The 144,179-nt window shown below is 38.0% G+C and overlaps 6 protein-coding genes and 2 pseudogenes across 9 annotated transcripts in view; 6 read left to right on the top strand and 2 right to left on the bottom strand.

The window, feature by feature from the left end:
* Positions 1–37,042: 37,042 nt before the first annotated feature.
* On the top strand, positions 37,043–41,086 carry LOC113348464 (transmembrane emp24 domain-containing protein p24beta2-like). The gene is made up of 5 exons (XM_026592241.1): positions 37,043–37,142; positions 38,224–38,430; positions 39,586–39,772; positions 39,861–39,968; positions 40,738–41,086. The coding sequence occupies exons 1-5, from the start codon at positions 37,140–37,142 to the stop codon at positions 40,869–40,871; spliced, it is 639 nt and encodes a 212-aa protein (XP_026448026.1). The 5' UTR covers positions 37,043–37,139; the 3' UTR covers positions 40,872–41,086.
* A 971-nt stretch (positions 41,087–42,057) lies between these two features.
* On the top strand, positions 42,058–44,235 carry LOC113351639 (cleavage stimulation factor subunit 77-like). The gene has a single exon (XM_026595585.1). The coding sequence runs from the start codon at positions 42,058–42,060 to the stop codon at positions 44,233–44,235; it is 2,178 nt and encodes a 725-aa protein (XP_026451370.1).
* A 471-nt stretch (positions 44,236–44,706) lies between these two features.
* Positions 44,707–48,094, bottom strand: LOC113348463 (indole-3-glycerol phosphate synthase, chloroplastic-like). 2 transcript variants are annotated; one of them, XM_026592240.1, is made up of 10 exons: positions 47,884–48,094; positions 47,337–47,525; positions 47,073–47,249; positions 46,209–46,283; positions 46,011–46,055; positions 45,759–45,923; positions 45,410–45,488; positions 45,230–45,312; positions 45,080–45,148; positions 44,707–44,959 (listed from the first exon to the last, which is right to left on the bottom strand). In XM_026592240.1, the coding sequence occupies exons 1-10, from the start codon at positions 47,965–47,967 to the stop codon at positions 44,876–44,878; spliced, it is 1,050 nt and encodes a 349-aa protein (XP_026448025.1). In that variant the 5' UTR covers positions 47,968–48,094; the 3' UTR covers positions 44,707–44,875. The 2 variants fall into 2 exon arrangements, with proteins under 2 accessions (XP_026448025.1, XP_026448024.1); XM_026592239.1 differs by lacking the exon at positions 45,230–45,312.
* An 87-nt stretch (positions 48,095–48,181) lies between these two features.
* Positions 48,182–78,167, top strand: LOC113351636 (annotated as a pseudogene).
* A 9,417-nt stretch (positions 78,168–87,584) lies between these two features.
* Positions 87,585–88,585, bottom strand: LOC113351635 (annotated as a pseudogene).
* A 43,776-nt stretch (positions 88,586–132,361) lies between these two features.
* On the top strand, positions 132,362–136,045 carry LOC113348462 (pseudouridine-5'-phosphate glycosidase-like). Its single transcript, XM_026592238.1, has 12 exons — positions 132,362–132,571; positions 132,695–132,803; positions 132,903–133,013; positions 133,297–133,379; positions 133,669–133,728; positions 133,983–134,043; positions 134,253–134,359; positions 134,453–134,530; positions 134,666–134,711; positions 134,793–134,913; positions 135,043–135,128; positions 135,685–136,045. Exons 1-12 carry the CDS (start codon positions 132,506–132,508, stop codon positions 135,753–135,755), a joined length of 999 nt encoding a protein of 332 aa, XP_026448023.1. The 5' UTR covers positions 132,362–132,505; the 3' UTR covers positions 135,756–136,045.
* Positions 136,046–136,420: 375 nt separating this feature from the next.
* On the top strand, positions 136,421–140,510 carry LOC113348460 (protein FAR1-RELATED SEQUENCE 5-like). 2 transcript variants are annotated; one of them, XM_026592236.1, is made up of 3 exons: positions 136,421–136,778; positions 137,887–137,987; positions 138,249–140,510. In XM_026592236.1, exons 1-3 carry the CDS (start codon positions 136,736–136,738, stop codon positions 140,412–140,414), a joined length of 2,310 nt encoding a protein of 769 aa, XP_026448021.1. In that variant the 5' UTR covers positions 136,421–136,735; the 3' UTR covers positions 140,415–140,510. The 2 variants fall into 2 exon arrangements, with proteins under 2 accessions (XP_026448021.1, XP_026448022.1); XM_026592237.1 differs by lacking the exon at positions 136,421–136,778 and adding an exon at positions 136,847–137,735.
* A 3,023-nt stretch (positions 140,511–143,533) lies between these two features.
* LOC113348459 (long chain acyl-CoA synthetase 8-like) overlaps positions 143,534–144,179 on the top strand; it is a 6,172-nt gene continuing 5,526 nt past the window's right edge. For both annotated transcript variants that reach the window (XM_026592235.1, XM_026592234.1), the window contains exon 1: positions 143,534–143,804. The gene's annotated coding sequence lies outside the window, so the exon portion shown is untranslated. The remainder of the gene's footprint in view (positions 143,805–144,179) is intronic.

Raw genomic sequence — 144,179 nt, 5'->3', positions numbered from 1 at the left:
CTTCAAGTCGTTAACCTGGTTTTAGAAGAAGAAAACCAAAGGTTAAAGGAGAATCGACTCTAGTATGCAAACTAGCATCACACATGAGGTGTGGGGATTAGTTTTGCACAATACTAGATGTCTCCTTTATATAGTCTTTCAAATCAGGGTTTTCAATCAATGTTAGCTTAGTAACAAAGCATTCAATATTCACCGTTAGATGAAAACCTGATTTAGATTCAAGATAATATTTCTCAACCGTTATATCGAAAACTTAGCTTGTTACACACACTTGACAATGCACGCTTCTAGGTTTGTTAACCGTACCCAAACGTATGCACTTGTTGGTTCAACAATAGTTAACCAAAAGGTTATCCATATGAGCATTTCATATCAACCATGTTCTTCTTCACCATAACTAGTTCAAATGACTTCAAATGAACTAGTTAGAGAGTTGTTCAATTGCAAGGAAATATTATGTACTACACAAGACACAATTGAAGCAAAGATGATTTGATTCACTTGAATCGGTTCATGAACTTTTATAGCCACGGTTTGTAAACTGCATTCCTTAATCTTTTTAAGTTTAAGTTCAGAAATCATCTTCAGATATATAACCTTCTCAAGTTCGCAGACTAGGTTCGCGGACTTAAGTTGTTGGGCAGAGTTTACAAACTCCATCAGAAATTCGCTGGTTCGCAGACTGTGTTCGCAGACTGAGTTCGCGGACTTAGATTCACGCAGTAGTTTGTCAACTCCAGCAGAAATTCTCGGATTTGAGAACTTCGGCAGTTCGCGGACTTGGATCACGCCATTCTTCCGGTTCTCTTGATCAACAAAGTTCGCAAACTTTGGTTCAGGGAATAGGACTTATATATAAATGTGTTCCACAACAATGCTTATGTCCACCATTGTTTATGTAATCTAAACTCTCATTTCAATCATTGAAACATTATTAGAGGACGTTATACAGTTGTTACACCATTTCTCGTCAAAGAAATTTTCAAGATGATTGAAACATATCATGACTTTCGTCATATGGTAAAGATAAACTTGATCGAAGCGAAAATCTTACCAACACATATTTCGAGATATAGATAGGCGAGGTATACTCGGTTCGAAATACCAAATGTGTATAATCCAAGTCTATATATATATAGCATACGACTTCTTGTCTCAAAGAGTAGGAGATAGAGTAGATAGACTTTTGAGTGATAGATAAGTTCAATTCTTCACATACCTTTTTGTCGAGAAGTTCCAGCGGTTCCTTGAGTTGTTCTTCTACTTGTATCATGAATCGCCATGAAGTCCTTGAGCTCAACTGCACTTAGTCCGAGACTTAGCTATAATTGACTAGAAATCAAGACTTATAGTTTTGATCACTAACATTGACAAACATGCTTGAGATAGAAGCGCATGCGAGTTCGACCGAGCAATGCTCTAAAAACATATGTTCAATCCATGAATCACTGAGCATTCGTCACTCATGCTCAATTCAAAAAAATTAGACTCACTGTCTAATCGGTCAACAACTAACTAATTAATATAGTATGCCTTGCATACTTCAAAAATCATGAGACATCAATCACGTCACATGGGGGGATACCAATTAGGGTTTTAGTCTGGCGGCTTACGGCATGTGTATTCATCCACAGTGAGAAATGTGAGTAAGTCGTGCAAATGGTTGAACGAATTAGCAAAGTAGTGGGTGGACGGTTAACCAAGTCTCTGCACAACCTGGAACTGGTTTCACCACGATTTCCCACTTTCCCACTCTTTCACTCAAGAAACCTTCACACTTACAGGGATCAAGTGTTTACTATTATGACAATATAAATAAGTCTCTGAATCCATGATTGAACATGACAACATTCGTCTACACAGAATTTCTCGAGCAATTACTCTCAAGAATTCATCAATCTACCAGAACTTATTCGAAATCATCAGTTCACAGAAAAATTGTAGAAATCTTCAAAACATCTATAATCCTTGATCATCACAGATCCCACAAAATTCTCAGCTTCCCTCCTATAGATCAACCCATCTCCCTCTTTGTGACCGAATTGACTATGGAACGGCCATTGACTTGGTTTAGGACGGAGTCCTATAGATTAATATCTCGAATCTAAGCACTCCCTTTGCAGTGCATCTGTGTGGGATTGAACAGTTTGCTCGGTTGAGGAGTCTCGACAACACGCTCGTCTTTTCACTTCCCTAAAAAAGCAGCAAATCGTTTTTCCCCATCTACAACGAATAATACTAACAGTCGACTATCACACTAACTAAAAAATGAAGTGCGTGACTCGGGATAAGTTTGTAAGACGAACAAACTCTGCTATTTTTATAGATCAATGCGTTAGAGCACTGCTCGGTCTAACTCGTAAGCGTTGTTATCTCAAGCTTGTTTGGTAAGTTTACGTGATCAAAACAATAAGTCTTGATTTTTAGTTTACTTATAGCTATGTCTCGGATTAGGATAGAATGTGTAGTTAAGCTTTAGAATTCACGACTTTCATCGATTGAAGACGAAGATATACTGAGGAGAGCTTGGAGGTACTTCATCAACAAAAGGTATGTGGAGGCTAAAACTTATCTATTACTTAGAAGTCTATTCTATTATATATCCTGTTGAGACCAAGTCGTATATCTATATAGACTTTTACATTATACACATTTGATATTTTGAGCTGAGTTTAACTCACTTATATCTTTCTCGAAATATGTGTTGGTAAGCTTTTTTCTTTAGCTACGTTCATCATTATTCTTGACGAGTTTAGTTGGAAACAATTTATTTGTTTGAAACTAAATAATAGTCAAAATATGATCATGTGAAAATTGCCTTGAAACATCTTACATGATTTGTGTGAGACAATCATTTAATGTAGACTTGGAATGTTTCGTATTGATCTTTTGATCACTTGAAAATTACTTATAAGCTAATAGTTTGTGTGAGACGGCTATTATCGTCTTCTACGGATGTTTCAATGATTGAAATGGGAGTTTATAACAATTAACCATTGTCTGGATATAGCACAGTATGCAAACTGTTGTAGCACGATTCAGGTCCGAAAACCAAGTTTGCATACCAGTATGCAAACGGTTTTAACTGTTAAAGTTCGGGAACCAAGTATGTATACCAGTATGCGAACGGTTTTACCTGAGTTAGGTCCGGAACGACAGTATGCATACCGGTTTGCGAACTTTCAGACAAGACGAAAGTCCGAAACTTAAGTTTGCGTACCCGTTTGCAAACTGAGTTGGTTAAAGTTCTAAAATAGGTTAATTATGATTTCATACTCATGAACAAATACGTTTATAAAGTAAGGAATGCAGTCTTTCCAAACCGTGGCTAAATGTTCATGAATTGATTCTCATGAATCAAATCCGATTTTGCTTCTATTGTGTCTTGTATACTTCTATGAGAATATAAACAATTGAACAACTCGATGAGTAACACAATTAGATTCATTTGATCTAGAAGTGTTAGATGAATGTGGTTAATACAAAAGTGTTCATATGGCTAACTTCGGTTAACTTTTATTGAGCCAACTCAAGTTATTTCTCATATCAATCAGGCTCACAGATTTCTATCTGTTTGATTGCAGATTGTATTGAGAAATTAATATATAACTCTTGGATATATTTTCTTGATTGAGTCTGACGGTGTAGTTGATTATCTTGGAATTATATTGGAGTTAGTCCATACATAATGCCGAACGAAATATTGGGTGTGGTTGTTAGACCCCCACTTTTTCACAAGGTAGTTTGTCCACCAAGGAATTTCCATAATTGAAAATATTAAAAGATAAGCAATAAATACCAATATTCGGTTTTGTCTAATATCCAACTAATATACCGAAATCTCTCATGGACGATACCTCAATATTAGCTAGTATACTAGTACTACTTTACTAATATATTTTCCAGAGATATGTATACTTACTGGGAAAGTAAAGACGTATAAATTCGAAAACCCGATAAAAGATTCTCAAATATTTCGGTTTGGGATCTCACCTTGAGTATCAAGGAATATCTTTGAGAAATAAATAAATAAGATTTTAGAGCATGTTCAAATTACCCATTACGTCAACATACTGCACTTTCCTAAATGACAACTCATATTCCAAATTCCATGCAAACCCTAAAGCGTATATGAAACCGAGAATACATCTTTTATATCAGGGAACGATCATGGAAGACATCCCTTATAGGGATCGCTCCTGTTATAGATCCCCAATAGGGATCGGTTCTGCTAAAGATCAATGAGACCAAAAACTAATGCAAGTCCTTGTTTAAGGTATTAATGCTAGAATAGATCTTTGATTCCTTTCAACTACAAAAACAATTTTCGCAAGTTTACTTCCTTAAACTCATGTAGTTAAACATAGTTTTCTAGGCATGGAATCAACCTAAAGATCAATACACAACCTAGTAACAAGTTACAAAGATAATGTTTATACAACAATTACAAAGTTTAAAAGATAGACGTTATACCTCGTATTTGAATACCAAAGTTGTAATACAACTTGTATATTCTTCCTTGAAATTTTGATCATACATATAACTTCGCATGTTATCTTTTCAATATAAACGACATGAAGGCAACGTACATAGAAGTGGAAACAAGTCAAGTCTTGTATTACTAACCTCGAATATAAGGATTATGTGTTCGTTGATGTCGATACGTCTTTAGGTTCTTCGGAGTAACACGAGTTTGTCTCAACATTTCTAGACTTCCTAGCCCGACCTCACAAAGTTGTCTCTAGTAATGTAATCAAGCGACTCATGTTTTTGAACTAAAGTGTGACAACCAAACTTGACATACCAATGCTTGGTAGGTTCAACCGAGAAATACTCTAACAATAATTTTATTTATGTTTACGAACTTTATAACAATAAGGATGATTTCTGTGATACTGTAAAGCCTATTTGATCACATAATTATTCAAGCAATTTATTTTATTCCTCATAACTAGGATCGTAAAATGAATATCAATAGGCTTTAACTAGTAATGGGTTTTCCTATTTGATCGTATTTCTTCATTGCTCCTTCACGTGGTTGTTGGTGTTATGTCTTGAAGACGTTTCAGGTAAAGTGGTATTTATATAATACTTTGATGCAAGCTATTTCGCCGTTTATATTGAAGGAAACAAATAAAAGATCTTTCGGTGGAACACATAGAAACGTAGATGAGTTAATCGGTAAGGTGAAGGAAACTATCTATCTTTGTTGTTCGAATTTGAACTTTTTCGATGGTGTTTAAATTAGTTAAATTTTTGTTAAATGAAAGAAATTACGAGGCATTAATCTCTTGTAATTTGAAAAAAATTTATTGATAAAATTTTAAATTTTCCTTCAAATAAACAAAGGCATTTTCCCAGTTTAATAAATGAAAAAACGGGGGTCTAACAACACCACCCAATATTTCGCTTAGCAATCTGTATGGACTAACTCCGAAATACTTTCTAGAGAATCAACTAGACAGTTAGACTCAATCTAGGTAAAAGTATCTCAAGGAGTTAATATCTATCTCTTGTTTTGATTTACTCAAGCTAATAGAAATCAGCGAGTCTTTAATCAAACACAAGGAATAACTTGGATGGTACCAAAGACCAATATCCAAAGATCAATCAATATCAATCAACAACCGAAGGTCGGATTTCCAATTGATTGATTCAAACGCACAACCTGTATTATTTCAATTATATAAACAAATATAATGTGGAAATAGAAATAACACAGACACCCGAAATTTTGTTAACGAGGAATCCGCAAATGTAGAAAATCCCGGGACCTAGTCCAGATTGAACACACACTGTATTAAAATGCTACCGACACTAGCCTACTCCAAGATAACTTCGGACTGGACTGTAGTTGAACCCCAATCAATCTCCCACTGATCCAAGGTACAGTTATGCTCCTACGCCTCTGATCCCAGCAGGATACTGCGCACTTGATTCCCTTAGCTGATCTCACCCACAACTAAGAGTTGCTACGACCAAAAATCGCAGGCTTTGACAATAAACAAATCTGTTTCACACAGACAAGTCTATCAAAGGATCAATCTGTCTCCCACAGATAAACCCTAAAGGTTTTGTTCCGTCTTTTGATAATAATCTAGGTGAATAGGAACCAATTGATAATCCGATCTTATATTCCCGAAGAATAGCCTAGAGTTATCAATCACCTCACAACAATCTTAATTTTATGGAAGCGAAACAAGATGTTGCGGAATCACAAACAATGAGACGAAGATGTTTGTGATTACTTTCTATATCTTTCCTATCGGAGATATCAATCTCAAGACAATCAATCTGATTGTACTCGTACGATAGAAGATGCAAGATCAGATCAAACAATTACGATAACAATAGTATCGGCCTGGCTTCACAATCCCAATGAAGTCTTTAAGTCGTTAACCTGGTTTTAGAAGAAGAAAACCGAAGGTTAAAGGAGAATCGAATCTAGCACGCAAACTAGTATCACACGTAAGGTGTGGGGATTAGTTTTGCACAATACTAAATGTCTCCTTAATAGTCTTTCAAATCAGGGTTTGCAATCAATGTTAGCTTAGTAACAAAGCATTCAATATTCATCGTTAGATGAGAACCTGATTTAGATTCATGCTAATATTTCTCAACCGTTAGATCCAAAACTTAGCTTGTTACACACACTTGACAATGCACGCTTCTAGGTTTGTTGACTGTACCCAAACGTATGCACTTGTTGGTTCAACAATAGTTAACCAAAAGGTTAGCCATATGGGAATTTCATATCAACCATGTTCTTCTTCACCATAACTAGTTCAAATGACTTCAAATGAACTAGTTAGAGAGTTATTCAAGTGCAAGGAAATCTTATGTACTACACAAGACACAATTGAAGCAAAGATGATTTGATTCACTTGAATCGGTTCATGAACTTTTATAGCCACGGTTTTCAAACTGCATTCCTTAGTATTTTTAAGTTTAAGTTCATAAATCATCTTCAGATATATAACCTTCTCAAGTTCGCAGATTAGGTTTGCGGACTTAAGTTACCGGGCATAGTTTACAAACTCCACCAGAAATTCTCGGGTATGAGAACTTCGCCGGTTCGCGGACTGAGTTCGCGGACTGAGTTCACGGACTTGGCTCACGCCATTCTTCCGGTTCTCTTGATCAACAAAGTTCGCAAACTTTGGTTCAAGGAATAAGACTTATACATAAATGTGTTTCCAAAACAATTCTTATGTCCACTATTGGTTATGTAATCTAAACTTTCATTTCAATCATTGAAACATTCTTAGTGGACGTTATACAGTTGTTACACCATTTCTCGTCAAAGCAATTTTCAAGATGATTGAAGCATATCATGACTTTCGTCACATGGTAAAGATAAACTTGATCGAAGCGAAAAGCTTACCAACACATATTTCGAGATATAAATAGGCGAGGTATACTCGGCTCTAAATACCAAATGTGTATAATCCAAGTTGCTATATATATATATATATATAGCATACGACTTCTTGTCACAAAAAGTAGGAGATAGAGTAGATAGACTTTTGAGTGACAGATAAGTTCAAGTCTTCACATACCTTTTTGTCGAGAAGTTCCACTGGTTCCTTGACTAGTTCTTCTACTTGTATGATGAATCACCATGAAGTCCTTGAGCTAAACTATACTTTCTATCCTAGTCCGAGACTTAGCTATGATAGACTAGAAATCAAGACTTATAGTTTTGATCACTAACATTGACAAACATGCTTAAATAGCAACGCATTCGAGTTCGATCGAGCAATTCTCTAACAATCTTCTCTTTGTCAATTTTAGTGACAAAATTATGAATACATATGGAATACAAAAAAGATAAAGAAATTTAGTAGCTCCTATTCCACATGTCTAATATTCAACATTCCTCGAAATCTTCGTCACTTCCAAGTACTCCAATGATCCCAAAGGTTGTAAGTTTAGCATCACCGATGTTGAAGATCCGTAGCTATAACAATGAGAAAACATAGTTCTCGATCATTGTTATACAGTGTCATAGTATTATTACAGAACATCAAAGTTCGTTCAATTGTATCACAACTTCAACAATAATACTATGGTGATATGTATCACTCCCCCTTAGTCAATACTCCATCTCACACGGAAACCAATCTCCCTTACATAATGATCCGAAAACCATATGTATTTGTAGTATGAACTACATATTAATTCTCACCCTTTTTGTCAATAAAACTGGCAAAGGTACAAGAACGGGATCATAATGAAATTTCTGAGAGAGACATTTCATGGCAAAAGGAAAAAAAATACATACCAACTAATTTAGATGCAATCATAAAGCCGAATCTAAATGCATTCATCAAGGAGCTTAAAAATACAAGATAACCCCTCTAAAATTCCATAGCCGCACACTCCTAAAGATATGACCATTAAGCACAAGTTCAAAAGAACTCTCCCCCATTTGATGTCATTCCCGAAAGAACAACAAGAGCGACCTTTTAATTTTAAAAGAAAAGAAGGATTTTATTGGACACCAAAAACCATGAGAATGATTTTCTATATCCAAAAAACTCAATCAAATTAATCACAAGTAAACCCATGATTAATTTAATCGGAATACACAATCAAATTAAACACAAGAGGTGATCAATTCAATTGATTATGCTCAACATAGGAGAACTTATGGAGACACGAAAATACTCAACTAGATTAATTACAAGAGAACCCATAATTCATATAATTGGAATACACAACCAAACTAATCACAAAAGTAATCAATTTAATTTTCATTTTTTTTGCTTGACATAAGAAGACTTACGGTGCAATAACTAAATAACCAAACAAGATGATTAATTTAGTTCAATATGATCGACATAACATATCTTACGGAACACAACTAAGCTAAAATATAAACTTGGTTGTGTAGTGCTCAACATAAGATACATTACGGAGCCTCACAGTAATACATAAAATATGGATCAGGGATGATCAATACTGCGGAATACACAAGGATTCATTCTATCTTCAATCACTATTTGCATAACGACAATTAATAGACATAATCCTTGAAAACAAAAGATTTTAACCAATCTCCCATCAAATGTTCGACAATATAGGCTTAACTTTTGTATCTGTCAAAAGTATATTCATTCTTTTACCAGTATCCGAATACCGATCAGAAACGACTTTACTTTTGACAGAGTACGGGACAAACATAGTTCTTGGATGTAAACACCAATATCCCATAAAATATTGCAATATATCAAATCATAAAGATTAATACTGCAAAATATCATCCTCCAAATATTTTTAGAATTTAAAACAATAAAACTAAAAGAGAACAAGAAGATGAAAAATAATAGCTATGTGTAGTCACAATCATTGTTATTCAAAGCACTAGTTATTCTTCCAACTAAACCAAAAAGAAGACATACTAGGCAACAATTGAATCAGGTTTCTTTGACCACTTCATATCTTTGAAATGGACCATCAAAGTAAGTATCGCTGATATCCTTGATCTTCTTGACAGTCGAAACACCATGTTCAAGAGTTAAGACATTAGTTTTTCGGTCAACAATGCAAGCAAGATGTCTAGCTTTGGCACAGTCAAGGATAACTTTCTTCTGATTCCTGATTAAGATTATCAAGGATTTTTTTCTGTCCATCAATAAGCTGGTTTATCTGCAATTGAAGGTTAGCAAGTTCGTTCTTAACCTCACTTTGAATGAGAATTAAATCCTTGACAGATTCTCCAATCCAAGAGTTATACTCTTTTGTTTCAAGCATCTTTTTCAGAACAAAATATTGAGCTGGATCACATCCTTTTAGGTCTTCCTCCATTGTAGGATTTACTTCTTCTTTAATAACATTTTCCATAAACATCCTTTTTGAAGATTAAGAACACATATATGAGATATATATATATATATGTTAAGTAATACACCCTAGATAGAAACCCTAGAGTTCCTTGAGGATATATGGACGTCCGTGGGATAACCCGAACGTATGAACAAAAAGGATGGACCAAACAGGGAAAACTGCATATTATGACATTTTCAATGCTTATGAACAGGTTAGAAGAGTCACAATGAATAAATACTAAAAACTCACAAAGTAAGCTATCAATCATACAGACAGATGAAAATCAACTAAATACTTGAGCATCTCTTAATCATCATCCTTGTATCTCTCAAGCTAGATACGAGAATGGAACTTTCTACTATTAGGTAGCACAGGGAGACATAGTCTCACCATAGGTATTGAGAGGATAGTTGTGATTTTCACCTGGATGTCTGACCTCAGTATTTCTTGTCTTCCCTTGGCTGTTATCAAATTTAGAGAATTTTCTCACAACCCTTCCTGAAAGCTCAAGAGAAGAAGCTTTCTGATTACTGAGTCTAGGACTTCTACAGATCGGTTCTAGAGCATTTTCCGAAATGGGTCTCCATACTCTAGACTTAGATTTACCAGAGTTGTTCTTATAAGAATAGGACATGCTATCATTAGCAGCACAAGAATTTGTACCACTAGAATGCACAAGGGTCCTGTAATGATTTCTAGAGAAGAGATCATTCTTATAAGTTGTCTGGTTTCCTGTGCACATAAGGTTCACAGTTGTAGTCGACTGACTATTTGTTCTATTGACAGCGAAGCGAAGAAAATTGTGAAGTTTAGCATTTTGTTTCCTCCTGAAAAAAAATGGATAACATAGTGGTTCCCTTTTCCACAGAAAGTACAGGTTCGTGGAGGAGAAGCAAAAAACGGCATCTGTTTTAACTTCACAACCTTGTGAGAAGATGGTAAGTTATGTAAACTTTTCTTGACACAATCTTATCTTGGAGGATATTTCTTCATGTACTGTACGTCAGGAACAGTTGGAACAGAAGAATTTTTCCTTAAGACAGAGTTATCCTTTTCCAAGGACTTGCACTGTTCATGGGATAGTGAAAGGGATGCTTCTAGTTTCTCTTGTTCAAGACGAAGTCTGTCAAGATCAGATGAATGCGTCTTGATCAAACGTTTTTCTCTAATTGACCCCTCTTTGACAATATTTTCAAGATCACAAATCTTTTCACGTTGTAGATTATTTTCTTGAAGAAGATTCTCAATATCCTTAGAGAATGACTCAATAATGTTATAGAGTACACGTTCTCGATCAATAGACTTTTCAAATTCATCGATGAGTTGATCATGATTATGAAGATTAAAAAACTCAGTAAAAATTTTTGCGATTCTGGTGAGCTACATTTCAGCTTTTGCCATTGTGTCCAATGTCTCATTGTAGGAAGAGTGATCAACACAAGATGAGACAATCTTCCTACCTCGGGATTCAGAAGAATCAACTAAGGAGCAATCCTTTGAGGTATTCTAGAGACAGCTGATATAGTTGAAATCTTTAGGAGGCATCTTGGTATGCGTAAGAGATTTTGTCCTCGGACTCAGATTGCTTACAAACACAGACTTGTAAGATCTTGAACGTGTTTGCCTGCTCTGATACCAATTGGAAAAACGGGGGTCTAACAACACCACCCAATATTTCGCTTAGCAATCTATATGGACTAACTCCGAAATAATTTCTAGAGAATCAACTAGACAGTCAGACTCAATCTAGGTAAAAGTATCTCAAGGAGTTAATAGCTCTCTCTTGTTTTGATTTACTCAAGCTAATAGAAATCAGCGAGTCTTTAATCAAACACAAGGAATAACTTGGATGGTATCAAACACCAATATCCAAGGATCAATCAACAACCAAAGGTCGGATTTCCAATTGATTGATTCAAACGCACAACCTGTATTATTTCAATTATATAAACAAATATAATGCGGAAATAGAAATAACACAGACACCAGAAATTTTGTTAACGAAGAAACCGCAAATGCAGAAAAACCCCAGGACCTAGTCCAGATTGAACACGCACTGTATTAAGCCACTACCGACACTAGCCTACTCCAAGCTAACTTCGGACTGGACTGTAGTTGAACCCCAATCAATCTCCCATTGATACAAGGTACAGTTATGCTCCTACACCTCTGATCCCAGCAGGATAATGCGCACTTGATTCCCTTAGCTGATCTCACCCACAACTAAGAGTTGTTACGACCCAAAATCGCAGGCTTTGACAATAAACAAATCTGTCTCACACAGAAAAGTCTATCAAAGGATCAATCTGTATCCCACAGATAACCCCTAAAGGTTTTATTCCGTCTTTTGATATTAATCAAGGTGAACATGAACCAATTGACAATCTAATCTTATATTCCCGAAGAACAGCCTAGAGTTATCAATCACCTCACAACAATCTTAATCGTATGGTAGCGAAACAAGATGTTGCGGAATCTCAAACAATGAGACGAAGATGTTTGTGATTACTTTTTATATCTTGCCTATCGGTGATATCAATTTCAATCCAATCAATATGATTGTACTCGGACGATAGAAGATGCAAGATCAGATCACACAACTATGATAAAAGTAGTATCGGTCTGGCTTCACAATCCCAATGAAGTCTTTAAGTCGTTAACCTGATTTTAGAAGAAGAAAACCAAAGGTTAAAGGAGAATCGACTCTAGCACGCAAACTAGTATCACACGTAAAGTGTGGGGATTAGTTTTGCACAATACTAGATGTCTCATTTATAAAGTCTTTCAAATCAGGGTTTGCAATCAATGTTAGCTTAGTAACAAAGCATTCAATATTCACTGTTAGATAAAAACCTGATTTAGATTCAAGCTAATATTTCTCAACCGTTAGATCAAAAACTTAGCTTGTTACACACACTTGAATATGCACGCTTCTAGGTTTGTTAACCGTACCCAAACGTATGCACTTGTTGGTTCAATAATAGTTAACCAAAAGGTTAGCCATATGAGCATTTCATATTAACCATATTCTTCTTCACCATAACTAGTTCAAATGACTTCAAATGAACTAGTTAGAGAGTTGTTCAATTGTAAGGAAATCTTATGTAATACACAAGACACAATTGAAGCAAAGATAATTTGATTCACTTGAATCGGTTCATGAACTTTTATAGCCACGATTTGCAAACTGCATTCCTTAGTATTTTTAAGTTTAATTTCAGAAATCATCTTTAGATATATAACCTTCTCAAGTTCGCAGACTAGGTTCGCGGACTTAAGTTACCGGGCAGAGTTTACAAACTCCAGCATAAATTCTCGGGTATGAGAACTTCGCTGGTTCGCGGACTGGGTTCATGGACTGAGTTCGCGGACTTAGCTTCACGCAAGTAGTTTTTCAACTCCAACAGAAATTCTCGGGTTTGAGAACTTCGGTAATTCGCAGACTTGGCTCACGCCATTCTTCTGGTTCTCTTGATCAACAAAGTTTGCAAACTTTGGTTCAAGGAATAGGACTTATACATAAATGTGTTTCCACAACAATGCTTATGTACACCATTGGTTATGTAATCTAAACTCTCATTTTAATCATTGAAACATTCTTAGTGGACGTTATATAGTTGTTACACCATTTCTCGTCAAAACAATTTTCAAGATGATTGAAGCATATCATGACTTTCGTCACATGGTAAAGATAAACTTGATCGAAACGAAAATCTTACCAACACATATTTCGAGATATAGATAAGCGAGGTATACTCGGCTCGAGATACCAAATATGTATAATCCAAGTATATATATATAGCATACGACTTCTTGTCTCAAAGAGTAGGAGATAGAGTAGATAGACTTTCGAGTGATAGATAAGTTCAAGTCTTCACATACCTTTTTGTCGAGAAGTTCCACCGATTCCTTGAGTAGTTCTTCTACTTGTATGATGAATCGCCATGAAGTCCTTGAGCCCAACTACACTTTCTATCCTAGTCCGAGACTTAGATATAATAGACAAGAAATCAAGACTTATAGTTTTGATCACTAACATTGACAAACATGCTTGAGATAGCAACGCATGCGAGTTCGATCGAGCAATGCTCTAACAATCAACATATAATCATAGATTCATAATGCATGTTTTAATTTACTGACTGAAGATAATAAGTTTTTTCATATATAATATGAACAAAAACCTACTACATATCTACAAGCCCAAGTAATTAGGTAAAGAAAAATTTCATGTTCGGTGTTAATAAGTTTTGAACTGAGGTCGTTGATATCATCACACAACGATTTTTCCATTGTAGTACACTGATATATACGCAAAGATAATAAGTTTTGAAACAATATTTTGGGTCTTAAATGTATGCCAAGAGTTAAACATTTGTTAGAAAATTCTTAAAGATATAATCCTTGTTAATGCTTCATTGGTTTGGTTTGAAACCAACTATGTTTTACTTGGCACCTTTACTTTTTGCCTTCCACTATTTTATTTCAATATGTGGCATCCATCTAAAATCTAGATCAAAAAATTATGAGTCTATTTGGGTATGGTAAATCCTAAACTAAAGCCATAGTAATCAACAGCGCGGTGACACGTTATGGGGAGAAACTTTTGGGGCAAAAATTGGGGTAAGAATCAGAAGCAAATATTTGGTATTCCAGTCCACCATATTCTATCATCAACTAATATGGGAAGTTTCTCATTGTTGTTCAAGGTCCAAAGACACGTGTATGTGAGATAGAAAACAACACACAAAAAAAGAACATTTGCATTCATCCCTGAAGCCTTGTTAAGTTTTCAGATTCTTTTCAGTCGTAATAAAACTTTCTCGTAGAGTGTCGTGAAGAAGAATTTGTAGAACAAGTCTGCTATACAAAAAATTTCAAGATTATTAATAGGAGGTACCAAATTGCTTGGGGGTGTACCAACCCAAAGGAAATGGATGTTTTGCCTTTTGTGTGTTTTGGTACACTCCTAAGTAATTTGGTACCCCCTATTAGCATCCTTGAAAATTTTTGATCTCAATACTTTCTTTTTAGAGAAATTGAAATGAAATGATAAAATTCTTGTTCTAAGAGTAATTTTTTGTTTTTATTATTTAGGAAGTTTTATTTGAGAGGATTAATTTATATTTATATATATATATATATATATATAATTAATTAACAAAAGGAAAAAATATCCTTTAAGATCTATTGCTATTTTATATTTTATTTCTTTTGAAATTGTTCACATATGAAATTTTTTCGGTTGAGTATAACTCTGCATGAATCATGTTAATAAATACTGAAATTTTTTAAATTTGGGTTTTTGGTGTTGGTGTTGGTGATAGAAAGTTGAGAATTATATGATATTTTTATGTTTAACTGTTTTTGGTATGTGTTTCTTTATAATTCACATCTTCTCTAATGATTATGAATGATATTTAAATGGTTGGAACTGAGATTGAAGTTCAATGTCAACATACAATAAGCATGGAGAATGTGGCAGCTACATATATACATGTTCGATAACCCTACTAACATGTATTGAATTTTTACAATCTCAGTTAGGGAGTATGCACGAAAAGTTCTTAATAGAACTGCCGAAAAGAAAAAGAAAGATAAAATATTTATTCCATGAGTGTATGAAATTAGTTGAAAATACGATAAATAATATTCATAGTACTGTGGGGACAAGATAGATGATTTAAAAAGAGGCTTTTTCAAAATGATGGTGATTGATGGAATGTCACTAATCAAATTGTTACAAGCATATTCAAGTAAAACCAATCATCTTTTACTCTTTTACTCAAAATGTGTGGGTTTAGGAAAAATGTTTCCGGGGTATTTTGTTCTTCAAAAATAAGATCCCAATATTTGTTCGTGAAGGTTTATTAAACATAGCAATAGTCGAGGAAACGCTAAATGGTCAAACTCGAACATATATCGCCCTTGATGTGCTTGACACAAATACTTTTTTTCGATTAGTAGAATCTACACAAAACATCAATAAGATTACTAGACCTTATCGCTAATTCATTATGACCTGGTATTGAATTTCAAAATGGTTTTCATCATCAACTTGGTCAAAGTTCAAAGATGAACGTTTTAAGCCGGTTATTAAGTATGATCAGACGTAAACCATACAACTGCAATCGAGTAGACACGTGTTTGAGAAATATTTCAAAGATGAGAAGTTTTCAGTAAATTAATTTATATATATGACAACATGATTGAAGTTCCGTGATTTGGATTCATGATTCCACTGAAATGGTATTTAGAAATTTGATTATTCAAAAACAATATGGTCCAGAAGATGGTTATGTTACTTCTTATGTATGTTTTATGAGCATTCTTCTTTGGTACCGGAAAACATGCAAAATATCTTTGTAGCAAATGTATTATACATTAGCTACTTAGGTAGTTATGGTGAGGTTGCAAATATCCTTAGCAATATAATTTCATATGTGTTTATCGATAACCATTGTAGGGGAATAATGGTAACGGCGAACGAATATTACTTCACCCGGTGGAACTTGTGGTGGGCTTGTTTCTATAGTAAATACTTATATTGTCTTCGGTCGGGGATATCCTTTTGGGTGAGGTTGATTGTTCTCCTTGTTTCACATCTGTCATATGGTATTAACTGTTGCAATTTTATTTTTGTCCATAATTTTGTCCAAGATAAGAAACAAATGTAATAACAAGAGTTGGTCAATATTTTTGAGTTTCCTTGTTAATTTGGTTTGGTTGGTTGTGGTGTTAAATTTCCTTTTATTCCTGTAAGGCTTTCCGAAGTACTTGATGTTCTTACTATGTTGTCATTTTTTCTGATTGGTTATCCCTCTTTTTAAGTTTTCTTTATTGTTTTAAATGTGCTAATATATCTGAATATTCAATGTTCTCTTGTTGTTATTCTTTTATTTTGTTGTTCTCTATTTCTAAGTTTTCATTGTTGCTTAAAAAGTTCAAATACATTTGGATGCTTAACGGTGTTTGATTATTTCCTAAGTTGCAGTAAAGATCAAACAGTAGAATATCACATTTTTATATCAATTTAAAATGTATATTAACCTAATTTTATTTTTAAAGATAAACCTTAAAACTATAAGACACCATTACAACATAAGGGGATTAAACCTTAGTACCTAGCTAACACCTAATCAATCTCACATCAAAATCTTTTATATATTCTATGTTGGCGTCAGTCGAAGAATAAATCCTAAATTAAATTTGAATAGAAAAACATAGGGTTTTAACAAGATAAAATACTAACGGCTTAAAAAAAAGTAAAGAGAAAGAGAGTAATTACTTGTGAAGGAGAAATAAAAACCATAAGAATTACAATGATGATTGAATAGATTGACACAATAACACTATGCTTTCTTCTTTTCGGACTTTTTATTTAGAGAAGAAGAGAGAGATTGAGATAGGTCGTAGGAATAAGAATCAAGACTTGAGATTTTGTGATAAACCCGATATGATATTTTATTTGATAAGAAACAAAATTAAAGGGAGACTTAGCACGTTTGGATACCAGAAGTAGAAGTCACAAGCAAACCTATTTTGCTTCACAAACAATTGACTTTTCTGCTTCTAAAAGTCGTTCTGAAATGATATTGCCAAACTAACTTCTGACTTTTCGACTTAAGTCGAAAAGTAAATTCCGAGTGTATATCCAAACACCCTAAGAGAGGTTGTAAGAAATAAGATAACACCAACATGCTAGAAATATATTGAAACTATATGGGTACCTTATCAAATTTTTGTCACAGTTTTTTAAATTTATTTTGTAGTACTTTTATAAATATCCAATATGAAATATTTAGGAACTATTCAAACAATGGATTATGAAGTCACAATCTATTATGTAAGCCCATTCCATTGAAAACTGATTCTTATGTCTTATTGCACTCAAAAAAAAAAAAAAGCATTTTGTGACGAACCGGAAAATTACGCCTAGCGCGTCAGGGCGCGCAGACCATAACTTTCCCGATGCGCCACTTGGATGATGCTACTACCGAGCCTTAAAGCTAGGCAAATAAACGTTCATTTTCCCCTGCAAGCATGCTTGTGGAGCATGATGCACCTAATATAGCTTCCACACCGTTTCAACTTACCCTCGTTCTGCAAAGGGTTTAAAGCCATAGAGGCTGATGCCTATGCATTTCATGCATCAATGGCCTTAGCGTCCTTTCTAGCTAGGCATAGAACATGCCTTGAACTTGCGCACAGCCATTGCAGGATTATTTCCAACTCCTTACTTAGCTTAGGCATTGCTGAAAGCCTTCACATGTCCTGCTCGTTCCAAGGGTGCATCAATCAGGCTCATGCCGTACTTTTCTTAGGCTTATGCAAGCTCCGCTAACCTGTATGTTGATGTAGCTTACCTTCTAAGCCATGACCAATTTATAATTGATGCATATGCCATATTTGTGTAGCTTAATAGGCAGTATAAGCATCCAGTGCATGGCGTGCAACTAGCCTCATCAAGTGTGGCCACAATCATCTCTTGCATCGCAATACCGAGCCAGATGATATGAGAGGCCAATATGTCGCAATCATCTAGCAATTAGATGATATGAGCGAAAAAGTACTGGACCAGAAATATTGCAACTCATTACGACTGCCTACGTACCCTTCCCTACTTTAAAGGGATCAAGCACATACCGTAGTTCATCTTGAAGGGACAACAACTTAAGCCAACTCGTTTGTAAGGCCGTGACCAAGCCATAATGGTAATGGCCTAGTCCGTGTAGTCCATTTCGTCTAAATGCACAAAAGTTGTGCATTACTGAGTCTGTATCATGTCATGGTAATGGCCATGCTTAATATGCTCCATTGAAAAATCTACGCAGCTATAATGAGGCCTAAGCATCATTTGTGCCCTTCCTTCTAAGCTATAAAGCTTACTTGGCGCATAGTCCGCATATGCACCTTCAACCAACTACCCCTTCCTATATATTTTTACTTGACATTTCTATAACTTAGAAAATGGGAGTGGATTGACATTCACCAAGTACCATTTTAGAGGTGCTTGCTTCACTATTCATGGTCGTTGCCATGTATTCCTGAATAACCGGCAATGATTGCTGAGTTTGTGTTCTGGCCCATAGGCTAGTTTCAATATTGCGCAATATTCACTCGGCCAGCCTGCTCTGGCATATTGCACAATTGTTGTGCGATATTGACTCTAGGCCAATAACCTACATAATGCGCAATGGTTGCGCTGCAACACCCAAGGCCATCTACCTAACTGGTCTAATGCACCATTTGATGAAGCTTCATTATCAAATTAAAAATTTCATAACTAATTTTAATATATAACTGGGGCACTAAAGGAGCACACTGAAGATGATCCCAGTGATAAAATATTCCAATATTTCAAATAATTCCACAATTTACTCCTTCCAATGGTACAGGGAAGGATGACCTTCTTTCCCAGGTACATTTATCATTTTCCTGGACGTTTTTACTCAACTTTTTCTTAAATCTAAAACTGATAAATAATTCATGGTGTCAAAATGAACTGTAGGCGTCTCCATATTTCCCACCCTTTCTTTACATATGATTGTTTTTTGTTTTTTCAAGCTTTTATTTCGAAGGTTAATAATATGATGAAAATTCTGTAAAACCTCTTTAAAGTTTGGGGAATATTAATTGACATGTCAAGTTTCTACTTAAGGCCAAAATTTACGCTAAACATGGTATATTAACTAGTAGCACTAAAAGATTTACATATAAAACAGAATAATACCTTGGTACTCCTTTTTTCCTAACAAATTTAATATTTTGAATTATTTAGTTTTTTCCTAGAGAACTTTTTTATTGGTAAACAGGATGGAAATTTACAACTCTACTGGAAGAATAATATTGAATCAATTGGTATCGGGAAGTATTGCTTCTTTTCATACGTGATCTTTTTATTAACCCATAAATCTTACTATTCAGATTGAAAAAATTCAAAGAGACTTTTGGCAGGCTAAAAAAGGATCTTAAACAATGTTACTTATCTCTAGAGCTGGCATTAATACTCAAACCCTTTTTCTTTTTGTAGAGTGACATAAATTTGATTTTGGCTTTTCTTAGTAAATCTACATATAAGATAAGTCAGCACCCTTGTTGGCATATAAAATTAGATAGTTTGTTACCTACTATAATACAGATATAAAAAAAGATTTTGACAGTTGTTTGGTTTATAGTAAAAAAGCATATGACAATGTAAATAGACATAATCTTGGATAAAATTTGAACCACGGTTAATCTGGACTTTAAATATGAAATTATATAGTTTGGGGTTGATCTAGGAAATATAATTGAAAAAATTTAATGTCTTTTATTAAACAGTTTAAACCAACGATTTTCAGTTTGGTCTGAGGATTCATCAAACTGAACCGCATTCTACAGTTTTCACGAAACTAAAACCATCCCAAACTATTAGATAAAAGCCAATAGGTATTTTTTACTCTTAAAAGGTTTGAATCCGATGATTTGCAGTTCGATTTGCTATTATTATAGCCCAAGGTTAGAACTTATAAGCACTTTGGATTTTCAATCCACCATTTCTTGTCCTTATTGATACTAAAGATAATAATTACAAGGAAACATGTATAATGGATAGAGAATAACATAACAAACGCTTTTCTTCATCTAGGAGCATCGAAGCGGTTCCGCATCCCATGTCCCCTCGTTCCATGTGCCCTGGTTTCCCATTACTAAATTTTGACACATGGCTTCTTTTTTTTTCCTTAATTTAAATATCTCTTTTGACGTTAGAAATAAGTAAAAATTTAAAAACACATATATTATTATCTTTTTTATCTCATGGACCAAAATCTACATCTTTATTTTTGTTTTTCAACTGACACTTTAAGATTGCAGGAAAAATACTAATACACTTTAAGATTGCAGGAAAACCTGATTTAGATTCAAGCTAATATTTCTCAACCGTTAGATCGAAAACTTAGCTTGTTACACACACTTGACAATGCACGTTTCTAGGTTTGTTAACCGTACCCAAACGTATGCACTTGTTGGTTCAACAATAGTTAACCAAATGGTTAGCCATATGAGCATTTCATATCAACCACGTTCTTCTTCACCATAACTAGTTCAAATGATTTCAAATGAACTATTTAGAGAGTTGTTCAATTGCAAGGAAATCTCATGTACTACACAAGAGTTGTAATCTTTTTCATATTCCACGAATCCAAAAACTTAACAATATATTTTTCATACTCTGAGACTTCCTCATCAATATCTGTATCAATATCTGAATCACCTTCATCAGAAAGTTCATCCAACTGTTCTTCTAGGAGAGTTTCCCAATCAACAGTTTTTACATCAAGAGAATGTATAGATATTGACTTAGATGTGACAGTTTTCTCAGGTGAATCCAAGCTTTTAGAATCATCTGGTAATTTATGAACCGGTACGTTATTAGAGATAGACTCGTCCATAATCAGATCGCTACAAACACAGACTTATAAGGTCTTTAACGTGTTTGCCTGCTCTGATACCAATTGAAAAAGCGGGGGTCTAACAATCATACAGGAATATTTCGCTTAGAAATATGTATGGACAAACTCCAATATACTTTCTAGAGAATCAACTAGACAGTCAGACTCAATCTAGACAAAAAGTATATCAAAGAGTTTTTATCTCTATCTCTCGATTTAAATCTTACTCAAGCAAACTGCGAGTCTCAATTTAAATACAAGAGAGATAAACTTGGATGGTACCAAAGACAAATATCTAAGTGTCAATCAATTTAAATCAACAACCAAAAGGTGGAATATTCTAATTGATTGAACAACGCAGAACCTGTATTATTTCAATTATATAAACAAATATAATGCGAAAAACAAATAACACAGACACTAGAAATTTTGTTAACGAGGAAACCGCAAATGCAGAAAAACCTCGGGACCTAGTCCAGATTGAACACACACTGTATTAAGCCGCTACAGACACTAGCCTACTCTAAGCTAACTTCGGACTGGACTGTAGTTGAACCCCAATCAGTCTCCCACTGATCCAAGGTACAGTTATACTCCCTACGCCTCTGATCCCAGTTGGATACTGCGCACTTGATTCCCTTAGCTGATATCACCCACAACTAAGAGTTGCTACGACCCAAAGTCGAATACTTGACAATAAACAAATCTGTCTCACACAGACAATTATATCAAAGAATCAATCTGTCTCCCACAGATAAACTCTAAAAGTTTTTGTTCCGTCTTTTGATGATAATCAAGGTGAACATGAACCAATTGATAATCCGGTCTTATATTCTCGAAGAACAGCCTACAGTTATCAATCACATAACAACAATCTTAATCGTACGGTAGCGAAACAAGATGTTGCGGAATCACAAAAAATGAGATGAAGATGTTTGTGATTACTATTTATATCTTTCCTATCAGAGATATCAATCTCAAGCCAATCAATCTGATTGTACTCGTACGATAGAAGATGCAATATCAGATCACACAATTACGATAAAAGTAGTATCGGTCTGGCTTCACAATCCCAATGAAGTCGTTAAGTCGTTAATATGTTTCTAGAAGAAGAAAACCAAAGGTTAAAGAAGAATCGACTCTAGCACGCAAACTAGTATCACACGTAAGGTGTGGGGATTAGTTTTGCACAATACTAGATGTCTCCTTTATATAATCTTAGTTTTACAAACTCCAGCAGAAATTCTCGGGTATGAGAACTTCGCCGGTTCGCGGACTGGGTTCGCGGACTTAGTTTTACGCAAGTAGTCTGCCAACTCCAGCAGAAATTCTCGGGTTTGAGATCTTCGGCAGTTCGTGGACTGAGTTCGGGGACTTGGCTCATGCCATTCTTCCGGTTCTCTTGATCAACAAAGTTCACAAACTTTGGTTCAAGGAATATGACTTATACATAAATGTGTTTCCACAACAATGCTTATGTCCACCATTGGTTGTATAATCTAAACTCTCATTTCAATCATTGAAACATTCTTAGAGGACGTTATATAGTTGTTACACCATTTCTCGTCAAAGCAATTTTCAAGATGATTGAAACATATCATGACTTTCGTCACATGGTAAAGATAAACTTGGTTAAATCGAAAATCTTACCAACTCATATTTCGAGATATAGATAGGCGAGGTATACTCGGCTCTAAATACAAAATGTGTATAATCACAGTCTATATATAAAGCATATGAATTCTTGTCTCAAAGAGTAGGAGATAGAGTAGATAGACTTTTGAGTGATAGATAAGTTCAAGTCTTCACATACCTTTTTGTCGAGAAGTTTCATCGGTTCCATGAGTAATTCTTCTACTTGTATGATGAATCGCCATGAAGTCCTTGAGCCCAACTACACTTTCTATCCTAGTCCGAGACTTAGCTATAATAGACTAGAAATCAAAACTTATAGTTTTGATCACTAACATTGACAAACATGCTTGAGATAGCAACGCATGCGAGTTCGACCGAGCAATGCTCTAACACTTCCTTCCAAACATATTTGGAAGATTGACCCATTTTACTATCCTTGACATTCTGATCCACAGATTTTTTATTTTCAGCTCCTAAAATCTTACGATCAGCAATGCAGTTCTCAAATTTGTGACCCATAAACTTACAGTGGGTGCAAAACTTGATGTTCTCTAAGTCTTGTATTTCAACGTACTGCCAGAACTCCTTTTCATTTGCTTTCAACCGTATTATTTTAGGAATAACCTTTACAAAATCAATATCAATAAGCACAACAGCATAATTACCAAGATCATGAACCAAAGTTTTTTGGTATATAGCAATCGGCTTACCAAGAACTCTTGCAATAGATAAGAGAATTGTTTTTGTCCACAGTTCAATGAATAGGCCAGGAAAACTCACACAAACTGAAGCATGAGAAGTATTCTACCTTTAAGGATCAAAGGTAGGGTAAAAATTCATAACCCTGAGAGCTTGTTGATGAATCTTCCATGAATCTGCATGCCATACTTGATAGACACATTTTTGTGTCTAATTTGTCCTCAATGCCTGTATTGTTGGAACTCTATTTTTGTACTAATATTGTGTTTTTATGTTTGTTTAGGTGTTTTTGGAGAAAATACCCTTATATGGAAATAGTTGCTCAAAAAATGATGATTTACACCCTGGAGAAATGTCCTGGAGGCGCCCCAGAAATGTACCAGAAACGTCCCAGAAATGTCCCGGAGGAAACCAGGAAAATTACTATTTCAACCCAAGAATTACTATTTCAGCCCAAATTACTAAGGGGACGCCCAACAGTGGTTAGGGGGACACCCTTCTTCACGATTTGAAAATTCAAAATGGCGGGAAATGTTCTTCGCATCTGCATGAATTTTTGATTTGAATTCTTGGGATGTTTTGAAGAGATTCAACACCCGAAATCCATTGGGCTGGACTTGAGTACACTAAACAGAGTTAGTACAAGCAATTTAATCGATCAAATTGGGCTAGAATAGGAGAACAAAGTAAACAGAGACGTGAGAATATTTCCAGAATATTGGATTTTGTTGGAGGATATACGTGCGTTATGAGAAGATATACAGCTGGGATTCGAATATATCCAGATTAGGAAGGATTCAGAGAGTTTCAGAAGACGCGTAAAGATTTGGGGACATGATTTTTGTAAAACAGGAAAAAATATTGAGAAAAATATTCTCGAATTACTGTGAAGATTTTTTGGCAGTTAATGAGTTGTTGCTGGGTATAAAAGAGTTTCCTTTGAGTCAGAGAAGTTTTATCAAGAGTTTTGGGAAGGTTTGGGACGCAGAGGAGCGATGAAGAAGGATTAATATCAATTCCCACCTGCTGCTGCTGCTGCCATTAGAGGAGCTTGAAGAACACGAAGAACAGACTGCACAGAGCAGTCTTATTTCCGCATCGTTAACAGCAGCAGTTAAGTATCGTTGTTTTACAGCAGTCTTATTCTATCGTTGATTTCTGGACGCCTTTGGTTGGTCGTAGTTTCACTGTTTTATATTTATCACTCTTTTAATCATATTTTGAGAATCAAGTATGTATTTTGAGAACATAATTATTATGAGTAGCTAAACCCCAATACTGGGATGATGGAGGAAGCTGTTTTTCATCCATGTGGTTATTTAAATAATTCTTAATTCACTTCTTGCACCGATTTTAATTGATTTATGATTTCAATTAATTACTTGTGATTTTGTTTGATGGAACATGCTTAGTCCTAGGGATTATTGATGTGCCATGCTTATAATATACAAGTAATATTTTATGGAATCTAATTTGGCAAAGATAGAGTTAATATTTGTTTTACTTTGAGTTATAATCGCCTAGGATTAATTTCTAAGCCACTTGAATATGAAACACATTGGAATCCTGAGTCCTGGTTCCTCTTGATCTTGTGACATATTTTCTGTATATATATTTATTTTTAAATATTTACAAGTCCGAGCAACGAACTTTTACTACCACTTTCAAAACTATAACAAAATGGCGCCGCCGACGCAGACTTGTATATAGGTTTATTTTTATTATTTTTTTTATTATTTGTTCCTTTTTACTTTGTCTTTTTTCTTTGATTTACAGGTTCGAAGTGGAGCACTAAGGACTTGGAGAGGAAAAAGCTTAAAGCGAAAAGCGAAAAGAGAAGAAAAAAGGACAATTTTAGGATTTAATTTTTAAATTTTAATTTTTTTAGAGTGTGTGAGGAAAACTGTAATTTTTTTTATTTATTTATTTTGGACTTTGGACTTTAAACAATTGGACTTTATTTTTTTTAAAAACCCTACGGAAGGGTATTATTATTAAATTAAAAAAAAAATTAAATACAAACTGGTTGCAGGGAAGGACGACGATTACTATATCGTCTCGGCCCCTCGGGTTCGCACACGGCATAGGAGTCGTGGCCCGAGTCGACGACAACGGTTCATCACCCGTCTGGTACGGGAGGTAAGTCCAATCGGAACACCCGCGAATCTCCTGCAAGCAGGTTACTGTCTGCCTTAAGGTGATAATTGTTTGAGGACGAACCGGACTGTCTTTATTTTCCTAGTAAAGGGCAAGGCCTGGCCAATACAAGATAAGGGTTTGGATTTCATCACCGCTCCCTTCTTGCCCGCCTTAGAAAAACGAAACCTAACGCGAACCCAAGCTTAAAATTTGGAATAGAACGAGACCGATAGGGTAACGAGCTTAATAGGAAACTCGTTCGAAAAATATTGGTTGCTCTTTAAGCACACTCCAAAGTTCATGATGGTTTCTGTGAGTTGAATGCGTGACTGCGCCGCCTTGTGATAGCGGTGAGGCCTTGGGTATCAAAGCTACACTGAGCTTCCCTCGCCTCAATTCAACTTACTTTGACTCGGATTGATTCCAGAGGGGTTTGCTCAAATTGTAACGAATTCCTTTTCGAATGAATAGAAGCTGGTCTAGAAAACAATCTAAGTGGAGCCATCATGCTTTTTGTTTGATAGAAATCTTTAAGTTTGCTTTGGTGGAGTCGAGTCGGCCTTGTTTGTGATTGTATAGAATCCCTCTGTAGTTTATATTTCTTCAGTGATGAATCGTTTTGAGGAGACGCCACCTGAGATGACGTTGCGAGAATATATGTCTAGAAATTCTCGTTATCAAGAGACGTCTTCGGAAATGACTCTTGGTGAATATATGCGTGGGCAGCGATATATGGATACTCCAACTTTTATTGAGGAATCACCTCTAACGATCTATGAGAAATATTATAAACATAGACCATGTAGTTGGGAACAAAGCTTGAGAATTCGTGAATATCAAAAATTATATTGTGATGATGATGAGGAGGAGGATGGTGATGATTATTATAATGATATTTCTAGTTCAAATCCAAATAATTTTAATAATTATTTACCTATTCAAAAGGACGAGGATTTGACTAGAAATACCCCCGTTTTAGACGATGATTACGAAACCGATGATGGTTTAGAGGAACCAGTTTATCTTGAGAGTACTGTTTTCAAGTCAAACGATTTAGAAACAATAATCTTAGAAGAACTCGTAGAGATTAGCAGGGATGAACCTGACTTAGAAAAATCAATCGCCCACTTTCAGGAATCTGATAACCTAGAAATTAGGGAGATTATGACCAGTCTACCTAGAGACGCCGAAAACTCTAAGTTTGGGGGTGATTATCATTCTCCATGTTCTTTAACTCTTAAAAATATCCCTCACTTGGGACTTGACATCAATGCCTCACCCATCTTACGAGACTATCTTCGTACTCGTTTTCCAGAACCTAATGATATCCAACAAGAGTCTTAACCCAGGCAATAATACCAAGATTGATTTTGTTTTCCCACCAAATAGTTTTCTTCCAAATGTGGGAACATATAGATTTCAAATGTGTCGAATATTAAGTTGTGAGTAAACCTAAATGCTTTAGGAAATTAGAATCGACACATTTTCTTAAGCATGACCACTACTCTCATTGTGGTCAATTATGTAAGTCATATCTGATTGACTTAGAGGATCCGCAATTATTTAGGTTATTACTTCGTGATTCTAAGTTCGTATTTGAGTTTTTCCAGACTCTAGGACCTAGTAATTTAGATCCAACCTATGAAGAAACGCATCCAATGAAAATATTCTATTTAGACCCTTTCATAGAACCTGAACCTGAACGACAATTAGATGTAAATTTCTTAATCAGGAAACTAGGTAAGGGCATGCTATTCTTGTTCACTTTCTTGGGTTGTTGTAGTTTCCTTTGGTCAGCTCTTTTTCGTTTTGAAGACCCACAGTTATTTCGACTGTTACTTTATGGTTCGAGTTGACTAATCCTTTCTTAAGTCTGGCTGAAGACTTTAAACTTAGCACTTCTTGGGAGGTATCCCATGCTCATGCAACACGGTAATATCTTTCCTTAACTCTTTCGCTTCAAATGGTAACAGTTTCTCCTTGTTCATGCTTTTAGTTTCATCTTTAGAACATTGAGGACAATGTTAGATTTAAGTTTGGGGGTATGGGAGAAACTTTTTAGTTGCAATAAATAAACTCCAGAGCCTAGAAATTTACGCCTATTAAGGATAGCACTAACCAATCTAAGTGGATGGAAACATTTTTGTTTTAGGAGTTGAGGATCCAATCTGACTAGATGGAAACATCTATAGAGTCTATTCATAAAAGCACAGAGCTCAGGTGTTAGAAATAACATGATAGTTTCGCCATATCTCGTCGAGTCCTTTTCACTTTCTATTTTTAGTTTTCTTTTATTTCAAGTGATTTGGTGGGGCACACGATTCAAGTTGTTACCTTTGCTAGGGTGAAATAGAGTGACTGAGTTACCTTTTCAAAAAAAAAAAAAAAAATTAGACCAGACCAGTAGACCAATCGGAATAAGTATTAACACTTGGATAGAAATATGCGTGTGTTCTCCCTGTTTCCGTCGCCTAAGCAAGCGTGGAATGCAGGACCCGTGGGAACTATCGTGTAATCTGCTGACAAGAAGCATGCGCTTGGATCAAAAAGATCTATTCATGCCGTTGAGTTAAAAAAAAATGGTTATTGTTATGTGTAGTCAACTGATGGTTCCCTTGTATTTGCCAGTTTGTTGATCTAGATTTAAGTTATTGACCACTGGTTCCCTTGTATATGCCAGTGTGTTAATATTAGTCAGACCGGTATCTCAATCATTTAGGTTAGGTTCATATTGGCAGAGGCCTTCAGACAGATATGGGAAACACCGTTCGCTTTTCAACCATCTACATTTTTCTTTTTCCATCTTCTTAATCTTTTCATGTGATTAGTCTGACTCCGAGTATGATGTCCATCGTGAAACTATCTTAGTAGAGCTCTGTCACTTATATGAATTTTAGTATGCTTGAGTGCAAACTCGTGTACAGCAATTGGAATTTTGCATCAGGGTTCTTCCTCTTAGAGTCAATAATTGTATGCCAACCAAGGAGGTTCTTTAGTGCTTTCCAAGATTTTGCGTAGATAGTTAGGGTCTGGAGTATTGGTTTTTGTGGGTACACCTCTGATAAACCCACCCGAGATTAACTCGGTCACTTTTCAAGAATAAATTTGCTCGAGGACTAGCAAATAATAAGTTTGGGGGTATTTGATAGACACATTTTTGTGTCTAATTTGTCCTCAATGCCTGTATTGTTGGAACTCTATTTTTGTACTAATATTGTGTTTTTATGTTTGTTTAGGTGTTTTTGGAGAAAATACCCTTGTATGGAAATAATTGCTCAAAAAATGATGATTTACACCCTGGAGAAATGTCCTGGAGGCGCCCCAGAAATGTACCAGAAACGTCCCAGAAATGTCCCGGAGGAAACCAGGAAAATTACTATTTCAACCCAAAAATTACTATTTCAGCCCAAATTACTAAGGGGACACCCAACAGTGGTTAGGGGGACACCCTTCTTCACGATTTGAAAATTCAAAATGGCGGGAAATGTTCTTCGCATCTGCATGAATTTTTGATTTGAATTCTTGGGCTGTTTTGAAGAGATTCAACACCCGAAATCCATTGGGCTGGACTTGAGTACACTAAACAGAGTTAGTACAAGCAATTTAATCGATCAAATTGGGCTAGAATAGGAGAACAAAGTAAACAGAGACGTGAGAATATTTTCAGAATATTGGATTCTGTTGGAGGATATACGTGCGTTATGAGAAGATATACAGCTGGGATTCGAATATATCCAGATTAGGAAGGATTCAGAGAGTTTCAGAAGACGCGTAAAGATTTGGGGACATGATTTTTGTAAAACAGGAAAAAATATTGAGAAAAATATTCTCGAATTACTGTGAAGATTTTTGGGCAGTTAATGAGTTGTTGCTGGGTATAAAAGAGTTTCCTTTGAGTCAGAGAAGTTTTATCAAGAGTTTTGGGAAGGTTTGGGACGCAGAGGAGCGATGAAGAAGGATTAATAGCAATTCCCACCTGCTGCTGCTGCTGCCATTAGAGGAACTTAAAGAACACGAAGAACAGACTGCACATAGCAGTCTTATTTCCGCATCGTTAACAGCAGCAGTTAAGTATCGTTGTTTTACAGCAGTCTTATTCTATCGTTGATTTCTGGACGCCTTTGGTTGGTCGTAGTTTCACTGTTTTATATTTATCACTCTTTTAATCATATTTTGAGCATCAAGTATGTATTTTGAGAACATGATTATTATGAGTAGCTAAACCCCAATACTGGGATGATGGAGGAAGCTGTTTTTCATCCATGTGGTTATTTAAATAATTCTTAATTCACTTCTTGCACCGATTTTAATTGATTTATGATTTCAATTAATTACTTGTGATTTTGTTTGATGGAACATGCTTAGTCCTAGGTATTATTGATGTGCCATGCTTATAATATACAAGTAATATTTTATGGAATCTAATTTGGCAAAGATAGAGTTAATATTTGTTTTACTTTGAGCTATAATCGCCTAGGATTAATTTCTAAGCCACTTGAATATGAAAAACATTGGAATCCTGAGTCCTGGTTCCTCTTGATCTTGTGACATATTTTCTGTATATATATTTATTTTTAAATCTTTACAAGTCCGAGCAACGAACTTTTACTACCACTTTCAAAACTATAACAATACTCGCTCCTTGTCCTCCTCAGAAATCAACTTGATGATGAAAAACCCTTTAGTCATAGGAACAAGTTTGCATCTACCCTCATCAAAACCCCATTGTTCCTCCAAACTTTTTTGTACGTCACTGAGTTTCAAACCCTTAAAGTTCAGTCTCCAATGAGAATAAACTGAAAAATTTCACGACCCTCTTGAGTGAGTTCCAATGGTAAATCAAGTGTTGGTTCCTCACCTTACAAAGACGCATCAGGAAGAGATAGTAGATCTGAATCTTTTAGCATATAAGGTTTTTTGCCCTTAACCAAATCAGCAAAAGAAATAGGTTTATTCTCAATAGGATTCTTAGAAGAATCGAAAGTTTCCCCCATATTGAATCACCTAAAATATGATCCAAGATGAAGGAAAAGACGTGAATAAATGGAAAACATGTTACATATATCTTTACTAAATCCTTATTAATCAATAGAGTTATGAGTATTTCCATTAAAGAAAATAGATGTAACCAAAAAAGTGTAAATAAAATAAATAAACATAATATCTAAAAGATTTCATCTCATCCAAATTTGTTACAAGGATCCTAGTGCGGCAGTTAAGTTGACTATGTAGTTTTGTGGAGGCAATCAGATGCAACTCCAAATATTCTAGTGCAGCAATCCGAGCTCCAAAGCTTGTCTTCTCCTCTTACTTGGATGTTTATTCGACATTTTTTGTTTGGTACTATTGACGATAATTGTAGATCTATCGTGTTTGCAATCCATGTCCTTGTAATCCCTATTGTTCCTGGGATAAAAGTTAAACATCATTTTTTTTCTTCACGGTGATAGGTATTTAAAAAAAGATTAAAAATATAAAGTTACCTGGAAGGTGTTAAAAACGCCGTCCAAGTACGGTTGTTAGTATGCTCTCGTATTGTATTGCTATTTGAAAAATATATACCGTCAAATGTTGCAAGCTAAATAATAAATCACCGATCCTGATTGCAAGACCTGTGTGTTAGAGCACTGCTCGGTTGAACCCACTAGCATTGGTATGTCAAGTTAGTTGTCAATTTTAGTTGCCAAAATGCATTCTTGATTTAGCATACTAAAGATAGTTTCGAACTAGATTAGGTCTAAGAAGTTGAATCGAAGCTATTCTTAAAGGATGAAGATTGAAGATTGAAGACTATAAGAAGACATCAACAAGTACTTCATCAACAAAGGTATGTGATTGATTTCATTTGGATTCTTGTTCAATTCTACCTTTCTAATCTATCAAGATAAATGCTCACTCTATGGAACAATTCCAATGACGGTAAATGTACATTTATGTATATATACTTGAGGTTATTTGATTCATGACCTTGGAGACAATAACCTTTATCCTTATAAAGAATCTCATCTTATAGTGAATGAGCTTATAAATCCAACGAGTCAAGAATCACTCAATTCCGAGTTATAACGATGAAGTTATGAGTGATTTATTAAAGTTCGTTAGTAGGAAACAATTCATGGACTTGGGCCCAATTACGTGACTAAAAGCTATTTTTGGTCAAGTTGGTGATGTTTCCTTGTCTAGGCAAGATGACTATTAATCCAAACATATTTGATTACCATATTAAAGTGTTTGTGATAACTTTTAATTCCTGCTTAAATTAAAATGTGATTTATTCACATAAATAAATATTTGCTAATTAATTATTTATTTCATTATTTATGCATAATATTTATAACTTAGGAAAGACTCTCATAATTAGGAGAGTCTTGAAAAAGGAAAATAGCTTTGCTTAGCTTCCAAGCTATTGTTCATTATAAATAAAGGGTTCGTGAGTTTACACGTTTTTATTCCTTTTGGAAAATAGGCGTAAGCTTTGCAGGTTGTTTCCATGTCTTACGTTCTTCGTGAACAAGAGTGAGATAAAGTCTTTGTATTGGGGATCACAAAGCCAAGTTGAATTAAATCTTCTTGATTGATTATACAACTTGTAATCTAGGGTTTTCACCTCTTGTCTATTCTAAGGTTTTCTCTTCTGATATAAAACCATTCAAGAGTTGTTGATCATAAACCCTAGGTTTTGATAGATTTCAGTTTCCGATCGTATACCTACACTTGTTAGTCGAAATCGGAGACTAGAAAGAAAAACTTCTATTGAGGCATCTCGTAAAATCCTTGAGAAGTTTTAAACAAGATATCTCTAGATTTATTCTACTTGTTCTTGTTGTAGAGTTATTAGGTTTCTCTTCCTATTTTTGAAGAGTATAATAATCCCTAATCTACAAGTTTGTTTTGATATTACTTTTACCTAGTAATTTTTTTTATCAAAATAAACACAAGATTTCCAAAACCTTGATTCACATCTAAAGGGAACTCAAACCAGTGTTTTGTGCAAACAAAATATCAAATCGTCTCAATCGTGTTAGTGTATCTTCTAAAGAGAACTTTAGGTTCTTCTAGAAGATTTGTGTGAAGAATTTCTAAAGAGAATCGGTATTCTGCTAGGAGTTCTACAAGTGCTGAAGAAGGTATTACATGTAGTCCGAATAGGTAGTAGGAAATTTGTGTAACAGCTTATAATCAGTGTGTGTTTATTCTGGACTAGGTCCCGGGGTTTTTCTGCATTTGCGGTTTCTTCGTTAACAAAATTCTGGTGTTTATGTTATTTATTTTCCGCATTATATTTTATTTATATAATAGAAATATCACAGGTTGTACATTAAGATCAATCAGTTCTTGTATCCGGCCTTAGGATTGTTGAGTGAATTGATTGACACTTGAAAATTGGTCTTTGGTACCGTTCAAGTTAATCCTATTATATTCAATCGGGCTCACAAATCCCTATTTGCTGATTGCGGATTGAATTAAGAGATATAGATATAAAACTCTTTGATATACTTTTTATAGATTCAGTCTAACTGTATAGTTGATTCTCTTGAAAGTATATTGGAGTTTGTCTATTCAGATTGCCAAACGAAATATTGGGTGTGGTTGTTAGACCCCCGCATTTTCACTGTGAATATTTCTTGTAAATTTTCTTTGTTTGTTACTCCTATGAAACTTTCGTCTACCTTTGCTAATGTGTTGTTAAGTCCAGACAAAGGAATTTCGTATGTTTCATTACTCTGATGTTGTTATCGCCAATTGAATGTGTAGTCTACATAATTATTTTTAGCGTTTTTTATATCTCCTTGGGGTCATTTGCAGTGGTATATATGTTTGGACTTAGTTTTACATTGCCAGATATCACATCTTTCATCTATCTCCTTAAAATGTACTGAGTAGGAATACTCTTAATATTGTGCACATATATAACTTTTAGAGCATGTGCACACAAGATTTTTATAGTTTTCACGAATACCTACTTGTCTACTCATAAATTCTATTGTTTCTTTAGGATGTATTCCCGACCTATCGGATGTTTAGGATTGATCTATGTTTATAACACTCATTTTCCTATGAGATCTAAAAATATGTTTCTTTCAAGGACTTGATGCAACATGTGTATGATTAGGAATTAATTAGATGACATGATACATACTGTTGTCTGAGACACAACTGATTTTCATCCAATCTAAACTCTCGAATCTTGTCTCTGCATGGTGAAACTTGACTTTGATGGCGTCATGAGTATCTACATCACGTTTACCTTCAGCATAGCAAAAAAATAGTCTATCTCTCAATTGTCCGTTGCTAAGAATTAGGATTTTCTTTTTCTCATACTAAAACCAAAATAGAATGCACAATGTATTGTAAAAACTGTAGGCTTTATCTTCTATTTCAAACTTCATTGCTAGTACTGGAATTTGTTATTTTTAATATTCTAGAATAAATTGATTCAACACACGCTACTCTTCAATAGAAATATCATCTACAAAAAAAGAACGCACAATTGGGGGATATGGAAACTAATTGGGGGATATAGCTACATGAAAAAATAGGGATCCTAGTATAAAATCTGGGTCACCCCTTATGTAATTAATTTTTTAATTCCTAATCTAGCCCTCACTAATCAGGTTTAGTGGTTAATAATAATTAGTAAAATCTTAAGTATTTGGGGGATAGATTAGTGTGTATTTTTATTTGAATTTGTATGAGGGAGGTGAGAGTAGAAGGGGGGGGGAAATTTGAGTGGAATTTTTTTTGTGAAAATGGAAGATGATTGTGAGGAGAGAATTGCAGCTGCTGAATCTTTAGCTAAACTACAACAACAATCATATATTCAGTCTTTGGTTAATGATAAAAACTCACAATTGGACTTATATGATGAACCAACACCCTTGGATCATGATTTTCGTGAGCATCAGGTGTTTTTTGAAGAACCAACCCAAGAAAGTAAACAAGTTCAACATATAAGCATCCCTAACACACAGGTAATGCTGCAAAGAGGTCGAAAATTTGATTTTTTTTTTTTTTAAACCGCCATTTTTTCTCTAAAAAAGCTTGGTGCCGGCAATACCCGTAGTATGAATACCACGCCGGCACCACCAGAACCGGCACGATATCCATACTATTTCCATGCCTCCTTTCCCCTTGCCTTGTGTGGGTTGTTGACTTGGACCACCTTGTTTCACTACTCCTTGGCTATGGTTTGCTAATTGAGTTGGATCAATCTCATTATCTTCCTCCTCACTTTCCTCTTGATCTTGCTCATCTTCCTCCTCAACAGCTCCGATAGATTCACGGATTACGATTTTATCACGATCACGACCACTCTCCCAAATTGCCCCTCTTGTATCAGCACCCAAATGCTTTTTGTTTTTCCCTCGAGGAGGCAGAGACTGAGGAGTATCAAGACCATCCTTCCTTCTTTTCTTAGTGACATCATCTTTAGATTTTCCTTTGTTAGCCTCATTTGCTTTAGCTTCCTTTGCTTTAGATCTATTTCAAAAGAAGCACAAAATAAATATAAGACAACTAACTATCATTTCTAATACCGACATAGATACACCACATTACGGCATAGAATCATCACTACCGGCATACTGAAAAAAAGTATCGAACATGCCGGGAGCTAATACTGGCATGGTAAATTCAAACGATTACATGCCGGGAGTAACTACCGGCATTGACAAATAAATTTCTAGGATACCGGTACACTATAGCAAATTCCTAGATAAGAAAACACCAGTACCGGCAGCTATGTAAAATAAAAACAAATGCCGGAACACAGTACCAGCATTGAAAAAAAATTGTCGAGGATGTCGGTACTAGTTCTAAAGTTTTTGGATACCAAAACTCACGTACCGGCATGGAATCTAACCTAAAATGTATGCCGGTACAAATAACAAAATCCTAGGGTTTTCTGTTTATTAGAAGCTTACTATCGGCGTACTCGTAAAAGTTCAAATCAATGCCGGTACTAGGTTCAGAAGTGGTGTTCATCCTAAATACAATGCTGAAACTAAGTTCTGGTGCGGTCTTCAACCTAAATTAGATGCCGGAACTGACTACCGGTGTGGTCTTCATCCTAGATTTAAAGGCCGGTACTGATTTCCGGTGTGGTATTCGTACGAAATTGAGTGTCGGAACTACTGAAACTCAACTGTTTCAGTTAGGGTTTCGCGATTTTGACCTAAACCCATAGCTACAAATCGATTGAAACACTAATTAAACAGTTTTAAATGACTTACCTTATCACAGAAGCCATATTTCTGAGTAGTTGATCGTTCGATAACTCTTGTTCTTCGTGTTCTTGCTCTTGAGCAATCAAAGCAAGCCTTTTCTCTAATTTCTGTTGAGCAATCGATTTTGATTTCAATTGGCCATCAAATTTCTTTCGTGGCGGCACTGTTATGGATTCAGGTAAGCTTTAAGCGACAAAGAAAATTTTGAAACGACGATTAATCGACGATGAAGAACGATGGTGTGAACGATGAAGAAAAAAAATTTCGAAACCTAATCCTAACTGAGAATGCTGGAGCTGGTAGAGAAATGGGGGATATTTGATTTGGTTTTGATTTTATGTTTTAGTAGAAAGGGTATAACAGTCTTTTCATAATATTTTTTAATTAGTCTAAGGGTGTTTTAGTATTTTCGGCCCAAAAAACACCCCTTAGCAGACACCTTTGGTTGGGGGAAGTAATTCATATCCCCCTATTACACGTTCCAAAAAAGTTCAAGCTCGATGCCATTATTGAAACTAATTTGCGCCGCACTTGGAGATCGTCTTCTACAAGATGAGAAATGTTGTGTAAATCCTACATAACCAAAAATTATATAAACTTTAAATTTCTTTTTATTGTTTTAATTTAATAATTTACTTATATAAATTAAAGTCTTAACGTAAGATTTCAACAGGTGAAGCAATAAAAAACATTAATTGACTTAAGATAAATTTAACTAAGTTCCTTAGAGTATCCGTTGAAATTGCATTTTAGCTATTGGAAGATCATTAACCTATTAATCGTAATTTCTTTTCATGAAAAACTCTCTGATGAAAAAACTTTGTTGATTAATAAGGAACCGTGACTTTGGATGAAACATGAGATAAAAGAAATAACAATTAGTTTAGGTCAAATTGAAAAGTTAATAGTAACTCAGTATGGGTTTTCTTTTTTTTATACCGTAAATAGAATCACGGGTGAAAAGGGCCACATGTCGAGATCTAATTGGTTAGAAACGAGGACACTTCCAAGGAGGGGACATTGCGATCCGAAGCCCATAAAAGCCCAGATCATAAGTCCTGGGATTTTTCAGTCTTAAATAAGGAGTCGTGAGAAAGACTAGAACAAGTCGGCTATACAAAAAAAAAAAAAGAAATTTGATCTCAAGATTTTCTTGTCAGAGAAATTGAAATAAATGGTAAATTTCTTCTTCTTCTTAGGAGTTTTTCTTAGCTAATTTTTAGTTTTTATTTAGGGATTTTATTTGAGCAGATCGATTACCATTAAAGAAAAGAAACCCATTCCTTTAAGATCTATTTTGACTTTGGTTTTTCAGTTGTTGTTGTTGTTTTTTTTTTTTTTTTTGAAATTGTTTCGGTTGACTATACCTCTGCATGAATCATGTTGATAAGTACTGAAAATTATCAGAATTTTGGGGTTTTGGCGTTGTGATAGAAAGTTGAGAATTATCCGATATTTTGATATTAAACTGTTTTTGGTATGTGTTTCTTTACTGTAGATTTTTATTTTTTCTGATTAATTGATGGTTATGAAATTCAATTGGATGCCCTAATATATCGATTACAAATTAGTCTTATTTTCAAAGGATTTTTTTTTGTTGTTGTTGTTGAGCCATTGACTTGAATTCTGAACAAGGTCCTTAGAATTAGTAAATTCTGTTGACTATACTTGAAATCAGATGTAACCTGATTAGAAGTGTAATCTAGTATTATCTGTTACTGTTGATTGCCCTATGATGGAAAACTCACTTTGACGAGCGGTTGCATGGGTTATTGCAAGCTTTTATATCATCATTGTTGTTGTTGTTGTTGTTGCTGCTGCTGCTGTTGTTGTTGTTGTTGTTTTTGTTCCCTAGGTGTGAAGACTTGCAATAAAACCCATTAGTTTCAACCGTTTCAAAACAGATACAATGAGATCTGAGGGCAACTTCACTGTAGTAATAATTTGGGAGTCGTATATCATTTTTGAGTATTGATAACAGAAAATAAACAAGTCAACTTACTAAAGGTACTAGTTTTCGCGGTGCAGTGGTTTTATATGGACATTTGAATCCGCTTTCATTTTCTTGTTTTATTTACTTAGGTAGGTTGAACTTGATTCTTTTAAGTTCTTTGTTTATGGTTTTTCTAAATCACGATAAACTTATCTCCTCTTTTGGTTTTCTCTAGTTAATAGGTGCAGCATGCACTCTAGTAGTTGTGTATTATCACCAATGCAATACCAAATCGTAAATTGAGGTTTTTATTTGTATCATGCAGATGGAATATCTGTCGTCCAAATTTATTCCTTTTGCATTGTTGGCCATTTTATCAATCCTACAAGTAGCAGTTGGGATTAGATTTGTGATTGACAGGGAGGAATGCTTTTCTCATTCGGTTCCATACGAAGGGGATACTGTCCATGTTTCTTTTGTTGTGATTAAAGCTGAGGGATGGCATTATGGTGACGATGGTGTAGATCTAGTTGTAAGTATTGTCTATCCTCAAGAAGTTGTTTAGGAGTTTGTCAAGTTTCTTACTTTTGCTTTATCTTTTTCCTTCATCCTTTTGCTTCTGATTCCATCTAATGCTTACATGGATATAATTGAATCAAAGCACTGCTTAATATCTACCCTGTACATCAGAAATATAAAACATAGGCATCTATTTGTGCAAACTCTTTATGAAAACACTATGGGAGGAATGCATTAGATAAAAGCACTGCTTAATATCTACCCTGTCCATCGGAAATACAAAACATGGGCATCCATTTGTGCAAACTCTTTATGAAAACACTATGGCAGGAATGCATTAGAAGCTGTATGATTGAACTTGCTATTAAAAGCCTAAATACCTGGAGTTGATGGATTTTGTTGGAATTCATGTCACGTGGTGATCCTGTTCATTAGGAATAGTAAATAGCAGACGCTTTTTGGTCCTCAACATTCTTTAGGGATGGGGAGGTGTTCAGCTGTGCATCCTGAACAAGTACGCTCCTGCTATACAAAGAATAGCAATTTGTATTGTTTTGTGGGTCTCTCCTTAATATCTGGTCTTGTTAGTATTTAATCTACTGCATACGAAGTGCTTGCATTTATCATAGCTGTGAAAAGTTGAGGTCGTTCGAACCAAACTTGTCTGAGGTGTGTACTTAGGCGCAATAAAAATCCAAACTGAAAATCTTAGGCTGCTAGGCCCATATCAGACAAGGCTTGCGTAGACGTTTGCTGTAGATGTAAGAGTGAAGGTTTTGGAGAATGCACACCTGTCCACACTTTATATTATTTTTAGGTGCTCCTATATTTCATGTTGTCTGATGGTTTTCCCTCTTACCCTTAGATGCTCCTGTATTCATGTTGTCTACCCTGTTAACCAGTTGCCCCAATGTGTTTTGAGCATAAATAGCATCGCCTGTTGTTGATCTGATCCTGTTAGACTGGATGGCGAACCCTTTGATTGGCTATGGGGAATGTGTTAATTATTTTTTTGTTCAGTCAAAGTGATTTTTCATATAGGATCGTTGTAAAAGAGCTTGGGTTTCTTTTTCCCATTCCTGTGATTGGGGAATACATTCATCTTTTCGGTTATTATTCTGTTATGCTGTAAATGCAGCACCATTTAAGCATATTATTGATATTGCAGGTTAAAGGACCAACTGAAGAACAAATTCACGATGCTCGTGATAAAACAAGTGAAAAGTTTGAGTTTGTGGCTCACAAGAAAGGGGTCCATAAATTCTGCTTCACTAACAAGTCTCCTTATCATGAAACCCTAGACTTTGATATTCATGTCGGACATTTTACATACTTTGAACAGCACGCTAAAGATGGTAACCTGTTCCCTTTTTTGGTGGATTATGTCCTTCGTGGTGAAACTCTTTAGTATTTGCTTGTACTAATATTTATCAATATATGCAGAGCACTTCAACCCCTTGCTGGAACAAATTTCTAAATTAGAGGAAGCGCTTTACAACATCCAGTTTGAACAGCATTGGTTAGAAGCTACAACTGATCGTCAAGCACTAGGTATGAAATTTCACTTGTAAGAGAATTATTGCTTTTCATGCTTATGCTAGTGCTATACCACTTCCGTCTACATTTGCTATATTCTTTCTAGGAATGCACACATGTCCACACTTTAGATTATTTTTTGTAGGTTGCTCTTGCTTTTGGTCTCTCATTTTTAATCCACTCAAGTAGTAAACCATATAAAAGAATTTGTGAGTACCCAGATCAGGCACTCAGATTCAGATTGAACCAGCAGTTTTCTGTTTTAGTATATTTACTGATTGTTCATTTTTTATGAAAATATATCGATCTTCGGCATCATCCATAAGGTAGCAATCGATGCTGAATTATCTAGACTACTTTATGGTTCCATTTTTTTGTTGCTCCGTTTTGGTATATCCTGGTTATAAGGATGCCCACCTTTTTTTTAAATTATTGGTTCTTTTGTTGATGTTGTATTTATAGGAAGCCCACCTTTATTTTTCTCTCTATAAATTCTTGATTCTTCTTTTTCATACACCTTATTAGATTGATTTTACGTTTTCACTTCGATTTGTCTTACCTCTGTTTCTCAAACAATTTGATGAAATCAGATGATGTTATTATGCACGTCCTTTATTTGCGAACAAACAGAGTAGATTACATATATAAAGTGCATTTGATATTTTGTGAGGGCACACACCACCCTTCCTCTGTTGATATATGCATCACACCACCCTTGTGAAGTCTCCTTGTCATCTATATAAGATATATCAACTAATACTCTTGCTCTGTTGCGGTTGTGCAGTTAACGAAGGAATGAGCAGAAGGGCAATTCACAAGGCCATTTTTGAATCTGCAGCACTTGTCGGGGCTAGCATTCTACAAGTGTACCTCCTGCGCCGCTTGTTTGAGAGAAAGCTTGGCACATCCAGAGTTTAGGCTTCAGCAGCTGTCATCTGATACTGTGTTAAATTTACTATAATGTTAAAAGTGTCTACCTCCAGCATTTGTTTTCTGTGGGAGAAATTTTTAAAATGATAAGAATTATGTACAGTAGTCAGCTAACGAGGTAATTTACAGATTTTAATTCACGACTCCCTTTGGTTTGAAAATTAAGTGCAAGAAGACTTGATTCACATTTTTTTCCCCCAAAATCTTTTCCAAGTCTGGCTTTGGGCTTTAGGATTATCCCCTAAATATTTTTATGTCGCATTGAATTGGTGATGTTCATCCTTTTTGGTTGTTCCATAACTCGGGTATTTATTTATTTTTTTGTGTTGTCGACATTACACGTTCCAGTAATGAAATTCACAAATTATAAAAAAAAAACGTAAAAGAACGATCACTTGCACCAGCAACACTAAAAAAAAATCACACCATCTTTACATGTACTGGAGGATGGGTTTCTACTCATCCAGGCACCCCAATGAAAATTTAAGGTGATCGTTCAAAAATTTCGGGTTACAAAGTAGAGCACGCCAGGTCTTGCACACGCGCCTACAAACTGAGATGGTGTGCATAGGTAGCCTCAGAAAGATGGAACTCAAAACCTTTTCTTGCAGGGAATTAGACCCTACAGCAGCAACAACAGCATCTCCACCAACACCAAACCTCATGTACTCCATTATTACCAGACAAGTTAATCAGGAAACAAAAACAAAGCGTTTGAAACTGAGAAAGCAAACCAAGGAAATAATAGGGTCACTTGCCGTATATAAACAAAAGTGGCAAATACATTAGAACTTGATAAGGAATCCGAAAGGTTACTTTCTGAACTAGCTAAGATTTTCAGAGAATCACAGTCCGAGTAGAGCATGGGAAAAAAATAATTCTAAAAAGAAATATTTCCTTAAATAACACCAATACGCGGTTTTAGAATTAGAAACACTCTATATAAGGAAACCTTTCTCAGATGCGTTACCACCACGCATACATCAACCCGTGTTAACTCCTATAAAAGGAGGGCACTCCATCCTATCTTACCATGCGATTGATTTTTCAGGTTTTGCAAAGAATCTCTCGCTGATTGAATATGGCAGATGTAGGAGGAAAGAAAGTTGAAAATCCAAGTGGGTACTGCAGGCTGTTATCTGAATCAAAGGTAAAGAAAGCTAGAGAGGTTTTAATGGTTGATAAGTATAATGTTGAAGCCACGGAAATTCTGGCATATCACGCTCTGAGTTTGCCAATGACTGAAGCGGTGCCAATATATGAGCAACTTCTCTCAACGTTTCCAACAGCTGCTAAGTATTGGAAGCAGTATGTGGAAGTACACATGATGCTACATAATGATGTTGCAGCTAAACAGGTCTTCGGTCGTTGTTTATTAGATAACCGGCAAGTTTCTCTATGGCGTTGTTATATTCGTTTAATAAGGAAATTGAATGAATACAAGGGTGCAGAGGGACAGGAAGAAACCAAGAAAGCTTTTGAGTTTATGCTTAATTATCTTGGTTCTGATATTGCATCTGGACTAGTATGGATAGAGTATATTACATTTTTGAAGTCATTGCCGGCTTCGGATCCACAGGAAGAGTCTCAGCGTACGGCTTCGATAAGGAAGGTGTACCAAAAAGCTGTAACTACACCTACTCATCATGTGGAACAGCTATGGAAGGATTATGAGAAATTTGAGAACTCTGTTAGCCGTGCATTAGCAAAAAGTCAGGTGTCTGAATACCAACCGAAGTACAACAGTGCCAAGGCCGTCTATAGAGAGCGAAAGAAATTGGTTGATGACATTGATTGGAATATGCTTGCTGTACCTCCAACTGGATCTGACAAGGAAGAGCAGCAATGCATGGCGTGGAAAAGGTTTCTGGCCTTTGAAAAACGGAACCCGCAGAGGATAGATAGTGAATCTTCTAACAGTCGAATTATCCTCAGCTACGAGCAGTGTCTAATGTATTTATATTATTATCCGGACGTATGGTATGACTATGTTACATGGCATGCAGATAATGGTTCTATGGATCTTGCAGTCAAAATTTATGAAAAGGCTTTGAAGGTTCTACCTGATTCTGAATTGCTGAAATATGCCTATGCGGAACTGGAGGAATCTCGTGGTGAAATTCAGCCTGCGAAGAAAATTTATGAGAGCCTTATAGGGGATGGGGTGAATGCAAGTGCACTGGCACACATACAATTTATCCGCTTTCTGAGAAGAACTGAAGGAATTGAAGCAGCTCGCAAATACTTCGTAGATGCTCGTAGTTATCCAAACTGCACGTATCATGTGTTTGTTGCTTATGCAAAGATGGCATTTTGTCAGGACAAAGATCCAAAGTTGGCTCACAATGTCTTTGAAGCTGGTATGAAAAGATTTATGCATGAGCCTGAATACATTCTCGAGTATGCAGATTTCTTGTGCCGTTTAAATGATGATACCAATGTCCGTGCTTTGTTTGAGAGGGCCTTGAACACGCTCCCACCAGAGAAATCTGTAGAGATCTGGAAGCGGTATACCCAGTTTGAGCAAACATATGGCAATCTGGCTAGTATTCTGAAAGTAGAGCAAAGGAGGAAAGAAGCTCTTTCTAGAACAGGGGAAGACGGATCCTCCGCATTACATGATGTTGTGTCAAGGTACAGTTTTATGGGTCTCCGGCCGTGCTCCTCTAAAGACCTGGATTATTTGGCGCGTCAAGAGTTGCTTGCGAAAAACATTAACCAGAAGGCCGAAAAGTCGGTTCTACCAACATCTGCTAAAGTTAATTACCCAGATACTTCCCGGATGATTATTTATGACTCTCGGCAACTGCAAGATGCTGCATTACTTCCTAACAATGCAGAACTCCCAGCTGCTTCAAACTCCATACTACCTGCTCCTGCTGCACCTTCAGTTGTGGGGACTGGGACAACAAAATCACTTGATGAAATTTTGGGAGTGCTTCCTCCAGCTTTGGCAGCATTTGTCAGAAACTTGCCCTCTGTTGATGGGCCTGCACCGGACGTGGACATAGTCTTATCGATATTACTGCAGAGTAATGTTCCTTCGGTAAAGACAGGGAAATTAGCCCCTGTTCCCATCACGAGTGATAGTGCAAACAAGTCACGGCTCAACCCAGGTGCCGTGCCTTTCAAATCAGCTAAACAAGTCCATTCAGGGGGGAAGAGAAAAGACATGGACAGGCAACAAAATGATGAAACCCCAGCCCAGAGCCAACCAGTTCCAACAGATCTTTTCAAGATTAGACAAATGAAGAAAGCTCGAGGAGTAACCAGTTCACAAACTGGATCCGCATCCAGTGGTAGTGGAAGTTCGTTCTCAGGAGAGCTGTCAGGCAGTATTGGATGTACTTAAATTGCACAATTTTGATGTGTTTTACTGCAATTTTCTTTTGTATATAGTAAATATAACTCAATTTTGTACCAGAGTTAAATGAGTAAGTATGTATTTTGGCCGTAAACTCAAATTATCCCCTCCCTTTGCTTTCAGAAAAAGGAAATTGTTGTACATTAGTTTTAACCTCAAAATTGTACATGGCACAGTAGGCATAAACACCAGAAAGCTTGGCCATAGGATTAGCAGGATAGGCCAAATAAAGTGTTAATTCTGTAGTTCAAGGCTGTATCTTTGGTATTCCAGAGAACCAGAATGGAGCAACCAGAGAGATAAAGTGAAGGAGAAAAACTTGGTTTCTATTCATTTTCAAACATTTATAATATGAATGTACAAGTATAAGCTTGGTGACGAAATCCTAAGATAGTGTGAGAATAGCTTATCAATAAAATGGTACAAGGAAGTAAAGAAACACGAACTTTTGCAGGAACATCAAAACTTGCACACCAGATTTTATTTAGGTGGAATTCAGTCATTGAATCGCAGTTGATGTACAATCTCCTCTTCTTCTTCTTTTTTTTAGTATGAGCATTCTTTTTACAACGACTTGTTACAATTGGACTTATATAAATTGAAGGGTGAAAAACAGAAAACCTGTAGCTTAGGAAGAAATATTTCTACCATAAAGATCAGCTATCCCCCTTCCTGGATCACTTTGTTTGACAAGTGATTCTCCAACCAAAACCTACAACAACAAAAAAAAACATTTTATAACGAACGAGCGCTCAATAAGGTACCAAACAAAACTGAACAGACCATGGATTTCGAATCATAAATGAGGATGCATAAACAGCATGTGACTTACTGCTTTAACTCCGGCTTCTTGAACATAGGCTATGTCATCTGGAGTAAATAATCCAGATTCCCCAACCACCTGAAGAGTATGAGATCGAATAAAAGTTCATTTAAACGGACACATAAAACTAAGAGAAAATGGTAATCGGGTAGGAGTCACAATAGTATCCTTTTGGCGGATTATTTCACCATGTTTTCCCTCAAGGAGCTTTTTGGTGTTACTGATATCAACCTCAAATGTTTCTGCCAACAACTCAGAAACATCGACTAGCTACGCATATGAGAATGCAGCCATTTTAATTTGCATAGTCAGTATAGGAAAGGAAAACAGATAACCTACCTAGGTTTCGGTTGTTGATCCCAGTAAGGTCAATCCCATCGATTCTTAGTACACGATCCATTTCTGATTCATTGTGTACCTTGGGAAAGAAAATATATACAAGATACTTGATAAATTAGGAGAGCTTAAAGTACGAAAGAGTAAACATCCATGTCTCCGGGAAGCACTGTGGGTAAGTCATGGATGGGGTTACTAATAATTTTAGAGATGAGCTAAAGATCCAAAAAAACAAAAATTTGAATGATCCCATTACTACCTAGGTTCTGTTCCTATTACGCACTGTTCAGAAAAACCGTCGCTTTTGAAAAAAATAGCAACAATACTAGGATATGAAATGCATTCTACAAACCTCAACTAGTGTTGACAACCCAAACTTTTTGGCGATCTTACTCATGTAGTTGATGTCAGCATCCGGCAATACCGAAGCAATCAGAAGAAATGCATCTGCCCCTTTAGTCCGAGCATAGTAAATTTGCCACGCATCAATTATAAACTCTTTGCAGAGAAGAGGACACTGCATTTCTTACAAGTCAAAAACTCCAGTGTTAAATCAAATTAAACACACATAACACAGACAAAATATACTTAAGTAATGGCAAACCTTAATTCCAGAACGACGTATTGCCGCCAGATTCTCGAAGCTTCCCTTTGGTTTATAACAAACCAACAAATAGGGACAATAGTCAGCAAATAATAAAACTTCCCACCCAACAGCCCATGACATCCAGATATTACAAACATCTGAATCCAACAGGGAAATACTTTTCTTATTCAGATTAAAAAAAAATAATACTCTTACCTGAAAGTATTTCTCGTCAGTTAATACACTGAGGCATGCAGCTCCACCATTCTCATATGCTTGAGCTATATTGACCTGTTTGAGAATCAAGCAAAGCCTTCAGTATGACGAAGAAAAAAAAATTGCCCGTAAAACATGAAAATGTCTGAAAAGTAAAGCCTTAGTATGACAAGTAAAATGTTTGCTTCTGAAAAGTAACAGCAAGTAATTAGATACCAAGACCCACCAGTGATACACTGATACCAAAGAATATTTTACACTCCACCAATTTACTCACATCATACAGGTCAAGAGGTTCTTGTAAGACATTCTCTCTTCCACTTTTGGTCTTGTTATCATTGCCAGAAGAAGCATCATATAATGTTATGCAACTATATTGTTAAACGTCAATACTTCCCTACGGTTATAAACTTGATTGATGTGTCAGGCAATAAATTGAGGAAAGTTAGAACTTGGAAGTAAAAGTGATGGGGAGTTGTAACAAATCCAGGATGTGCTTTTTTATTTAGATCCTTCCATCCTATTTTGTTTACAAAGTACAAATAAACTTGGGAGATTCAGAAATTAAGCCACAAGAAATATGGTACAAGGGGTGCTTAGATTGACTGATCAAAGAAAAGTAGAAAAACTTTAGTTCAGCATGGATCGATCTTCCAAATAATTAGGCTAAGGTGACCAAAATTCGGGATTCAATATCTTCTTGTTGTATCAATAAATGAGAAAAAATTACTGTCAGTCTTTCAACTAAGAGTCTCCTTTAATCTGATGATTTATTTGGACTAAAGTTTCGCAATTCAGTCCTATACTTGATATAACCAAATGGGATAGGAAATCTGAATGGACATCACAAAGCTAGCTAGTTACCGGATGAAAATCCTCCCTCAGAACTCCTCTGCTAGGAGAAGCCTTCTTCACTTCAGCAATCAAAGCTGGCGCACCAGTTCGTAAATAAGCTGATCTTAAAGCTCCAACGAAATCCCTCACAGGAGGAGCACTATCAAGCGCCTTCTTCAACGAATAAAGAGGCTTCTTCTCTTTGAGCTAAACATCAAAAACATAACAACATTAGTTACACTTACACCAATCATACAGTAAAGCAAACAAAAGCATTTTGCATCTGAAAGGCACCTGTGTAATTTCTACATCTTTGTTCCATATAATTTCCTCCAGAATGTTTCGAGGAGTATTGCCGTCATTCTGTAATCTAAACTCAAAAGGACCTACAGCATGGGAAGGAGGTCCAGACGTTGGCCGTCTTCTGATTTTGATACCTTGGTTGTCTACCGAACTACTGGAAGAAGAAGCTCCACCATCCGACTGCAAAGATCAAAAAATAAGTACACATTGGAAAGCAGTCACCTGATTTACCAGAATATTTTTCTTGTCATTCACTATTTGAAGAGAATGTTGATGATCATGAAATTCATGTAAATCTTTCAAAATCTTACTTCAGCTACATCTAACTGTATACAAATTACAATGTTCAACCTTCTAATCTAACTTGGAATACTCATTCCTATGTAATTCAAATTTCAAGCACAAAATTAGAAATTAGAACTCAAAAACCTGAAATAGACTAATAGTTCTAAAAATCAAAGAAAAGAACAAGAAAATTTTGATATCAAATCCATCCAAAACCATATAATAATCTCCAAACATCAACACTTTCAATTACCTCTTGAGATAGAACACACTTGATTGAAATATTATTCCTCCTCGTGTTCTCGAAAAGATATTCTGGAATTGACCTTGTAACCATGAAATTGTTTCTGCATTTTAAAGCTGAAGCGTTAAGGAGTGAAACCCTAGACGGTGTTGCAACAGAAGTTCCCTCCGTTTTTTCGACCCTTTATTTTTCTTTTTGCTTTCGATTGGTCAGATTCTTATCGTCTGTCCATACGAATTGTTTGCGCCGTTACGCTCTTGTAGCCGTTAATCTCCGTTCTCGCATTTGAGCAATCTAGAGATTTATCATGTCAAATCGACGAAACTCAGATGAGTCATCTCGGTGCTGAACCCGATCCATGCATACCGTGGACGTAGGACTTTAGCATCCAGATACGCACATTGGTCGTGTCAAATTGATTCACAAGTAAATTCGTATAGGCACCCTGAGAATCTCGGTGAAATGCTTAGTACTGGATTTTTAATGTCGTGGGCTTCAACTGAATGTCTTCACCAGCAGCAATGCTTACACTTCCCAAATCATTTCTCTTCTCGTCAGATGGAAGTTCAGGAGGAGGAGGGGTCTTACAGGGGACTACTTGTGAAGCCATTTTATGTACACTAACTGCAGCAAGAGATAAAATGCTGAACAAAATCGACAGAGAAAATATTAATAAGCTAGTTGTTTATGCTTCTGATCAGACTCATTCGTGTACTACAAAAAACTGCTCAAATTGCAGGTATAAACCCGAAGAATTTCCGTGCTATAACGACATCCAAGGCTACGAACTTCGGACTCTCTCCAAATTCACTTCAATCTACAATTCTTGCTGATATCGAATCCGGGTTAGTTCCATTGTTTCTATGTGCTACAGTAGGAACAACTTCATCAACAGCCGTAGATCCTATTGGCCCACTTTGTGTGTGGGTACAAAATACCGCACACTCGTTTAGTATGGGAAGTAACTCCTCAAGTGATAAGCGAATACGATCGCATACAACATACTTAAGATGACGAACCAGATGATGTCACCTAATCACGAGTAAAGTGTGAAGATCTGTGCGGCAGTAAAGAAACCGTGCGGCAATGGTAAATCCCTATGCGACAGTGACTCACGTCAGATCCGAAATAAGGGGTTTTATTAGCTGTCTTCCACAATGTAAACTCCTATATAAGGAGTCGAGCGCCTTTGTAAAAGGGAGAGATCTTTTTAGAGAACCTTGACAAGATATTTAAGAGAGAGAAAGATTATTTGCTTCCCAAGTTAGGGTGTTCTCATATATTTGTACTTGTTCTAAGATTTTAATAAAAGTTCTTGAGATTCTTATGATGGTTTCTTAGATTGTTTTATAGATTTACTAAGGGTGTAGTTGTGAGATTTCTCGCAACTACATTTTGGCGCTGGAAAATCAGCTCGGAATGATGTACCTTGTTGGTGAATTTCTTTAAAAACAAGTTTAAAATTATATATAGTCTTTCATCGCTGCATTAATAATCTTTGAGAGTTTTGGAAATCTAGATCTAAAAGTTTCAACCAAAAATTTTACCTCAAAAAACAATTTTCTTAGTAAAGATTTCAATTCCTTAGAAAGTACTTTTTCCTTCGTCAAGAGAAAATATCATTCCTAGAAAAACAAATGAAAGCAATAAGAATCATCAGACCAACAGAGAAAAGCAGGAGTATACAGTGTAACTCAATAACAAAAACGGCTATCAATGATTTTCATGCAGGAATCACAGGAAAAATACACAAGCGTGACTTTAAAGGAAGGAAAATCATGGAGGTGGGAAAACTATCTCCCCTGAAGGAATGGGAAAAGCAGAAGATAACATTCGCAACAGACGAGATACCAGAAAAAAATCTAAGACGAACAGATCCCCTGGTGGTTACAGTAACTGCGGAGCGAAAAGAAAGAAATCAAAATGCGAAAACATCAGAAGAATGGGCGATAAATAGAACCTTGGTAGACACAGGTAGCTCGGTGGATATCTTATTTTATAAAGCGTTCAAGGGTATGTGATACAAAGATGCGGATATGACGCTCTCAACATACAACATTCATGGTTTTAACAAAACGACAACAAAATCAAAAGGCGAGATAACCATGTGAATACTATTGGGAGAAATTGAGACGCAGATAACTGCGTAGTTGATGTAGAATCACCATACATGCTATTGGGACGACCATGGGTATATGCGACAAAAGGAGTAGCGTCAACTCTTCATCAATGCGTGCGTTTCCCAATACCAAGTGGAATAGGCGAAATCAAAGGAGATACTAGGAGTGCGAAAGTCTGCAATCAAATAGATGTAAAGAATTATGAAGGACGCGCAAAGAAGCGAAAGGATAGGTGGAGAAAAACAAGAGAATTAAAGAAGGAAGAAGAACTAAGAATATACATGATAAGAGCACAAGAAGGGAAAGGAATACCAAGCGAAATTCCATAGAAAGAAGGTGAACCGACGCACAAAATAAAAGAACCCACACCATTAGGAGAACCAAATGAGAATTTCACTATAGCGGAACCAACAAAAGACATCAACGTGGGGATAGAGGAAGAACCAAAGATATTAAAGATTGGAACGAAGATGGACAAAGAATAAGAAAGAACAATCGATGTCCTGCGGGAATATAAAGACATCTTCGCATGGAGCATGGATGAAATGCCAGCCATAGATCCTAAGGTCGCATGTCACAATTTAGATATCAATAAGAACGCAAGACCATTCAAACAAAGGATAACAAAGATAACAACAACATATCATCCTCAAATAGAGGTAGAGTTGCAGAAAATGTTGGATGCGGGAATAATCAGACCGACAAAGTACCCAAAATGGATAGCAAACATGGTGGTAGTGCCAAAGAAAAATAAAGGAATATGGATCTGCATTGGCTTCAGTAACCTGAATAAAGCGTTCCCAAAAGACAGTTCTCCTAGATATACCACAAATGGTAGAGGCAGCATCAGGAAACGAAAGGTTATCACTAATGGATTGGCGGAAGAAAATCAAGAACACACGGCCTTCTTCGCGCCAAGAGGGTTATATTGTTATACTCGAATGCCCTTTGGTTTAAAAAATGCAGGTGCGACATATCAAAGAATGGTAGAAAAGTTGTTCGCGAAATGGGTGCATACGAAATTAGAAGTTTATGTAGATGACATGCTCATAAAAAGAAAAAAGGCGAAAGATCATGTTGAAAACCTGAGAGAGAGATTTGAACAGATGCGGCAATATAAGATGAAGATAAACCGAGCAAAATGTATCTTTGGAGTAGCATCAGGAAAAATTTTATGTTACATTGTATCAAAGCAAGGAATAAAAGTCGATACAGAAAAGGTGCAAGCGGATCGTGATATGCCATCTCCCGCAATTGTGAAAGACGTGCATAAGTTAAATGGGTTACTAGCCTCGTTAGGGCGGTTCATTTCGCGCTTATCTGATAAGTGCAAACACTTTTTCAAAATCTTAAAGAAGGGGACCAAATTCGAATGGACAGAAGAGTGCGAGAAAGCACTACAAAGTATTAAGAACTATTTAATGAATTTATCTATTTTGCAAAAAGCAGAGCCAGGATAAGAACTATTAATATACCTAGCGCCAACACCGCACGCATTAAGTGTTGTATTGCTTCGCTTGGATTAAGGAGTTGAAAAGCCAATATACTACATAAGCAAAACCTACAATGCCGCAGAAAAGAATTACTCAAAGATTGATAAGCTCATCCTTGCATTAGTATATGCAACACAAAAGCTTCGAATTTATTTTCAAGCCCACAAGATTAAAGTACCGACAAAAGTGCCAATTGAATCAGTAATGAAGAATCCGAAAATATCGGGAAGAATAGAAAGATGGAATGCACAAGTAGGCCACTTTGGGATAAAACATGAAATACTATCTTCACCAAAATCACAAGTTATCGCACATTTCTTGGCAGAATTTCCATTAGAGGAAGATGAAAATGTAGAAGAGATGATGGACATAGATGAAGAACAAGGAAATCCTAAAGACTTGCTCACAGATCGTAACTCAAATAGATGGGAGATACTAGTGGATGGATTATCAAATGAAGAAGGAAACGGAATTATAATAGTATTCATTTCACCAAAAGGAGCAAGAATGGCTTACTCATTTAGGTTGGAATTCGCATCCACCAATAATGAAACCGAATATGAAGCAGTGGTGCACGCATTACAACTAGCAATTGAAATGAAGCTAGAAGACGCAAGAATAACCAGTGATTCACAATTTGTAATACGTCAAATAGAAGAAGTGTATAGTACAAATGAGCCATCTTTACAGAAGTACAAGAAGCTCGTTGAAGAGTTATCAGAAAAAATTCCAAGCATAAGTTGTAGACACATAGGCAGGATAGATAACCGATTTGTAGATGCACTGGCATTCGTTTCCTCTATGTTAACAGATCCAACTGTAAGGTATATAAACATACAGACGGTCTCTTCACCATCAATCAAAAAAGAAGAAGAAGATGATGCAGACGTAATGATGGTGGATGACGCAAAAGAGGAGCATGCGGATAAAGGCGCAGATTGGAAAACAGAACTTCATCTATATTTGGAAAAAGGGGAAGTCTCAAGGAACAAATTGGAGGCACATAAGTTAAAAAGTCGAACGACAAATTATGAACTAAGAGAAGGCGTACTCTATCGAAGATCCTACCTTGGACTATCACTCAGATGTTTAACGCGAAAGGAAGGAATGGAAATCTTAAAGGAAATACACTATGGAGATGCAGGGAACCATAGTGGTGGAAGATCCTTAGCCCACAAAACAAATATGCAAGGGTATTACTGTCCTTATATGCATGAGGACGCGAAAGAGATATCAAGACAGTGCGAAGAATGCCAACGTCACGGGAAAAGGATACATGCACCAGGAGCGGCGCTAAACTCATCAAAAAGTATACGTCCATTTGCAAAATGGGGACTAGGCATTGTAGGTCCATTCATACCAGGAACGGCGCAGATGAGATATCTAATAGTTGTAACAGACTACTTTACAAAGTGGGCAAAGGTAAAAGAAGTAAAACATATTCGAGATAGAGATGTTTTCACCTTCATATTTGAAAACATCATTTGCAGATTTGGAATCCCCATACAATTACTCTCTGATAATGGAAAGCAATTTGAGGGCGAAAACATAGAAATGCTGCTTAACGCATTCAAGATACAAAGTGGAAAATTAACTCCATTATATCCGCAGAGTAATGGGCATGCTGAGGCAACTAACAAAATAATTGCAGAAATACTGAAGAAAAAGCTTGAAGGGCACAATAAAGGCTGGTGCGAACAAGTCCATAACGCAGTATGGGCATACAGAACAATGCGGAGAGAAGCGACATGAATCACCCTTCTGTTTAATATATGAAGTCGAAGTGGTGCTACCAGTTGAAGTCATCATACCTAACAACGAAAAAAGAAGCATGGGAAAAGAACTTAAACACAGATCTGATCCTAGCAAAGCTTGATGATTTAGAAGAAAGTAGAGAAATTGCCCTGCAATATATGGAGAATTACCACAAGAGACTAGCTAGAGAATATAACAAGCGCGTCAGAGAAAGAGAATTTTAACTAGGAGAACTAGTTTTAAGGGAAATACCTCCTTATCAGAGAGAAGGAGATAGAAAACTAGTAAAAACATAGGATGACCTTATATAATCAAAAGAGTTGTTGGAAATGGAGCATATGAACTAATGGATCCTGAAGGGAGTAACATGGGACGAAGACTCGAACACCCGTGGAATAGAACTTATTTAAAGAAGTACTATCCATGAGTCACGCACAAAAGATGAAAATATTTATAGAGCAAAATTAATGATGCACAAAGACGGGCAGAGCAGAACAAGCGGTGCGGTCTTTGGTTCGAACTTGTTATTATATCGGCGAATAAGTGAAGAAATAAAATATCAGAATTGTACCAATCAAGCGTATAAATGAAAATGAAAAATTCTTCTTCTTTACATATATTACATATGAGAAAAAGGCAAAAAAAAAATACCTTAATAAAAGGTATCAGAAGTAAAACCTCTAACAATAGAGGAAAGGCATCCAATTGTGGCGTGCACCCTAGTTCACATAATAGCAAGGGGAAAAAATAAGACCTAACGCGCGTCACAATTGGGGAAAACCCTGAGAAATTAGCATGGCTCGGGTGAAAGCTACACCGACCCTGCAGCCTGAGTCATGGATATTTGGGGTGAAATAAAAGCCCATCCAGTAGAGCGCCTTAGTTGAAAGACTAAAGTAAGAAGCTCTCTACTAAGGAGTGCATAAACTCGATCAGGGCGCCGAGGTACACGGTTGAGTCAAGAGTGCCTGGGGAGTCTGGAGCGTAACTGGCCGCTCTTGACAAATTCTGACGATGATGCACTCGGTCCTCAAGGAACCCCACTTAGGGTGCGGTTTCGTAACCAAAATCCATATCGGCGGAGGGATAAGAGGCCGCGAAAACAACTGATTATTGCATCACTAGATGGGAAGAGCCCACCCTAACCCGGTAGGGGTAAGCTTCCTTGAAGGGGTAGTCAGGGGGAATATAAGGACGTCACCCTCCATTAGGGAGCCGATTGTGTCAAAGACGTTAATATCATAAGGCTTTTAATCACGGGAGTAATAAGACTCGTCATATTAACATCCTGCAGAGGCAAAAATACAAGAAATGATAAGGCAGGATCAATGGGTCGTTACTTGAAAGAGTAATGACGGCCTGCGATTTTGCCGCACAATAATAACTCAAGACAAAAATAAGGGCGAGGATGATAATACCTCTAACTAGGGAGGCTCAGTAAAACCTCAATACAAAACCCTAAGATTATTTTAAATATAACAATTTCTATTTTGCAGGAAAGAAAATCGAAAAGAAGTAGTAAAGGATGCAAAAATATTTAAATACTAAATAACGCACGGATATAACCGCGTAAAGAGGAAAAAAGTAATATCTCTAACAAGCAGAATAATAGAGGCAAGTATGGGAATTAACATAAGAAGAGGATTATCCTCCTTGTTAGAGACAATCTTACATAAAGGTGGCAGAAATAAAAGTATACTTCAAAAACGCATATCCAAAAATAAATAACCAGTCAAACAGAAGACTAGAAGAAAAGAAAAGCTAAGAATTATTAGAAGGAGCGTCTTGATTTAGTGCAGATACTTCAACATCAGCCTCTCTATTGGGATTAGCATCAGAACTTGGATCTTTAGAAGGACAACCACCAGATCCATCCTTTTCTGGCTGATCCTATTGAAGGAGATATTTTTCGCCTTCATCATCATCGCTCACATAATCATAGTCACTGTCGGGCTCAGGAAGCTTTTCATCCGCATCCACATCAAGAGGTTCCACATCCACTAAAGGAAGTGAGTGATAGACGCATTTATGTGTCTATTTTGATCTCGATTTTCTATTTTGTTAGTACCAATTTTTGTACTTATTTTTAGGGGTGTAAATAGTACCCGAAAATACTCGGCCTGCCTGTATCCGCCCGAGCCCGCCTGTACCCGAAGTAGCCCAAAGCCTGTTATGGACCGTCATGGACCACCCGGCCCGGCCTGGATTAAATAATTGGGCGGTCTCGGGCTTTGCGATTAATTATGATGCCCGGCCTGATACCCGGCCTGGTGCCCGGCCTGAAAGCCTTCAATGTGCCATTAATCATTTAATATCCTCTTAAAAAGACTTAAAAGTTACAATTTTATAATTGTCAATTTTGTGTTAAGAAAAATAAAATATATAATTGTTTTTACTTATAATTAACCTTTTCAAAACATTAATGGTAATATATTTTCTTATTAGAAAGTTTATTGTACTCTAATTAATTATTTATTATAGGCTAAAATTAAAAATTTGTCAGTGTAATTTAAATATAAAATAATACTATCACTTACGATATGCGATGTTGGAAAGGAAAGGATATTGTATTTAATACCGTTCATTTGAAAATTTAAACTTTAAAAAAAAAAATAGTGGCTTGTCCGGCCCGATCTGACCTGCCCGTATAAAAAGCGGGCTTTGGGCGATCTTTGGGTAGCAAATTATCTACTTGTGCCCGTCCTGTCCGGCCTGAATTTGTTTACGGGCTCACAAATTTTAAGCCTGGCCTGCCCGGCCTGTCTTAGTTTTTGGGTCGGGCGGCCCGGCCTGCCCGAATTTACACCCCTACTTATTTTGGTATTTTATGTTTTTGTAGGTGTTTTTGGAGAAATAAGCTTTTGCGGGAAAATTGGCTCGAAAAGTGGTACTTGCGCTCGTGGGAGAAAATTACTATTCGGAATCTCAGTTTGTATAAGGGGAACTTCAATTACTAAGGGGCACTTACTGATAAGGGGTATCCTCTTTACTATTTGCTGCCGCATGCTATTTACACCCCATCCGAGGATAAGGGGGGGTCATCTTCAAGAATTCAAATTCAAGTTCTGGCGGGAATTATTTTTACAGCGGAGCATATTTTAGGGTTTGATTTTGGAACGATTATGGAGAGATTCAACCGCTGAATTCTCTTGGGTTAGGCTTCAGTGGACTAAACAGGGCATGTATGGGTGTTTTATTCGATGAACTTGGGCTGGATTTTTAGTATGAAGCAAAACAGGAAAGTGATATAATCTCGGGTTTTTTGCTGTTGAAAAGTTACGTGGATTATGTTGGATATTTTCATGGATATGACTCGAATTAGCCTGTTGCTACAAAACAGGGGTGGTAATAGAGTTTGAATCGAACCAGGAGAAGTTGTGATGTGGTTCTCGTGAAAACATAGCAAGAGAGAAATTATGGGAAGTTGATTTATTTTTAGTAAATACGTACAGAAAGGGAAGAGAATATCACCTGTTGGATTTGATTTTATCCTAAGAAGAGGGTTGACGACGGAAACCAGAGAAGAAAAGGGAAAGAATCCATAACTTTCTGTGAAGAAAAGTCCGTGACTTGCAGAGAAAAGAACGGGAATATAATTGAAATCTTTCTCGAAATATCGTCACCTGTAGAGTATATATAAGTTGTTTCGAGTCTCATATAGGGGGTACGAAGCCTTTCAGAGAAGTTTAGAACACCACAGAGCTCCAGAGATCGAGTTGCAGGAAAATACCTTATTCTGCTGCTGCAGCTGAAGAGGAAGAACACGAAGACCATTGACGCACAAGTATCTGTCGCAGAACACTATCGATATTCAACGGCAGAACCCATCTATCGTTTATCAATAGTAATTGCATTAGGTCTTTAGATATTGTTTCCTCTTTGTAACAGAGATTCTGCAACACCTTCACACTGTTGCGAATCGGCTGTGTTATCACTTTTTCACCTCCTTGTACACTTTTGAGTTATAAAAACATATTTTGAGAACATGGTTGATATGAGGAGCTAGAGGAAGCTATTTTTCCAACAAGAAGTGGTATATTCTCTTTTATCTATCTATTGCAATTTTATTGTGATTATCTGCCTTGAACTAATATCGAATATGATTTTTATTTGAGTAATTGTGATCTATTTTGATGGAGTATGCTTAGTTTAAGACTTTTGATGCTTCATACTTGGTATTTATAATTATTTCTTTTGAAAATCTACTTGTTGCAATAGTAAGAATCAAATTGAACGAGAAAATTACATGAATACAAAGATTGGATTAAATCACCTTAAACTTGGAAAATAGTGGAATCTTAGCCTCAGTGTTCTTTTAATATTGATACCAACTTTGTCAGTGTTTGTTATAATTATTAGTGAGTTTTTTATTTAGTTTTGAATTTAATTCTAAAGTTATCCTTCACAAGTTCGAGAATCGAATCAATTTTTACCACTATCTACAAATCACATCAATTTTTGGCGCCGCCTACGCCTTGTTTTTAGGGTTTTAAATTTATTTATTTATTATCATTTTTGTTCTTTTTTATGTTTTTGAGTATTTATCTTGTGTCTACAGGTTCTGGATCATAAAGAAAAGTGAGCCAAAGAGTTTGGTGATTTCATAAAGACTTGGAGCTAAAGATTAAAGAAAAAAGAATAGAAAAGAAGACAATTTTATTTTCGACAATTTTAGTTTAGGGATTGTTTATTTTCTTTTAGAAAAAAAAATGTATTAGGGTTTATTATTTTTGTAATTTTTCTTTTCTTTTTGGATTTTTGGACTTTGGAACATTATTTTTTTTATTACCCTACGGAAGGGTACTTTAAATATAAACTGTTTGTAGAGAAGGAGGACAATTACGATATTGTCTCTGCACCTTGGGTTCGTACACTTGACATCGGAGTCAGTGTCCCGAGTCGACTACAACCGATTCATCCCCCGCCTGGAACGGGAGGTAAGATTCTAAACACTCACGAATCCCCTGTCAGCGAGTTACTGGACTCCTTCATATGCATATATGTTGAGGAATGAAGGCAAGGCCTGGCCATACAAGATAAGAGTTCGGATTTCATCACCGTTCTCTTCTTGCCCGCTTTAGGAACACGTAACCTACGCGAACCTAAGCCTAAAATTTTGAATAGAACGAGACCGATATGGTAACGAGCTTAACAGGAAAGTCATTCGAAAAATATTGGTTACTCTTTTAAGCATACTTCGTAGTTCTTGACGGTTTCTGTAAGTTGAATGCGTGACTGCGCCGCCTTGTAATACCGGTGAGGCCTTGGGTATCAAAGCTCCACCGAGCTTCCCTCGCCTCTATTCAACTTAGTTTAACTCGAATTGATTCCAGAGGGGGTTGCTTAAATTGAAACGAATTCCCGTTCGAAGGATTAGAAGCTGGTCTAGAAACAATCTAAGTGGAGCCATCATGCTTTTTGTTTGCTAGAAATCAATAGATTTGATTTGGTTGAGTCGGCCTTGATCTGTGTTTGCTTACCCTTCCTATTTAAAAAATTCTATTGTATGCCTGAACCTAAAAGAGACGCACTAGGTAGATTTGTTAAAGAGAAACCTAGTAGTTCGAAGCGTCTCGATTACCTTAATCTAGAGAGTCCGACTTTTGAAGAGTCTGTTTTTGAACGTCCTTTGACTGAGGAGAAAATCCATGTTGCTCTGATAGTGCCAGAAATAGAAACTTTGAAAGCTTTGTTGAATCCAACTAGGACTACTCGCCCCTCATGTATCAGGTTAGCTGAGACGGAAGCAACTTATGAACTTAAACCTGGGACCTTAAAGCTGCTCCCAATCTTTTTAGGGAAAGAAAATGAAAATCCCTATTTCCATGTTAGGGACTTTGAGGAAATTTGTAGTACCCTCAGGATTAGAAACCTAGATGATGATGCTTTGAAACTTAGGTTATTCCCCTTTTCCCTGAAAGATAAAGCTAAATCGTGGTTATATAGTTTGGCTTCCGGGTCAATCGAAACGTATGAACAACTTACATCTGCCTTTTTGAACAAATTTTTCCCTAGGCACAAAACATCGTCTATTAGGACACAAATCTGCACGTTTTCTCAACAGGAGGGAAAAACTTTGTATAGGTATTTGGAAAGGTTCAATGATTTATTAGCCCAATGTCCTCATCATGGTTTAGAGAAGGTTAGGTTACTTCAGATCCTTTATAAGGGTTTAGATTATTGATAGACACATTTTTGTGTTTAATTTGATCTCAATACTATATATTGTTGGCACTCGAGTTTGTACTAATTTTGGTGTTTTATGTGTTTGTAGGCACCTTTGGAAAATAAACATTTTTTGGAAAATTCGGCTCGAAAAGTTGGTAAAAGCCCCGGAGGACACGTGTTATTCGGACTCTCACAGTTGGATAAGGGACACCTCAATTACTAAGGGGCACCCCAGGTCACCCCAAAAGGCATCTGCTATTCGCACCCCAGTACAGGATTAGGGGGAGGTCATCTTCTACATTTGAATTTTGTTTTTGGCGGGAAAATGGAGAACACTTTTGCAGATTTTTGATCGAATTGTTGAACGTGTTCTAGGGAGATTCAATGGCTGATTTTTGGTAGATAGTTGTGATATGGCCTATTAAACACACTGTGGGCGTTTGGTTCGACCAGAATTGGCTAGAATCAGCTAAACAATTCACAGGTTGAAAACAGGGCAGTTCGTGTATATCACGGGTTTAACGTGATTTGGAGAAGATTCAACGTATTTTGTGCGTGCATGGAAGACCCTCACATCCTGTTGGAGCGTGAAGGAGTTAAATATGGTAATTTGGAGGATTGAAAACGCGTGAGAAGATGAAACAGGAAAGAAAATATTCCCAGAAATATTTTTTTTACTGCCGAGTTAAAGAGAATTATATGGAGTGATTGAGCGAGATTCGATGGGTCTGTTGGCTATAAATAGGTTGTTGGGGTTGACTAGAAAGGGTGTCGAGAGTTTGGGGTCGATAGGAGAGCTCAGGAGAGAGAAATCAAGAGTTGATGAAACTCAGTTTCTGCTGCTGCTGATGATGAAGAACACGAAGAACAGACTCGCAGGGACAGTCGTTTATCAACAGTGAAACAGACTCACAGGAGTAGGTCGTAGGTGTGGGTCTTAGAGCTACAGCAACAATAACACTTCTTCTGTGTTGTTTATTTTGGACGCTTTCTGTGGGTCGCACATTCACTGTTTTATTATTTCATCTCCATTCTCATCCTTGTAAACACCCTTTGAGCAATAAAAATGAATTTTGAGCGTGTTTTCAATATGCGGAGCTAGAACCCATCACTGGGACGACGGAGGAAGCTGTTTTTCACCCATGTGGTAATTCTATTTAATTTCTTTATGACTATTTGCACTATTATAATTGATTTATGATTTTTCTTGATTATTTGTGATTTCGTTTGATGTCGCATGCTTAGTCTTAGGTTCTTTTGATGCGTCATGCTTGTGATTTACATATAATTCTTTATAAAATCTACCTTGGAAAAGATTTAGAGTCGATGTTTGTTATTTTATGAGCTTTAATTATCCGAAATTAAATATTGAACTGCATGAATGTGAGAATTGGTGGAATCCCGAGTGCCAGTAACTCTCTTCATCTTGTTAATATTTTTGTATATATAATTTTATTAAATCTAAAATTCCATTTCCTTCACAAGTCTGAAACGAATCCTATTTACTACAATCACAATCAAAAATCTTAATCATTTTGGCGCCGCCGACGCGGATTTGTGCTTAAGTAGAATTTTTAGGTTTTTTTTTATTTCATTTGTTCTTTTTACGTTTGTTTGGGTGTGTCTTTGTATTACAGGTTTGAAGTTGGATACTAAAGACTTGGAATCAAAGCTTAAAGCTAAAAGAGAAGGAAAAAGACAAAGCAAAAAAAAAAGAAGAGCGAAAGAAAAAAATTTTAAAAAAAAAAAGAGAATTTATTTATTTTTAGAGACCTTCCATGATTTGTAATTATTGTTTTATTTTATTTTTTATTTTATTTTTTATTTCTTTTCTTTTGCACTTTAGTTGGACTTTGGACTTGGACAATTATTTTATTTTTATTTTTAAACCCTAAGGAAGAATACATTAAATATAAAACTGTTTGCAGGGAAGGACGACGATTACAATATCGTCTCGGCCCCTCGGGTTCGTACATGACATAGGAGTCGTGGCCCGAGTCGACTTCAACGGTTCATCCCCCATCTGGAACGGGAGGTAAGAATTCTAAACACCCGTGAATCCCCTGTCAGCGGGTTTACTGGATGATTTTGTATGCCTATATGTTGAGGACCTGAAATCGGATTTAATTTTCTAGTAAAGGGCAAGGCCTGGCCAAATCAAGATAAGGACTCGGATTTCATCACTGTTTCCTTCTTGCCCGCCTTAGGAACACGTAACCTACGCGAACCTAATCCTAAAATTTTGACTAGAACGAGACCGATATGGTAACGAGCTTAATAGGAAAGTCATTCGAGAAATATTGGTTACTCTTTTAAGCATACTTCGAAGTTCATGATGGTTTCTGTGAGTTGAATGCGTGACTGCGCCGCCTTGTAATGCGGTTAGGCCTTGGGTATCAAAGCTCTACGCAGCTTCCCTCGCCTCTATTCAACTTACTTTGACTCGGATTGATTCCAGAGGGGTTTGCTCAAATTGTAACGAATTCCCTTTCGAAAGATTATAAGCTGGTCTAGAAACAATCTAAGTGGAGCCATCATGCTTTTTGTTTGCTAGATAAAATAGGCTTGTTGTGGTCGAGTCAGCCTTCTTTGTGTTTGTTTAGAATTCCCTTGCAGTTAGGATGTCGAACTGGTATTATAATAGCCAATACAATGAGTATACGACTGAGCAGCTTAGACATTATCCTTTTTATGACCATAGTGTGAATAGTGATTGGGAACGCGAAACCTTTGAAGGTTATGGTCCATACCATTTTGAGCCCAATTACTATCCACATACCCACAGGTCATACGAGCAAAACAATCCTTCTATTTCTCTAGAAGAGTCTCTCAAGATTTTCAATGAGTCAGCACGGAAGTTATTTATGAAAGATACTTATAATATTCTTCTCCTAGAAGAGTCCGTAGAGCGGTCAACTAAGATATCTCTGGAAGAGACCCTCAAGCAATTTACTGAGAATACAAATAGGATTGTGGAAAAACTTGCTCAGGATAGTCTTAATTTCCAGTGTAGTTTTCCCAATACCACCCTCGAAAATAAGGATAGTTTTTATTCACATAATCAAGATGACGAGGTTAGAATTGGTAACACTACTTGTTTTGATAAGGTTCGATCATTTTCATGTTATTATAGTGATGATTATGATGAGGATAGTATTGATGAAGAACATGAAATATGTAGGCATAGTGATCAGGAATTGGTTACTCCAATTGAACTTTACAATGATAATATTATTTCTAGTTCAAATCCAAATAATTTTAATAATTATTCACCTATTCAAAAGGACGAGGATTTGACTAGAGATACCCTCGTTTTAGACGATGTAGTATTTCTTGTTTACAAAGACGATAATGGTTTAGAGGAACGAGTTTATTTTGAGAATAATGTTTTAGAGTCTAGCGATTTAGAAACAATAGTCTTAGAAGAAGAAGATGAACTCGTAAAGATGAGTGAGGATGAACCTGAATTAGAAGAATCAATTGACCATTTCCAGGAATCCGATGACCTAGAAATTAGGGAAGTTGTGACTAGTCTTTCTAGAGACACAGAAAACTCTAATTTTGGGGGTGATTATCATTCTCCATGTGCTTTAACTCTTAGAAAGTTCCCTCGTGTAGGACTTGACATTTATGCCTCAACCATATTACAAGATTATCTTCATACATGTTTTCCCGAACCTAATGATGTCCATAGAGAAGCTCAGTTGTTAGAAACCCATCCTCTGGTTGATGTGGTTAACCCAGGATATGATACCAAGATTGACTTTGTTTTCCCACCAAAAACTTTTCTTCCAATTGTGGGAACATATGATTTTCAGATGTGTCGGATATTAAGTTTTGAGACTAAACCTAATTACTTTAGGATATTAGGGTCGACACATTTTCTTAAGAATGACCATTATTATGGTCAACTTTGTGAGTCAAATCTAATTGACTTAGAGGATCCCAAATTATTCAGGTTGTTGTTATGTGCTTCTAAGTTCTTAGTTGAGTTTTTCCAGACTCTAATACCTGAACCGGATCTTAGCTTTGAGTAGACCCTTTTATAGAGCCTGAACCTGAACCACAACTAGATGTAGTTGTCTTAAGCAAGGGTATGTTCGATATCTTCTTGGTCTGTTGCAATTTCCTCTTCTTGTGGGTAACACTTTTTGATCCAGATGACCCACAGTTATTCTGGCTACTACTATATGATTCTACGTGGTGACTAATCCTTGCTTAGTCTGGCTGAAGACTTTAAACTTAGCACTTCTTGGGAGGTAACCCAATATTCATGCGACACGGTAATATCTTTCCTTATCTCTTTTGCTTCATTGGTAACAGTTTCTCCTTATTCATGCTTTTAATTTTATCTTTAGAACATCGAGGACAAATGTTAGATTTAAGTTTGGGGGTGGGGAAGAACTTTTTAGTTGCACTTTTGAAACTTCTAGCGTCACATGGTATCCGGTTAGCTAAGTTTACATATTGTTTCTCACCGAAAAGATAGAAATTGGAATGCTAGGGATAACAACCTTTTGAGACATTAGAGAAAAAGACATTGAGATCCTTGAAATTCAGGAGAGAACTTGTTCCTTTTAGAGGGTAACCGTGATGGACCTAACCATACATGATGGAAAGGCAAGTAGGTCAGAAAATTCCAGAAAGACAAAGCAACCTCACAATGTAGTCTTAGTTACTGGATTGCGACTCTCTCTCAGTAGAAACTTATCATCATCAACAAGCGGAGCGACATCAAAATCTATGAAGAAAGTTGAAGACGTTTTAGGTTTAGAAGCAACAATAGAAAAGAATAATTCAAAAATCAAGTTGAAGTTATAAGAGAAAATGATATAAGTTGTTAGAATCCATGACACCAAGACATCACAAGTTGCGAAGATCTAAGTTTTGAAAGTCCTTCTCTCATGGCCATGTAAATTTTTGTCTTGTAATTTTTTGTTTTCAAAAAAAAAATGAATGAAAAAAAAATGAAAAATGAAAAAATAAATAAAATGAAACATCATTACGTTCTTTTTGTTCAATAAGGCCATAGGGAAGAAGAAATTTATAAGTCAAGCAAGAAATCGGAGAGAAGAGTTAATTGTCAAGGTTCTATGAGGTTCGAGAGTTTATCATCAACAGTTGAAGACCGTAGAAGGCGTTGTTTCTACTGAGCACTGTGAGAGAGTCGAAGAAAGATGCATTTTGGTTGCTTTGTTAGTCTACTTTCAATCTGGCACAAAATCTTTCTAGCACTGGTTTAACTCATCACACGTAATTAGTCCAGCTGTGCAGCAGATGTCCCTCTCAATTTTATCTCTCTCCTAATCTTATCCAGCTGTAAAGCAGCGGACGCATCTTACAATGTTTATCTAGCTGTGTAGCGGATATCTCATTATCTAGCAGTGGTGTGGATGTGTCTCCCCTTTTCTTCAGTCAGCTTTAGAGCTGACACCTTTAATTTCTCTGGCATTCTACTTACTTGGAGATAGGTTGAGAATATGTATGTCTTCATAGCTCTTTGGATACTTGTGACCAATTAGGAGTAAAGGTTTTGTGGGTACACCTCTGGTAAACCCTCCGGAGACAACACTCCGCCGCTAGGGCCACCTAGCGGTTTAATGGCCTGTTGCACGTGCTAACTGTAGTCTTTTTATCTTTTCAAAAATAAATTTTGCTTGAGGACTAGCAAATAATAAGTTTGGGGGTATCTGATAGACACATTTTTGTGTTTAATTTGATCTCAATACTATATATTGTTGGCACTCGAGTTTGTACTAATTTTGGTGTTTTATGTGTTTGTAGGCACCTTCGGAAAATAAACATTTTTTGGAAAATTCGGCTCGAAAAGTTGGTAAAAGCCCCGGAGGACACGTGTTATTCGGACTCTCACCGTTGGATAAGGGGAACCTCAATTACTAAGGGGCACCCCAGGTCACCCCAAAAGGCATCTGCTATTCGCACCCCAGTACAGGATTAGGGGGGGTCATCTTCTACATTTGAATTTTGTTTTTGGCGGGAAAATGGAGAACACTTTTGCAGATTTTTGATCGAATTGTTGAACGTATTCTAGGGAGATTCAATGGATGATTTTTGGTAGATAGTTGTGATATGGCCTATTAAACACACTATGGGCGTTTGGTTCGACCAGAATTGGCTAGAATCGTCTAAACAATTCACGGGTTGAAAACAGGGCAGTTCGTGTATATCACGGGTTTCACGTGATTTGAAGAAGATTCAACGTGTTTTGTGCGTGCATGGAAGACCCTCACAGCCTGTTGGAGCATGAAGGAGTTAAATATGGTAATTTGGAGGCTTGAAAACGCGTGAGAAGATGAAACAGGAAAGAAAATATTCCCAGAAATATTTTCTTTACTGCCGAGTTAAAGAGAATTATATGGAGTGAATGAGCGAGATTCGATGGGTCTGTTGGCTATAAATAGGTTGTTGGGGTTGAGTAGAAAGGGTGTCGAGATTTTGGGGTCGATAGGAGAGCTCAGGAGCGAGAAATCAAGAGTTGATGAAACTCTGTTTTTGCTGCTGCTGATGATGAAAAACACCAAGAACACGAAGAGCAGACTCGCAGGGACAGTCGTTTATCAACAGTGAAACAGAATCACAGGCGTGGGTCGTAGGTGTGGGTCTTAGAGCTACAGCAACAACAGCACTTCTTCTATGTCGTTTATTTTGGACGCTTTCTGTTGGTCACACATTCACTGTTTTATTATTTCATCTCCATTCTCATCCTTGTAAACACCCTTTGAGCAATAAAAATGAATTTTGAGCGTGTTTTCAATATGCGGAGCTAGAACCCATCACTGGGACGACGGAGGAAGCTGTTTTTCACCCATGTGGTAATTCTATTTAATTTCTTTATGACTATTTGCACTATTATAATTGATTTATGATTTTTCTTGATTATTTGTGATTTCGTTTGGTGTCGCATGCTTAGTATTAGGTACTTTTGATGCTTCATGCTTGTGATTTACATATAATTCTATATAAAATCTACCTTGGCAAAGATTTAGAGTCGATGTTTGTTATTTTATGAGCTTTAATAGTCCGGAATTAAATATTGAACTGCATGAATGTGAGAATTGGTGGAATCCCGAGTGCTAGTAACTCTCTTCATCTTGTTAATATTTTTGTATATATAATTTTATTAAATCTGAAATTCCATTTCCTTCACAAGTCTGAAACGAATCCTATTTACTACAATCACAATCAAAAATCTTAATCAATTATCCCACCACAACCACAGTAGAATCTATGTGTACTGGTGGATTTGAGAACCAATTAGTTGATGACGCGATGACATATTTGAATGAAGTCGCCGAAAAGACCCAACAATGGGAAAGTAGTAGGGGACCCCAGAAAATAATTCTTCTCAGCAGAGGAAACGTTAATAGAGTATAAGGAGGCTATGAATATGATGCCAAAATTGCTGTTATAGCGAAAAGGTTAGAAGCTTTAGAAGTGGGCAACACTAGTGGTAGATTGGAGCCTTTTTGGGAAGGCCAGAATAATGAAGAGCAAGCCAATACTCTATATAATAAAACTAGGTTTGATAATCGTCAGAAGTTTGACCCATATTCAGAAACCTATAATCCTGGTTGGAGAAACCATCCGAACTTTTCATGGTCTAAGGGACAGAGTCAGGGTCAGTCTAATAATTCTAATGCTCCCCCAGGTTTTGTCTACACTAGGAATACATCAGGCCCATAAAATAAAACGACTAGCTTAGAGGAATCTATTAAGATGTTAGCAAAAACTCAGGAAATGTTAGCATAGAGTCATGTTAGTTTTCAACAGGAAACCAAACAGAATTTTCAAACTAATGCTCAGAGCCTTGCTAAGTTAGAACTTCAATTCGGCCAAATAGCTAAGACCATAAGTGAGAGAGATAATGGTAGGTTCCCTAGTCAGACTAATCCCAATCCTAGATGAGTTCATGAAGTAGGAACAAAACCATCGAATCAATTGAATGCTATTAAAACCCTTAGGAGTGGTAGAATAGTAGACAATCAAGAAACCATGCCCGATAGTGAACATATTGTTGTTCACCCCTGAGGACCACTAGCTAAGGAAACTGATAAAATTTCTGATGATGCCAACTCAGTTTCTGAGAGGTCTGATTTTGTGCCTAGAGCCCCATTTCCTCAGCTATTAGTACCAACAAAGAAGGAATCGAACTTTAATGACATATTGGAGGTTTTTAAGCAAGTTACCATAAACCTTCCTTTATTAGATGCAATTAGGCAAATTCCTGCTTATGCCAAGTTCTTTAAGGATATGTGTACGCGAAAGCGAAAACTTAGCGTCCATAAGAAAGCCATTTTAACTAGTCACATAAGTTCAATCATTCAGAACACCACAACTCCAAAGTACAAAGACCCGGGTTCTCCTACCATTGCGTGTACAATAGGTAAAAACCGGGTAGAAAAAGCTTTACTTGACTTAGGAGCCAGTGTGAACCTACTTCCGTACCATGTGTACTTACAGCTAGGACTTGGTGAAATGAAACCTACTCAGATAACACTGCAGTTAGTTGATAGGTCTGTTAAAATTCCTCGAGGTGTTATTGAGGATGTCCTTATTGAGGTCGACAAGTTTATCTATCCAGTGGATTTCGTGGTCCTAGATACTCAACCTGTCCCTGACCCATAGAACCAGATACCTGTGATTTTAGGTCGCCCGTTTTTAGCTACGTCGAATGCGATCATTAACTGTCGAAATGGTGTGATGAATTTATCTTTAGGTAATATGACTATAGATATGAACATTTTTAATGTCAGTAAGCTACCTTATGAGATATATGACACATGTGTTGAAGAGGTGAACATGATAGAAGCCTTAGTTCAGAAGTCATTACCAATCATTTTATTTGAAGACCCATTAGAAAGTTGTCTATCCCATTTTGGTTTAGATTTTGATGACGATAGCACTATTTAGTGAATGCTCTATTATATTCTACCCCTGTGTTAGACACTGATAGATGGAAAGCTAGGTTCGAACCATTACCAGTTTTTGAGACTACCCTAATTCCTTCTTTAGAAGAGCCCCCAAAGTTGGACCTTAAACCACTACACGATACTCTACAGTATGTTTTTTAGGCCCATCTGAGACTTTACCTATGATTGTAGCTTCCGATTTGGATAGTGATCAAGAAAGTAGGCTAGTAAAAGTACTTCAAGATAATAAGGAAGCTTTAGGATGGACTATAGCATACATTAAGGGTATAAGTCCTACTGTGTGTATGCATCAGATTCATTTATAGGAAGACTCCAAACCTTCTAGGGAGATGCAACGTCGACTGAACCCTAACATGAAAGAGGTAGTTCGAAAATAGGTGCTTAAGCTGTTAGATGCGAGTATTATTTACCCAATTTGAGACAGTAAGTGGGCCAGCCCTATTCAGGTTGTCCCTAAGAAATCAGGTATCACTGTAGTCCAGAATGATAATAATGAATTAATACCAACCCGAGTGACCACGAGATGGCGTGTGTGTATTGAATATAGGAAATTGAACAAGGTCACAAGGAAGGATCACTTTCCTCATCCTTTTATCGACCAAATGCTAGAGCGATTAGCTGGACATAGTCACTATTGCTTCTTAGATGGCTACTCCGGTTATAATCAGATCGTTATTGCCCCAGAAGACCAAGAGAAAACCACTTTTACCTGTCCCTTTGGTACCTTTGCATATAGACGCATGCCTTTCGGGTTATGTAATTCCCCTGCGACTTTTCAGCGTTGTATGATGAGCATATTTTCTGATATGGTAGAGCGGTTTTTAGAGGTCTTTATGGATGATTTTTCAGTGTTTGGTTCATCTTTTGATGAGTGCTTGCATCATTTGACATTAGTGTTGACTAGGTGTAAGGAAAAGAATTTAGTGCTTAATTGGGAAAAATGCCATTTCATGGTTGAATCAGGAATTATCTTAGGGCACATCGTTTCTTCAAAGGGTATAGAGGTAGACAAAGCCAAAGTTGACCTTATGAAGACTTTACAGGTCCCAAAAACCGTAAAAGGTATTAGGTCATTCTTAGGGCATGCAGGTTTTTACCTTCAATTCATTAAGGATTTTAGCTTGATTTCTAGACCTTTATGCAATTTGCTTGCAAAAGATGTTAAGTTTTTCTTTGATGATGCTTGCTTAAAGGATTTTGATAAGCTTAAAACTTTACTCACTACTGCCCCGATAGTCAAGGCACCTAACTGGAACCTACCCTTTGAAATTATGTGCGATGCTTCAGATTATGCTATAGGCGTTGTGCTAGGTCAGCGAGAAAACAAATTACTCCATGTGATTTACTATGCTATCAAAACTCTGAATGATGCCCAGATGAACTATACAACTACCGAGAAGGAATTGCTAGCCATCGTGTTTGCCTTGGATAAGTTTAGATCATATTTATTAGGTTCTAAGATCATAATCTATACTGATCATGTTGCTTTGAAATACCTTTTGTCTAAGAAGGATACTAAACCTAGATTGATTAGATGGATCCTTTTGTTACAAGAATTTTGTCCAGACATTAGAGACAAAAAGGGTGCAGTGAATGTAGTAGCAGACCACTTGTCTAGGCTAGTTTTTAGTTCCCCTAATAATTCCCTTCCTATAAGGGATAGTTTTCCTGATGAACAATTGTTCTCTGTTTCCCAATCACCTTGGTACGCAAATATAGTGAATTATCTTGTTACTGGTCGAATGCCTCAACATTTGAGTAAGCAAGATCGTTCTAGGTTTTTAGCCGAGGTTAAGCATTTCTTTTGGGACGATCCTTATCTGTTTAAGTATTGACCGGACCAGATTATTAGGAGATGTGTATTTGACAGTGACCAGTTTAGTATTATCTCCTTTTGTCATGAACATGCATGTGGGGGTCATTTTAGTGCTAAGAAGACTGCTGCTAAGATTTTGCAGTGTGGATTTTACTAGCCCTCGTTGTTTAAAGATTCCCATAGTCATTGTGTTTCTTGTGAGCGTTTCCAGAAGTTAGGAACCATTTCCCGTAGAAATATGATGCCTTTGAATCCTATTTTAGTGATTGGGGTCTTTGATGTGTGGGGCATTGATTTTATGGGTCCATTTCCTATTTCGTTTGGTTATCTTTACATACTTGTCGCTGTAGACTATGTGTCTAAGTGGGTTGAGGCGGTTCCGTGTAAAACGAATGACCACAGGGTCGTAGTCCAGTTTTTGAAAGAGAATATACTTACACGTTTTGGTACGCCGCGAGCTGTAATTAGTGATGGAGGTTCACACTTTTGTAATAGACCGTTTGGTCTTTTAATGAAACAATACGGTATTACCCATAAAGTAGCAACCCCATATCACCCACAAACTAGTGGTCAGGTAGAGGTCTCCAATAGGGAAATTAAGCGTATTTTAGAGAAAACAGTTAATCCTAATAGGAAAGACTGGTCATCGAGGCTTACTGATGCCTTATGGGCTTATCGTACTGCATTTAAGACACCCATTGGAATGTCACCTTATTGTTTAGTGTTTGGAAAGGCATGTCACCTGCCCGTTGAGTTAGAGCATAGAGCCTATTGGGCTATTAAGAACCTAAACTTTTCACTTGACAAGGAAGGAGCTCACAGAAAACTCCAGCTTAATGAGTTGGATGAGATTCGTAGAGATGCATACGATAGTGCTAAGGAGTATAAGAACAAAATGAAACTTGTACATGATAAGAATATTTTACGAAAGTCATTTTCTCCAGGTCAAAAAGTTCTTCTGTATGACACTCGGTTGCATCTATTCCCCGGGAAGTTGCACTCTCGGTGGACCGGTCCTTTTGTGGTCCATACTGTTTTTCCTCGTAGCGCTGTTGAGATTGAGACACCAGATGGTAGTAGTTCTTCGAAGGTTAACGGTCAGCGATTGAAGCCCTTTTTAGAGCCTTTTCCTACAGGTGATGTTGAGGAGGTCCCTCTGGAAGACCATGTTTACCTTGATTGACCATCGAGGCGATTTTGTATGTTGTATAATATTTTTGTAGGTTTTTGGTTACACTTCACCCAGGTACTATCTGTCCGACTTCTCTCTTTACTATTTCCTCATGTTACTTATATTTTTGGTACTGTTCTTTAATTAGAAACATTGAGGAAAATGTTAGATTTAAGTTTGGGGGTGGGGTAGAACTTTTTGTTACCTTGTCGTTGCTTAAATAAACTCCAGAGCCTAGAAATTTATCCCTATTAAGGATGGCACTAACCAATCTAAGTGGATGGAAGCATTTTGGTTGTAGGAGTTGACGAACCAATCTGACTAGATGGCAACATCTAAAGAGTGTATTCATAAAAGCACAGAGTTCAGGTGTTAGAAATAACATGATAGTTTCACCATATCTCGTTGGGTCCTTTTCACTTCTGTTTTTATTTTGTTTTGTTTTTTAAACTATGTTTCTCTAAGTGATTAGGTGGGGCTTCCGATTCAAGTTGTTACCAATGCTAGGGTGAATTAGAGTGATTGAGATATAAGAAGAAAAAAAGTTGAAAAAAAAAGTTGAAAAAAAAAAGTTGAAAAACAAGAAGAGAAATTGAGACCAGACCATCAGACCAACTGGAATAAATTCAATAAAGTCGGCCACTGGAACTCTTGTATATGCCAGTTGTGTTGACCTAGAGTTAGGATTATCGACCACTGGTACCCTTGTATATGCCAGTGTGTTGATATTAGTCAGACTAGTATCTCAGTCCATTAGGATAGGTTCATTTTGGCGGAGGCCTTCAGACAGATATGAGAAACACCGTTCACCTAGCAAACATCAAAACCATCTATGTTTTTTTCTATATCCATCTTCTTGATCTATCCATGTGATTAGTTTTGACTCCGGATATTGATGTCCATAGTGCGACTATCTGAGTAGAGCTCTGTCACTTCATATGAATTTTAGTATGCTTGAGTGCGAACTCGTGTACCGCAATTGGAATTTCGCATCAGGGTACTTCCTCCTGTAGTCAATAAGTATGCCAACCAAGGAGATTCTTTAGTGCCTTCCAAGGTTTTGTGTAGATATCTAGGGTCTGGAGTATAAAGGTTTTGTGGGTATACCTCTGGTAAGCCCTCCGGAGACAACACTTCTCCACTAGAGACACCTAGGGGTTTAAAGGCTTATTGCATACGCTAAATGCAATCGACGATGCCTGCGACAGTGAGTTAGGATTTTATTTTACTTGATTTGCTCGAGGACTAGCAAATAATAGGTTTGGGGGTATTTTATAGACGCATTTATGTGTCTATTTTGATCTCGATTTTCTATTTTGTTAGTACCCATTTTTGTACTTATTTTGGTATTTTATGTTTTTGTAGGTGTTTTTGGAGAAATAAGCTTTTGCGGGAAAATTGGCTCGAAAAGTAGTATTTGCGCTCGTGGGAGAAAATTACTATTCGGACTCTCAGTTTGGATAAGGGGCACTTCAATTACTAAGGGGCACTTACTGATAAGGGGTATCCTCTTTACTATTTGCTGCCACATGCTATTTACACCCCATCAGAGGATAAGGGGAGGTCATCTTCAAGAATTCAAATTCAAGTTCTGGCGCAAATTATTTTTACAGCGGAGCATATTTTAGGGTTTGATTTTGGAACGATTATGGAGAGATTCAACCGTTGAATTCTCTTGGGTTAGGCTTCAGTGGACTAAACAGGGCGTGCATGGGTGTTTTATTCGATGAACTTGGGCTGGATTTTTAGTATGAAGTAAAACAGGAAAGTGATATAATCTCGGGTTTTTTGCTGTTGGAAAGTTACGTGGATTATGCTGGATATTTTCATGGATATGACTCGAATTAGCCCGTTGCTACAAAACAGGGGTGGTAGTAGAATTTGAATCGAACCAGGAGAAGTTGTGATGTGGTTCTCGTGAAAACAGGGCAAGAGAGAAATTATGGGAAGTTGATTTATTTTTAGTAAATACATACAGAAAGGGAAGAGAATATCACCTGTTGGATTTGATTCTATCCTAAGAAGAGGGTTGACGACGGAAACCAGAGAAGAAAAGGGAAAGAATCCGTAACTTTCTGTGAAGAAAAGTCCGTGACTTGCAGAGAAAAGAACGGGAAGATAATTGAAATCTTTCTCGAAATATCGTCACCTGTAGAGTATATATAAGTTGTTTCGAGTATCATATAGGGGGTACGAAGCTTTTCAGAGAAGTTTAGAACACCACAGAGCTCCAGAGATCGAGTTGCAGGAAAATACCTTATTCTGCTGTTGCTGCTGAAGAGGAAGAACACGAAGAACATTGACGCACAAGTATCTGTCGCAGAACACTATCGTTATTCAACAGCAGAACCCATCTATCGTTTATCAACAGTAATTGCATTAGGTCTTTAGCTACTGTTTCCTCTTTGTAACAGAGATTCTGCAACACCTTCACACTGTTGCGAATCGGCTGTGTTATCACTTTTTCACCTCTTTGTACACTTTTGAGCTATAAAAACATATTTTGAGAACATGGTTAATATGAGGAGCTAAGCCCCATTGCTGAGGCGCTAGAGGAAGCTATTTTTCCAACAAGAAGTGGTATATTCTCTTTTATCTATCTATTGCAATTTTATTGTGATTATCTGCCTTGAACTAATATCGAATATGATTTTTATTTGAGTGATTGTGATCTATTTTGATGGAGTATGCTTAGTTTAAGACTTTTGATGCTTCATACTTGGTATTTACAATTATTGCTTTTGAAAATCTACTTGTTGCAATAGTAAGAATCAAATTGAACGAGAAAATTGCATGAATACAAAGATTGGATTAAATCACCTTAAACTTGGAAAATACTGGAATCTTAGCCTCAGTGTTCTTTTAATATTGATACCAACTTTTTCAGTGTTTGTTATAATTATTAGTGAGTTTTCTATTTAGTTTTGAATTTAAGTCTAAAGTTATCCTTCACAAGTTCGAGAATCGAATCAATTTTTACCACTATCTATAAATCACATCAGTGAGTTGTCAATGCAAAATTTATTTGCGAGAATTTGAGCCTTATGTTCTTGAGCGGCACCCTTCTTAGAGTTCTATATGGCAACTTCCATTAAGTTTCCAAGATACAAACACCGCCTATTCACTCTGTCTCGAGAAGAGGTAAGTGCTATTGAGAGTCTTGCACGCTCTCTATCAGCCTTGGCCAGATCAGATCTCAGCTTGGAGATGGTAGACTGGTGTGACTTCTCAGATTCTTCAAAAAAAAGACATCTAATTATTACCAAAGCGACAACTTCGCAACTACAAGATATGAACCATAAAAAGAGGGGTAAACTAAGGCAGTCAGCTCAATGCGACTAACTTCTCTCTGAGAAATGAGGTATTGAGATAAAGCGAGACCACTAATTTTCCAATTCTCCATAACCTTATCAAAATCATCACCAACTAAACCTTGGAGACGGGATCGAAGCTTCTTTCATCTTGAGAAAGAGAATACCTTTCCTTCACAAGGATATCATGAGACCCATTTATCTGTGTATGCTCTTCTCGAAGTTTATTCATCTTTGCAGTCAAATCACCTTGTTTTGGATGATTTTCTCAATCTCTAAGGTTAATTGCTTCATAGACTCATCATGCCGATTTCTTAACGTGCTAAGGGATACATCTTAATCATCACAAATCTTCTGAAGAATAAGATATTGGTGTGTAAACATCGACTCTTTTTTAAGAAGACCACTTCTCTGCGGCCAAGATCTGATTCCCATCTGATAAAGTTTGATGTCGTAAATCAGCTCTATGCAACATTCCGGAAAGATGGGATACTTGGGAGCTTAGAAATTCATTTTGATTAACTAAACAAAGATTCTCATTTTTTAGGTTTTCAATCTGATCAAGCGAATATGAATGATTATTAACTAATTGATCAATTTGATTCTGCAACCTCTCATTGTCCGCACGAGCATTTTCAGCAGAATATTGATAATCAAATCTCTCCATAATGCGCTTCTGATTTAAGTCTTAACATACGTACGAATAAACTCAAGACATGAATATAAAATACAAGTTCCTATTAAGTGATTGACAAAATAAATATAAACATACTTCTAAATTCTTGATTCTTAGTGCGAAGATTTTCGGACGCAAGAGATTCATCTTGAAGAGAAGCCTTCAAATTAGCAACTTGATGGTGAAGCTCTTGGATGGCGTTGCTAGATTCAGAAAACCCCTCAGCCTAGACTAAGCGGCGGCGAGAATCCTAAAAAAGGAAATAATTTAGATAAGAATATGAAAACACCATCAATTAAAACAGAAAGAAAGTTACAAGCAAAAGAATATTTTCCAGAAGATCAAAGTCAAGATTAACACTTGAATCCAGTTGTGAGAAGATTTCGCTCCTGGCAGACTTATCTGGAGGAGAATCACCTAATAGCTTGACAAGAGCATCACAAATGAAAACTTGGGAAGGATCATTAAAAGATGAGCGAGCGATGTTAATGATTTTCAGAAGAGGCTTGGAATCAGAAGGAGAATAAGAGACCATGGGATAAGAAGGAGCGGTCATTACAACATCCGCAGAAGAATTGATAGTACTACCCTCCGAAACTGGTGCGGCTGTATCTTCCATTGATGCGGTAAAATATGCTGAGGCAGGAAGGTTCATAAAAGTGGAAACAGTGGAATCCACTACTGGTGTAGCAACATTTTCATAAGAAAAAAATACCCGCATGATCAGCCAAAGACGCTTCCTTATGAGCAGAGATTTTCTTTGAAGACGCAGAAGCATCCAAAGAAGCTGAGGCAATGAAGTCTTGTGAGGGTGCATCAGTGGAGATCTCATATCCCTTCTTTGTATAGTTTAATTTCGGCATGACAATAGAAGTATTGATCGTGGGAGCTTTGCGAACTCTCTTAACCTTTTTCTTCTTCTCGCCATCAATCTCGCTCTCAGTATCCTGCGAAGAACAATGCAGATAAGAAACAAAGGCAACAATATTGTTTTATAGGAAAGAGAGTATTTCTTACTGCTTTGTTATGCGAAGGCTTCCTCTTGCGAGACTCATCATCTTGGAAACTTGAAGAAAATTTAGGGTTTGTAACTTTAATACGAATATTACCAGAAGAAGAATTCTTGCTGCAACAAAACCAGTATGGGAATATGAAGAACAGTAGCAGAACAGTAACAACACAGTTGCAAATCAACAATAGCAAATTGAAAATTCAAGGGAAAGAAAAATATGAAAAATATCAAAGTACATTAACCTCGAATGAGAATCCATAGGGCTTAGAGAAGAACAACACTGGGTAAACCTTTATGAAAAAAGAACGAAGACTTCAGGAAGATAAAGATTTGCAGAGAAGATGAAAATCGAATAAAGAAAGGAAAAGATTATCTCTCCTCACTCCAGTCATTAAAAAGGGAAAAAAAGCAATCGGTAAACTCAAGACATGCCAGTTGAAAGGGGAAAAAGTCAATACGTGTAGACGGTTAAGCCTAATTTACGGAAACATGTCGGTTAAGAAGAATACGAAAAGATGTACGGGTGCGGCAAATTAAATCATAATTTCTCATTCCGCTTCTTTACCAAAAGAACGATATGAGAAGAGGCAAAATGTGGGTACAAAATACCGTACACTCGTTTAGTATGCGAAGTAACTCCTTAAGTGATAAGTGAATACGATCGCATACAACATATTTAAGATAACGATCTAGATGATGTCACCTAATCACGAGCAAAGTGTGAAGATCTATGCGGCAGTAACAAAACCGTATGGCAATGGTAAATCCCTATGCGATAGTGACGCACATCAGATCCGAAATAAGGGGCTTTATTAGATGTCTTCCACTATGTAAACTCCTATATAAGGAGCCGAGCACCTTTGTAAAAGGGAGAGATCTTAGAGAACTTTGACAAGATATTTAGGAGAGAGAAATATTATTTGCTTCCCAAGTTAGGGTTTTCTCATATATTTGTACTTGTTCTTAGATTTTAATAAAAGTTCTTGATATTCTTATGATGGTTTCTTAGATTGTTTTATAGACTTTACTAAGGGTGTAGTTGTGAGATTTCTCGCAACTACATTGTGAGGTTGCAAAAATATACGACATTTGGGTTCACGTCGATGCATCATATGCTGGAAGTGCTTGTATTTGCCCCGAGTTCAGGCACTTCATTGATGGCGTGGAGGAAGCAGACTCATTTTGTCTGAATGCACACAAGTGATTCTTCACTACTTTGGATTGTTGTTGTTTATGGGTTAAAACTATGATTCCCTTGTTAAGGAATTATCAACAAATCCAGAGTATCTGAAGAACAAAGCAACCGAATCAAACAAGTTATTGATTACAAGGATTGGCAAATAGCACAAAGCAGAAGATTTCGGTCGATGAAGCTTTGGTCAGTACTTCGCAACTATGGAATTTCTAATTTGAGAACTTTCCTTAGGAGTAATGTGAAAATGGTTAAACATTTTCAAAGGCTCATTGGCATGGATACCAGGTTTGAAATTGTGGTTCCTAGGACATTTGCTATGGTCTGTTTTCGCCTTAAACCATCTGCGGTTTTCAAACGAAAAACAGTTGCAAGTGGTTGCATTGAAGAAACACAAATGAACGAGATCAATGCGAAACTGCTTGAATCAGTGAATGCATCTGGCCGGATATATATGACTCATGATGTTGTTGGAGGGGTATACATGATTCGATTTTCTGTTGGGGAAACACTGACAAAGGAACATCACGTTACTGGTGCATGGCAGGTGGTACAAGAGCATACAGACACCATACTTGGTGAATTGGACGGTACTAATACTATTATTGTTCATGATATTATTAGGTGATTAGGTACAGAGAAGATTACAGTACTTGAAGGAAATTATATATTTTTTTTTAATACGAAGAAAATTTCATTAAAAGAAAATCAACCCCTCAAGTCAAGAAGGAGCTGATCAATATGTCGTGTTTCCACAAAAAAATTAACACCAAATTATGAAAAGAGAAATCTGATTCAAAGAATCGGCCTTAAGAGATAGATTTAAAGAAATTAAGCTAAACTAAGCAATATTCATTCTTCATTAAGAACAGTCGCAAACCATTTATTACACATTTAAAGCCCTAACCACTCAGGAGAGGAAAGCAGAAACGAACGGATTCGTGACATCTGTCATTATCCTAGCGGCCAGACTCACCACTCACACTCAAGGATAAATACACCCAGACAATAGATTAATACACCCCACAGAGTATCTTACCAAAGGGAAATATATGACAATACCCCTCCCATGAAACAATCCTGGTCCTCAAGGATTAAAAGATGGAAAGTGAGCTGCAATATTTGTTGAGTCCTCCCAGGTAGCCTCCTCTGCTGTTGAGTTGGACCAATGGATGAGAAGTTGGGTACAGAATGGTTGCCTCTGATCAGGGTTCTGAAATCCAGAACTGCAATGGGAGTAACAATTACTTGGCCTTCATGGTCCACCACTGGAAGTGTAGGGGAAGGAATGTGAGCAGCTCCAATTTTCTTCTTCAGTTGGGAGACATGAAATACTGGGTTAATTCTAGCTTGTGGGGTAATTGCATCCTGTAAGCTAGACCACCAATCCTTTGAGTGACAGCAAAAGGGCCATATTATTTGGCTGAGAGCTTGAAGTTGCTTCTGAGGGACACTGAAACCTGTCTGTAAGGCTGCAACTTGAGATAAACTAAATCTCCTACTTCAAAAACCCTGTCCGTTCTCTTAGCATCAGCAAAATGTTTCATTCTTTCTTGAGCTTTGGTGAGTGTGTCCTTAAGAAGCAATAGCATATGATCTCTTTGCTTAAGATAGGTTTCCACCGAGTCCACTGCAGTAGTGACAGAAATGGGGAAGGCCAAATGAGGAGCTTCATAGACATAGAGGGCCTTAAAGAGAGACATCTTCAAACTAGTGTGGAAACTGGATTTATACCACCATTCTTCCAAATCCAACCATTGCATCCAATGCTTAGGTTGCTGACTGGTCATGCACCTGAGATAGTTTTCAAGGAAGGCATTAACTATTTCAGTCTGCCCATCTGTCTGAGGGTGATAAGCAGTGCTCAACTTAAGAGAAGTACCCAAATGCTTGAACAAGTCTTGCAAGAAATTACTGGTAAAGACCTTGTCTCTGTCGGAAACAATGGAAGATGGCAAACCATGTAGTCTCACAATGTGATGCATAGAAGCTTTAGCCACTGAAGAGGCTGTGTATGGATGTTGGAGAGGGATAAAATGACTATATTTTGTGAACCTGTCAACAACTACCAGAATTACCTCTTTTCTGTCACTTTTGGGTAAGCCTTCAATAAAGTCCATGCTGATATGCTGCCAAGCATGGTCTGGAATTAGTAATGGCTGAAGCATCCCAGATGGAAATGTGTGTTCTCCTTTGTGTCTCTGACAAATATCACAAGAAGATACTAAAGAAAAAACCTCATCTTTCATGCCAGGCCAAAATAAATGAGTCTTAGTCCTCATATAGGTGGCTTGAATACCAGAATGACCTCCCACTGTAGAGGCATGTGTTGCTAAGAGAGTGGAATGCCTGACATTGTTGCTAGAGCCAATATAAAGTCTGTTCTTGTACCTCATTACCTCATCAAAATAAGAATAATTGGGATTGGAGTCTGGGGTCACAAGCAGCTGAGACTTCAATTGTTGAGCTTTGTGATCCCGAGCATAGCTGGAGATGATTTCTTGTTTCCATAGTGGTTGAGAGATGGTGATGCCGGAACAAGAGGTGTCATTATGGTGTCTTCTGGAGAGGGCATCAGCCACTTTGTTTTCTTTACCTTTTTTATATTGGATATCATAAGTGTAGCCAAGTAATTTCATAAGCCATTTTTGTTGTATGCCTGTAGTGATCTTCTGCTCCAAGAAGTACTTAATGCTCTCTTGATCAGTTTTGATAGTGAAGGATGGCCTAATGAATAGTGCCTCTACTTAGCAACTGTAGAGCCCACAGCTATGAGTTCTTTTTCACAAGTAGAGAGACCAAGTGATTTAGGACCAAAAGGTTTACTGAAGAATGATAATGGTATGCCCTCTTGCATTAAGGATTCTCCAATGCCAGTAGCACATGCATCAGTTTCCAATATAAATGGTTTGGAAAAATCAGGTAAAGCCAAAACTGGAGTTGTGGTCATTGCTAGCTTCAGAGAATTGAATTCTTAAGTAGCAGCTGGAGTCCAAGTGAAAGAATTCTTCTTAAGTAAGTCAGTAAGAGGTTTACTAAGAACTCCACAATGTTTGAAAAACTTTATATAGTATCCAGTGAGGCCCAAATATCCTCTAAGCTCCTTGATGTTGGAAGGTGTTGGCCAACTAGTCATGGCAGAAATCTTAGCAGGGTCATCCATAACACCCTTAGCAGAAATTATATGACCTAAGTACTCCAAAGTAGGTTGTGGAAAACAACATTTAGGGAGCTTGGAAAACAGTTGGTGTTGTCTCAATAAGGACAATGTAATGTGTAAATGTTTAGCATGAGTCTCCATATCAGGACTGTAAACCAGAATATCATCAAAACAAAAAAAGGATGAATTTCCTTAGATATGGTTGGAAGATGTCATTCATCAATGCTTGAAAAGTTGCAGGAGCATTAGTAAGGCCAAAAGGCATGACAATGAACTCATAGTGGCCATGGCGTGTCCTAAAAGCTGTTTTATAAATGTCAGCCAGAGTGACTCTAATTTGGTGGTAACCTGACCTTAAGTCAATTCTAGTAAACACACAAGAGCTAAACAATTCATCTAAAAGTTCATCAATGACAGGAATTGGGAACTTATCTTTAATTGTTATGTTGTTGAGATGCCTGTAGTCCACACAGAATCTCCAGATATTGTCCTTCTTCTTTACTAACAGAATTGGGTAAGAAAATGGACTATGGTTAGGCTGGATAACTCCACTCTGTAACATTTCTTGGACCATTTTTTCAACTACCTCCTTTTGAACATAAGGCACTTATAGGGTCTTTGCTTAAATGGTGTTGAATTTGGAAGCAGTGGAATGGAGTGGTCCAGAGACCTTTGTGGTGGTAGTGAAGTAGGCCCAGAGAAAACATCTTGAAATTGTTGTAAAATGTCAGATATAATTGGTGGTGGAGGCTCTTGGGGAGGAAGAGATGTGACAGAATAAAGTTGACCCACAATCCCATGAGAGTTGCTCTTAAGAGACCCTTATAACTCTGTTGAATGCATCATATGCAGGGTAGGAGCTGACTGAGTGCCAACTAAAGTAATCTTGTTACCTTGGTGTATGAAGGAGATACTCAGGGTGGAGAAGTTGGGAAGAATGTCCCCCAATTTCTTGAGCCAATCAGCTCCTAAAACCAAGGTATTGAAAGCGTGAAGCGGAGCGTGAAGCGTTTTTCATTTTTAGGAAGCGATGCATATGTTGAAGCGTGAAGCGTTGCTTCATGGTTGATGTTTGAAGCAGATGTTTTCGTATAAATAAATTAGTCGTAACTAGTAATTATAAATTTATTAGGAAGATAATATTTATATAAATTTTATATAAGTCTAATTTTTATAAAAAACGAAGCGTGTGTACACCAGTTCAACCTACTCCAAACGAGTGCGAGGTGGAATGTTCAATTCCCCCTTAAAACATTCAATTTTTTTTTTAAAGTTTAAAAATTATGCGAAATTTTAAAAGCTTCATGAAGATGCGCTTCATATGACCGCTTCAGAGCGAAATGCTGAAATTTGAAGCGGAGCGTATGCTCTGAAACATGAAGCGTACGCTTCGTAAAAGATGCGCTTCACATGACCGCTTCAGAGCGAAATGCTAAAATTTGAAGCAAAGCGTACACTCTGAAGCGTGAAGCTACGCTTTTAAAAACCATGCCTAAGACCACATCACAACCACCCAATGGTAATAGCCTCAAATCCCCAATGAAACTACGATTTTTTATCTTCCAGTGCAAATTAGGACAAATACCTGAGCTGACTGTCTTGTCTCCATTTGCAATAGTAACTAGTAAGTTAGAAGTAGGATGAATAATACGTCCCAAAGATTTTTCCAGATCACAATCTATAAAACTGTGGGTGCTACCTGTATCAATTAAAATGGAGATTTCTTGATTGTTAATAGTACCAGGTATCCTTATTGTTTCACCAATAGCATGGCCAGTGATGGCATGGACAGAAATTTCCATGTCACTCTCTATAACAGGAGTATCCTCAGACTGAGCCATTTCTTCTTCATGTTCACTGTTATCAGCTTCAGATTCATCAGCCACCATTAAGAATAATTGTTGTTTTTTTAAGAAATGGCCTGGTTTATAAATCTCATCACAGTTGAAGCACAATCCATCTCTCTTTCTCTTTTGCATTTGCTCAGGTGTTAATCTTTTGATAGGAATTGGAGGAGGGATTGGTTTTGAAGGTGTAGTGGATGGCAATGGAAGCAAAGGTGGGAGGGAAACAAGTTTGGGTGGGTAGTTGGGAGATATAGTTTGTTTGGGACTAGTGAAAGAAGAAGAAAAAAATTTATTGGTAGGCTTACTATATTTTTGTTGGTTGGCCAGAGTATGCTCTTGCATTCTAGCTAGAGAAAAAGCCTGCATCAAATTTGATGGGTTGAACATGCTAACTGAGTGCTTAATGTCATCCCCCAACCCTCCAATGAAGCTCATAACAAAATAATGCTCATTCAACATAGGATATTTCCTATACAATAAACCCTTATGGTTCTCAAATTGTTCGAAATAATCTTCTACTGTGGTAGTTTGGACAACTTATTGAATATTCCTAAGATATTTTCATTAGCAGGATTTTCAAATCTAAAAGAAGCAAGTTCAGCTAGTTCATACCAAGAACTGATGGATTTGCTAGACTGTACGTTTGTTAGCCACTTATCAGCTTTGCCTTCTAGGTGCATAGCAGCCATGATGACCTTCTGGTTTTCATCTTTAATGTTGTTGAGAAGAAAATATTGATCACATTTCTGTATCCATCCCTTGGGATTTTCTTCGTCAAATCTAAGAAAACCGATCTTTGGAACTCGAGGGTTGTAGCTCAAATCACGATTCCCATGTGGTATATTGAACATCATACCCCCTTGATTCATATTATGAGAGTGAGACCCTTCACCAACTGAATCTCGATAATCTTCAGTTATTTTGTTTGGATTTGCTTCTATGAATTTGAAGAAGTCCTCCTTAGTCAGTACTGAAGATTTGAGCTCTAGATTGGCTGTTGTAAGTTCACCTAACCTGCTATTGATTTTTGTTATTTTCTCAGTGAACGAGTTCTTCACTCGATGTAATTCCTCATTCACTTCTTTGATTATAGGATTCTTATCCCCACCCATGATAGGAACGAATGGCTACTGATACCAATTGTTGTGTTTCCACAACAAAATTAACACCAAATTATGAAAAGAGAAATCTGATTCAAAGAATCAGCCTTAAGAGAGAGGGGTTTAAAGAAATTAAGCTAAACTAAGCAATATTCATTCTTCATTAAGAACAGCCGCAAACCAGTTATTACATATTTAAAGCCCTAACCACTCAGGAGAGGAAAGCAGAGACGAACGGATTCGTGACATCTGTCATTATCCTAGCGGCCAGACTCACCACTCACACCCAAGGATAAATACACCCATATAATAGATTAATACACCCCACATAGTATCTTACCAAAGGGAGATATATGACACAATAATACATCTAGGAGGGTGGTCAGGCCATTCTTTAGTCGGATTCTCAGTGCGAGCTGTTTTAGATAAAATGTCTGCCACTTTAAGATAACAATGTTCCAAATATTAGTTTTGTGAATGAATAACTGCTTGACCAAGACATATGATGAAAGATTAACAACATTAATCTTCAGTTCAGGAGGTACATGAAGTCCAGGTACCCATACATCTTTCCAGATTCTAGTTAGAGCACCATTGCCAAGACTCCAACTGCTTTTTTCTTTGACCAACTGAAATTAGGAACTAATACTTCTCTAGGCATAAGATGAGTCATCCTTAACTGTGTATTCAAAAATATCACCATTAGGATAGTATTTAGTACCCATAGATTTAGACCACATATCATAACTCCTTGTATAAAGTCTCCAAGCAGATTTGGCAAGTAGAGCTTTGTTGAAACATTCCAAATCTCTAAAACCAAGACCTCCCTCTTCTTTATCTCTACTTAAGTTGGACCATGAAATAATTTCTCCTTTATTTGAATCTTTTCTTCTCCAAAATTTTCCCTGGATAGAGTTTAGTTCTTTAATGGTTTGATCAGGTAGTTTAAAAGAAGTCATATGATGAACATGAATGACATTTAGGACATGTTTAACCATAAATATCTTTCCTGGTTCTGAAAGATTTGTATAATTCCATTTGGATAGTCTTTTATCCATATTCTCAGCTAGCACAGAGAATGGGACTTTCTTATTCCTTCCAATGAAGAATGGAAGACCTAAATACTTCTCTTTTGGGTCCATGATAGGGACTTGAAGAATTACAGCTAAGATTTCACCAGATGAGGGACTAACATTGTTACTGAAATAGACTGAAGATTTATTGAAGTTAATAACTTGCCCATAGCAGTTACTAAACTCTTCAATGATATCCAGTAGCTTCTTAGTTTGATCCATATTTGCTTTAGAAAAAATCAAGCAATCGTCAACAAATAATAGATGATTAATTTTTGGTGCTCTTCTAGCTATCTTAACACCTGAGATAGTCTTTTCTTGTTCCCAAAATGCTAGTTTCCTTGAAAGAGACTCCATAGCAATAATGAACAGATAAGGAGATAAGTGATCTCCTTGTCTTAATCCTCTAGAAGGATGGAAAGATTGACATGGAGATCCATGTATAAGAACTTCTACCTAAGTAGTTGAGATGCACTGATATATCAGATGACACCATTTGTCACTGAAACCAAAAATTTTCAAAACTTGCATAAGAAAATCCCACTCTAATCTGTCAAATGCTTTTGACATGTCCATCTTTAGAGTTAAAGAACCCACTCCTCCTGCTTGTCTCTTCATGGAGTGAACCATTTCTTGAACAAGAGAAATAATTTCAGAAATTAATCTACCTGGTACATAAGCAGCCTGCATTGGAGATGTTATCTTTTCCATATGTTTTTTCATCCTTCTTGCAATGATTTTGGAAATCATCTTATAAGAAGTATTACAAAGAGATATTGGTCAAAAATCTTCAGGATTGTGAGGTGTAACTGTCTTTGGAATGAGAGAAAACCTCGTATTATTCAATTGCTTAAGAAGAAAACCTGAGTGAAAGAAACTTTGAATCATTTGAATTAGATCGTCCTGGACTGTCTTCCATTGAGTTTGATAAAAACCAGGAGGGAAACCATCTGGTCCTGGGGAGGTCCAAGCTTCAATGGACATAAGAGTATCAAAAATTTCAGCTTCAGAAGGAATGAGGAGTAGTTCTGCATTGTCTTCATCTGAGATGCACTTAGGAATGTGCTGAAGAAAAACATAACTATCTGCAGTCTCAACTGAAGTACTTATCTTCTTGAAATGAGTTGTTAGAAGAGAATCCAGAGCAGCTCTATCACTACATCAAGAACCATCTGGAGCTAAGAGATTATCAATTATATTTCTTGACTTTCTCAGATTTGCCCTGGTGTGAAAATATTTAGTATTCATATCCATTTCTCCATGAAAATGATCCTTGCCTTGCTGTCTCCAAAAACTGGACTCAATATCATCCCATTTGGCTATTTCTTCTTCCAACTGAAGAACCTTATGAGTATTATTACCATTCAGGTCAGTTTGCTGGAGTGAAGATAAATGATCTTTAAACTGAGTGATAGTTCCTTGAATGTTCCCAAAAGTATTCTTATTCCATAAGGAGAGATGCTTCCTAGTATTGACAAGTTTATTCATAAGAACAAAAGCTGCAGAGCCAGACACATTAGTAGTCCAAGAAGTCTCAATTTCAGATTCACAAGTAGAATTATGTAACCGGTTTTCAAAGAACTTCCAGTTTTTACCTTTAACATTTAAGTTAATGTATAACTGAAGTAAGATAGAAATATAATCTGAGCCATTTTGAGTAAGATGAGTCAAGTTAGAGTCTGGAAATTATATTCTTTTATCCTTTTAATCAGCATCAATTATTCATTTCATATTTTATTTCCATCAATGTTTGGTCTCAGATCCTGTAAAAGTTAAAAAGAAATGACAATTCATTTATAGGTCCAATGACAACTTCCATTTTTGGTTTACAATGTTCTACAGCTGATAGTCGTTGCACTTTTTGTTCACAGCCCCGTGGTTCGGACTTTTGAACCATCCATTGCACCCAGTGGGTAAATACGATGCAATTTATACCGTTTTCTTTGCTTAAAAATAACAAACAAACTATGCGTTTTTGTAAGACAATAAAAGAGTGATCAGGAGAAGAAAAAAAAAAGAAGAATTTGACAGTTTTGGTGTGTGTGTTTGTGGTCAAAGAGAGGTCGGCTTATAATCTAATCTCGTTTCCCCTTGATCCGTGATGACTATTCATTGCAGTCAAAGAATCAAAGCCTGTAGCAGTGTACCATATTTTCTGGGTTCCCTGGAACCCAACTTTCGTCTATTTTTGGAGAGATGCATCATGTAGCTGACTATTTACGAAGATGTTACAGGGACCCCAAATTCATACCTCTCTTTTCTACACCACTATGTGGCAGCTCAATCCACCATTGATTCCACCTTCCAAACCTCACTATGTGGCAGCTCAATCCACCTGTTGATTCCATCTCTCCAAACCCCACCAGGAAAACAGGGGTCCTGCTTTATAGAATGAGCCAATCAAAATTTGACACATAGTGGTGTCAAAATTTTGGTTATAGAAGCGGGGCTATAAAGCATTTTCGGTATTCGTATTTCAAAATTCAAACTCGCTGATTTTTTGGTAGGTACTGGAAAAAGTGCATAACTTGCTGCCTGGATCTTATTGGGCGAATTACTATTGCTATGTTGAATAGTAAAATGACTAGTCAGGACTAGCTATGCAGGTTAGCTCTGAACTTACCATCACTCTTGACTTGACAGTAACTTTCCTCTATATCCCTCCTCATCTAAGTCCAACAGGTGCAATGATGGTAAAAAGAAATCTAGATCTAACGGTTATCAGAACTTCACCATTGTAAAAGTTCAGAAACTAGCTACTCTCCCAATAAGAACAGTTTGAATGTTGTTAATGAAGAAACTGAAAAATTGAAGAAAACAAAACCCATCCATAGTGAAAATTAACGCAAGAATTTAATAAAAATGCATCTTATATATATTAGCCAATCAATATCAACGTTGTTTACAAAGATTAATTCAACTCAAATATCATGAATAACATTGATCTTGACTACAAAATAATACTACTATGATGATGATTATCTCTTCAAGAACCCAAAATGAAACATCCTAGATAATCAACAACAAAAAAGTAAGGAAATCATCATCTATATCACTTACTAATTATTCCTAGAAGCCTAACAGAAAACATCCTAGATAAGAACCAGTAAAAGTAGTCCAACCTCGTTATCACCACAACCACAGAAATAACAAGAATCTCAGTTCTTATACTTCCATGCTTCAATTTTCTTACCAATCTCAAATGAAACATGAGCATCAACAGTAGCATACTGAACTTGATCAACACTGAGATTCCTAGCATTCCAATTACTTATACCAGTAGGAACATCTGTTTTCTTCATACCATCAAAACCAAGATAAGCCCTAACCAAATTCTCCATAGAACCACTTGATGCTTCATTTTCAAGTCTAAACTTACTCAGATTAATAAGTCTCGAAACAAATAATTGATGATCTGATCTCAAAAGCTTCTTATTATCAGAATAAGTCCATATTCCAACAAAAGTGATTTTCTCATTAGCTAGAAATTATCGAAAAGTTTTAGGAACATAAGGAGCATGGGAAAGCTGAATAATCAAACATATAGTACCGATGCAGATTTGAAGAGTTTCTGCTGGATCATCAGAACCATTAGTGTTAGGTGGAGGTGGTCACCATTGAACACCAAGTCCAACAACAAGATTGGATCGGTGACGACGATTGTAATACAAACTGTCCCGAACCCAGTTCCTAATTTCTCTCGGTTTTGATGTTACTGTAGTAGTAATAGATTTTCCAAAGAAAGTTACATCGAAGATTCGAGTTCGACGGTTTAAACCATAAACACGATGTTCAGATGTATGAATGTCTTCTTCATCTTTCTCCTCCTCTTCTTCAGAGTAGTGAATGGGACTATATGTAAACATCTTCAAAAGAACACCGTTTCTCTCAAGCAAAAAGAAAACCAGAGAGCTGTTATTAATGGAGGTAAGGAAAAAGCTGAAAATGGGTTCTGAATTTCTGAAGGAGAAAAGAGATTTTATAGGGCGAGTTCTTTTGTCTTCTTTTTTAATCAGAGTTAAGTGTTGTTGTACACCAAGAAGTATTATAGTTAAATTACTTCCAAAGATCAGACGTTGTTTGCGGGAAAAGATCACATTCTGGCTTTTCTCTGATGAAACAGTACGACACGTGTAAATGAATTAAGCAATATACTGTGGGTCCATGAACGGGATCCGAGCTTCCTATGAAGCTCACGAACTTTGTGTAGATGGTGTTTTTTGTGGAAATTTCTCAACAATCTATCCAAGCATGCTCAGAGTAGAAAAAGAATCAAACTACCATGGCCCTGGTTACATTCATCCAAGTTAGTTTCTGCTTGAATAAGGTTGGGAGGAAATTTAGCTTCCACCAGAAAATAAAAGTGTTTCTTCTGAACTCCAACTATCCATGTAAATCAAACATAACCTTCAATCACATATCTCAAGTTTCATTATGCAGCCAGTCCAGTGTCCTTGGTTTCAAGTTTTAACTTGTCTTTTTTTTTTTTTCAAATTTGCTGCTTTTTGTTAGGTAATGGGAAAGTGCATAGCTTAGCAGAGAGGTGATTTTGCTGCCTCTCATTGGGCAAACCCCTGCTGCTAAGTTGAATAGTAAATTGTCGTGGGTATAACTATCAAAAATGCCATTACTCTTGAGTCTTGACTTGACAGTAACTTCCTACATCCTTCCTCATCTAAGTCCTACAGGTGCCAAGAACTTCACCATCCTATAGTTCAGAAAGTACTACTTCTCAGTAAAATGTCACTAATGGAGGAATTGAAAGAATTTGAAGACAACAAAACTATATCCAATTGTGAAAATTAAAGCAAGAATATTAGCCGATCAATCTCAACGTTGTTTACAGAGAGTAATTCAACCCAAATATGAAATATCATCAACAACATTGATTGATTTTGACTACAAAATGATACTATGATTGATTATCCCTTCAACTTCAAGAACCCATATATTCAACCACCGAAATGAAACCTCCAAGATAATCAACAGTAAAATGTAATAAAATTTGTTGGGTGCAATAATCAAAAACAAAGAAAAATCAAAATAAGCAAAAGTTATTGATACTTAGCTCCTTTATAATGGAAGTGATTGCTTTGACGAAACGAACAAGCTTCCCGTATCTCCGCAACAGCAACAAGGAAAAACTTTGGAAAATAGAGTGAGTCACGTGTTCAACACGCTGTCCTTAAGACATTAGCGCCCGGCTACACTCAAGAGTGATGCTATAGCCCTCACAGGACGGATATCTCCAGGATAAAACACCCTAATACACCTACTACTAGCATATGTAGTAGATGCTCAACTTGAGCTTGGCAACTCCGAAAAAACCGTTAAGGAAAATCGCGAATGCTTAAAAACCGCTATAAAATATTTTCCCTTAGGGGTCCCTCTAAAATATAGAGCAACCCCTTTCCCATAGATTTTACAAAAGTAGTGAATTTCTTTATATAATTGACAAATACAACTTAAGAAGAAAAACTCCCCGATGTGGGACTAAAAGCTTTATATAGTTTCTTAAAACTACTAAAAATTGGAAACTCCACGATGTGGGACTAAAAAGTTTCATTCACAAAATAAAACAATAAATTATAATTTTTTATTAAAACTTTAAAAAATTATTTTTTTATTAATCGTTTTCCAACAATCCCCCACATGAATGAAAACTCAATAAAACATGAAAACACAGATAGATCTTGGTAAATAAACATCCCAACCTCACGATCCAAACAGACTGATCGTGCAAGTGTTGAAATCATACTAGTCATTTCTACGTCCTCTCCCTCACACAAAAGTGTGTTGACCCCAGGGTCATACTATGGATTGCATAAATCATAATAGTATTGAGAGCTTTCATCTTTAATTCTCACATGGTGAGACTATAGGTATCTTTCACCAAAGTGAAAAAGCATGAACTAGTGAACCCTTAGTGACCTTTAGGTCCTAAGTTCCAGTAATACCAAAACCATCAAAATGAAAATCACATAAAAAACGCAGGAAATACCATTTTAGGCAGAGGTGTCCATGAGGTCTTGAACCTTTGCTTAGTGAGATATTACCAGAATTACTTGCTAGAGACAGTGAACTATGTCTTGAACTGCTAGCATTTGATGTAATTCGTGATAACAACCACGGGTGATATCTCCAAGATTGCTGCCAAGCTCGTGCCGTTTTGTCCGTTTTGGCCCTGGACGTATCCTGTTTCTCAGAATGCTCTAGAGAATCAGCTCATATTCTCACAGGAAGCGACCCACTTCCTCATTCAGATAGGTGAGTTTCCATAAAGAGTGTTACTGCTACACCCCACTTCAATCTTAAATTGAAACTATAGAACTCATTAAGACTTATTAAAAAGTCATCCTCCACATGCAGTCACACTATCACGTCTACACCATAGGGAAGGGACAGAGAATGAAAATCTCTGATAGTGTTTACCTTTACCCACCACAAATTAGTTGTCTCATTCGAAACCTTGATCATGGGATCTCCAGTCAGCAAGGTTGAGTATCCTTCATGGCAAGTTTAATATATGAGCTTAAGCCCCAACCCCCTCGATGCATTTTTAACTATCTCTTTGTACAAACCTTTCGTCAAAGATTGCGCGATATTCTCCTTGGACTTTATCCAATCAATGGAAATAACGCCGATTGAGATTAGTTATTTCTTAGCTTTAACTATTATAGCTTGGCTAACACAATGTATAGATATAGCTGGCACAGGCCTATGCCAAAGAGGAATGTCTTCTAAAAATCATCTTAGGCACTCGGCCCCCTCTCATGCTTTATCTAACGCAATACTCTCAGATTCCATAATGAATTGAGCGATATGTTTGTTTGGAAATCTTCCAACAACAAACCCACATGTTAGAGTGAAACCATATCCACTCGTAGACTTAGACTCCTCTGAGTCAACTATCCAGTTTGCATCATAAAGTCCCAAGGACAACAAGATACCTTTCATAAATCAAAAGAGTATTTTAGGTACCATAATACTCTACTCAGTGCATCTGAATTCTCTTGCTCTGGACTACAATTATATCCACTTAACTTACTCACAATATAGGCAATGTCTGGACTCTTACAGTTCATTAAATTCATCAGACATCCTATAACTTTTGAGTATTCAAGTTAAGATACTCCACTACCCTTTTTTTCTTGAGACTACAAGAATAATCGTACGAAGTACAAGCAGGTTTACAATCAGACTGATTGTATCTCTTAAGCACAACTCAACATAATGAGAACGACTAAGACTTATAAATGTTTGATTATCTTCTAATCCTCATCCCTAAGATTACATCAAAAGGGCCCAAGTCTTTCAAGTCAATGTTCTCATTCAGTGCATGTTTTTAGTGGAATTGATCACATCTATGTTTGTATCAAGCATATCATCAACATACAAGCATACAATTACACAGACATCCTTAACAAGTTACTTGTAGACATACTTGTCAGATTCATTAATTTAAATCCACTATCCATTATCACATGATTAAATTTTCCATGTCACTGTTTACGTGCTTATTTGAAAACCATACAAAGATTTTTCAAATTACAAACTTTGTATTCACAACCTTTCACTACAAAGTCTTCAGGTTGATCTATGTAAATTTCTTTACCTAATTCACGGTTTTAGAAAAAGCTGTCTTAACATCCATCTGATGTATCTCTACGTTCTTTATGGCAGCAATAACAATTAGTATCTCAACGGAAGTAATTTCCGTCACAATTGAATTAGAATCAAGGAAATCTACACCTTCTTTTAGTTTATAGCCTTTAGCTACCAACTTAGCTTAATATTTTTCCACAGTTTCATCTACCTATCGTTTCCTCTTAAAGACTCATTTACATCCCATGGTCTTACAACCTGGAGGTAAACTAGAAAGCTCCCAAGTCTGGTTCCAACGGACTGAGTCCATTTCACTAAATGAAGCTTCTTACCAGAATGGGGTTTCAGTAGATATTAAGGCTTCTTTACAAGTCTGTGGCTCAGACTAAGCTAGGCATGTTATGAAGTCGGTTTCATAAGAAGTCTCAAGTCTAATTATTTTACTTCTCTTAGGCTCAACATCAACTTCATCTTCCTTTAAAATAAGTTCTGACTATTTGAAGATAAATCTAGGGGATCAACAACACATCTCTAATGAGGTACAGGTTTAGAATAAACATGTTCAAAGAACTCAGCATCCCTAGATTCCGTAATAATATTCACACCAATGTCAGAAAAAATCAGAACACACAACCAAAAATCTATTTGTAGAAGTATACTCAATATACCCTATACGAAAACACAATCAACATTTTTGGTTTCAATCTAGTTCTTTTAGGAAGAGGAATTACAATCTTAGTCAAACGCCCCCACACTTTGACACATTCATAAGAAGGTCATCTACCGTTCCATAAACCATATGGAGTTTCATCTGATTCTTAAAAGGGTACTTTATTCAGGATATACTAGTTAAGAGGACTGCCTCCCCCCACAAGGCCGCAGGTAATCCTGAACTAATCAACATGGAAATTATCATCTCCTTAAGGATACGGTTGTTATGTTCAAGGCTTCTAATTGGTTTCCAACTTCAAGTTTATACATCTTAAGGCTTCTAAGGCGTCATCCTTATCCTAAGCAAGTATACAAGATAGTACCTCGTACAATCATCTACGGAAGTTATAACCATCTTTTACCACAGTGGTTTTGGGTTGAACTCATGTCAACTAGGCCTAACTGAATTAATTCTAAAGGCTTAGAATTACTCTGAACATTTGTGCTAAAAGATTTTATAGCATATTTTGATTCTTCACAGATTTCACTTTTGTGTTCAAAATCCAAACTAAATTTGGGTACGAAGCCTATGCTAGCCAGTTAAGCATTGACTTATAAGTTTACGGTTCCAAGTCTACCACGTAAAACAATCAATCACACAAAGATATCACAAGAATCAACTACGTTCACATCATCAGTTTTTCCGTTAAGCTTATATAGACCCAAAGTCCTATAACTCTTGCTTAAAAAATCACTGCCTAGTTACAACAAGTTTTCCAGATTCAATTAAGATCTTAAATATTTTTCCATCTACAACAGAACAAGATACAAGATTTTCGCATATGCTCGGAACATGAAAACTTCATTCAATGTGAGAACATTACAGATATGAGCTTCTGCTCGACTTTTCCTTTTATGCAACCTCTATTGCATATGAGTTACTCAATAAGAGTTTCTCGACATCCCCTATCCTATGATAGGAGGTGAACAGGTCTCTGTTTCAACAAACATTCTTGGTGGCTCCAGAGTCCACCTACTGGTCTCTCACATTGGTTATTAAAATAACTTCCGACATCATGCCACCAAACTCGTTCTAGTTTGTTTCAACTAAATTAGCATTAACTTTCTACTTATTAAGGTTTTTATGTTGTCTACAATTTACTGCCGCGTGGCCAGAATTTTACAAACATAACACTCACCCTTAACTAAAGTAATTCCGGATTCAGGTTTACGAAATATACCTTTATCATGAAGACCATGCTTAGAGTTGCGTTCGATGTTCTCACCTTTGCCATCTTTGGAAGATTTGTTTCCAACCACACGGCTATTAGCCATGTCCCTCGGAGATGACACCTTTATTCACAAATCACAATTCCAAATCAGAAAGTAAAATATGAGTTTTGAAGATAACATCTATATATACAAACTTCGTTTGAATCAGCGTTTCAAAAAACTCATGGTTACCCCACAAAAATTAATTTAGTTAACAACAATTTTCTGCTCGTCAGAATTTTTCAGAAACGTTTTTCTGTTTTGTAAAATATCAAAAAATACTTTTACAACTCCAAAAATTCTGAAATTTTACGCGGGTAACTATCAGGATGTACTACGTTGTGTCAAAAGGGTTCATCGAAATTCCTTCTAGATTAAAAGATAAAATTGAAACTCTACAGCTGACCAGAAATTCGTTTTTGTTTTTCACTCCACAATTAACATCCATGATTCACAAACCAATCAATCGTTTTCGATTATTACGGGCGCTAATGTCTTAAGATTGTTGGGTGCAATAATCAAAAACAAAGAAAAATCAAATAAGCAAAAGTTATTGATACTTAGCTCCTTTATAATGGAAGTGATTGCTTTGACGAAACGAACAAGCTCCCCGTATCTCCGCAACAGCAACAAAGAAAAACTTTGGAAAATAGAGTGAGTCACGTGTTCAACACGCTGTCCTTAAGACATTAGCGCCCGGCTACACTCAAGAGTGATGCTATAGCCCTCACAGGACGGATATCTCCAGGATAAAACACCCTAATACACCTACTACTAGCATATGTAGTAGATGCTCAACTTGAGCTTGGCAACTCCGAAAAAACCGTTAAGGAAAATCGCGAATGCTTAAAATATTTTCCCTTAGGGGTCCCTCTAAAATATAGAGCAACCCCTTTCCCATAAATTTTACAAAAGTAGTGAATTTCTTTATATAATTGACAAATACAACTTAAGAAGAAAAACTCCCCGATGTGGGACTAAAAGCTTTATATAGTTTTTTAAAACTACTAAAAATTGGAAACTCCACGATGTGGGACTAAAAAATTTCATTCACAAAATAAAACAATAAATTATAATTTTTTATTAAAACTTTAAAAAATTATTTTTTTATTAATTGTTTTCAACAAAATCATCATCTACATCACTTACTAATTAGTCCTAGAAGACTAAAAGAAAAAAACCAAGAGAAGAAGAAACTGTACTTATCTTCCATCTGATCACAATTTCCACCGCCACTAAAGAAACCAAATAAGAACCAGTAAAATTAGTCCAACCTCCTCATTATGCACCAAAACCCCATTTTCACCAGAAATAACAAGAATCTCAGTCTTTAAAACTCCATGCTCCTAGTTTCTTACCAATCTCAAATGAAGCATGAGCATCAACAGTAGCATACTGAACTTGATCGACACTGAGATTCTTAGCATTCCAATTACTTCTACCAATATTTCCATCTTTTCTCACACCATTAAAACCAAGATGAGCCCTAACCAAATTCTCCATAGAACCACTAGATGACTCCTTTTGAATTCCGAACTCACTCAGATTAATCAGTCTCGAAACAAATAATTGATGTTCTGATTTCATAAGCTTACTATCATCACAAAAATTCCATATTCCAACAAAAGTGATCTTCTCATTAGCCAAAAACCTTCGAAGAATTTTAGGAACATAAGGAGTATGAGTAAGCTGAATAATCAAACATCCAGTACCGATGCAGATTTGAAGAGTTTCTGCTGGATCATTATCAGAACCATAAGTGTTTGGGAACCATTGAACACCAAGTCCAACAACAAGATTATGTCGATTACGAAGACTGTAATACAAACTGCTGTAAATCCATTTCCTAATATCACTAGGTTTTGATGTTACTGTAGTAGTAATGGATTTTCCAAAGAAGGTGACATTGAAGATTCGAGTTAGATGATTTGTTGTTAAATCATGTCGTTCTAATGTATGAATGTCTTCTTCTTCTTGTTTCTCCTCCTCTTCTTCTTCTTCAGAGCTGCAATAGCAGATAGGACGGAGTAAAACCATAGCGTTTCTCTCAAGCAAAGAAAAACCAGAAAGTTATTATTAATGGAGGTGAGGAAAAAGATGAAAATGGGTTCTGAATTTCTGAGAAAGAGATTCTCAACGATTTTGTACGGTGAGTTTGTTTTTGTCCGGCAAATAAAGTAAGTGATATTGTACACCAAAGAGTATTATAGTTAAATTACTTCTATAGGTCTGACGTTTTCATCACGTTTTTGACCCTTGATAAAACTTGAGCCTGCCACGTGTAGATAAGTGAGCAAACATAATGTGGGTCCGCTAACGTGATCCGAGTTTTCATCAGGGTTGGGGAGTGTGATGGCTGGTGAAAACTTTTTCACGAACCACCTTATTCACAGAAAATGAGTTTCCTACTTCATTAAAGCTTTTCGGTTTTCATGGCCAATACCGGGGGCATTTTATGATTTGTTTGAAGCTTGGACTGCAAATGTTTTGCAGGGTGGAGTTAGTTCAGTTTGGCAGATTATTCACTATGCAATTTGTTGGAAATTGTGAAAAGAAAGAAATGGAAGAGTTTTCTTGAACTGCAAGAAAGAAGGAAGCGATTGAGGTTATTGACCTTGTTAAACAGCTTGTAGTTGTTTGGTCTTGTGATTCAGACACGTTTAATTATGTAACTCCTAATCTCATTTGGAGTAATTGGGAGACTCTCATGAATATGTAGCTCCCTTTGTTTTGTGTAATGGTTTTCTATTTTCTTAATATAACCTTTTCTTCGAAAAAAAAAGAATTTTTTTTTCTTTTTTTCTTAAGACTTAGTCTAATGGGTGTCAGTGGTTCATCATTTACACCCACATGTGTCATCAAAATTCAACACCTAAATATAATGGGAATTCAAGATTCAAAACAAAAATGCCAAACCGAATGGCGTCCGAGGCCAAGCCATTTGACGTCTGATGTATCAACTGTTAGATCACCAATAAAACTATGAATCCAACGGTCTATATCATCCTGATGTTTGAATTTCCATAAACTATTTCCTGGACGCTATCTGGCGTTTAAGAAATTTTTGGGATGCCAATCGGGTTGGCGTTACTATCTTGATTCCATCTCACGTTTAGCAAAACTGTTGAGCGTTCGGTGGAATTCAACGGAAAAACGACGGTTCTAAATCAAAATCTTGAATATTGGATGCCCACTAGACGAAGTCTAAGAAAGATATTTATAATCATCTATTTGGCCATTTGACATCAGATCATGACCATTTGAGCCTAGGGCTTTGTAAAGCGTCATCAAACACATATATCGTTTGCCAAGTAGTTTTGGTTTTGAACTAATCTTTGCACGGGTGTTTTATACTTTTCTTCAAAAGATAACTCCAGAGTCCAGAGAGTGTGTTTAGCTTATCATTTTAGTTTTAGTAATCAAATTAATGGATCATGCCGATAAGCAAAATGGATTATTAACTACGGGAGAATAAGTAGACCGTAAACATGTTATTTTACTGCCGAGCACGATTGCAGAAAACGACAATGTTATTGAATTCTACATTTATTTTACCTTCTTTTCAGTTGGTACGACTCGACCGAGATGAGGGAATTTCAGTAAATTCGTCGTAAAAAAAACATATGATTCCTAAATCGAAAATTGTTTTCAGTTTCACCTGGTTTTCTTCAGTCTCTCTTAGATAATATGGAGATTTCTAATTAAACAAGGTATATAAATCGAAGCAAGATCAGGATACATATGAGCTAGCTTTATATTTTTCGTTTTCTTCGGTCTCTCTGCTTTTGTAATTTGTGTTGTGAGTTCTACTGAAATTTGGGTATGTGGTGTTGATTTGGGGTTAGGGTAAATTTCTTTAAAGATTGAGTTCACTTCAGAATTGGGACAATCTTTGATGTGATGCTAGGGTTATAGTAAATGAAGTCTTAGTTGTTGAGTATAGTATAAAGAAAAGGAAAAGTAGTCTTGTGATATTTTTGATAGGGATTAAATAGATTGAAATCCTCCAAATAAAACAAAAATCCATAGTTTCTCCGACAGATTCTTAATCCAAATCTCTGGTCACAAATCATTCATCACAACAAAGGTAAGAAAAGTTTCTACAATCTGATTTTCTCGGTTTAGGTTTGTTTGCTGAATGGTGATTTTCAATTTTTAAGTTTCAGTTTCTAGGTTTTTATTCAGTTTGAGTTTAATTGTGCTTTCTTTTTACTTGCTATGAGAAACACACCTAGGTTTCTGTGAAATTTGATTAAGTCATCACTTAGAGAAATTATCTGTTCGTTTAGTTTCGAAAGGTGATTTATGCTGCAAATGAAGTCCTGTAGAAGTGCTTGTACTGATAGCTGGATGATAAAGTTACAGTCGACTATTAGGGGCATATTGGATGCATTTATTTTAAGTGGTTGCTTTTACTCTTTACTAGTAGAGACACATGTGCCATGCATATGTTTGAATTTTACTTTTTTTTTAACAATATCAAACTTGATTACAATGATATTTCTTTCCTAAAATAAAATTTAATGTTTTTATTTTTTATGTAGGTAATTCAAAGAGCTTTCCAAATACAGTAAAACGTTTCTAATATAATACGTCATAATATAATATTCCTGCTAAAATAATAAAATATTATGCTTCTGACTCGGGCCCTAGTGTTAAAATAATAAATTCGATAATATTATAATATAATACGTTCCAAAACATTCTCTTAAGCATTATTATGTCCCAAATGTTATATAAAATAATAATTCTTTTAAAAAATAAATAAATAATTCATCCATATCAAATTTATATGTAAATTATATATTAAATACTACTATTTATAGTAAGTTGGGGTTTGTGAATACATTGGATGTAATATAATATTAATGTTTATACAATTTCCAGTGTTTCATTATCTAGAAATTTATATCAAATTAGTCGATGGTTACACTTCCTAGGTACTTTGTTTCAAACCATAGTAGTTAAAATTCAAAAAATTAAGAATTATCTTTTATAATATTGTTGATAGTGATTTTTAGCTTAGGGTTAAAATCGTAAAACCTTACATCTGACATGATGTCACTAGGAACACTAGCGCATTTATTGAATCATTCAACACGCCTACGTAAGAATTACCATGGTACCTTTTTTTTTACATATATATGTGTCATGATCCACGATAGAACCCTTAGTATTGACCGACATCGCCTTCGTACACCAAACCCTAAATTATTACACCACCGTGCCAATGGAAAACCATGCCAGCCACGTCTCCGTGCCAAGGCATGCCAACCATGCCAGCCGCACCACCGCGCCAAGGCATGCCAACCATGCCAGCCACGTCTCCGCGCCAAGGCATGCCAACCATGCCAGCCACGTCTCCGCGCCAAGGCATGCCAACCATGCCAGCCACGTCTCCGCGCCAAGGCATGCCAACCATGCCAGCCGCATGTGCCAATGGCATGCCGTTCCAGCCACATCTCCGCGCCAAGGCATGCCAACCATGCCAGCTGCACCACCGTGCCAATGGCAAACCATGGTAGCCACGTCTCCGCGCCAAAGCATGCCAACCATGCCAGCCACGCCGCCGTGCCATCCACATCTCCGCCCCAAGTCATGCCAACCATGCCAGCCGCACCACCATGCCAATGGAAAACCATGCCAGCCACGTCTCCGCGCCAAAGCATGCCAGCCGCGCCATCGTGCTAATGGCAAGCCGTGTCAGCCACATCTCCGCGCCAAGGCATTTCAACCATGCCAGCCGCCACCGTGCCAATGGAAAACCATGCCAACCACGTCTCCGCGCCAAGGTATTCCAACCATGTCAGCCACGTCTCCGCGCCAAAGCATGCCAACCATGCCAGCCGCGCCACCGTGCCAACGACAAACCATGCCAGCCACGTCTCCGCACCAAGGCATGCCAACCATGCCAGCCGCACCACATGTGCCAATGGCATGCCAACCATGCCAGCCGCATGTGCCAATGGCATGCCATTCCATCCACATCTCCGTGCCAAGGCATGCCAACCATGCTAGCTGCACCACCATGCCAATGGAAAACCATGGTAGCCACGTCTCCGCGCCAAAGCATGCCAACCATGCCAGTCGCGCCGCCGTGCCAGCCGCATCTCCGCCCCAAGTCATGCCAACCATGCCAGCCGCACCACCGTGCCAATGGAAAACCATGCCAGCCACGTCTCCGCGCCAAAACATTCCAACCATGCCAGCCGCGCCATCGTGCCAATGGAAAGCCGTGCCAGCCACATCTCCGCGCCAAGGCATGTCAACCATGCCAGCCGCACCACCGTGCCAATGGAAAACCATGCCAGCCACGTCTCCGCGCCAAGGCATGCCAACCATGCTAGCCACGTCTCCGCGCCAAAGCATGCCAGCCGCGCCACCGTGCCAATGGCAAACCATGCCAGCCACGTCTCCGCGCCAATGCATGCCAACCATGCCAGCCGCACCACATGTGCCAATGGCATGCCTTTCCAGCCACACCTCCGCGCCAAGGCATGCCAACCATGCCAGCCGCGCCACTGGTAGGTTGGGAAACCTACAATAAAATACTGCAAGTGCACAGTGTCTAACTAGCAGAACAATGGCAAGTACAGGTCGTTCCCACGAGGAGTGTGAAATACTACTACTAATTAATATCAAAACTAACTAATCGACAAGATGATGTTTGAACGATCTTTCAGAAATTTGGAACAAAATGAAATAATAATAATTCTAACAGTAAACAAAATGAGAGCGGGTTATTAGGATTTTCGGTTTCCACCAATTAATTATGCAAATTCTACTAGTCATTAAAAATATATTCCATGCATTTTCAAATATTGTTTCTCCGTTGTAATTTTCTTCGCTTCATGGGTAGTGATTCTAAAGCATTACATATCAATCCTAAAGCATATCACGTCAAAGAACTTAACCAAAGCACGCCATATCAATTGAAAAGCATAAATAATCAAGAAAATCACATGAACAATAAAATACCAAGCCATATGAAGAAAAATTACTAGTCATTCAATTCATTATTGAGCATATAAATGTAGAGTTTACACAATTAAATTGGTTTCTACCTAAACCTTAACATGACTCTAGCTAGACATGGCTTTCTCAAAAGCCATAAACATATTAAAATCAAACTCTATCTAATGAAAAATGAAGAATCGAAAACAAAACTTTAAAACCCTTCTCTACTTACGGCCCTGTGGCCGGGCTCTTCTCTCAAACAGTCGACACCCCTTCTTATAACCTTCCCTTTCTTTTATTTCATTAATCAAAGAATCAAAATAAATTATTCTATGAAAATATCTTGCATGCAAGTTGATGTCGTCATCATTATCTTTCCCCAAATAGTATTACCACCTCGTTCTTCCAATGAAATAATGATCTCTCCTTATTTCCAAAATCTCCCAAATGAAGAAAGAGTTACTTGATTTCCAAAATAATCTTACGTGTAAATATTCCTCAATTAATTCTTCACATGGCAAATAATTTATCTTTCCCGGTGGAATATATTTGTAATAAAGTAAGAAAGATAAAATACTTCCATTTTCAGTTTGCATGTGCCAACCCCACTTTGATTTCAATTCATTTGATGCGTTTGTGCCTCGCCTATGAAACAATTTTATGCTGCTGATGTATATGGAGATACCAGGCCAGCTACATTTTGTCATTTTTTTCATTGTGGTTGTTGATATATGGAAATACCAGGCCAACCTCATTTCATCATTGTGGTTGCTGATATATGGAAGTACCAGGCCAACCACATTTTTCCATTTTCGTCGCAAACACCATTAAGTCTCACATTTTGCTGTTTATTCGCTAGATGATCGAATTCACTTGTACTTTCTACAAAAGCACAAAAATAATATTAGTAACTAAAATATTGTATCATAGCTAATATAAATATGGGTATAAAATATAGCATATACATGCTTATCAACACCCCAACACTTATATTTTGCTAGTCCTCGAGCAAAACAGAGATACTATGCAATTGATTTTTTTTTTTTTTTTAAATTCTAAGAAAAGTGAAAACCTGCAAAAATATGGATAATTACCCACTCCCCCACACTTAAACATTACATTGTCCTCAATGTAATTGAGTCATCCAACGTAGAAATTAAGATGGGAAATACAAAAATAAACAATAAAAATAAGAGATAGATTAGAGGGAACAAATCTGATGGGTTGACTCCCATGAAGCGAAATGTATTTGTTTCCCTACTTTCCAATAGCATGTAGTCTCAAACAAGGTGAGGTTGGTACCCCAAAGTAGACATCCAATCATATATATAGAGTCTAAAAAGTTGAGGATCATCCCAACTAATCCGGTCAGCTGAAGACATGTCCCTGTGAACACTATAAACCTCCAAAACGGTATGTAAATTCATTCTCAATCGAAAATTGTAAGTGATATTTAAATAATGAATCGATGGGATAAGTAAATCATTCCCATACGCAACAAATTCAGATTGTTTGACAGTTTTTATTGGCGGAACACGCTCTGAATCAGGTTCTAAATCAGCTGAAATAATTTCCGCGGAACAAGAGCTCAATGGAGCAATAATATCACGACTCATAGACCCATTATCATTTAAAACAGTTTCATTATTAATATCATCAAGACAAAAAAATTCAGAACTTAATGGCTTAAGGGTCAAGGTCGATCTTTCTCGACTGATGGAACTAGTCGAGACTCGGACAAAACTAGAGGTTCTAATTTGGGGTTCCATTTATTAGTGTCTAGCAACGGTACAGAGTCTAACAAGGCATTGACTTCACAAATAACACTGTCATCATGAAAACCAAACCCAAAATGATCTAAGCAAACCTCTAATGGATCTTCCAAGTGGCTCTTGCAAAATCTTGCCGAGTACATACTTGCTTTTCGCCCGTAGCACTTCGAACTAAGGTACCTAAAAAAAAATCAAACAAACTGCGTAAAAAGAAATTAAGGAAAATCTAAAAGAAAAATAAAAATAAATTATGTACAAAAACTAAAAATAAACTATATACAATGATATCAACTAGAGAGTATTTTGCAACCACTCCCCGGCAGCGGCGCCAAAAATTGATGTGATTTCAAATTGAGTTGTAGTAAAAAGTTCCTTGAGACTTGTGAAAGCAAAGATTTTAGATTTAATGAAATTTAAAAACAAACAAAATTTAATTTAAGATTATTAGGAATAACCAAGACACTGATTCCACTATCACACATGAATAAATTATGGAAAATAATCCAAACTCTAATTATCTTTCAAGTCCCCTATTTCTTAATTCACAATTAATCAAACATATTCTCAAATATTAATTGTATTTCCCAAGCATATGCTATCAATTGATTAAAAAAAGTATAATCTATCAAATTGAATCACAAATAATTAAGAAAATTATGTAAACATTTAAAAACTCTGCAAGAGCAGTGATTGAGTGAATTATAATTAAAAATTAGAGAAAATGAAATAGTTACCCATTATTCATGCGTGAATAGCTTCCTCATTGCCTTAGTTGTGTGAGAATTAGCTCATCATCATGTTGGAAACACACTCAAAATTCATTTTTATTGCTCAAAGGGTGTTTACAAAGATGAAATGGAGAAAAACTATTAAAAACCGGGTTTGCAACAGTTATAAGTGTTACAAACTGAAAAGAACGATAGAACAGAGTACTGTCGCTGATTCTCGACCCTCGCCTGTGTGTCGTTTCCACTGTTGAAAAACGACTGTCTTGGATGGTCTGTTCTTCGCGTTTTTCAGATGAGCAACAACAGAAAAATATTTCTGGAACTTGATTTTCTCGACTCTGTGATGCTCTATAATCTCCCAAACTCTTCGTAACCCCTTATATGACCCAAGGGACTCTATTTATACCCGAAAGATGCATCGAATCTCCTCCATAACTTCACAAATTCTTGGCAGTGGAAGAAAATATTTTCAAATATTTTCTTTCTTGTTTTAGATTCTTACGCGTTTTACAGCTGCAAACTCTCCTTGTTTAACTCTTACACGCCTCTAGCATTCTCCCAGCACATTCCAAACTCTCCCAGCAACAGCAGACGCGTGAAAATCTTCCCCCTTTTCACGTACTCCCCTGTTTTGCTCCATGACATGATTCAGCCAATTCTGATCCAAACGAACACCCATAACAGGCCTGTTATGAAAAATCACAACTACCCACGAAGTTTCAGCCATTTAATCTCTATAGAACATCGTCAAAATCTTGATTAAAAATCTGCCCGTTTATTACAAAGTTTTCCCGCCAATTTTTTTTTTAAAACGAAGAAGGTGTCCCCCTAACCAAACCAGGGGTAAGAATAGCATGTGGCGCTCTGGGGGTGCAAATAGCAGGTAGTGTGCCCCTTAGTAATTGGGTGCTGAGGATGAATTTGCTATGCATAACCCTGGGTGCCCCTTATCCAAATATGGGGTCTGTATAGCAAATGTCCTTCGGGGGTCCAAATAGCACTTTTTGAACAACTTTTTCCACACAAGTGTATTTCTCCAAAAACACCTACACAAACATAAAAACACCATAATAAGTACAAAATCAAGCACTAGCAATAGAGACACTGAGGACAATTCAGACACAAAAATGTGTCTATCAAATACCCCAAAACTTATTATTTGCTAGTCCTCGAGCAAATCTAATATAAAATGACTACACTTAGCACGTGCAGCTAGTCGTTAAACCACTAGGTGGCCCTAGCGGCGGAGTGTTGTCTCCGGAGGGTTTACCAGAGATGTACCCACAAAACCTTTACTCCAGACCTAGCTATCTACGCAGAACCTTGGAAGGCACTAAAGAATTTCCTTGGTTGGCATACAATCATTGACTATAGGAGTCAACCAATCACATGGAAAGATTAAGAAGATGGATAAAGATAAAAATAGATGGTTCAAAGTGAACGGTGTTTCCCATATCTGTCTGAAGGCCTCTGCCAAGATGAACCTATCTTAATGGACTGAGATACCGGTCTGACTAATATCAACACAACTGGCATATACAAGGGGACCAGTGGTCGATAAACCTAACTCTAGGTCAACACAACTGGCATATACAAGGGGACCAGTGGTCGATAAACCTAACTCTAGGTCAACACAACTGGCATATACAAGGACACCAGTGGTCGACTTTATTGAATTTATTCCGGTTGGTCTGATGGTCTGGTCTCAAACTTTTTTTTTTTTTGGTATCTCAATCACCCTATTTCACCCTAGCAATGGTAACAACTTGAGTCGTGTGCCCCACCAAATCACTTAAGAAATAAAAACAGAAGGGATTAGGATTCAACGAGTTATGGCGAAACTACCATGTTTTTTTTTTAATTCTAACACCTGAGATCTGTGCTTTTATGAATAGACTCTTTAGATGTTTCCATCTAATCAGATTGGCTCCTCAACTCCTAAAACCAAGATGTTCCCATCCACTTAGATTGGTTAGTGCCAACCTTAATAAGCATAAATTTCTAGGCTCTGGAGTTTATTTATTGCAACTAAAAGCTAACAAAAAGTTTCTTCCCCACCCCCAAACTTAAATCTAACATTGTCCTCAATGTTTCTAATGAAAGAGCAATACCAAAAAGCAAAGTAACACGAGGAATCGGTAAAAAGAGAAGTCGAAAAGATAGTCACTGGGTGAAGAGAGAAATCAAAAACTAATATACAACGTACAATCGCCTTGATGGTCAATCAAGGGTAAACAGGGTCCTCCAGAGGGACCTCCTCAACATCACCTGTAGGAAAGGGCTCTAAAAAGGGTTTCAATCTCTGATCGTTACCTTCGAAGAACTACTACCATCTGGTGTCTCGATCTCAACAACTCCATGAGGAAAGACAGTGCGAACAATAAAAGGACCCGTCCACCGAGAACGTAACTTCCCAGGGAAAAGATGCAAGCGGGTATCATACAGAAGAACTTTTTGACCTGGAGAAAATGACTTCCTTAAAATATTTCTATCATGCACAAGTGTCATTTTGTTCTTATACTCCTTCGCACTATCGTAAGCATCTATACGAATCTCTTCCAACTCATTGAGCTGGAGTTTCCTATGGGCTCCTTCCTTGTCAAGTGAAAAATTTAGATGCTTAACAGCCCAATAAGCTCTATGTTCTAACTCAACAGGTAAATAACATTCCTTGCCATACACTATCCGATAAGGTGACATTCCAATGGGGGTCTTAAACGCAGTATGGTAAGCCCATAAGGCATCAGTAAGCCTAGACGACCAGTCTTTCCGATTAGGATTAACTGTTTTCTCTAATATACGCTTTATCTCCCTATTGGAAACCTCTACCTGACCACTAGTCTGTGGATGATATGGGGTAGCTACCTTATGTATAATACCATATTTCTTCATCAAAAGCCTAAAAGGTCCATTGCAAAAGTGCATCCCTCCATCACTAATTATAGATAACGGTGAACCAAAACGTGTAAGTATATTATCTTTCAAGAACTCAATCACAACCCTATGGTCATTAGTCTTACACGCAACCGCCTCAATCCACTTAGAGATATAGTCTACAGCGACAAGGATGTATAACTTACCAAAAGAATTAGGAAACAGACCCATATAGTCAATACCCCATACATCAAAGACCTCAACAACTAAAATAGGGTTCAAGGGCATCATGTTCCTACGGGAAATGGTTCCTAACTTCTGGAAACGCTCACAAGTAACACATTGACTATGGGAGTATTTAAACAATGAAGGCCAATAGAATCCACACTGCAATATCTTAGCAACAGTCTTCTTGGAACTAAAGTGACCCCCACAAGCATGATCATGACAAAAGAGAATAATACTGGACTGGTCACTCTCAGGTATACATCTCCTAATAATCTGGTCTGGAAAATACTTATATAGATAAGGATCATCCCAAAAGAAGTGCTTCACCTCGACTAAAAACCTAGAACGATCTTGTTTACCCCAATATTGGGGCATTCGACCAGTAACAAGATAATTCACTATATTCGCATACCAAGGTGCTTGGGTAACAAAGAACAGTTGTTCATCAGGAAAACCATCCCTAACAGGAGGAGAATCATTAAGGGTATCCACGACAAGCCTAGACAAGTGGTCTGCTACTACATTTTCTGCACCTTTTTTATCTCTAATGTCTAAGGAAAATTCCTGCAACAATAGGATCCATCTAATCAATCTAGGTTTAGTATCCTTCTTGGAAAGAAGATACTTCAAAGCAGCATGATCAGTAAAGATTATGACCTTAGAACCTAAGAGGTAGGATCTAAACTTGTCTAAGGCAAACACAATAGCTAATAGTTCCTTCTCCGTAGTGGTATAGTTCAACTGGGCATCATTCAGAGTTTTGCTAGCATAGTAAATCACATGAAGTAACTTATTTTCTCGCTGACCTAGCACAACACCAATAGCATAATCTGAAGCATCACACATGATCTCAAAGGGTAGGTTCCAGTTGGGTGCCTGGACTAGTAGGGGTGGGTAGTGAGTAAATTCTTAAGCTTCTCAAAAGCCTCTAAACAAGCATCATCAAAGACAAACTTAACGTCTTTTGCAAGCAAATTGCAAAGAGGTCTAGAAATTAAGCTAAAATCCTTAATGAATCGACGATAAAAACCTGCATGCCCTAAGAATGACCTAATATCTCTTACGGTTTTTGGGACCTGTAAAGTTTTAATAAGGTCAACTTTGGCTCTATCTACCTCTATACCCTTCGAAGATACGATATGCCCTAGAACAATTCCTGAACGAACCATGAAGTGACATTTCTCCCAATTAAGCACTAAATTCTTTTCCTTACACCTAGTCAAAACTAATGACAAATGATGCAAGCACTCATCGAAGACGAACCAAACACTGAAAAATCATCCATAAAGACCTCTAAGAACCGTTCTACCATGTCAGAAAATATGCAACATACAACGCTGAAAGGTCGCAGGGCATTACATAGCCCGAAAGGCATGCGTCTATACGCAAAGGTACCAAAGGGACAGGTAAAAGTGGTTTTCTCTTGGTCTTCTGGGGCTATGACAATCTGATTATAACCGCAGTATCCATCTAAAAACAATAATGGCTACGTCCAGCTAATCTCTCTAGCATTTGGTCGATGAAGGGAAGGGGAAAGTGGTCCTTCCTAGTGACCTTGTTCAATTTCCTATAGTCAATACAGACACACCAACCGTGGTCACCCGGGTTGGGATTAACTCATTGTTATCATTCTGGACTACAGTAATACCGGATTTCTTGGGAACAACCTGAACGGGGCTGACCCACTTACTGTCTGAAATGGGGTAGATAATGCCTGCATCTAACAGCTTAAGAACCTCGGTTCGAACTACTTCTTTCATATTAGGGTTCAGTCGACGTTGCATCTCCCTAGAAGGTTTGGTGTCACTCTCTAAATAGATATGATGCATACAATCAGTAGGACTTATACCCTTAATGTCTGCTATGGTCCACCCTAAAGCTTCCTTGTTGTTCTGAAGGACGGTCACTAGCCTACTTTCCTGATCACTATCCAAGTCGGATGCTAAATCACAGGTAAAGTTTCAGATGGGCCTAAAAACACATACTTCAGGGAATCTGGTAATGGTTTAAGGTCCAACTTAGGAGGCTTTTCTAACGAAGGAACTAGGGTAGACTTAGAAACGGGTAGAGGTTCGAACTTAGGTTTCCATCCATTACTAGTGTCTACAAAGGGGTTGATCTAACAAAGCATTCACCTCATTAATCACATTATCATCATCAAAATCAATCCCAAAGTGGCTAGGCATTTCTCTAATGGATCTTCTAACAAAGTGTTTGGTAATGACTCCTCGACTAATGTTCCTATCATGTTCCTCTTCTATGTTCGAGTCATCTAGTTCAGAGGGTAGCTTACTAATATTAAAAATGTTCAGCTCAATAGTCATATTACCAAAAGACAAATTCATAATACCATTTCGACAGTTAATGATCGCATTGGATGTAGCTAAAAACGGGCGACCTAAAATCACTGGTATTTGGTTCTCTGGGTCAGGGACAGGTTGGGTATCTAGGATAACAAAATCCACTGGATAAATAAACTTGTCGACCTCAATAAGAACGTCCTCGATCACACCACGAGGAATTTTAACGGACCTATCAGCTAACTGAAGTGTCATCTGGGTAGGTTTCATCTCACCAAGTCCTAGCTTAAGGTACACATGGTATGGTAGTAAGTTCACACTGGCTCCTAAGTCAAGCAAAGCTTTCTCGACACGGTATTTACCTATTGTGCAAGAAATAGTAGGGGACCCTGGGTCTTTATACTTAGGAGTAGTGGTATTCTGAATAATAGAACTCACATGACTAGCTAGGAAGGCTTTCTTCTGGACACTAAGTTTTCGCTTTCGCGTACACATATCCTTAAGAAACTTGGCATAAGCGGGAATCTGCTTAATCGCATCTAACAATGGGAGGTTGATAGTAACCTGCTTAAAAACCTCCAATATATCATTAAAGTTGGACTCCCTCTTAGTTGGAACTAGCAGCTGGGGGAACGGGGCTCTGGGAACAAAGCCGGGCTCAGCATGACCCTCATTGGTCTCTTTGGAGACTCTATCAGTCTCCTCATTTTCTGGCTCAGAAGGGTGAACTACAACATGTTCACTATCAGGCATGGCAACCTTATTGTCAACTTTCTTTCCACTCCTAAGGGTTGTTATAGAATTCACATGATTGTACGATTTCTCTCCTTTAGGGTTAGGATCAGTTTGACTAGGGAACCTTCCATCTTCTCTTTCACTAAGAAACTTAGCTATTTGGCCGACTTGAAGTTCTAAGTTAGCAAGAGAGGAATTATTCTTAAAATTCTCTGGTTTCTTCTTGAAAACCACAGTGGTTCTTTGATAACATCTCATGGTTCTTTGCTAACATAGTAAGGGTTTCTTCTAAGGTGGAGATCTTTTTCTCATTCTGAAACTGGGGTTGACCTGAAGAGTTCTTAGCATAACCAAAACCTGGGGGAGGCTGAGAATTACTAGACTGTCCTTGATTCTGACCCTTAGACCAAGAAAAATTAGGATGGTTTCTCCAACCAGGGTTGTAAGTCTCTGAGTATGGGTCAAACTTCTGACGGTTCTCAAACCTAGCATTGTTATAGAACATGGGCTTGCTCTTCACTAACCTGACCTTCCCAAAACGAGTTATTGGGTTCTACTCCACAACTAGACACTTGAGAGGCTCTAAACCTATCATCAGGTTCAACAAGAGACCTATGTTTAGGATGATTCAATTCCAAAGCTTCTAACCTTCTAGACAAAGCACAAACTTAGCATCAGACCCGAAGCTTGTATCTACCACATTGGTGCTACTTCTATTGACCAAGAGTCTTTTGGGGGGTTCAACACAAGACTCCCACTGTTGGGATTTTTCAGCGACACTCCTAAGAAGGTGAAAGCATCATCAACACTTTTACTAGTGAACTCACCAGCGCATAGACTCAACCATGGCTTTGGTTGAATAGTCTAAACCATCATAAATAATTCTATGAGTTTCATCTTATCAAATCCATGGTGAGGACACTGGGATAGGAGATCATTGAATCTCTCTAAGAACCTATAAAGAGACTCTCCCTCTTGTTGCACACTAGCACTAATTTTCTGCCTAACAGACGCAGTTTATGCTTAGGGTAGTTTGAATTTCATAAGAAGAAGCAGCAATAAGTTCCTGCCATGTTTCAATGGATTCAGATGGTAGGTTGTTCAGCCAGGTCTTGGCTTTATCTCTCAAGGAAAAGGGAAACATCTTAAGTTTCAAGACTTCATCAGTAAGGTTTTTATTCTAATTGTCCCACAAATTTCCTCAAAGTCCCTAATATGAAAATAAGGGTTCTCATCATCTTTCCCTAAGAATATAGGGATCATCTGAAGAATACTAGGTTTTATCTCGAAATTAGCCGTAGTGGCTGGCAATTTAATGCACGAAGCTCGGGTGGACCTAGTTGGGAACATGTAATCTTTCAAAGTTGCCATCGCTGGCACAGCTGAAGTACTAGGGGTATTTTCCTCACGAAGAGACAGATTCTCAAAACTGAAGTTTCCAAAAACAGGGCTCTCAAAAGAAGAGTCTTCGAGCTCCCCGCCTTCACAAGAAGAACTACTAGGTTTATCACTAATCAAACGACCTAGAGTGTTTCTTTTCCAAGCCCGCTCTTTAATAACCTTGGGCATACACTAGAAAAAAAAAAAAAAGAAAGAAATCCTAAAAGGAAGGGAAGTTCTATGCAAACACAAACAAGGCTGACTCCACCAAAGCAAACCTAAAGATTTCTAGCAAACAAAAAGCATGATGGCTCCACTTAGATTGTTTCTAGACCAGCTTCTAATCCTTCGAAAGGGAATTCGTTACAATTTAAGCAAACCCCTCTGGAATCAATCCGAGTTTAAGTAAGTTGAATCGAGACGAGGGAAGCTCAATGGAGCTTTGATACCCAAGGCCTCACCGGCGTTACAAGGCGGCGTATTCAACTCACAGAAACCATCATGAACTTTGAAGCATGCTTAAAAGAGTAACCAATATTTTTCGAATGACTTTCCTATTAAGCTCGTTACCCTATAGGTCTCGTTCTAGTCAAATTTTAGGCTTAGGTTCGCGTTTGGTTTCGTTTTCCTAAGGCGGGCAAGAAGGGAACGGTGATGAAATCCGAACCCTTATCTTGTATGGCCAGTCCTTGCCCTTTACTAGGAAATTAAAGCAGCCGTTTTCAAATCCTCAGCATATATGCAAACGAAGGAATACAGTAACTCGCTGACAGGAGATTCGCGAGTGTTTCGACAAACTTACCTCCCGTACCAGACGGGGGATGAACCGCTGAAGTCGACTCGGGCCACGACTCCTATGTCATGTACGAACCCGAGGGGCCGAGGCGATATCGTAATCGCCGTCCTTCTCTGCAAACAGTTTATATTTAAACTACCCTTCCGTAGGGTTTTAAAAAATAAAGTCTTAAAGTCCACAGTCCGCAGTCCGAAAATAAAGTGCAAAAGAAAAAGATAATCTAAAAGAAATTCTAAAAAAAATAAAATAAAAAAATATTGTCTCTCTTTTTTTTTTTAATTAATTTTTATTCTCCTTTTCTTTCGATCCTTTCGCTTTGCTTTTACTCCAAATCTTTAAGTATTCACCAAAAGCTTTGGCGAATTTTTCTTTCGCTCCAAATTCCAAAATCTGTAAGGAAAAGACAAAAACCCAGAAACGTAAAGAAGAACAAATAAAATAAAAATGAAAAACAAATAAAAACCTAAAAAAATAATCTAAAAACTCTAGCCTAAAGACAAGTCCGCGTCGGCGGCGCCAAAAATTGATGTAGGTTGGGAAACCTACAATAAAATACTGCAAGTGCATAGTGTCTAACTAGCAGAACAATGGAAAGTACAGGTCGTTCCCACGAGGAGTGTGAAATACTACTACTAATTAATATCAAAACTAACTAATCGACAAGATGATGTTTGAACGATTTTCAGAAATTTGGAACAAAATGAAATAATAATAATTCTAACAGTAAACAAAATGAGAGCGGGTTATTAGGATTTTCGGTTTCCACTAATTAATTATGCAAATTCTACTAGTCATCAAAAATATATTCCATGCATTTTCAAATATTGTTTCTCCGCTGTAATTTTCTTCGCTTCATGGGTAGTGATTCTAAAGCATTACCTATCAATCCTAAAGCATATCACGTCAAAGAACTTAACCAAAGCACGCCAAATCAATTGAAAAGCATAAATAATCAAGAAAATCACATGAACAATAAAATACCAAGCCATATGAAGAAACTAATAGTCATTCAAATCATTATTGAGCATATAAATGTGGAGTTTACACAATTAAATTGGTTTCTACCTAAACCCTAACATGACTTTAGCTAGACATGGCTTTCTCAAAAGCCATAAACATATTAAAATCAAACTCTAGCTAATGAAAAATGAAGAATCGAAAACAAAACTTCAAAACCCTTCTCTACTTACGGCCCTGTGGCCGGGCTCTCCTCTCAAACAGTCGACACCCCTTCTTATAACCTTTCCTTTCTTTTATTTCATTAATCAAAGAATCAAAATAAATTATTGTATGAAAATATCTTGCATGCAAGTTGATGTCGTCATCAATATCTTTCCCCAAATAGTATTGCCACCTCTTTCTTCCAATGAAATAATAATCTCTCCTTATTTCCAAAATCTCCTAAATGAAGAAAGAGTTACTTTATTTCCAAAATAATCTCACGTGTAAATATTCCTCAATTAATTATTCACATGGCAAATAAATTATCTTTCCCGGTGGAATATATTTGTAAGAAAGATAAGATACTCCCATTTTCAGTTTGCATGTGCCAACCCCACTTTGATTTCAATTCATTTGCTGCGTTTGTGCCTCGCCTATGAAACAATTTTATGCTGCTGATATATATGGAGATACCAGGCCAGCTACACTTTGTCATTTTTTTCATTGTGGTTGCTTATATATGGAAATACCAGGCCAACCTCATTTCATCATTGTGGTTGCTGATATATGGAAACACCAGGCCAACCCCATTTCATAATTGTGGTTGCTGATACATGGAAATACCAGGCCAACCCGGCTGCTGATACATGGAAATACCAGGCCAACATAATAAGTGTTGCTGATATATAGAAATACCCGACCAGCATAATTGATCATTTTGGTTGCTGATACATGGAAATATCAGGCCAACCACATTTCATCATTGTGGTTGCTGATATATGGAAATACCAGGCCAACCAAATTTTTCCATTTTCGTCGCAAACACCATTAAGTCTCACCTTTTGCTGTTTATTCGCTGGATGATCGAATTCACTTGTACTTTCTACAAAAGCACTAAAATAGTATTAGTAACTAAAATATTGTATCATAGCTAATATAAATATGGGTATAAAATGTAGCATATACATGCTTATCAGCCACCGTGCCAATGGAAAACCATGCCAGCCATGATTCCATGCCAAAGCCATGTCGGCCCCGCTACATGCCGCTGGCTGCCAAAACGAAGGCGTGCGACAATCCGACCACCCTTCCATCTTAGATGCAAATCTTAGCCGTCCAAGGTCGCCAGCCAACGTATGGTAACCTTTGTCCCAACGCCAAAACCCTAGTTTTGGCCACTCCTAAACCGCGCCAAGGCATGCCGACCATGCCACATGTGCCAATGGCATGCCGTGCCAGCCACCTTGCCGCGCCTAAACCATACCATGCCGGCCTTCCCTTTACGGCTGCCAAAACGAAGGCGTGCGACAATCAACGACCACCCTTCCATCTTAAATGCAAATCTTAGCCGTCCAAGGTCTCCAGCCAACACATGGTAACCTTTGGCCCAATGCCAAAACCCTAGTTTTGGCCACGCCTAAATCGCGCCAAGGCATGCCGACCATGCCACATGTGCCAATGGCATGCCGTGCCATCCACCTTGCCGCGCCTAAACCATACCATGTCAGCCTTCCCTTTACGTCTGCCAAAACGAAGACGTGCGACAATCAATGGCCACCCTTCTATCTTAGATGGAAATCTTAGCCGTCCAAGGTCCCCAGCCAACGCATGGTAACCTTTGGCCCGACGCCATAACCCTAGTTTTGGCCACGCCTAAACCGCGCCAAGGCATGCCGTGCCAGCCACCTTGCCGCGCCTAAATCATACCATGCGGGCCTTCCCCTCATGGCTGCCAAAACGAAGGCGTGCGACAATCAACGGCCACCCTTCCATCTTAGATGCAAATCTTAACCGTCCAAGGTCACCAACCAACACATGGTAACCTTTGACCCAACGCCAAAACCCTAGTTTTGGCCACGCCTATACCGCGCCAAGGCATGCCGACCATGCCACATGTGCCAATGGCATGCCGTGCCAGCCACCTTGCCGTGCCTAAACCATACCATGCCGTCCTTCCCCTCGCGGCTGCCAAAAAGAAGGCGTGCGACAATCAACGACCATCCTTCCATCTTAGATGCAAATCTTAGCCGTCCAAGGTCACCAACCAACGCATGGTAACCATTGGCCCAACGCCATAACCCTAGTTTTGGCCACGCCTAAACCGCGCCAAGGCATGTCGTGCCATCCACCTTACCGCGCCTAAACCATACCATGCGGGCCTTCCCCTCACGGCTGCAAAAACGAAGGCGTGCGACAATCAATGGCCAGCCTTCCATATTAGATGCAAATCTTAACCGTCCAAGTTCACCAACCAACGCATGGTAACCTTTGGCCCAACGCCAAAACCCTAGTTTTGGCCACTCCTAAACCGCGCCAAGGCATGCCAACCATGCTAGCCACGTCTCCGCGCCAAAGCATGCCAGCCGCGCCACCGTGCCAATGGCAAACCATGCCAGCCACGTCTCCGCGCCAAGGCATGCCAACCATGCCAGCCGCACCACATGTGCCAATGGCATGCCGTTCCAGCCACACCTCCGCGCCAAGGCATGCCAACCATGCCAGCCGCGCCACTGGTAGGTTGGGAAACCTACAATAAAATACTGCAAGTGCACAGTGTCTAACTAGCAGAACAATGGCAAGTACAGGTCGTTCCCACGAGGAGTGTGAAATACTACTACTAATTAATATCAAAACTAACTAATCGACAAGATAATGTTTGAACGATTTTCAGAAATTTGGAACAAAATGAAATAATAATAATTCTAACAGTAAACAAAATGAGAGCGGGTTATTAGGATTTTCGGTTTCCACTAATTAATTATGCAAATTCTACTAGTCATTAAAAATATATTCCATGCATTTTCAAATATTGTTTCTCCGCTGTAATTTTCTTCGCTTCATGGGTAGTGATTCTAAAGCATTACCTATCAATCCTAAAGCATATCACGTCAAAGAACTTAACCAAAGCACGCCAAATCAATTGAAAAGCATAAATAATCAAGAAAATCACATGAACAATAAAATACCAAGCCATATGAAGAAACTAATAGTCATTCAAATCATTATTGAGCATATAAATGTGGAGTTTACACAATTAAATTGGTTTCTACCTAAACCCTAACATGACTTTAGCTAGACATGGCTTTCTCAAAAGCCATAAACATATTAAAATCAAACTCTAGCTAATGAAAAATGAAGAATCGAAAACAAAACTTCAAAACCGTTCTCTACTTACGGCCCTGTGGCCGGGCTCTCCTCTCAAACAGTCGACACCCCTTCTTATAACCTTTCCTTTCTTTTATTTCATTAATCAAAGAATCAAAATAAATTATTCTATGAAAATATCTTGCATGCAAGTTGATGTCGTCATCAATATCTTTCCCCAAATAGTATTGCCACCTCTTTCTTCCAATGAAATAATAATCTCTCCTTATTTCCAAAATCTCCTAAATGAAGAAAGAGTTACTTTATTTCCAAAATAATCTCACGTGTAAATATTCCTCAATTAATTATTCACATGGCAAATAAATTATCTTTCCCGGTGGAATATATTTGTAAGAAAGATAAGATACTCCCATTTTCAGTTTGCATGTGCCAACCCCACTTTGATTTCAATTCATTTGCTGCGTTTGTGCCTCGCCTATGAAACAATTTTATGCTGCTGATATATATGGAGATACCAGGCCAGCTACACTTTGTCATTTTTTTCATTGTGGTTGCTTATATATGGAAATACCAGGCCAACCTCATTTCATCATTGTGGTTGCTGATATATGGAAACACCAGGCCAACCCCATTTCATAATTGTGGTTGCTGATACATGGAAATACCAGGCCAACCCGGCTGCTGATACATGGAAACACCAGGCCAACATAATAAGTGTTGCTGATATATAGAAATACCCGGCCAGCATAATTGATCATTTTGGTTGCTGATACATGGAAATATCAGGCCAACCACATTTCATCATTGTGGTTGCTGATATATGGAAATACCAGGCCAACCACATTTTTCCATTTTCGTCGCAAACACCATTAAGTCTCACCTTTTGCTGTTTATTCGCTGGATGATCGAATTCACTTGTACTTTCTACAAAAGCACTAAAATAGTATTAGTAACTAAAATATTGTATCATAGCTAATATAAATATGGGTATAAAATGTAGCATATACATGCTTATCAGCCACCGTGCCAATGGAAAACCATGCCAGCCATGATTCCATGCCAAAGCCATGTCGGCCCCGCTACATGCCGCTGGCTGCCAAAACGAAGGCGTGCGACAATCCGACCACCCTTCCATCTTAGATGAAAATCTTAGCCGTCCAAGGTCGCCAGCCAACGTATGGTAACCTTTGTCCCAACGCCAAAACCCTAGTTTTGGCCACTCCTAAACTGCGCCAAGGCATGCCGACCATGCCACATGTGCCAATGGCATGCCGTGCCAACCACCTTGCCGCGCCTAAACCATACCATGCCGGCCTTCCCTTTACGGCTGCCAAAACGAAGGCGTGCGACAATCAACGACCACCCTTCCATCTTAAATGCAAATCTTAGCCGTCCAAGGTCTCCAGCCAACGCATGGTAACCTTTGGCCCAATGCCAAAACCCTAGTTTTGGCCACGCCTAAATCGCGCCAAGGCATGCCGACCATGCCACATGTGCCAATGGCATGCCGTGCCATCCACCTTGCCGCGCCTAAACCATACCATGTCAGCCTTCCCTTTACGTCTGCCAAAACGAAGACGTGCGACAATCAATGGCCACCCTTCCATCTTAGATGGAAATCTTAGCCGTCCAAGGTCCCCAACCAACGCATGGTAACCTTTGGCCCAACGCCATAACCCTAGTTTTGGCCACGCCTAAACCGCGCCAAGGCATGCCGTTCCAGCCACCTTGCCGCGCCTAAACCATACCATGCGGGCCTTCCCCTCATGGCTGCCAAAACGAAGGCGTGCGACAATCAACGGCCACCCTTCCATCTTAGATGAAAATCTTAACCGTCCAAGGTCACCAACCAACACATGGTAACCTTTGACCCAACGCCAAAACCCTAGTTTTGGCCACGCCTAAACCGCGCCAAGGCATGCCGACCATGCCACATGTGCCAATGGCATGCCGTGCCAGCCACCTTGCCGCGCCTAAACCATACCATGCCGTCCTTCCCCTCGCGGCTGCCAAAAAGAAGGCGTGCGACAATCAACGACCATCCTTCCATCTTAAATGCAAATCTTAGCCGTCCAAGGTCACCAACCAACGCATGGTAACCATTGGCCCAACGCCATAACCCTAGTTTTGGCCACGCCTAAACCGCGCCAAGGCATGCCATGCCATCCACCTTACCGCGCCTAAACCATACCATGCGGGCCTTCCCCTCACGGATGCAAAAACGAAGGCGTGCGACAATCAATGGCCAGCCTTCCATATTAGATGCAAATCTTAACCGTCCAAGTTCACCAACCAACGCATGGTAACCTTTGGCCCAACGCCAAAACCCTAGTTTTGGCCACTCCTAAACCGCTCCAAGGCATGCTGATCATGCCACATGTGCCAATGGCATGCCGTGCCAGCCACCTTGCCGCGCCTAAACCATACCATGCCGGCCTTCCCCTCACGGCTGCCAAAACGAAGGCGTGCGACAATCAACGGCCACCTTTCCATCTTAGATGCAAATCTTAGCCGTCCAAGGTCACCAACCAACGCATGGTAACCTTTGTACCAACGCCAAAACCGCGCCAAGGCATGCCGACCATGCCACATGTGCCAATGGCATGCCGTGCCAGCCATCTTGTTGCGCCTAAACCATGCCATGCCGGCCTTCCCTTCACGGCTTCCAAAATGAAGGATTGCAACAATCGACCACCACATTTCTATCTAAGACGCAAATCTTAGCCGTTCAAGGTTACTAGCTAACGCAGGGCAACCTTTTGGCTCGATGCCAAACCCTAGTTTTGGTCGCGCCCAAACAATGCCAAACCCTTAGCTTTTGGCCACGCCTAAACTAGGCCATATTAAAGCCATGTTGGCCATGATTTCATGCCACTGGCTACCAAACGAAGGGTTGCAATAATCAATGCCTACCCTTCCTTCCAAGATGCAAAATCTCAACCGTCGAAGGTCAGCACCGAGCCGGCAAATTTCCCAAGCTCAACTTGCCAAACAACATCAACATGCTACATGTTTTCCACGAAAACACTCGAGACATCAACACATGTCACAAACTGGGGGATGCTCATTGGGTATTGGTTTGGAGGTTTACAGCGTGCGGCGTACACTACGCCCGTTACAAGACAGTGTCATAAGGATGATGCGGTTAGTAAATACAAGAAGTAATGGTAAAACACTTTCTTTTATGGAACATCAATTCCAGGCGTTTATGGTTACCACCTCCTCCCATTTACTCATTTGTTTTCCATTTCTTACGATACCAAAGTACGTTTCACTTAGACTTGTATAAATAGGTCTTCCCTATTTCCACCGAGCAACAAGTTCTGGTCAGGAGCGTACACCACTCAGAAAACGTTTGCTAGCTTTCCCATCTGTTAGCTTCCCACTTTCTGATGAAAGTCACAAAACAACTACTCTTCCAGGATCAACTATTCTGTTCTCAACACTCTCTTCGCTTCCCTCCCCAAAACCAACCCTTATCCTCCTCTTTGTGACCGAAGCAAGTCTGGAACGGCCATTTCTTGGTTTAGGCCGGATTTGTACAGATTGATCTCTTGAATCTAAAGTACTCCCTTGCAGTACGTTGTTTAGGGTTTAAACTCGTTTCTCACCCCCACACCCGAAGTTACCGAAATCAACAGAAACCTTTTTCACCCTCAAATAATTGGCGACCACAGTGGGAGATTGATCTTTCGGTTACAATGTCAACTTTCAATCCTCGATCTCATATTTCGACCCAGACGTCAGGACGGTAGAATCCAAACTACCCGCCCAGGGATCGACGACTCAGTTACCAGACGGCCCAGTTAACAGTCATGACACGGCAAGGGATGACTGGGGACTTTCCACAGTCACGGCGGTGCTTCCCACAAAACTCGGTCTTACACCCGGGAGATTCTTTTTCATCAGGAGATCTGAAAAACCGAGTAAGTCTTGCTAGGCAAAATACATGGTTTACTACTTCAAATCTTCACAGGGTCGATAAAAAACTGATAGCCATATTTTTCCCGTGTTTCATGCTTTCTACTATCGCACAACATTCACAATTCCATGACTTCCCTGGGGTACTCATGCCACTTATATTCATAACCAAAAACATCAATATTCTAAAATAGTTCATTCCAAATAATAATACAAAACCCTCAAGGGTAATACTTGTCTATCAACCCAAAAATCTAGAAAATCAAAACCATAAACCAAGCGCTTTGTTTGCCTTTTTATGTGCCTACTTTGCATAATAATGATTACCCGTCACTATTCATGAGGTAGCCGACGTTACTACGGTGATATTCGAAGAGGAATTGTTTATGACGAAGTGTTTCTACAAGTTTATGAAAGGCATACCCACGGCTAGGGTTTACACCAGTTCAAAAGAACAATATTTCTACAGATTTATGGAAGGAATACCTATGGCTAGGGTTTGCACCAACACAAGAAAACAAATTGAAAGAGAAACGCTGGAGTACATAGCTGGAATATGCTTGCCCACTTTATTTCTACCGCGCTACCGCTAACACCAGGACGTGAGAACAAAGATACGAGATAAAAAGGAGAGCCAACCCCTTTCATACGCATAACATTTTTGGAATTTGAATAAGGAAATGATTTTTTTATTTGAGCTACGTATGGAAAGAGGCAATTGGGCCCGCAAGAACAAGTCCGTGCCGCGCCACGCCAAGCCAGCGCCGTGCCAAGCCAACAGTCCGCGCCATGCCCAGCCGACAGTGCGCGCCATACCAAATTCAAGCCAGCGTCCATGCTAAGCCAGCGCCCATTCCAAGCCGATCTAGCGCTAACAACTTGCATCTTTCCAGCGCCAGCAGCTTGCATCCTTCTAGCGCTAACAACTTGCATCTTTACAACAGCTTGCATCTTTCCAGCGCCAGCAGCTTGCATCCTTTCCAGCGCTAACAGCTTGCATCTTCCCTGCGCCAGCAGCTTGTATCCTTCCAGCGTTGCTCTTGAACGCCCAGTATAAGGGAATCAACAATTTAATTTCATTACACGAAAATATCAGGAACGACTTCTCCAAAATCTAAGCAAAGAAAAATCAGCAACCTCCCTGAGTTCACAAAGACTCTTTTCCCTGTCAGGAGATGCATGATTTCTGAGGACTTCGCCCGCAAAATCGTGCAGTCTATGATGAAACATTTATGTGAGATTCTATATTTCTCCAAGGCGCAACGTCAAGGCATATTTGCATCCCTCAACCACACTGCATCAGGGAAGCAGCTGTTTCCAACCAGAGAAGTCGTTCCCAAACCCCAACCTCTCTTGGAAAGCACGATTGATAGATGGAACTGGGGACTCCTAACCATTTTTCGCTTGAAGGTTGTCCAGTTTGACAACATACTGATTAACGCAGCCTCTCCGCTTCAACATTCTCCGGCAGCGACTCCGCTTCAACGATCACTTCGATAGCCGCTCCGCTTCAACGCTCGCTCCAACAGCCGCTCCGTTTCAGCGTTCTCTCTATAAGCTTCTCCAGGATCCGAAGACGAGGCTTCAACGTTCGGCTTCTTAAGTTTCAACATCTTCTCCAAGAGCCGAAGCTGCTTCAACGATGCTTCTTCCTGCAAAGGGTCGTACCACCACGCTCCCCATGTCAAGGATCATGATCACAACCAACCAATCTTCGTAGTCATGGACAGTTTGCGCGCTTACGCATCCATCCAATCCTTTTACTTCCACGGATTCCCGTACAACTCCAGCCAATCCTTTTACTTCCACGGATGCCCATACAACTCCAGCCATCCTACTTTGTTACCACGACAATGTAGCCTCTTCTTATTACATATGCTACCAAGAATTGTTGCCGCTCGTTTGTTGATACCGGCCAGAGCTTCACCACAGCAGCAACACTACAAAGATGGAAACATGTAAACCATACTTGAGGATTGAGGATATACACGGAATCCCTTCACTGTCAAAGCTCAGAAGATACAATCAACCAAAAGTCCATAGCCGCAACAAGGTCATCTACTCTTCAAGGGTGCAGCGCAAGAATATCACCACCTCTTTGTCTAGAAGACGCCTTCAAAACTTTACGAGGCCGCGGAGGATCCCAAGCCTACTCAGAGGAAAACAACTTCAGAAACTGAAGAAAAATGCGACTGGGGACTTCTCTTTGCAGTCCATCGACGTCCATCAAAGACTCATGAGATAACTCCAGAGACGCGGCTGAAACATTTTCTTGAAGAAACAGAGGGAGCCATGATAAACAACATAACTCTCTCATTCCTACATCTTCGCTATCCAGAATATTTCGTCCATGCGATATCCTGAGCATCCCAGTGTCACATGCATAAGAGTACGATAAGCTTGTATCAAATCACGTGGACGTGGATTCAAGGCGATGCAGTGAAAATAGGATACACATGGGGACTACCAGCATGAGACGCTTTCACTCCCCTCAACCAGGTTATTTCTGATTTTAACATCATCACTGTCAAAGTTTCACGAGCCGCAGGAATTTCTCAAAACGAAGTTGTACATGTACACCGAAGACTTCAAGAGCACGCCACAAAGATACATTCACATATTCATCCATGTCATCGGATCAAACCGAAGTATAACTGGGGACTTCTTACCACATCTCTTTCCATACGATAGTCCAAGATTCAGAAGATGGTTCGAAGGATGTCGCTTGGAACAAAGTCCTGTAAGACTTGATAGCAGTACATTGGTAATGGAACGTCTCCCTATTTCATCCGGGGGCGCCAGAAGTTTTCGATCATACAAGCATTCACATCACATCATCATCACGATCAGAAGGTCCAGGCACTGAACAACCTAAAGCCGAGGATGGACCGACAACGCAACCACAATCTCCAAGATTAACCCTGACATGATCATTGCCGAGCATATATTACATCCATCCGTCCCAAGAATGCAATGGAGTTTGGTAAATTTTGGAATCCACTGGAGAGAAACAGCAGACGAAAGCGCGGATACAAACGAGCAACAGAAAACAGAAGAAGGTCAATACCTCTTTTCATACGGACGGAGTTTCTAGAGTTTTGCATAGAATAAAGTTCTCTTCTTTCTTCATGAACGGAAACAGATGACTCGGCGCGACTATGCTACCCCGGGTCCGCAACATCCCTCCTGAATTCTTCCTGAGTTTCACTGTCGGGCCGTTTTCACCTCCTAAACAAGCTCAAAACCTAAATATTCCCGCGAAAGGAGATATGAAATTCTTTTCCGGTCAGATGGAGGGGAAGACCGTCAAAATCCGAGTTCGTACGAGAATTCTACAATGATTTTAGTAAGGAGTAATTAGGGTTTCGGCATCCCAAACCCTGATTTCGACAAAGTTGCCAGGCGCCATCACTACCATTTGATAACCGAAGTTCCAGCATCATCACCGTCGTTTGGTAGCCGAAGTTCTAAAACCAGTTTACACCATTCTGCGGACTGAAGAAAGTTTCCACCATTCCGATGACCGAAGCCAGTTTCCTCAATTCCAAGCCGACCAACGCCTGTGACTCCCATTCCAAGCCGACCAACGCCTGCGGCTCCCATTCCAAGACAATAATCTACATCTCACCACTTCACATTCTAGCCAGCAACACCACAAGTAGAATCTTTGCAAGGACGCCAACACGAGAATCACAAACTCTCCTTACCTCTCGAAAAAGGTTAGTCGGGTTTTCTTGACCATATTTTCACGACTTATCATTTCGATTTTGTCCTCGCCTGTCACCATCTTATGCTTACCTCGCAACAATGCTCCTGTTCCGAGCTAAGCAGGGGACTTAATGTTGATGGTGGTTTTTAGCTTAGGGTTAAAATCATAAAACCTTACATCTGACATGACGTCACTGGGACCATTAGCGCATTTATTGAATCATTCAACACGCCTACGTAAGAATTACCAGGGTACCTTTTTTTTTTTACATATATATGTGTCATGTTCCACGGTAAAACCCTTAGTATTGACCGACATCACCTTCGTACACCAAACCCTAAATTCTTACACCACCGTGCCAATGGCAAACCATGCCAGCCACGTCTCCGCGCCAAGGCATGCCAACCATGCCAGCCGCATGAGCCAATGGCATGTCGTGCCGTCCACATCTCCGCGCCAAGGCATGCTAGCCGCACCGCCGTGCCAATGGCAAACCATGCCAGCCATGTCTCCGCGCAAAAGCATGCCAACCCTGCCAGTCGCGCCGCCGTGCCAGCCGCATCTCCGCGCCAAGTCATGCCAACCATGTCAGCCGCACCACCGTGCCAATGGAAAACCATGCCATCCACGTCTCCGCGCCAAAGCATGCCAACCATGCCAGCCGTGCCAGCCACATCTCCACGCTAAGGCATGTCAACCATGCCAGTCGCACCACCGTGCCAATGGCAAACCATTCCAGCCACGTCTTCGCGCAAAGGTATGTCAACCATGCTATCCGCACCACCGTGCCAATGGCAAACCATGCCAGCCACGTCTTCGCGCCAAAGCATGCCAACCATGCCAGCCGCGCCACCGTGCCAATGGAAAACCATGCCAGCCACGTCTCTGCGCCAAGGCATGCCAACCATGCCAGCCGAACCACATGTGCCAACGGCATGCCGTGCCAACCACACCTCCGCGCCAAGCCATGCCAGCCGCGCCACTGTGCCAATGGAAAAACATGCAGCTACGATTCTATGCCAAAGCCATGCAGGCCCCGCTACATGCCGCTGGCTGCCAAAACGAAGGGTTGCAACAATCAACGACCACCCTTCCATCTGAGATTCAGATCTTAGTCGTCCAAGGTCGCCATCCAACGTATGGTAACCTTTGGCTCAACGCAAAAACCCTAGTTTTGGCCACGCCTAAATCGTTCCAAGGCATGCCGACCATGCCACATGTGACAATGGCATGCCGTGCCATCCACCTTGCCAGGCCTAAACCATACCATGCCGGCCTTCCCTTTACGGCTTCCAAAACGAAGGCGTGCGACAATCAACGACTACCCTTCCATCTTAGATGCAAATCTTAGCCGTCCAAGGTCGCCAGCCAACGCATGGGAACCTTTGGCCCAATGCCAAAACCTAGTTTTGGTCACGCCTAAATCGGGCCAAGGCATGCCGACCATGCCACATGCGCCAATGGTATGCCGTGCCAGCCACCTTGCCGCGCCTAAACAATACCATGTCGGCCTTCCCTTTACGTCTGCCAAAACGAAGGCGTGCGACAATGAATGGCCACCCTTCCATCTTAGATTCATATCTTACCCGTCCAAGGTCCCCAACCAACGCATAGTAACCTTTGGCCCAACGCCCACGCCTAAACCGCGCAAAGGCATGCCGACCACGCCACATGTGCCAATGCATGCCGTGCCAACCACCTTGCCGCGCCTAAAGCATACCATGTCGGCCTTCCCCTCACGGCTGCCAAATCGAAGGCGTGCGACAATCAACGACCACCCTTCCATCTTAGATGCAAATATTAACCGTCCAAGATCACCAACCAACGCATGGTAACCTTTGGCCCAATGCCAAAACCCTAGTTTTGGCCACGCCTAAACCGCGCCAAGGCATGACGACCATGCCACATGTGCCAATGGCATGCCGTGTCAGCCACCTTAATGCGCCTAAACCATACCATGTCGTCCTTCCCCTCACGGCTGCTAAAACGAAGGCGTGCGGCAATCAACGACCACCCTTCCATCTTAGATGCAAATCTTAGCCGTCCAAGGTCACCAACCAACGCATGGTAACCTTTGGCCCAACGCCAAAACCCTAGGTTTGGCCACGCATAAATCGCGCCAAGGCATGCCAACCATGCCACATGTGCCAGCCACGTTGCCGCGCTTAAACCATACCATGCGGGCCTTCCCCTCACGGCTGCCAAAACGAAGGCGTGCGACAATCAATGGCCACCCTTCCATCTTAGATGCAAATCTTAACCGTCCAAGGTCACCCACCAACGCATGGTAACCTTTGGCCCAACTCCAAAACCCTAGTTTTGGCCACGCCTAAACCACGCCAAGGCATGCCTTGCCAGCCACCTTGCCGTGCATAAATTGTACCATGCCGGCCTTCCCCTCACGGCTGCCAAAACGAAGGCGTGCGACAATCAACAGCCACCCTTCCATCTTAGATGCAAATCTTAGCTGTCCAAGGTCATCAACCAACGCATAGTAACCTTTGGCCCAACGCCAAAACCGCGCCAAGGCATGCCGACCATGCCACATGTGCCAATGGCATGCCGTGCCAGCCATCTTGCTGCGCCTAAACCATACCATGCCGGCCTTCCCTTCATGGCTTCCAAAACGAAGGCTTGCAACAGTCGACGGCCACATTTCCATCTAAGACACAGATCTTAGCCGTCCAAGGTTACCAGTTAACGCAGGGAAACCTTTTGGCTCGACACCAAGCCCTAGTTTTGGTTGTGCCCAAACAATGACAAAACCCTAGCTTTTGGCCACGCCTAAACTAGGCCATATTAAAGCCATGCCGGCCATGCTTTCATGCCACTGGCTACCAAACGAAGGTCAATAATCAACGGCTACCCTTCCTCTCAAGATACAAAATCTCGACCGTCGAAGGTCACCACCGAGCCGGCAAGTCTCCCAAGCTCAACTTGCAAAACAAGAGCAACATGTTACATGTTTTCCACGAAAACACTCGAGACATCAACACATATCACAAAATGGGGGATGCTCTATTGGTATTGGTTTGGCGGTTTACAGCGTGCGGCGTACACTATGCCCGTTACAAGACAGTGTCATAAGGATGAGGCGGTTAGTAAATACAAGGAGTAATGGTAAAACACTTTCTTTTATGGAACATCAATTCCAGGCATTACCGGTTACCACCTCCTCCCATTACTCATCCGTTTTCCATTTTTTACGAGACCAGAGTATGTTTCACTTCGACTTGTATAAATAGGTCTTACCTATTTCCACCGAGCAACAAGTTCTGGTCAGGAGCATACAACACTCAGAAAACGTTTGCTATCTTTCCCATCTGTTAGCTTCCCACTTTCTGATGCAAGTCACAAAACAACTACTCTTCCAGGATCAACTATTCTGGTCTCAACACTCTCTTCGATTCCCTCCCCAAAACCAACCCTTCTCCTCCTCTTTGTGACCGAAGCAAGTCTGGAACGGCCATTTCTTGGTTTAGGCCGGATTTGTACAGATTGATCTCTTGAATCTAAAGTACTTCCTTGTAGTACATTGGTTAGGGTTTATACTCGTTTCTCACCCACACACTCGAAATTACCGAAATCAGCAGAAACCGTTTTCACCCTCAAACAAATATATTCTTTTAGGTTATTATATTTTTAACATATTTATAAAATAATAAATTATTAAATTATAGATTAAGTAATATCTTTTTAAAATAATAGGATTAAGATGGTCTCAAGCCTATTATTTTATAGAATTTTACTGTATGTTAATTTTACTGAATTTTAAGATACGAAATAGCCCATACGCGATACTCATCCTCACAACACCCTCATGAACACACTCACACCTGAGACTGGATCTCCTCTTCCTTTGACCCTTACAAATATGAGCCTCAAAGCAACATAAACCAAGCCCAAAGTTGCAGTGAACACGGCTATGACATCAGGCAGAGGGTCGAAGAAAACATGAAGAGTGGTGATTCCAACCACAATACCGGGAGAAGCATTTCAAGTTACTTTGAACTTGTAAATAATTTGCATTAACACGATCCTCAGGTTGCTGTACGGCTTCCATATTACCCAACCCTTGTTCCGGAGTGACGTTCAGATACTTGGTAGCCACAACATTGAAGAATCCCATCACAGCTTGTGTATCCATCACAGAAGAAAGGAGAGATGGGATTTTTGGAGAAGGTGAGATGTTTTGGTTTTATGAGAGATAAGAACGATTAGGGTTTTGGGAGAGATGATGGAATTAAATGTTGGTGGGATTTGGACCCCTTTATAGGGCATCTAGAATCCTATGTAAAGTCATGACGTGTCATGCTTTTCCACACGATGGGTCCTGTCCAATTTTGTGCACCGTTATTAATTTTTTAAAGAGTGTGAACAAAACAAATCATTTTGATTGGCTGGTTTAAGCCCACCGTTATAATTTTTTTTTCTTTGTTTTAATTCTAGAAAAATCTTAAAGTATGAGAATTTATAATTTCTATCCTAAACTCTAGCCATGGTTAATGCTAGAGTCTAAAGTCTAACCATTATTAGAATCAACTAGTATTATCATGTTCATAAATTAGTTCCAGATTTTGAAGTTCATTTTCTCATTTCTTTTAAAAAAGACATAACGTACAGTATATTGTAGGCTACAGAGACACCAACAAGCGAAACTGACTTGCACAAAAGAGAAAAAAAATGAATCACATAGCAAAGCATTACCTAAAAATAAATAAATCAACCATCAGTTAAGTACTTCAGTTTATATGAACTAGTATAACACGCACGAGGGATGCGCCTTCCATTCCAAATAAACTCAAAACTTTTTATTCATCAATTTTTCAACCAAAATATCCAATTTACATTTAAGAAAGATTTACGGTATAGGCATGAACTGATGGAGGCGTAGACATAGGGTTACAGAGTCATCATCGTGAGATTTTGTTTGAGCAAGAAAGATTATTGGAGAGGTGGTTAATTGTAATTTTGGGTATGGTTCATTATTTTTTATTCAATCATCTAAGCTCTGGATTAATAGCAACACTCAACCACACTCTCAGTAACTCCTCTATATTTCTCTAGTTCTGTGACAGCTTTTCATTGCAAGATGTCACTCCTTGTGACGTGTAACTCTTTCATTGGTGCTTTCAGATCTAGACCTGATTGATCATCTGTGTATGTTGGTGTCTTTGTATTTATAGTTGACTTTCTATTTCCTGTTCATGTACGAAAGACAATTACTTTGAGTAATTGCAGAGAGTATGTAATGTTGTTCTTGAAGAACTTTGTTTTGTTTGTTTGAATAAATCAACTATGGTATCAAGAGGACCAAAGATCCTCACTTTCGCTTTATCTCTCTGATCGTTTCTTTAGTTTTTACTTTACCAAATCTTGTTTTTAAATTTCTTTTTCCGATTCATCAATGTTGATGAATGCTTATGAATCACGAATTTCCGACATTCCTCTCAATCAGATTTACAGTATCATCAACTTCAAACTCAAAGATGATAACTTAATCACATGGAAAAATTTACTTTTACCTTTACTGGAGAGACACAAAGTTCTTGGTATAATTGATGGTTCCGTCATCTGTCCTCCCAAATATCTTAATCAGGATGATCTCGAACAAAGAAATGTGAATCCACACTACCCTGCATGGATTGATGATGACAACACATTGATTTTATGGATTCAACCGACAATTTCAGATGCAGTGATTCCATATGTGGTTGGTGCCGATTCTTCTCGTGATCGATGGCTCAACATTGATTTCAGGTTTGCAAACTTTTACTACACATTCTATTCTGCCAATCTAGTTTTACATATTCGTATGAAACATACGGCTGTTGATTTTCATTTTGTGCGTGAACTTGTGCAGGCTAAGGCTTTGCATGTTTCTTATATCTGCACATTTGAACATCTTGCATACATTTTTATTAAAGGGATTTCTGCACCAATATTTGGCTATCTTAGGGACAAGTTGAAGGTGGTCTCTGCAGCACACTCCAACTTGAGAGGGCTAATAGAAACACTCAACCACACTCTTAGTAACTCCTCTTCATTTCTCTAGTTATGTGACAACATGTCATTCCCTGTCACTGCTAGCTGTCACTCCTTGTGACGTGTAACTCTTTCATTGGTGCTTTCAGATTTAGACCTGATTGGTCATCTGTGTGTGTTGGTGTCTTTGTATTTATAACTGCCTTTCTCTTTCTTGTTCATGTAAGAAAGACAATTACTCTGAGTAATTGCAGAGATTCTGTATTGTTTTTCTTGAAAAACTTTGTTTTGTTTGTTTGAATAACTCAACTATGGATATGGGGGTCAGTGTTACTTTGTGAAGGTTAGTACTCATTAAAACCTCTCTCCTCCCTACTGCAAATCATATAATGCAGACAAACCTTCTACCTGCACTTGTGCACAAAAAATAAACCAGATAACTATGAATTTTTTCTGGACCCATGACTCGACGACTAGGAAACTTCATCCTATGGGTTGGGATAAATTATCTAAACCTAAACCGGAGGGAGGCCTGGGAATTCAGAAAAGTTTGAAACACAACAAAGCGCTACTACTTAAAAGAGTCCGAAAACTTCAAGATGAACCTGATTCGATCTATACAACCATGTGCAGAGAAAAGTATTTCAACAATACAACTTTTTTCCAATCCCTCCATCCATCCTTAACCTCGGCTAGACCCCTTTGGAAACAACTTTTTTCTCTTATGTCATCTATCACACCCCACCTTTTTCACCAAATTGGGAATGGGAACACTACCCCGACCACTTTCAACTGGATCCCGAATCACCCTCCACTACACCAGAACCAATGCCAAGACTTTCCTTTGGTTGCCGATCTATTTGACCCCAATTCACATTCTTGGAACCATGATCTTCTGGCACAACTTCCGCAATCGTCTAGGGACATAATTACTAATATCCACCTACCGCAAGATGGTCCACTAGACAAAATTGTTTGGCCGTTCACGAAATCTAGACATTATACAGTAAGTTGGGGATACCGTCTATTAACCCAACTTCAAATTCATACCACAACTACCCGTCAGCTTCAACCAACAAAATACATCTGGACATTAACCTTCCCCCTAAATATACAACTTTTCTTGTGGAAAGCTATAAATGAAGGCTTACCTACCTTCACATTATTACATAAAATACACCTCACCCTCTCAAACTTATGTCCTAGATGTAATATTTGCCCAGAAACAGATGAACATATACTTCTTACATGTCGGTATGCTAGTAAGGCTTGGGATTCTCTCTCCAATCACCATGTGGCGTCTCCTTTCTTCCAACACCGTCGACCATAACCGATTACACAGTCATCCACCATCAGTCAGTTACTACAGATCAACCAAACCACGACTGCTACAACTTCATTTTGCTTTCTGTTTTGGGCACTATGGCTTTCCCTCAATGATCTCATATATGGAAGGAAACACCCAACTCCTACCGATACCGTCAACATAGCAAAGCATATGCATCAAGAATATACATGGGAGAATACAGTGCTTCCTCCATCCCTACCCGGCATGACTCCTATGACAAACAGTACGTCACATTGTGGAACCCTCCAGGACCACATTGGATCAAGATCAACACTGACGGAGCTGCCCGAGGACATCCAGGATCAGCGGGGGGAGGTTTTATTTGCAGGGACTCAACAAAAACAGTCATTGTCGCAATGGCTCAACCTTTGGGAATCACCACTGCACTGATAGCAGAGACATGGGCACTCTTCATGGCCCTAAGACCGGTAAATATCCACCAATGGACTAAAATCTACATCGAATCAGACTCACAGACGCTAGTCCAATTTATTAACGACTAATCAGATCCTCCATGGTACCTCAAAGGAATGCTTGCTGAAGTTACAAGAAGACTAGGCGATATCCCCCAATACAAAATCTAACACAAGTACATGGAAGCCAACCAGGCTGCAGTTGCTCTTGCAAACTATGCGGCAGATAAGAGCCACCAGGGAGTATTACAAGCCAACGTTTGGGAATATATCGTCCCAGAATAATTTCGTGTAATCAACGATTCCAAGGGCGACACATTTTCCGGTGTAATTTCGTGTTAGTTTCAATCTAATATAATATATCAGGCTTCATCATCATCAGAAGAAGAACCAAAAAAAAAGGCCAACATATCTATGCTTCGATTTCTGAAAACAAGTCATCGGCCGAGTAAGCTTTTAGAGAGAAAAGAAAAGGCTTGTAACCATCCCCGTGGATGGAGGTTTTAACACCAAACCACACCGAAAAGCCACTTCTATTTTACACGATTTATAAAGGGGATACCTGTCCTACTAATTACTGAAACCATTTCATCGATCCAACAACTAAGATCAGTGGGATCTTTTTGTCCAATATGAAGCGGTATCCCCTTTATAAATCATGCTGTTTTATCAAAAAAGAAATCGCTTCTGTAAAAATATCGCTTCTGTCTGTAGTAGTTAACTTTCATACTTGCAACTCCAATCAAAACCTCCGATTTCTCATAAAAACCTACTTTGGGTGTACTGTGGGATCTTCACAGCTACGCACAGTCTCTCACTGAAACCCTAATCACCACTCACTTGGCAATGTCATCATCTTCACCCCTCTCAAGATTAGTTAATCTACAAAGGCAATTTGAACAAACAAAACAGGTAATATCTTTCAAATCAATGTTGAATTGTAACTTACCATTAGGGATTCGATTTTGAAAGACTTCAATTTCTTTCTTACTGAATTACTGTGTTTGGTCGTGAATTTGTGAAATGGGGGTATAGAGTGAGAATGGTTCTAGTAAAGGGGATGTCAAGATATCACCAGAAGTGTTTGATGCTTTGTCAAATGGCCGTGCTGTTGTAGCTCTCGAATCCACTATAATTTCACATGGTATGCTAATCGATTTTTGTATTTATTTTTCTATTTTGAGCTGTCTGCTTCTTAGTTTTAGGTCACAGTGTGATTATCTGTTTTCTCTTTTAAGTTCAGGAATGCCTTACCCGCAAAACTTACAAACTGCAACGGAGGTGGAGGCAATTGTAAGGGAGAATGGAGCAGTTCCAGCCACAATTGCTATTTTAGACGGCACACCATGCATAGGTTCTCATTTATGATTTAGAACTGTCTTCAATAATGAACTCACACAGTATTGTTTAATATATGTTTATTGTGATGGTGCTCTGATGATTGATATATTTACATTTCATGATGTTAATAGAGATATAAAACCGTTGATTTTTGATGATTTCAATTTCAATATGTACAGTAGCATCCAAAGACATTCTTGAGGATTTTGCTTAGGACTGTGAAATATTATTGGAAAACCCTCCCTTGTTCATTTATTGGTATCTTTATGCTTAGTTTTTCTTCTTTGCTGGTTCAGGTCTTAGCAATGAACAACTAGAGAGGCTTGCAAGTCTTGGCACTAAAGCTCAAAAGACAGCTCGTAGGGACATTGCACATATTATGAGTCATAATCTGGGATACGTTTATTGATCAGTCCTTAGTTTATTCAAATATCTGAGTATCTATAATTCAAACTGTTGAAAAGATTTGCAAAAGATATAGTGAAATTTTGTTTGTTCTGTGTAACATCCTTCTGATACCATGTCTATCCTTGCAAGACCTGACCTGTCATCAAATTCCTTGCTGGCAAAGGACTAACCAGCTAATCAGAGTCATCAGGCTGTTGAAGTATTTCAATTTCTTATATGTTTAAGCAATGATAAGAAAGATTTTCATTATACCTTCTCAGGTGGCAAGTGGAGGAAATGGCGCAACAACTGTTTCAGCAACTATTTTCTTTGCGTCCAAGGTAACCAACTTCTCAGCTTTTCTCTATTTTTCCTTTTCTTGGTTTCCTTGTCGTCCATAGAAAATTATACATATATCTATTTGTTACCTCAGAGAAGATTTTCAGCCTCCTCCCCTCCCTCCACAACACTCCTCTTTTTTCATCTTTCTTCTTCTATGTTCATATCTCATAAACCTTTCCTTTCGATAACTGACGTATCTCTTTACCTACCAAAAAAGAAACTAAATATTCAAACTCAACCCAATTTCGTGCAGGTTGGGATCCCTGTTTTTGTGACCGGAGGAATTGGAGGGGTGCACAGACATGGTGAACAGAGTAAGACCTATCATCTTGATTCTTTTTAACTAGGAGTCCAGGATTATTGTTGGCTTGCAGTTAATTGGAACTGTGGCCTTTTGCCATATCTTATGCTATATATATGAATAGATTAACCTTCTTGCAGTTACTAATGGGTTTCTGAACATAGAAGTATCATTCACAATGTTTCATTCTGTAAAAGTAAAATGCCCTTATTGTGTTTGCAGCTATGGATATATCTTCTGATCTGACTGAGCTTGGAAGGTCTCCGGTTGCAGTAATATCTGCCGGTATCAAATCAATATTAGATATTCCAAGAACTTTAGAATATTTGGTACATAACGCCAACTTATCTTTTAATGTCACTGTTGTCACATAAAATTATATATTAAGATACTAATGCATCTCAAGTGAAATCTCCATACAGGAAACACAAGGTGTTACAGTTGCGTCTTATAAGACCCATGAGTTCCCAGCATTTTTTACAGAAACAAGTGGCTGCCAGGTGCTACCATCGGAACTTTATATTTGTTTCCGTGTTTTCAATATCACTAACTTTTTGTGGAGCTCTATTTTTCTTCTGTTAATTTTGGACTCTCGAGTTGTATTGATTTTATTTTGCATGCCATGCAAACTACAGGTGCCGTGTCGTGTAGATTCTCCCGAAGACTGCGCTCGGCTTATAGGCATGACCTGTTCCTTTTCTTTCTATAATACGTATCTCGTTGTACTTCTGGTAATATGTTTAAGTTGATTTTGTCTTTTAGATGCCAACCTGAAACTCGGACTTGGATCTGGCATCCTAATTGGTGTTCCAATACCGAAAGAACATGCTGCTTCAGGAAGAATGATAGAATCTGCAATACAAACTCCCCTAAAAGAAGCAAGGTATACATTAGTCGAGCCTCATCAAACTTTAATCCTAAACTTTAATCTCTATTCTTTATTCACATTAATTTGACTTTGGACTTCTCTATGTTTTTTTTTTTCTTTCTCTCAACCTGGTTTAAATTTCAGGGACAAAAATGTGTCTGGAAATGCTGAAACACCTTTTTTGCTCGCAAAAGTGAACGAACTAACTAAAGGTGCCTCACTGGCATCAAGTATCCTTTTCCTGGTGTCATATGTTTGGCTATACTGTGCTATAATTGTCCGAGCCTTTATGGTAGAATTTCTTCAGAGTTTAGAGTTATACCACTATCAGTTATGGATTTATAGTCATTGCAGGAGAAAGAATATGTATTATATGCTATAAATCTGTATTGTTTGTTGTATCATACGTTTGAAGTTATCAAGGATTTATTCCATAGTTGCATTTGTCACGAGTTTTCCTATGGCTACTGCTAATCATTTAAATCACAAGGTCTTCTCTAACGAAGTATTTATCTGACATAAGATGAACTGTAAGAATAGATGATGAGTTAAGGGCGTGAGTTTTACTGGGTGTGGAGTTCGTGTCATGGCTGGTGTTTTCTTGGTTTTGGGTTCTGATCTATGTTAGGCGTTGATGGGTGCGCTTTTTTAGTATAATCTTTCCTTGTTGGTTGACCATTTCTAGTTTTGGTGATTATAAATATTACAAATGCGTGATGAAACTGCAATATTGAAGCTATCCATTCAGTTTATTTTGCTGCCAATTTCTCCTTAACTAAGCTTCAGATAGTGCACTTGTGAAGAACAATGCACTCGTTGGTGCAAGCATGGCAGCTGCTCTTTCCAAACTCAGATGAAGTTTGCTTGTTGGCTAGAATTTTGGGCTAACGTGAATTTGTGACCCGATACAGTTGATGGAGATCATTTAAAAGCATCTAAGTTTCACGCATTGCAGAAGGAGTTCATGTTAGAATGACAATTTGCTATGTTAACTCATTCATCAAGTGCAGTTCTGGGTTTAAATGGTCCCAGACCCTGATGAAGAGCAGAATGTTCAGTAATGCTATAACCCCATGCAACACAATGGGGTTGTATACAATTGTTTTTTATTTTCATCGACAGTGGAAATTTGACATTTTTGCCATATATACAAAACTACATAGTATGTTGTTTATCTCCTGTTGAAATTCAAATCAGTAGAATATAAATTTTACATATCAGAAAATGCAGTCATTGTTTATGGCTGCGTAGCGCACATCTAAGAAAAATTGTGCGAAACTTAAATTCAGGTCAAAAGTTAGTGCCAAAATCACAAGCTTAGCTGATGTCAGTTTACATGGCTGCTAATGGGGGGTGCCATTTTGCTTCGGAGTGTACCAACCCCTTACCAAAACATGTTTTGTCTTATATGCAATTTGGTACACCTGGATCACCCGATCAGCAGCATTGGTCAGTTTAGGTCAAAGTAGGGTGGAAATAAATGTTTATCCTACAAAGAAAAGCACAAACTGGTTGTTTTTGGTATCAGACAACAAACACTCGATTCTATTTTGCCCTCCATTATCAGAACCCAACCGGAGATCTCCTGTATGTAATAAGACTGTAACAACTAATCTCAGACTAAAAGCAATCGAGTTGGTATTTTGAGCATTTATTAGGGTCTCTCTTTCTTTTTCAGCTGCCACCGTCCTAAGTGAATTTTAGAGAAATCTGTATTCTTAACTTGAGTGCTTCAAAAAAAAAAAAAAAAAAAAAACTTAAATACTTGAGAGTTCTGTTGAGAACGCGGGGCACCATACCCCCTGAAGCCATTGAAATCCATGATCGATTCTGTTCAATGGAGCAGAATACTGTTCAACAAATCGAAGAAGATGAGTGGGGTAAGTCCCTAATCATTTTTCTTTTTGGCATATATTATAACCTGATTGAAATTTTTTAAATTTACTTGATTCTTCATTTTCTGTTTTTATTGTCTAACTTGGGTAATTCCTGATTAATTTTTCTTTGGGCATTTCTTAAAATTTTATATTACAAGAAAAAAAATGTTATTTTCTTATTGGGGTTTTGGAGACTGTTGATGTGTTTCTGTATCATCAAAGCTGTGTGATTCGTTGAATTAGGAACAGACTGGATGATTGTAAAAGTGCTATTAGCTTCCCAACCTTTTCTGGAAGGGCTCTGAGAAACCTAATCTCAGGTTCTGAAGACCTACTGGTTGTTATATTACTCTTATGGAGGCTTGTCTGGGAATTGCTCATCCGTGAGCATCTACTATCTTTGGGAATAGGTAGATTTGGACGAAGCACAATAGAACCATCATTTCACTGTGATTTCTACTTCATTTGTGCTTGAAGGACCACCCCTTCATATATATTAGCGAACCTTCTAAAAAAACATCTGGTATTAACTTTGCTTTTCTCTAGCGCTCGGTAAACTTAAGGATTGTTAAATATGTGTTGATTAGTAAAGTAGGAAAAACTGGATATATTAAAGAACAACGACAGTAACAACAGACAAAACAACTTCTCTGCTGTCCACATTGCTATTAATAGTGGATTTTTTGTGGGGAAAATGGTTCATTACCTAGTGGAATTTTTGTGGACTTAATTGCTTGTTCCGTTATGTTGTTTAAGACTTGAACTTACGAGTTACTTCACAAGCACTGGTTTGTGATTACCCTTTATGTTATCTTTATGCTGGATAAAACTGTCTGGCCAAGTTAAACTTTTCAATATTGATTCTTGAAAAATTGATTCAAGCTGTGGGTACGGTATGATGTTAAGCTTAATAGTGATTCCTAAGATTATTACATGGAAATTTACAGCAGACAACACATGGTAATATATTTGTTTGTTCAAGTGCTTAGAATATTTGTGAATCTGGAAGCAAGGTTTTCTAATCATAATCCAATACTTGTCAGTTGCATGTCAAGTTTTCTATTTCACATACACATTGATGAAATTCTTGTCTTTAATTTATCTTGTACAGATACAGACGGGTTTGTGATCCCAAGCTTGTCAGTTGGAGAATCTGATCTAAGTAAGCCAGATGGTCCAGAAGTGAAGGACGATAAGGTCTCTTCTTCAAAGGTTAGGATTTTTTGGTTCATAGTTCTGACGGAAACGTCTAAAATAACAAGAGGAGGTGCTTTACTGTACTTGTGCTTTAATGATGCTCACATGTTTTTCTTGGTTTATCACCTTCAGTCAGAAAATTTTAAGCACGTAGTCGACATATATAAGGCAACTAGGTTTAACAACCTTTTTTCTCCATAGAACCATCTTTTATTACGAGGGTTTTCGTACTAAAATCTATGTGCTCATTAGTTATGGTATCTGATGTTCTTATAGGCTACTGAAGAAGACGAGAAGATCTACCTAGCGTCACAAGAGACACAACCTTCACAAGTGAATCAGCCAGAGCTGATCCTTTCCTCTGGCTATAAGCAGTGGATTAAGCAGAGACTTAAGGAAGCTGAAATGGATGCACCCAATGATGGGACATTCTATAAACCATTTGTCGGAATGGAATTTGACTCTCTTGATGAGTCATATTTTTACTACAATGAATATGCTAGGGCTGTTGGTTTCAGCATTCGAAGAGCCAAAAACCGTAGATCAAATATAGACGGAGCTCTTATATTTCAACGATTTTGTTGTTCTAAGGAAGGTCATCGCAGAAAGAGGCGTGATAATGATGACGAGGAACCAAAGAAAATGAAAGATGGTGTCTTAGTAAAGGTGAGAAGACGAAATGTAAGGTCTATAAGAGTGGGTTGCAGTGCCAAGTTGGATGTCAAAAGGGTTACTGATGGTAAATGGGTTGTGCGTAAATTTGACGAAGAACACAACCATGAATGTGCTAATTCAGGGGAAAAGCATATGCTGAGGTCTCAAAGACGCATTCAATCTATTCAAGTAGACATGAGCATGAGTGATTGTAAGATAAAGAAACCAGAAAAAGGAGATGTAAGGGCACTTCTAAATTACTTTAGGGAAATGCAAACCGAGAGTCCATCCTTCTTTTATGCCATACAAGGTGGTAAAGATGATCGAATGTTAAACTTCTTTTGGGCTGATACGAGATCAAGGATGGATTATGGGTACTTCGGTGATGTGGTTTATTTCAGGAGTAACTATGGGATCAACAAGTACGGACGGGCATTTTCACCGATTCTAGGTATAAATCATCACCTTCAGACAGTTTTATTTGGTTGTGCAATATTATTGAACGAGAATGAGGAGTCCTTAACATGGCTATTGGAGACATTTTTGAAAGCCATGTCTGGACGTCGTCCAGTTGCAATAGTTATTGATGGAGATGCAGCAATGATGAAAGCAATTGAGCAAGTTTTACCAGGTACCCGTCAGAGTTTATGTTTAGGGGAGATTCTCGTGGATGCTTCCAATCATTTTAGTCATTTAGAAAATATGAGGGATGCATTTATTACAGATTTGAAGAAATGTATCTATGATACACAATGGTGTGATGAATTTGAGTCAAGTTGGGTATTGTTACATGAAAAATACAAGCTTCATGAAAATGAGTGGCTGGATAATTTGTACAAGAAACGGCACATGTGGGCTCCAGTGTACTCGAGGCATGTTTTCCACGCAAATATGATGACGATTCAATGCATCGAGAGTATAAATTCTTACTTCGATGGATTCGTGAATGAGCCACTTCCTCTTTATGAGTTTCTCAAGCAGTATGACAAGGCGCTTGATCATAGACGGGATGAGGAAATATCCGAAGATTTTCAGTCTCTTGAAACACGGCCTGTTTTGAAGTTAGATGTTCCAATGGAACAACAAGCTGCTGATCTGTACACAAGATCAGTCTTTAAAGAGTTCCATAAGGAGTTTTGTGAGAGTTTTAGCTACATTGCTGAAGAAACAGCAAGGGTAGGAACAAATTGGACATATGCGGTGTCAAGGTGGGGTCAAAATAGGAGCTGCCTTGTTAGTTTCAGCTCTTGTAATAATGACATACGAGTGAATTGTGATTGTCAGAATTTTGAGTTCACGGGCATTCTTTGTAAGCATATTTTTAAAGTCTTCACTGTGCGGAATATTATGTTGGTTCCAGATGTCTACATCAGGAAAAGGTGGACAAAAAAGGCAAAAGTCGGGGTTTTCTTGGGTGAAGGATGTAGGAAAGCGCTAGAAGACTGTCAGAAATCTCAAGCCTTCCGCTTTAACGATCTTTGCCAACTCACTTTTAATCTTTGTGCTAAGTCTGCAATATCAATAAATGCTTACCAAACTGCGAAATCTACTATGGAGATGATAATTGGAGAGCTGGACAAAGAAGCCGAGGAAGAGGTGAGTATTACTCAACCTAACATAGATCACGTAAGTAATTTGCATTATCCCATTGATGCTGTTAATGGTATTGGAAGTTCCGATCACCTAATGGGTGAGGATAATCAGACATTGACTTCAGGTAACCATGTTACAATGCAAAATCCCCAAAGGGTTGGGGATACCAGAACTGGGTTCTGGTTACGTCTTTAACATTCTCAAATATGTAAACAGATAGTTGAAGAAATTTTGTGAATGTTATTATGTTTTTTATATGAAAACTGATTTGATGGAGTTCGACATTATACACTTTTGCAATTGTGGAACAAAAACATTATAGATCAACAAGGTTTCAAATAGCTAGCCAACATGTGTTCTTCCATTCCTAACTGTAACCAGGTTTGGTTACCTCAGGCTTAAATAGGCTCATTTCTTTGAGATTGAGCCAGTAAGGTTAAAAGTATCTGAAGTAATCATTGTTGCTGTGGTTAGTAAATGTAAATTGCCCTGTCTTAACGCCTCTACCGGATTTACGATTATGCACTTCCCTCCGGAAATTAGAGATCCGCAGATGCGATAAACTAAATAAGGAGTCAATACCCTATGATCTTAAGAAGTCACTCACAGTTTCTTGAAGAACTCGAAGTTGATTTTATTCAAAGAGACGAGTAACTAGCAATTCAGCTGTTGTTGGCCATATTATTTTGATGGAGCTTGCTACAATTCATCCCTTCCTCCAACATCTGACTCAATTACTACTACCAGGTGCGCAGTTTTTCTCTTTCTCTCTATTTACCTGTTATTATTAGTTTTGTCGTACCAGAGAGTCTTTACTAGTACGAGCAGAATGACTGTTTCGTAAGAAACAAGTTTTTGCAATCAAGCATAGACATTAGTCTTCGTTGCAGACAATCCATCTCGTACAATTTTGTCTGAGATAACTTGTAATGTATTTATTGGACAGGTTACTTATACAGTATGTGATATTTTCTGTTATAGTTGGAGGAGGCGGTAGTAGTTTGAAGATTCAAATGGCAGAGTGGTCTAAGAGGGAGACAACCATCTGCTGCTTGTAGGATGTCGGTGATTTACAAATCCTTCCAGCTGAATATGAAATTAAGGTGGTAAGTTGGGAAGTGTTGTTTTGCTATAAGTTTCTCCTTTTCGCCTAGTTATGTTTTCCACCTTGTACTTCTGTTTTTGCAGTGATTGTTCAAAAACTTACCAGGAGTGAATGTATACTAATGCCCTGGCTGTGATGTTTCTTTGTATATTTGCCATTATGATAATCCTAATACTGCTGTTATATTAGAATTCGACGGCGTCTACAACTCGACAGCGTCTTGAGTAAGGCCCACGTAGTTGTACACTGATGACCAAGTGAGGCTCTGAGAACAACTAGTTCAAAGTGCTGGTACAAGGGTAATACTGTCGAAGCTTTGCCATGAATTTGAGGATAGATTTCTACAACATATTGCTATTGAATGGTATGTATTTATTCGCAGACATGTATGTGCTGTTATAACTTATAAACAAGTAACTGATTCAGGATGCTAAATACACAATGTTCAAATCAAGTAGTCATACAAGTTCATGTATGTTTCCATTCTTTAAGTTTCTTAAATCTTTTCTGTGTCCTTTAATTGGGCTAATAAATCTTCATGGAAGCTTCTAGTTGTCTATCATTTCTTATATCCCCCATGGAAGGGTCCAGATCCTTGATAAAAAAAAGACTAGGCAATCATCATGTCTTTGGGTAGATGAGGTAAAATCTATCAGTTAAATGGCATAAACCTTGTGAATGTAATTTGTTATTTACAACGAATTTACAATGAATATTACTCTCTTAATTTTCGTTAAGTAATGGAACAGGTGTAGTAGTGTACCTCGTACTAATAGCACAGTTTCTGCTGCTCCAGACTCTATAACAGGTCCTGGAAGATATCTTCCTTGAAAGGGAGGAGGTATTACACCTGCCGTATAAGGGGTTTTTGTTAGTGATTCCTAAAATGTTTTTCACGGATTGGTAAATGATGTATCAGGGATGGAGTGTGAATTGTCTTCTTGATACCAGGTTCTGGCAATTGAATGTGCTGCACTGGGCTGTATGGGTGTGACCAAGAAGATTTTGACTGCAGAATAGAAATAGTGATGTGTGCTTCTTGTATTGTGTAATAGTAACTCTTTTCCAAAACGGAGGGAGATATTTTCTAGAGATGATCGTCACCTATTCTAGAAGGTCCATATCATCTGTTTATCGTGCTAGAATTGACCAAATGTTAGGTATTCAAGGTGGTCCATATTATCTAGTTATTAATGATAGTCGTGGGTGGTTCATATCACTTAGCAGCTAGAGTCGGAAATCAATTGAAGGCCCTATATGTCATCCAACTAAAGAGTACTGGGAATTGTGGCCTTAAAGAGTCCTCATCCAACGTGAGCCTTTCAAATTCTTGTTTGTTTGTTTGTCACTGGGCAAAGCCTACATGTCCAGCCTTATGCTGCTGATTTGACTGAGCAACAGAAACAACTGGACTGGATTGTCGACCAGTAAACGAGTAGCTGAAATCGGTCTTTTAAAAATTGCTTGCAGTTTATCTTGTTCTGTTTAACAGTCATTGGAAATGTGCAACCATGCGCGCAAAAACAATGATGATGGCTACCCATTTCTCTTGAATCTAGAGTTCTTGTCGGTAAATTTGTATGTTTCCAAAAATGATATCATTTCCCAACCAACACTATTAATGCACCTGTCCATCGATGACACTGAATTTATTACCCGTAAATAATAATATATCAGAAAATTAGCTAAAAGGATCAAAATCAACAATTTCTGGGATGAAAAAAACATCTAGATTTTGATACAGTTTAAATGGACAAAAATGTAAAAATAACAGGATGTAAACAGTTTCATCCTACTCATTTTCAAATAGTTTTTCTTATTTTTAATTTACATTAGGGTGCATCCAGTTATATCCTCGTTATTTTTTAAGTTTAAGCCAGGATGAATCCAATTTAATCTTGCTATTTTTTTGGTGTCCATTTCACCAATACTAATTTTTACTCGTCCATTTAAACCGTGTTTTAAAAATATTTTGATAAATGACCTATTTTCCGATAAATGTATTCCCAAGCCTGCTTATGTGATGCTCAACTCAGCTCACCTGGAAGTAGAATCACCTGTTTAACCAGAGAGAGTTAGCAATGTGTTACCACTGTAACTGTGACACGTGACCCAATTTTTCTGTCGACCAAAGAATTGGGAGACGAACAAAGAAAGAAAAAAAAAATCTTGACCAAAATATAAAGTCAGAATTTTGATGAAATTTTTATCAGAGAAAAAGAAAAAACAAGTTTGAAGTTACGCAGCATCGTCATCGGTGACAAAATGTGTTTCCACTGTAAATCCAGTGGTGTTTTAGTATTAATTGCATAAGTCTTTGGGTTGTTTCAACTGTATCCATGTTCATACGAATCATACCCACTATTATTCTAATATTATAGGAGGCCTTCCTTCTGCTTATACTTCTTCTTTTAGACCAGAGAAGAAGAAGAAGAAACAAACCATAAACCAAACAATTCCAACTTCTCCTCCTTCACAAGGTAAAGCCTACAAATCCTGGTTTTGATTCTCGTCTCATCATCTTCCTTGGATTTACATATTTTTTTCAATTTTTTCTTCTGTTTAATTTCGGTTGTTTAGGGATCGTCTTTTGATTAATTCAGAGTTATACCTATTAGTGTTTGTTTTCAATTTTATGTAAGCAGCTTGGAATCGGATTAAATTTCAGTAGATTTATACTCCTCCATTAGATTAGTGGTTCTATCTGATTTCTACCTACTTTCATGGTACCTAGTCGAGAATATATTTTGTTCATAGACTCAACACTTTTGACGACAATACTGACTCTTTTTGCTGATGCTGTATCCGAATTGAATTCTGTGCCTAAATATGATTACTATTTTAAACTCTTGAAT

Source organism: Papaver somniferum, chromosome 2 (genome assembly GCF_003573695.1).
Source record: "Papaver somniferum cultivar HN1 chromosome 2, ASM357369v1, whole genome shotgun sequence".
In the NCBI taxonomy this organism is placed as follows: domain Eukaryota; kingdom Viridiplantae; phylum Streptophyta; class Magnoliopsida; order Ranunculales; family Papaveraceae; genus Papaver; species Papaver somniferum.
Note: the sequence above shows the minus strand (reverse complement) of the source record. Positions and strands in the feature narration are given on the sequence as shown.

Coding starts and splice junctions, on each gene's coding strand:
- LOC113348464 (XM_026592241.1), top strand. Junction 38,431..39,585: donor ACGATGGTGTAGATCTAGTT/GTAAGTATTGTC, acceptor TTGATATTGCAG/GTTAAAGGACCAACTGAAGA. Junction 39,773..39,860: donor TGAACAGCACGCTAAAGATG/GTAACCTGTTCC, acceptor CAATATATGCAG/AGCACTTCAACCCCTTGCTG.
- LOC113348463 (XM_026592240.1), bottom strand. CDS start 47,967: ATGGTTACAAGGTCAATTCCAGAATATCTTTTCGAGAACACGAGGAGG. Junction 46,056..46,208: donor CTGACGAGAAATACTTTCAG/GTAAGAGTATTA, acceptor TATAAACCAAAG/GGAAGCTTCGAGAATCTGGC. Junction 45,313..45,409: donor GATCAACAACCGAAACCTAG/GTAGGTTATCTG, acceptor AGTTGTTGGCAG/AAACATTTGAGGTTGATATC.
- LOC113351639 (XM_026595585.1), top strand. CDS start 42,058: ATGGTTGATAAGTATAATGTTGAAGCCACGGAAATTCTGGCATATCAC.
- LOC113348462 (XM_026592238.1), top strand. CDS start 132,506: ATGTCATCATCTTCACCCCTCTCAAGATTAGTTAATCTACAAAGGCAA. Junction 134,044..134,252: donor GCACAGACATGGTGAACAGA/GTAAGACCTATC, acceptor TTGTGTTTGCAG/CTATGGATATATCTTCTGAT. Junction 134,360..134,452: donor CAAGAACTTTAGAATATTTG/GTACATAACGCC, acceptor ATCTCCATACAG/GAAACACAAGGTGTTACAGT.
- LOC113348460 (XM_026592236.1), top strand. CDS start 136,736: ATGGAGCAGAATACTGTTCAACAAATCGAAGAAGATGAGTGGG. Junction 136,779..137,886: donor AATCGAAGAAGATGAGTGGG/GTAAGTCCCTAA, acceptor TATCTTGTACAG/ATACAGACGGGTTTGTGATC. Junction 137,988..138,248: donor ATAAGGTCTCTTCTTCAAAG/GTTAGGATTTTT, acceptor ATGTTCTTATAG/GCTACTGAAGAAGACGAGAA.